The sequence below is a fragment of the Aptenodytes patagonicus genome, chromosome 16 (genome assembly GCF_965638725.1).
Source record: "Aptenodytes patagonicus chromosome 16, bAptPat1.pri.cur, whole genome shotgun sequence".
Classification (NCBI taxonomy): Eukaryota; Metazoa; Chordata; class Aves; order Sphenisciformes; family Spheniscidae; genus Aptenodytes; species Aptenodytes patagonicus.
The window spans coordinates 5,471,940-5,616,118 of NC_134964.1; the positions used below are offsets into that span (position 1 = coordinate 5,471,940).

Here is a 144,179-nt window from a genome sequence, read left to right on the forward strand (position 1 = left end):
TTGGGCGCCACCTGGTGGCAGCCCGCGGAGCGGCCGCGCCGTCCCCCCCCTCCCCGGCCGCGCTGCGCCGGGTCTCCCCCCCCCCCGCCCCCCGCCCCCCCTGCCCCTTCCCCGCTTGCCCCGGCTGGGGCCGGCGGAGCTTGCCCTGCTCTCGCTGGCAGGGCGCGGAGTGGCTTCCCAGGAGCATCTGTTAGGAGAAAAGCGCCATAAATTCCGACGAACCCCTTATGCTTAGCCCCCATCTCTGTTTCTCTGTTCCAAGCGCTCCTTCAGGGGTCAGCTTTGCAGCGTTGCACAATCATGACGATTCGGGAGGCATGGTGTGCTGTCCCCGCCGATGGATTCCCCGGCCGTTCTTAAATGGCACGTAGAAAGGCGGTGTTATAACCACGGCATAAGCGGAGAACCTGTTGTCAGCAAATTCCTGGTATTGCCTGACCATCCCAGGCAAACTTGGGACCAGAGGTTAGGGCTTCCTATAGCTGCCTTCTCAGGCTCAGTAGAATAAATCAAACTCAGAAAGAAAATCATTTTGGTATAAAAATTGATTTGACACGTGCTCCGTCCAGCTGATTTATTCTATATCATTCCTCTTTATATATAGAAGCAAAAGCTGAGAAGTTGCTTGATTTGCCAGCTTAGGTATATATAGCCAGTCAAAACTGGCTACACTCCACTAGGAACCTTTCAAATAGGGCAATGATCTATTTGTGTGCAAAGATACTTACTTCAAGAGGTATCGGTGACAAGGAGCAAAAAGCTGCTTGTTTGTTTGGACCAGGGAACGTGTGTGCGTGTAGAAAGGCAACGCTAACGTTTATTATGTAAAACTACACACAGAAGGGGTCCAAAATAGAAATGCCTTAATAATTAGCTCATATTCAATGCCATGTCCACTTCTGAACGCACATTTTCCATTGAACAGCTTCATGTGTTCTCTCACGCATGGGAGTAGCTCCAATTAAACATCTGCTGAACCATCTATATCATCATTCTTCTTCACATCCTTTCTTCAGACTCTCCTTCGCAGCGGCGTGTGTAGGAAGTTCCACAACTGTCAGGCAGCTGGTCTGCTGCGACTACTGGGCATTGTATTTGTTCCTCGTGTTTCCCCATCTTTGATCACAGGGTGTCTCTCAGACTTGCCTGACAGGGGAGGGACTATTTTTGGTGTGATGTTCATTTGGCACGATTCCTGCTCAGTCCAGGTGCCAAAATGAGCTGGTGGCCTATATGTGACGGTTGTACAAAACAGCAGTAGAGAGGAGACAGTCCCAAAGCCTCCCCAATACCACTGCTCTGTACTGTGGCTCACAAATATCCGTACTGGGTGTCTCTAGCACACTGTCCTGGTAGAGCTGCATTTTGGGTGTGTTGTAATTTTTAAAATTTTGACTGATAAGTGCTTCATTGTGATAGCAGTGCCCTAAATGGGGCATGAAAAATAGGAATTATGCATAAATGGGTAGGTCTCTTCAGATCTCCAAGGGGAAACCAGAAAGGACCCTGGTGAGTGTACCCAAGGGGAAACCTTCCTTGCCCACCCAGCTCAAGGGCCTTACTCATGTTAAGTAAATGTGACCCCACCAATTTCAATGGGATGGTTTCCAGAGTGACCTGTGGTAGGATGTGAGTCGGGAAACAAAATTTGGTAAGTACTTCATTGCAGTTCTTGGAATTACTCACTGTATATACTGATTAAAACCTCTTCTCTTCAGTGATCACTTTTTCCACAGGCAAAAAATCCACCTTTCTTTTGTCACTTGTTTCATTTGAGAGGGTACAGCAGAGTGCCACTCCTGAGTTGGCAACCACTGTTAGAGGGCCCATAACGCTTTCCCTCACTGGGTCTTCTTTCTCTTTTCTCCCATTTTATCCTTCTTTTTGGAGAAGTACCAGGTAAAGCCATCAAATATAGCTCTTCACAATCACACAAAACATCAACCCTGCACACCTTTACACACCACCAGCCACAAGCTGTTTCCCAACACCCTCCAGCAAATCTATGGCTGATAGTACAGAAGACCAAAAAACCACAGACCTCCTTTGATATGGTCTGTACCAAAGATGTGGAGGGATGATTTGGAAAACCTTACACTGGCATTAGCAATCCTCAGGAAGCTGGGTGCGAAGCTCTAGCAGGGAAAATCACAGCAGAGCAGAAGCGTCGCATGTGAGTGTATGTCTGCACGTGTGGACGTGGGACTGAAATAGCTCCCATCACTTTCCTTACGTTAGCCTTAATAAAAGGGGACGGTGCCTGCCAATTCCATCTCAAGTTTCATCCCTCTGAAATATGTGCACTTTCACCAGCTGTATATTTGGCCCAGGGTAATTACTATAGTGCTAATTTTACCTGAGATGATGAAAGCGCTGGAACAGTCTAACCATATAAAGGGAGGAGATACATACAGCTGATCCAGTCTTCTGGGTCCTTTTTTGAGCAAAGGAAGTCATGACTTTGACTTGTAGATTCGCTCCTTAGGGAGGTTTCTTCTTACAAGAGTTAGCCGAAACACAACTGAGGCTAGAGAAGAGCGAGGTCAAGGATACTTGTGTGCTGGAAAATAAAAGCACTGAGTACTGAAGTGTTGCCTTGTAGTAAATTACCTTATACAGATTAAATTACTCAAATAGATCTGCTTCTTTTCTCTCCTGTGAGAGAAGCCACTTCCAGACACCAAAAGCACAAAGATGCTTGAAAATCTTCTGTTTCTTTCTGGACCTTCCAAAAAAATTCAAAGTCAGTTGACATTTCTAATGAAGATTCAGAACAGACATTTATTCTATCCAAACGAGTTCAGCTTGAAAGAATTACAGTGAAGTATGGTCAGAGGAAAAGCAATTTGCCAGAGCTTGAAGAGTGTGAATAATGCAAAGCAAACAGCTCTCTGCAGCATTCACTTGTGCTTTCAAATACGCTCACCTTAATTGTGCGCCCATCCTGGCTTCACTGGTGGTTCTGGTGACCAGCATCACAGATGGTGATTAAGGAAAGAAGAGCTGGCTGGTGATTTCTAACTTCCGTAAACTTGGAGGATTGTTTTGGGGTTTTTTAACAAAAGACCCAGAAATGATTGGCATTGTTGGCACTCGATCCTAAGCACTGGAGTCACCCCATCAGGAAAGATGAACAAAGCCAGCCCATTGTGCTCTGGTCTGGTCTGTTCTGCAAAGGTTTTTTATGTCACCTTTGCTGTCAGAGAGCACATGCACCTTCCAGTACTGTAACAAGCGACATGACGAGCCTCTGTTCATTCTCTTTATCTCTTTGTCTCTCTCGCCTGCTCTCTCACTCTTTACTCTTTGCCACTGATTGCCTCTACATGTGATCTCTGGCCTTTGTCAAATCAAGATAGTCAGAACCTGGGTGCTGAATGTTCCCTCTGCCTGAGCCCGTTACCGATGGCCTCAGTAGGCATTTGACTCCCAAGTCAAGTGTGTGCTTAGATTAAAGTGAAATATGTATTGAAGTGCTGCTCTGAATAAAGGTGGTTTTCTGGTCTGAGGTATCTGAGGAGGAATGTGGACTTCTTGTAATCAGCCTGTCTTCTTCGTGAGCTACGGCCCGGCGGCATGTTTCTGCAAATCACTTTATGCCAACAGCTGCAGAAAAGGCTAACTCGTGCCAGCCCAGTCTGCAGGCAGGAAAGGGACCGGCAGCGAGCCCTGCCCCCTCCCAGGCAACCTGCTCTCTGCAGCACCCATTCGCCTGTTGGAAGAGCCAAGCACGGCCCTGGGAAACCGCCGGGGTCGTGGGACCTGTGATGCCACCAGCGGACCATGATGTCACCGGGTCTCACAGTTACTGTGGGCTGCAGCAACTTCGACATTTTATGACTTTCCATACTGATTTTTTAATACTTGATGGGAAATGCCACAATCCTTTCCCCTCCAGTCTCTGTCACAAGGTTGCTTAATAGGGTTTGGGTATTAGCTCAAATAATATTGGAGGATCAAAGCCAACTTTTGAAGTATTAGGAAGATTACAAAGAAACGCATGCCTCATGCCTTCTGAGGTGCAACATTTCCTAGTGCAAAACAGGGGAGAGCCTCCTTCTGCGGCCATCCTTTCCCTCTGTCTATGTGTCTTGATCAGGCCAAAACAGAGCACAGGACATGCAGTTTGGCCCAAATTTTAATGCAGGATGCCCAAGGGTGGGTGAGGAATCCTTCTTCCCCAGTGCGTCTGCACATAAATGAAAGGCAGAATTTAGTCTGGATGCCACAAAATGGCATCGGAAAAGCAAATAAGCAGCACAAGATCACGACAGCAGAAGAAAGGAAGCTGTGGCATTTACTTGCTGAAGATTATTTCCCCTCTGACAAAAGATTTTTCAAATGACAGAGGTGTTTTAGTGGGTGGGCCTTGGAGGGCTGGTCCAACTAATCAGTCAAAAACAATATCAGGAAGTTTAACCAACAATTTGAGCTTGGTTTGGTTTTACTCATCTGTTCAATTTTAGTTTTGAGGGAAATTTAGAAAGGTGCCAGCTAATTTAATTTGTCTACCTCCTTCCCAGCCACGCAGGAGTTACGAGCAGGGCTGAACTGCCATTTTGTGCCAGTGATCTACTCCTCTGATTGCCCGGACAGCGTGTCCCCCGGCCAGGCTCTCTTTGCTCAGCTTGGCTTCCTGACCGGGGAAGTGCTGGCGCGGGGGAGAAGAGATGCTGTGATGTCTGTGAAAGGTCCCCGGGCTCTCCCAGTCAAGGTGGGACTGCTCTACACCAGCTCCAGCAGCCCAAGGACCCTCTTTGGTGCACCTGCAGACCCGGTACAGGAATTGCTGCGTTCAATCAGAACTGACAATGCTTTGAAACAGCCAGCACAAACACACGTACAATCACCCAGTCTCCTATCAGGGAGTGGTCTGCATCACTGCCATCAAGATGGAAGTTCACATTTGATGTAAATAGGCACAGTGCTGGCTCCTCAGGAAACTTAAGCTTGTTTTCTGCTGTGTTTTTCCTTCCACAATGGCCAATGATCTAACTCTCTGTTTTTAGCAAAGTTTATTTGCTTTCCAGGAGAGAAAATAAACTCCGATATTGTCATTTACGTTGTGGCCATGGACTCCCAGGCAAATTCTTAGGTTCTGGTACAAACTGATAGAAAACAGTGAGGACATTTGCATCTAAGCTAATATATTAAAATAAAAAGTGTGAGAAAGTAAGAAGAGCAGTAGTTTATGCAGTGTTAACACAAATCAGATGCTTCTGAGTTTATAAATGCAGTTTTCACTAGAATGGGTACACTGATAGGTAATAAAGTACAATGAGAATAAATGATCATCAGCAGAAATGCAATATGCACATTGCAATACAGGAAAATCATGTAAGGTTTTAGCAGAGGTTCTCTGAGTCACTTCTTGGTACAGTGTTCTGCTGTTGGAAGGAGGTTTCAGCGTGTACCCACATATTTCACATCATCTTTCTCTCAGGAACTGCCCAGCGTCACCTGAGAAAGTGAAGCTGCCCAACTTGAATCACTTTGGTGAACCAAGTTGTGTAATACAAGTGGGTCCGTAGGAGAGTTGCAGAAAAGGTATGTACTTTGCATTAATTTTGCTTAGAAAAGACGAAAGGTTTCTAGCTCTTTCTACTGCAATTGACTTTTTAGTCCTTCTTGCCACTCCCTTTCCCATTGGAAATTTTCCACATTTCTGCCTATAGTGGCACACACACGGTGACAAAGGCCGAAGCAGATCTCTGCTTCATCCCTCCTCTTGCAGCCATGGTGAAATTAGGGGAAACACGGCTCTGTAATCATTACCCCTTCCTCATCCTGCACAGAACACCAGAAGGTAGGTTACCGCTTTTTTTTGCTAACCAGGACATTGTTGTGCCGGGAATGTTGGTGGTAAGATGCTGCAGGGGCAGGGAAGCAGACCAGAAACACATCTTTACCCCTTGCAGCTTTCCCCACCCTCACACCTTGGCTAACAACCATTTATAAGGATCAACTCATCAAACTCTGATAAACCCCAAGGAAGGAGGTTGAGGTTTCATTCCTGCCCACAGGGGAGGGACCCAGCCACTGTCTATGAGCACAGTGGACTCTGCAGATGGAAGTTTGAAAGTTGGCTGAGCACCACGTGGGCTTTTGAGCGAGTCGGTGACTTGACTAGTGACAGCCCACAGGAGGGTACTCATCGAAAAACCTATGAATATCTACTCCCTTGAGAGCCCTCCTCCTTACATACAATATTAACATAACCAGAAGTTTGCAAGCCAGAGAAATACAAAGATATTCTTACCCTGTTCTGTTCAGCTGAGCGTGAGCCTATCCTGACTTTAGAAAATCTGGCAGGCCAGTACACTAGCAACTGAAGCTGTAAGGAAGAGAATGAAAGTGTAGTCACACAGTTTTGTATGTGTAAGTTGCTGGCTCTTAACCCTTTTCCTTCCAGGAATTGTCAAGTTCCCTATGTCAGCTCCATGGGCATGTTCTCACCACTCTGGCAAGTTTTATTAACCATTAACTCCCTTTCCCTTGAGATATCCAAAGAATGGGAACTATGGAAGATCATTAGATAACTTTGAGATTAATAGGAAAATATTAGCCTTATTAATATGTAATTGCTTGGTCAGTTTTATCACTTATACTAAGGTCCTTCTCATTAGTCCGAACATACATGCCCCACTGCCGCCTTTGAGGACAAATTGCCACAGCCGACTAAGGGCTGGACAAGGAAAAATACAGAATATTGCCATGTCACAAACGGTGCTAGATGTCCCTTAAGTTTATTGCATTTCTGAAAGATTATCCACAATCCTAAACTGTGAAAGTAGATCACGAAATGGTAACACAACTGTCTTGCTACAGCAAGGATTCTAGAAAATAAAGAATGTGCAAGGTGTACATTAAATAACAGATTAACATTTCCTAATCATTTTAAGGCCTTTAACCCTGCAGAGGTAAGCATGCGTTGAGAGCTGAGAGAGCTCACTTTTTACCAACAGGTATTTATCATATTTTGTTGGGTCTGAAAGTTTAGCTGGAAATTAAAGATCCTTTGAATTAGGCATCTTAATTTATTGGGAATTGAACCACATGGAATATAGTGCTGGAAATAAATCTTGTTGGAAATTTTCATTGGCAGAACTTCTGGGGTTGCTGTTGGATTGCTAGTTATATACAGTTACTGTTAGCTATGGGTTACTGTTTGTAATTCATTATTTCAAGATTTCTTCACCTTGCTTCCCACATCCACCATCTGCAGTAGGAAAGACTGAAAGTATATACTTAATTTTTTTCAAAATATAGTCACTAGCTGGTGATTTGACTTCAGAACAAGACTAAATAAGAGAGCCTGAAATCTTAAGCAAAGATTTTGGACACAAAGTATCTGGGAAAGAAAGAGAGAAAAAAATGTGAATGGTGCGTGAGTTCCACTATTCTCAGATATATAAAACAACTCAATTTCCTATGTCATATTTCACCCCTTCTATGAACAAACACATTATTATCCAATATAACTGTGTCACTGGCTGCACATCTGTATATCCTATTCGCTTGCAAAGCACAAAATATATTTATTTGCTCTCCCAAGTCTTATCAAACATGTAACCATCTCTCTGTGGAATTTTCATTGGATTTACCCATTCCTTCTATTACGAATGTGGCTTCATTTTTCCTTGGAGATCCCAGCATTAGACCTATAAAGATCCAGTTAATGTCTAAACCCCAGGGGTTTGCTGTGAATGGGGAAACCACCTTTTCCTGATGAATTTTTTCCAGTTGACTTAACGGTTAGAGAAGAAAGGCTAACTTATGCCATTTTACATGCATGGAAATGGTGAGACCAGAAAAAAAGCCCAACGTGTTATTTATGGCATTTCTTCTCATCTTGTGGAAACCGACTGCTTTGATTCTACCAGACCATGTTTTCTTTGCAAGTACAATACAATTAAGCTATTTTCAGCTGGCAACAAAATCCTTGAGAACCAAAGCAGATTTGGCCACTTTAAGAGATGAAGACTAATGCAATCTGATAATTAGGTCATTTCACCGCCAAGACAGAAAAAGCAATTTAATAACATCTCCTGCACAGTAAGACAGGGGCTAAAGCCTCTGGTCCCAGCTGGCAAGGACTATGCCTGCAATACAACTCTCAAATTTGCTTCCACAGGGCATCTGCAGAGCTCTGCAAGACTGAGGGACAGGGTGGCTGTGATGGGCAAAGGTGAGAACGATGCCGGAAAATGTGGGGAGAAAAAGCCCCTTCTTTCACTGATACGGCCTGGCTGAAATTCGTCTAAGAAAAAGCATCCTGCTTTGTTGCTGGCTCTTTCCTTACATCTCCTACCCTGGTATGAAATATGAATGTTCTGCCTTCCCAGAGCCCTTCCTATCCCTTGAAACTGTTTCTTCTGCAGATAGCGGATCTTGTCTTGAAAACTCCTCAGACTATGACCATTTCACACAGCTCTTCTAACATTTCAGTTAGGAGGCTCTGTCGCGAGGCAGTAAGAGACTTCTGTAGCTAGACTACCTCAAATTAGAAAACCGTTCATTGAGAGAAGGAAAACAAACCCTCACTCACTCTTGAGGGTTAAGTTTTCAGCTGTCACTCACCCTCTTTGTCCTGGCTTGTTGCAACAGGAAAGGATTTTTTAGAAACTTTTCTTGTAACTTCAACTTCCCGGTTTGGAAGTACTTCTCTTGCTGAAGCCCATGCAGATGAGAGACGGCTTTGTTACGGTTCTCGTTATCTGTATAATAGATTAGAATTGATGTTTCATTCTAAGAAGAGCTTTCTGGGCAGAGCTGTTCCGACTTTAAAAAAGCTGTAACATAGTCGTGATGTATACGCTCTACCCCTCTTCAGTATGAAATGCTAAACGGCTTGACCTGCAAGTCTGTACTGCTGTGAATAAGCCTTACTCATATCGGTGGATCTGGGATCTCTGGGTCTAGTAAGTCTCTAGTCTTTATCAGTCAGTTTGCATGAGTAAAGGCTGAGTAAGACTTTACAAGGCCAGACTGTAATCTGTAATATCTTGTGGATATTGTGCAGAGATTTGTCGAACCCACCCCACAGCAAACTGCGTGTATTCTCAGCGGAGCATCTCCTAGCAATAGTGGATCACAGCTCTACTTTATTTCACTTACATGTAGATGAGCACATACTTCTTCAAGGTGGGTCAAATTGTTGCTATTTTAGCTGTTCATAGGAAGCACACATACGCTCAGAGGAATGAGGGATTTTTTTTCTCTGATACAGTATTTGTGCCTATGGCTTTCAAACCCTGTGGATTTAATGATCTTCATCTTACTGAACGAATAAAATAATTGGAGTCATTCCTTCTTACAGATTTTTTTTCCCAGATTCGTAATTCATAAGAAACTTGTGTTATAGGACTTTTCTTCCACTTAAAAATGAACAGAATAACCCAAGAGTAACTCATAAACAATATGATTGCCCAACATGCCAGATTGCTCAATATACACAAGCACTTGTCTTTTCTTCCCCTCTTCCCATCATGTAAATTTTGCATATCCTGCACACATAACACTGGGGACTTTTAAAACTAGCTGCATTTGGCCATTGTGTTTGTTGCTGCAACAATGCGGTGCTTCCTCATTCGGAGTATGGGGAACTCGGCAAATACTGTAAGTGGCAGTAACGGCAGTCAGTGGAAATTGTTCAGCAACTATATGAGGAATGTGTTCCTAAAGCCTTTACTCCATGAGAAAGCGTTTGGGCAAAGCATTTTCACTGAGTATTTAAAGACAGCTAATGTCAGAGTTGTAAACTTACGAAACAAATGAGGAGGAGGAGGAGGACAGTTTAAGCAACTACGAGTGACTGCAGGCACTGGCATTGCTATGGAAAGTAGGGAATCATATTTAGAGCCTGTTCTGGACATTGCAAAGAAGGTCCCCGGAGGAGAGTGGCCGACCCACTTGGACCAGCCTATCCCTCAGCAGCTGCAGGCAGGAGACCTGACTGCTAATTAATGCTGTCTTGTCCCAGAAGCATCCCCAGCACCCGTTCTCTGGGTGTTGGAGAGATTACCGTCGCAGTCCTGGGTTGCAATTCAAGGTGTTCACGCCAATTTCTAAAGCCTTGTGTGGTCTGCAACCCTTGCATTCAGCAGTCACCTTCGCTCTCCTTCTTCCAGCACACCACACAGGGCTCCCTGATGCATTTCAGCTGTTAGCACTCAGGAACTCGGCTTTCTGAGGGCAGCAGGAGAGTGTTGCAGCAGCGGACACCTGCCTCGGAAACTAACACCCCTGCACTGTCCATCAGAGCTGGAGTTTGGCAAACTTCGGAGTGTGCTTACAAGGCTGTTTTTGTTCCTGCAAGGCTCCCAGCCAGACATTTCATCCTTGTTTTCATTGTCTTAGGCCACGTCCACTGCAGGGAGGACAACCTATTAAAATCATTTTGATTTCTGCGTATTTCAACAATAGCCAGCCAGCCTGCTGATCAAGCTGCCGCAGGTGATCTATGAAACAAAGAAACGGATCCTACGTACTGCAGCCAGGCTAATGCTTCTCTTGCTTCCAGCCTTGCTCCAAAAGATCTTGGTTCAGGGATCAAAGCTATTGTTTTGGAAGGGAGGTTCGATTTCAGTGAAAGAGAAGGATGTTAAGTTTAATAGCTGTACTGCAGTACGCTTGACTTGCTTCTAGCGCGTGTTAGGGTCGGGCATTTGTGATGAGATACCCGGCGTCTTAGCATTTCCCTTCACTGAAATAAAGAAAGGAACAAAAGGAACAAAACTATTCTCTCTCTGGTATTCTTCCTCGCTACACGGGGCCCCGGGCGCTAGCCCCAGACAAGAAAGCTGGAGCGAGCAGGCGTACAGATCCCACACGGGACCTTCACAAGTTCCCACTCAGGTCTTGCAAACGCCTTTCTCGGCGGGGGGGGGGGGGAGGGGGGGGCGGATACCCGTGGCAGGTGCCGGGTGCCCGCGGGCTCAACCGGCGGGTACCGGGCGGAGCGGGTGCAAGCGGGGCCCGGGGAGCGCCGCTGCACCGCCCGCTTTGGGGCAGCGGGCGCCCGGCGCTGCCTCCCCGCAGAGCCGAGGGGCCGCGGCCGCCCCCGTCCTCCCGGCACCCCCCGCCCCGGGTACCCGCCTCCCCCGGCGGGGCACCCCCGCTCCCGGCCCCGCCGCGCTCCCCTCGGCCGCGGCCGCTCCGCCGCGCTCCCCCGGCCCCGCTGCCGGCTGGCCCGGGCTCGGCGCGGCTCGGCGCGGCCCGGCCTCCCGCCTCCCATTGGTGCGGGGCAGCGCCGAGGGCGGGGACGGCGGAGCCGCTATTAAACATCACATGGCAGCCCGCAAAAAAGGGGCAGCGGCTCATTGAGTGGCTCAGTTGCAAGCGGTGCGGCGGCGGCCGGCGGGCACCCTGGGATTGGCTTGCTGCGTCCCCCCCAGCTGCTGGATCTTACACCCTTTTAACTCTATAAGCACCTCCTCTAAGGCCACCGGCAGGTAAGGAGCGCCTTCTTTCTAGATCTGTTCGAGACGCCCACCCAGTCGCCTCGAAGTGCCACCCTGGTTTCCAGGGGTAGGGGCGATGCGCCGGTGGCTGGCCCGGTGCACGCACCGTGCCGCGAAATCCCCGAGATACAGCTTTCCTTGTCGGTGAACGTGTTGCACGCTTCGGCGTGGCCGTTTGGAGAGGGAACTCCTGCATTTCTCATGCACCATCCACGAGCTATTCTCAGTGCCTAAAATAATTAGATAGGTATGCTGGGAACACTCGAGCATCTGCTTGCAGCATCTGTTTATGTTCATAACTTTCCATGCACCAGCTGCTCCCCCCCTTCCCCGAGATATTTTATTCTGGGGAAGGGCTGGAAGTTTGCATGACAACTCCGTGTCGCAGAAGTAGCACCGCTCCATCCCTTTCCATTCTTCTCGCCTGTTGTTTCCTGTACGAGAGAGAGGTCAAAAGTATCAAGTCTTGGAGATCAGGTGCGTGTTTTTGAAAGGAGTGTCCGAAATGTTTTAGAGGGGCGTGAAATGAACCTGTAACTTCATTCATTGGCATTATGGAAACGGAGGATTTTCTTTATTTTTAATCATCCTGCCAAAAAAATAGGAAGAAAGAAAAAAAAAAAAACCATTGCAGCTGGGGAGCCTGTGAAGAGACTGTATTGTTTCGACTTAGTTCATGACAGTTAAAGGAAAAAATACTGATAAGAAATGGCAGATTTATTCGCGGGGGTTCAGCAACTGCTTTGTCATCTTCCTGGGGCCGGGGCAGCCGGGGACCCGCAGGTGCCTGTGCTGGGGCTGCGCCGGTGGCCTGGGCTGAGCCAGGACCCGCATCTCTGTCCTCTCCCAGCCTGCTGCCACCTTTCCACCCCGCAGGCAGCCGGCACTTGTTTCTGTGTTTCAGCCTTACCTTTACACTTGTTTGCTTTTCCATCCTCACAGCCGGTGCATCAAGTACACCCCCTGGTGATGACTATTTCACTTGTAGTTATTTTGTCATCAGCTAGAAATATCCTGAACTCGTCTCCTTTGCAGGACAGCAGATGCAAACACCACTTGTCCTTCCCTTTCTCCTATTTCTTCGCACCCATTTCCCTACATCATCTGCTCTTTTTTTTTATGTCTCCCCCCCCCACACCGCCTGATCGCGAAGGACAGATCCTTCTCCTGAAGGCAGCTCACCACTTTGCGTAACTTGAGCCCTGTCCAAATCAGCGGGGAAGCCCTGGGGAATGACTTTTAAGTAACGCGGGGTTCTGGAGGAAGGTTACGGGGGTGGCCATGCCCAGCAGCGAGGGAGTGGGGACTGTGGGAACAGGCTTCGCTGGTGCGGGTAGCTCCTTTGTTCTGTTTACCCAGGGCAGCAGGGGAAGGCGCTTGGCTAAGGTAGTGCTGGTGCTCTCTTAGCAACATGTGCCCGGCTCACTCTGCAGGGCTGAGTGGCGTCAGCCTGGGAATAACTGCTCCAAGCGCTCGTTAGTGCTCCTCTCGCCACCCCCCTGCTCTTTTTGCATTTCAGAGTTTTTACTCAGTATTAAACCTTCTGCACCAGTTCCTTTCGAGCTGTTCGTTGTGGAGTTCAGACATGCGATGTGAACGTCTTTCCTGGGGGGAGGTCTTGAGGGGGATGCTTGCTAAGGGGAAAGTGAGGGTTTGGGCTCCTCATAGCGGCATTTCCACAGACATTGGTTCAAAAATGCTGCAGATGCAGCACAGCCCCGTTTTTCTCTGCTCCTCCAAGCATCTCCTCGCAGCAGAGCAAGCCCAGGGCTCTCCCATCCCATCTCATCCCTTCCCGGTAATGCTGCATTGGTGCCAGTGCTGGTAATTACAAGCTGCATTGCTCTAGTCTTGTATTCTCTTCCAGGAGGAAAGGCAGCCTGAATTAATAATAATAACACATCTAGTGATGATTGAATTTACAGCTGCATGTGTGTGTGTCTGGCTGCAGTGCGCTGGGCCCAATTATGCAAAGATTTGGGTTGGTTGGTGAGTACTGGGTTGGCTTCTTTTGTCTGGTGAGGATTGCAGGGCTGGTCCCACACTAGCTTGGCATCTTCAGTGCCACCGACAGCTGATAATGGGGTGGGGGGCAGCAAACTGGTTTTACCTTTGAGCAGCAGGTGGATTAGCAAAATAAGAAGTACCATTCGATTTTCATGCTAGTTTGATTGTTTCCGGGATTTGGGGGGGAACCTCTACTGAAACTAGTTGTGAAAGTCAGGGTGAACACCGATCAGGTGTGTGATCGGGCAGCCAGTGGATCACTGGGCGTTTTACAGGGCCTGCGCTGCCACGAGCAGGAGCAAGATCAGACCCGCTGCGTTGCTCTGGCCAGTCCCTGCGCACGGCGCTGGCTGCGCTCCCATCCCGGCATCCTCCCCACTCCAAGCACTCAAGCAAGGAAGAGAGGCAATTTGTGCTGTAAAAGAAAGAAGACAACTATGCTGCGGTGGAGCGTGCCAGAGCTTTGTTGTATAAACTTCAATCAGTCTGTAAAGGTAGCACAGGGTGCCCCCAGGCACACACACCACACACACCACACACACACACACGCCTCCGAGTTTAAGGAGCCAAATTGGTGCAGGATCGCTCCCAAGGGCAGAGCGAAGGCGCAAGGCTGTGCAAGGTACAGTAGGTGGAAGGTGCTCAGCCATTCAGAGGAGGAGCATGACAATGTACGACACCTAATTCGGGTCCCAAACTTCTAAATGCAGCCAGCTCGCTGCAGGAAGCTGGCGTTGCGATTTCAGTGATTTGTGGAATTCAAACAAATGTCCTCGGGTCAAGACTTTTGTGGGGGGAGCTGCATATTCAGACACTTGAGACTTTACAGCTTATCTTTCCCTCCACCGCAAGTTTTCCTCTAAAATCCAAGAGACAATGCAGGAAAAAGAAAAAAAGAGAGACTTCAAAATAAAGCATTTCCTAGGCTGTGTATTTCCATCAGCTTGGAACAAAACAGACTTGGAATGGGGAAGTTGAACATGACTGTGATTGCAGGATGCGGTTTATAAAAGTGATCGATTTGCAGACCAATGCAATGGTTTTTCAATAAGTATTTTGTGTGAAATGTATTAACAGTATTTGCACTTTCCCCCTGTGTTCAAGTTTGTAATAAAAGTGTTTTTCAGCCAAAAAAAATAATTTAAGTGAACATTAAGAGAATTCCTTTGTATTTTTGAGAAAGATATCCTGACAGGAATTAGAAACCCCGTGATTAAAAAGGGGTGTGTGGGGGGGAAAAGTGAATCCTTACACAGTATAGGCAAGATAGTCAGATAAGTAAGAGGGCAGCTATACCATCCTGTAAGCCTACATTGCTGAGAGCCGTACTCAAAACCGGGCATTACCGAACCTATCAAAAGCTGCCAAAATGTCTTGTACGCTGCTGAAGTCACAGATGACTAATCTCGGCAAGTAGGCGTTGGGACGCATTCTTGCACAACAAGCAGAAGTGAGGAAGAAAGAGAAGGTAAAAGTAAACCCTAAAGAGATTCTGGAGGGAAAACCAGCCTGCATGCAACTGCGAGCATGATGCTGTTTTCTGTTTGTCACCTGCTCTTTTCCTAACAAGTGTTTGCTGACCTAAAGCCCTTGTAATGCGGTTGAAAGATGTGGGAGGGCTGAGAAACTGTTTTAAATCCCTCAAGTTTTTGGAACACCTCTGCAGGGCTTTAGGGGCTGCTTTTGGGAAAGGAGATAAACTCTTACCTACAGCTGTTGTCAGATACGAATCAGAGGAATAGCCACGGAGTACTGAAGCCGCTTCGTGGGCAGAGGTCGTGCTCCTTGGCGGCTGCAGTTTTGTTGGGTTTTGGACAAACTCAGATGAGTTTTGGTAATATTAATTTACAAAGAGCATTGTGATTTAATCCCCCGCTACTGTAAATGGTACTGAAGTCTGCTCTCCTATGACAAATGGACAGCAGACATTCCTCATCACTCGGTTTTAGTTTTATTTCCTCCATGGGGCGCATGTGTGGATGGAGCAGTTGCATTAATGCATCTCTTCTCCTCTGCAGTATTTCAGTTACATTTCCTGATATACAGTACATGACTTAATGGATGACGCACTTGTTAAAAGCTAAACCTGGGTCTAAGCCAGACCTCCCTGAAACAAGTTTGGTGGCTTCTACCCTCAGGAAGAAGGTTTTGTAGCCTCTCGGCTGAGTCTTATTTGCTGACATTTAAGACCCATGGGACACTCAGAACCGTTACCTGTTGGAGATGGAACTGGCTGCCTCGGGCTCCCGAGGGGAAGGTGCTGGTACTTGCCACCAAAGGTGTTACGAAGATGCCCGGCCAGTCCTAATCCATCGTAGCCTTTTGCTGGTTGCATTAGCAGGAGCAGATGAGGGTCGTTATAAGGTTTAGTTTGCTCCATACAACTTAAGCCTAATGTGAGTGTAAAAACTGCACAGATCCCAATGAGTTTATGGAGTTAAGGAGGAACTACTGCAGCCTTTATTCCTGCCTTTTGCAGAGAATATGCAACTCCTTTTTTTTTTTTTTTTTTTTTTTTTTTTTTTAGCTTAATTTAAAAAAAAAAGCTATGTGCGATGTAATTTCATGGAAATCACTGACATTTGCATTTTCCAAGTTTATTGCTTTTCTCAGTACACATTGTCTTCCCTTTTGCACACTCCCTTGTTTGTTGTAGGTAAAACAGTCCAGGAGACACATTGTATCTCACTAAAAACTGCTTCAATATTTATATTTGAACAGATGGATGTTAGAGCTAATTGTTTTTTTAAAAAATAAACAGAAAGCACAGTTGTAAATAGTAGATAGATTCTTCGCATGTCCAGCTTTAAAGTGAATATTGCTTAGAGACTTTTGTGACCTGATCACTTCAGTGCTTTCACTCAGGAGGAGTGATGCCTTCTTTGTAGTAATGATGTCACTTCTGTCAATACACAACTGCGCTCGGAGAACTTGTGCATTCCAGAAAATGCTGTCGTTAAGAATAAGGAAACTCCCTGCAGGTCCACAGGAGTCATTTTACTTGATTCATGCAGGTTTGATTCCTTATCCTTTTCCTCCAAGATCTAATACGACGTTTCTCTTTCTCTTGCAGACCATGCCCTCTCTATGACGGTTACTTGTTAAGCTAACTCTGCATGCCAGAAGACTGTCCTTGGTTGATCCAAGGGCTTTTGGGGACTCCAGCCTCTCCCCAGTTTTTCTGTGTGTGTGTGTTCCTCTAGAACTTTCAAAACTGTTTCTCCAAAGGGTTTTGCAGAAACTTAGACTGTTTTCTAAAGCAGAAGCACCTCAGTCCACAGCAGTAGTGATGGGCAGCGTGCGAACCAACCGCTACAGCATTGTGTCTTCGGAAGAGGACGGCATGAAGCTGGCAACCATGGCCGTTGCCAACGGCTTCGGGAATGGAAAGAGTAAGGTACATACCAGACAGCAATGCAGGAGCCGCTTTGTCAAAAAAGATGGCCACTGCAACGTCCAGTTTATTAACGTGGGTGAGAAGGGACAGCGATACCTGGCAGACATCTTCACCACTTGTGTGGACATCCGCTGGAGGTGGATGCTAGTTATCTTCTGCCTGGCATTCATCCTCTCATGGCTTTTTTTTGGCTGTGTGTTTTGGTTGATTGCGCTGTTGCACGGAGATCTGGAGAATCAAGAAAATAACAAACCTTGTGTCTCTCAAGTGAGCAGCTTCACCGCAGCCTTTCTGTTTTCCATTGAGACCCAGACCACGATCGGCTACGGCTTCAGGTGTGTCACAGACGAGTGCCCCATTGCAGTTTTCATGGTGGTTTTCCAGTCTATAGTAGGCTGCATCATTGATGCCTTCATCATTGGTGCTGTCATGGCAAAGATGGCTAAGCCAAAAAAGAGAAATGAAACTCTAGTCTTCAGCCACAATGCCGTAGTGGCCATGAGAGATGGAAAACTGTGCCTGATGTGGCGTGTTGGAAACCTGAGGAAAAGCCACTTGGTGGAGGCACATGTGCGAGCACAGCTCCTCAAATCCAGGATCACATCGGAAGGGGAGTACATCCCCTTGGATCAAATAGACATCAATGTAGGGTTTGACAGCGGGATAGACCGCATATTCCTGGTCTCCCCAATTACAATAGTACATGAAATAGATGAAGACAGTCCTTTGTATGACTTGAGCAAACAAGACATGGACAACGCTGACTTTGAAATTGTAGTAATATTAGAGGGCATGGTGGAAGCTACCGCCATGACTACCCAGTGCCGTAGCTCATATCTGGCAAACGAAATCCTCTGGGGCCACCGCTACGAGCCCGTACTCTTTGAAGAGAAAAACTACTACAAAGTGGATTATTCGAGGTTCCACAAAACATACGAAGTGCCCAACACACCCATCTGTAGTGCCAGAGACTTAGCGGAAAAGAAATACATCCTCTCTAATGCAAACTCCTTTTGCTATGAGAACGAAGTGGCCCTCACCAGCAAAGAGGAGGACGAGATTGACACTGGGGTGCCTGAGAGCATGAGCACAGACACCCACCCGGACATGGACCACCACAACCAAGCAGGGGTGCCTCTAGAGCCACGGCCGCTACGGCGGGAGTCGGAAATATGACTGAAAACTCTTCCTCTCTCTTTTGGTTGAAAGGAAAAAAAAAACCAAAACATCTATCGGTCAAAGGCACGTTGACCTGAGAAGTTGGCCCAGAACAGTTTTCAGACAACGGTACTGTTGAAGAGTGGTGTGAAGGCAAGCAGACCTGAGAAACCCAGGCTGGTTTTAGGGCTGTCCTCAGAGGAGGGATGACAGAAAATGAACTCTAAACACAAAGCACTAAACATGTCTAAGTATGAACAGAAGGCACATATGTTGTAGAATAAATTATGTATATATTTTTTTACAAAACTTGAACTTGCAGGCAAGCTTTGGTTGGGTTATTATTATTTTTTTTCAACTTTTTCCAGAATGCTTCTCTCTAGGGAACAAGAATGTTTTTAATGGCATAACAAAGGCAAGAATCTGCCTTATTATTATTATTATAATTATTTTTTAAAAAGCTGCTGCTAACTACATGAACACAAATGGTTATTTTTGTTGCAGTGTAGTTTTTATTTTCTCTTGTGTAATTTAAAAAAAAAAAGAAAGTCAGTGTTGAACTTTTTGGGTTGAAAAGCTCGTGATCACTTCAGAGAGGCCAATGTTGCCAGAAAGTCTAAACTCCTTTTGAGGCCAGTAGTTTGATAGCTAGAATCAATTTCTCTCTTTCCAATTACATAAGGGGCATTATGTAATATCAGGCCAATCAGTAGCCTCCAGCAAAATTATGATTTTGGGGGGGGAGAATTTAATTCTCTGTCTAAAGGAAAAATGAAATATAAAATATATATATATATATATATATACACACATAGAAAAAGTACTAAGTTAAAACTACCTAAATGGATACCAAAGAAAATGCAGTTTTGCACAGCGGAGTTTATTTAAAAAAAAAAAAAAAAAAGAAAAAAAAAGGAACAGGCTGCTTTAAACAAAAAAAATTTCAAACCTCAGACACTCTTTTTGGTTTTGATTTTTTTTTTTTTTCTTTTCTTTTTAGGACCTTTATTTTGCACCTTATTCTAAAAGCTTAAGACTCGGATCTAAAGTGAGCTAGGACTCTTCCCCTTCCCCCCTGCTCTTCTATGGGGAAATAAATTCCCTTCCTTTCTTGTAAGGAGAAACGCAGTCGGGGGAAAGCAAACAAGCAAACATCTGTCCTCCCCGGTCGCTCGCCGAGTCGGGCTGCAGCGGCAGGTCAAGTGTTAGTGCACACATTCCCAAACCGATGCGAGACCTCAGCGCTCACCCAGCCTCCTGAAAACTGAGCCATCCTCTATGTGCTGCAGGCGTCTGACCCGAGCCCCTTGGCCGCCGATGTGTTCCCCGTTAAACTATGCCAGAGACACGCGAAGCTGCTGATCGATGCTAGAGGCTAACGCTGCTGGAGCAGGCGTTTAGGCACAGATGAGCCGAGCGATAGATAAATCCCCGGGAAGAGGTTTTTGAAGAGGAAGGGAGAGGGTAATGGAGAGGAAAAGAGAAAACAACTTTTACAACACAGCACTTGGGAATGGTACAGGGACTGTAGCATTTTGTAAAACATGCTTCTCTTCAGCAGGGCAAGGGTGTCAGAAAGTGTATTTTCCATCTCATTTGGGGAGGATGAGGCTGCAAAGCGAGGTCCATCTCCTGCCTCCGCTCCCCAGCAAACACCAACTGAGTGGTCAGTGGATAAGACATGTCACCGAGCTCCGAGCAGATTTTGTGACCTTCTGCGAAGCTCTGGCTCTAGCGGTATTTTGGTTCCTTCACCCAGAAGGCTTTAAATTCTCTGTGCCTCTAAGATCAAGGAGATAGCGAACCTGTGCTTCATGCCTGCTCCTCAAAGAGCAGGTGGAGAGGGGTGGTGGTGGGGACGATAATCCTAGCCAACTCTTGCAGTATTGGATCACTGTATGCCATTAAAAAACAGCTTGTTCTAGGTCTAATGTCTTCTGCAAACAGATATCTGTGAAGGCCTCTGGCCCCTTCCAGCCCTGCCTGAAAGAAATGCCTGCAATGAAATGGTTTCAAATAAGATGGTATCTACAGTGGGTGGGTTCGAAACTGTGGAAATTCGACATTGTAAACATAGATTTGGCTACTAGAGAGGGCAGATGATTAAGTGCAAGTACTAAGGCTGTTACTGGGGTGGGGGGACATAAAAGAAAGGAAAGGCTGAACATATAAAGGCGATTTGATTGCAGTTTCTGGGTCAACAGTAGTGAAGACAACTGAGTGCTGCTAGTGCTGCTATTGTGATATTCTCGTGAAAGGAAAATAGATAAACCAAAGAGTATTCAGTGAAAGAGAGGGTGCATGAAAACGCAATGGGGAAGGGATGGAAAAGGGAGGCTGAGCAGGAGAAAGGGGACCTTTTCTCCAGGTCAGCATCCCCCAGGTGCACAGTGCTCCCACTAAATGATACTTGACATGTTTGAGGGAGGGATGAGAGACGGGGGACGGGGAAATGCAGGATCCAGCTTGTTTCTTTAAAGCAAAAGAAATTCAGAGGAAAAAAAAAAAAATCCCCTCCCCCCTTAACATTTCTGGTGCAGAGGTTTTGGGGGTTTTTTTGTTTTGTTTTGTTTTGTTTTGTTTCGTTTTGTTTTTCAAGTCAGTTTTTCAGAAATATTTTTAAAATGTACATTTTATAAAGTTTATCAAGTATTTTCATATTTAAAGCCAAATGTAAATAGAAGTCTGTAAAGGAGGACAAGGAGAAGAAGAAAAAGAAAAGGCCACAAAAAGTATAAATTCTGCTCGGCAGTCTTGGCTAGCTAGTACCTAGATGCTACCGGTTAGCATGATTTTTAGCAACTACTTGCAAGCCTTATAGGATTCCTAATGCTATGAACTTCTCTTTATTTATTTTTAAGCATGGACTTTTAATTTGAAAACACGTTCCAGTTACTGGCATTTTTAAAAGTTACCAGCTTTCCGAGTGCTAGTCTTGTCGAGGGTGTGCATTGAGGTAATCCATTACACTCTCTGCTGCATTCTTTTTCTTTTTTTTTTTAATAAACCTTTGTCTTTGCCGATTGAATCTTACATTGCAGAATTGCACTCAGCCTCTGGCTCTGGGAAGCTGCTAGAAGGAGACCTGCAATGTACACTCCATGGTACCCTTCCCCCTTGTCCATGATTTCTGTGTTTCTCAAACGCCGTGGTAAGCCCAGTAAGGACAGGCTATGGTAGCACACTTCTACAGCAGCAAATTGGGTTAGTCATTTTTAAAAATGTTGTTATTTTTAAGGACTACACGGTGACTGACAGCGTTTCTTCAGTTCCCAATGATCCTGGGGCAAGCTGATGCTTAATCAGGGGCCCTTTAAACTGACTGAGCTCTACCCGCAGACTCCAGGAGGGGTTGGTTCGGCCTCTTTATCAAGGATAAAGTTGGCTCAACTGGCTCGCACAGAAGGTTTATACTGTATTTCGCTTAGGGTCTGGGGGGGAATATGTTATTTCTGCCCTTCCCTTAAAATACTTGAATGAGACACATTGTCTAAAATGTAGTACTGCGTACAGTGACAAAAAGCATTTCCGAGGCAGGTGGGGATGGATCTCTTCTTTCCTCTGTCTCTTCCGTGCGAGTTGTCCTTGGTTAAGTAGCGAGGGTAGAAATCATTACTTATTAGCTGTGTTTAATGATACTCTCTCCCAGCCATGATAAACTTCTGTGTTGTTAGTTTAGCGCTTGCTCTTCTCGGAAAAGACAAAGGGTCCAGATGTTTTATTTGTTCTCTTAGGTCTTCTTTTTCATAATGGATTACAAGGTAAAACTGAGAAGTACTGTAATGTCTTTAAATTATGGCTGCTCACGACCATTGTAAAGTAGAAGGGTGCTGCATAGTTGCCATCCCACAGCCAACGAGAAACTGATTTTGTAATGACTTTTGGCCTGCAGCTATTGTAAGGTGAACAATCTAGGCATCTGACAGTTGTCCATTACTATTTTCCTGTTTGCAGCCTTTTTGTATCAAAGTCTTCCTAATGTACTGCACAAATTGTGGATTGTACAGATTTTTATATATTATGTCTTATTTTATTATTTCTAAATAAATAAAAAAAAACCTGAGAATGAACCGGTGTGTGCAGCATGTGTGTAAATGAACTGGGGAGATGGGTCTGGAGGTTATTATATAGCTGTGTTTATGGCTGTCTGGGCACAGTCATTGTCTGAAGCACTTTAGGAAGAGACAGGTCGTTCCCTCCCTTGACAAAAGGCAGGAGGAAAGGTGATACCGTCATTATTTCCCAGATGAGAACACAAACACGGTGCGGTGTAAGGCAACTTGCACCAAAGGAAGATCTGCCCCAGAGAGACTGAGGGACTTCCTTAAGGTCATACCCGGAACCGCAGAGCTCCAGATCATTAGCTACAAGTTGTATGAAATGGAAAAATAGCTCAAAGTCTGCATAAACTACAAAGCAGGGGAAGGGGGGGGGGGGGGGGGCGGGGGATGAAAACAGAAAGCACAAGCAAGCGCATTGAAAGATTTGGAAAGGGATTAAAAAATTAAGCAGGAAACTCATCTTCAAATCCCCGTGTTTCATGTCTGCCTGGAACATCCCCTTATTGAAATGATGGTCCTCAGCTCAGCTCAATTCCGAACACGCTCGCTGTAATCTTCATACATGCCTCATTTGTCTGGAGTCCCGAGCCTGATGTCACAAGCGTGGAGCTGGGTTTTTGTGTAACGGGACGGGGAACCGTCACGGGAACAGGCCTCAAGTAACCGAAAAGAGACTCAATGCCCTTATTTGTCTGGGTTGGAAAGCTCCTTTCCCGCTGTTTGTGTGTGGCCTCCAGGGCAGATATTGAGGCTGCACAACTGTGACTCAGCTCAAAACTGCTGATCTAACCGGAATCAAACACGCTGCAAGGGCTGAGGATGGCTGTGAAGCATTTCAACACAGTTTTGACCCCTCTGCAGATTTTTCAAACTTTTTATCAGTCTGTAATGCTATTAAATGATGCCTCAGATGGGGCCCTGACCCTATCTAGAAGGACTCGATTTATAAATTCAAATTTACTTTTCAAATCTAATGGTCTCTTGGAAAGCTTATAATAATAATTACAGGGCTGGATTTAGAGATACAGATTAGCTGTCACAGCCTGGATCTGCTTATCCTCCCTACTGAAAAGCATCCTCTGTGAGAGCCACTCACTGATTTGACCCTGACTTTGATGTTTGCTGCAGGGGCAGCCGGTCGGGGGCCACTATCTGCATATTCTGCCTGGCTCGCTCCCGTTGCCTAAATCGTTAGCACCCTCTCCTGTCAGTGCCTTTCCCTTCTCCTGCTGGCCACTTGTCTGGTCAGGTGGAGTCAGCATAAATATAGCAACAAAACACAGACGGCGTATTTTGGTAGCTGGCAAGGTAATAGCTAAACTTCTCCCTCCCATACTAGCTAGATGCATCTAGCAAGCATCAAGCATGCACTGCAGGACACAAGCATATGCTACCTGAATCTGGACGGCATGAGTAAAATGCCACAGAAGACATAACAGCGCGGGTGTTGGCATGCCAGCAACAGCAGGATACAGGCAATGCTGCCTGCTGCTCGCTGGGTGCATGTGCCCTCAGCAGACAGCACGGGAAGGTGCATTAGAGAAAGCTGCACGAACCAACTGTTTCCCGTTTCCCCAGTTTTCTCGTCAAACTAGCAGTGCTTGCTGATTCTTTTGACATGCCAAGCTCATGCTGAAGACTACAGGCTTCGTAGGTGTGCAAAAATGTATAATAATGTTTAAAGAAATGGCCATTCTTTCAAGATGTTTAAGTTACACTTGTGACTTCAGGGGAGCCTGTTTCATGGTTCTGGATTCTTGGCAGGCGGAGATTGCCATGCAGTGAAGGTTTTGGATGAGACTTGCACTCTAGGATTCAACACCTACCTTGTCTGGATTAGCTCTTTTGTCCCCGTGTGACGGGCCTGTCAGCTCTTTGGGGACGGGGCTGTCAGCTTCGCAGGGGGGTTCAGTGCACATACAGAGTCCAGACGGCTTCTTGCACGCCTCAGGGCAGCAGTGTAAGGAGTGGTACTTTGGTAAACCTGTGCGAGATAGGCTAAGGGGGAAAGTTTGTGAATTTTTCAGACTGATTTTTGCTTCTCTCTCCATTTGCTCTTTGGCGTGCAAGATTCGGCTGTTTCACCTGTATTCAGATAACTCGTCCCCCATTGGCTTCCAGATAAGTAGGCTCTAAAAGCACTTGCAAACGTTTTTCTAAATTCAATGAATTGGCAATTTTTAGACCTGTTCACAGCTCAGAAGCCGCGATGGAAGTCAGAACAGGACTGTTGATGCTGGAAATGCAAAAGCCGTGCGTCCTCACGGGGGAAGCCAAAGAGCAGTAGGAGTCCTGCAGCACTCCCTAACCCACCAAGCAAAGCCAAACTCTGATCGCCACCTGCACCAACTGCAATGGCAAGTCACGGAAATTAGAGGATGAGTAAAATCAGCTGAATGATTGTCGAGTCACTTGGTGGAGTTTGAGATGAAAATTTCAAAGTTCCGGGTGAGGGAACCGGAACGGGTCTCTGTGAATTGAGCAGCTACATGGGAACGACGGCCGCTGAGAGGTGGGAAATGACAGCAGTATGTCACTGCTCACGGCAATCCTGTGCTGCTTCTATTTGGAGAAAGGGAAGGAATGCTGTCCCGGGAGCACACGCTGCCAGGGGAACACCAGCAACATCACATGAATCATTCGTACCACATCCATCATCAGAGGCAGACACGGTAACACTGGCTACCGCGCCGTACCAAGACCCGCAGCAGGCTGCTCCATGCTTTTGGCAGTTCTCCAGATGGAACCGAAATCCATAGCTAAATCCTTCCATTTATCTTGTGCCTAGGGCAGACTTTGTTTTGTAAGGAGCTGACATAATTTTATAACCCTCAAGGCCACCTGAAGCCTTTCCCTCTTTTTAGCTTGATGCATTGCCTTTGCTTTGTCCTCTCCTGCAGATCGTGGAGATGTTTCCGCTGGTTTGCTACTGTCTGGGGACAGGACAGAAAAGTGAAAGCAATGAAAATTATAGAAAGTTCAAGAACATAAAAATGAAATATGAGTCTTGAAAATAGCATTCTTTTTCTCCTTCCAAAGTTTTCTCTGAAGTACAGTCTTTAATCTAGCACCAACATTTACAGCTTTACTGAGTGTGCAAATCCAGGCTGTTATACGCAAGCCAATGCATTTTATAGTTTTGGGTGGGCAGGACAGGAAGGGGCTACAAACATACCTGTTTCAGCAGTATATACATTTTATATTATTCTTTACAAAAAAACCCACTGCTCTTGCCTTTTCCTTCCTTACTGGCTTGGATTTCAACCCATAGATCCTGGAAACGGATTTTTAAAAAAAAATCTACATTGAAACTCATACAAATGACATACATTAAATTGTGAAACAGCTACTGAATCACCCTGGTTGGGAAGCGGTGCAAAAGGGAGTCATGAGCTGCGGCACAGATCTCCTGTCCTTGTTGGATACCCCGCTCTTTGCACTTCCCCACTATAGCAGATTTCAAGGTAATTCAGGAACCAAGGTCAAAACCACGTATTAAGTCTTGTATGCCCAAACCTGGCCTTGCTCTGGTTATTCCTCGTAGCCAGGCAGCCGCAGGGAGGATCCCCTGGGAAACCCTGCTCCCTCCTGCTGCAAGGAGCACGCTGGCTCCTTGGGGAGACCTTCCCTGCTGCAGCAGGTACGAAGCCATAGGCTCTTGCTTTCCAGGATTGATATTTTACTAACCCTTTTCTTTTTTTTAAAGGCAAAATATCTTGCTGTGCATAAACTATATTTGATATGCAAATTAACTGACTAATTATTTTGCATTACATGGCATGCAAGGTGCCTCATGGCTATGCCTGTGTTTCATCCAGGCTTGGAGTCCGCAAGCAGCAGGAGCACAAGCTGCTGTGCTCGCTGGGCTGCCCAAGCCTCCTACGGCTGCCTTGGGAATCCGCTGCTCCAGCCTGCAAATACCGACGCTCAGCTGTAAATAAGGAACAAACCAAACCAGAGCACTTTGAGGTCACTACCTAAGAAAATTCTTGATTATTATGCTTTGAGAAAAATCTGGCTGCTAGTGTTGCCCGAGACTAATAAACTCGAAGATACTGCTTCCACCGAAATCATTATCGGAGTTTCATTTAATTGATATATAATAAGCTGTTAACAGGGCAGGGTAGATTTTTATAGTTTAACAGCACAGGATCTTTATGAACAGGGATGAATCTCACCCTGGGGCAGAGAGATTACCCAGAGAAATAATACCGTTTTAGCTCTATTTTTGAAGTCTTTTGATATTCTTAAATGGTGCAGTGGCTGTTAGCTCCCAGGAAGGAGGAATGTCTACCTTTAACCAAAACACTTCCATCTTTACCCCTGTATTTATGTGCGAGTCCTTTACATGCACACAGAGAATTCAAGACAGACCAGCAAATCATTTTTTTTTCTTTTTCCCCATGTTGATACTTGCACTGACTTCACTTTTGCTGGAAAGGTAGAAGCAGATCAAAAGTTGGTATTTTCTCTGTTTACACCTTAGGCAAGAGAGCTTTGGCTGTCTGCAGTTGACTCAGGATACCTCTGTGATCTACAGATGGAAACAGAGGGAATGCCGTTCTTCCTTCTGCAAGAGGGTTTGGCAAGAGATGTCTACCCTCTAATAAGAAGCCCAGCAGCTAATTGAAGGGAAAAAAAAAAAAGGCTTTAAAGGAAAATAAAGTGAATAAATGTATGGAGCAGCTCAAATGCACACACTGCATTTCAAAGCAAATGGAGTGCAAAAATGCTCCATCTGCTCTTTATAGCAAGCTCAGTAGCTCCACCCGAAGGACACCTATCTGCAGGGTTTTTGGGTGAGTGTAACAGCAACATGTGGAAAAGGAAGACAATTAATTCAATTGAGGAAGGCATAACGTCAGCTGCATCTTGCTTTGCAAAGGCTGTGGTGATGGAGACAGCTGCTCTTGCACATCCTGGTGTCCTCGGCCTCCCTCCTCCCCTCTCTATCTGGCCAGCCTGCAAATCTGATCCCGTATGCAACATTGCCTCTGAGAGCACCAGCAGGGTAAGGAGGCTGCGGATCTCCGACATGGTGCTCTCCTCCACATGCTCCGGCGTGGGGCTGCACGCCTTGTGCATGGTCACTCCTGTTTCCAAAGAAGCCAAGGGGATTAAAAGCAATTAGGGAAGCCCTGATTTATCCTAATTAGAGCCGGTACTGGAGCTGTATTAAAGTCGTTATCTCAAGTTTTCCAAAGCTATCTCCCAGCAGGCTCGGGAGTTTATTTCTGCCCTTCTCATCCTTTCCCCTTTAATTTCTCTCTCATCCCAGTGACACTCTTCTCCAGGCTTTGATCTCAAGGACCCTCGTGGATTAGGTATTTACCTTTATAGTTGCAACGTTTTAATGTAGATGGAGTATCTTGGAATTTTCAATATGTGTAGCTCATTAACTCCTGCGATGAAATCCTTCTGCAGTTCTTTACGCTCAGTGTTTAGTGAGGAGGGGTTGCCAGAACTGCTGTGCCCGTCCCTTGGCGTATTATCTGACAGTTTTTCTATTGAATTAACTCAAGGTATGCATTGACTAAACATCTTTAGAACCATTGGACAAACAGACTATGTAATATTCATAAATTAATGCAAATCAGCTTCAAATATGTCAGACTAGCTCCCCAAGGAATCCCTGGACCTCAGCATGTTGTGACAGTTCTTGTTTAAGCAAATCTGGATCTTTCAGTGCGAATAATGAGAGTGCTTTCATCCTGCGTGGTATTACCAGTGAGACAAACGTGCCATTCTCCTTCTTAAAACTGTAGTCTCATCAGATATAAATTAAACCACTGGGAGAGCAGGAAAAGAAAATGTGAGTAGCATTTGCACGTATTGTCCCTCCTTTTCATCTGCTGCAAGAATCGCATCGTGGCACCTTTTTAATGACAATACTGCTATTACAGTAAATGATTAACCAGTCGCAGTCTTTCATATTCTGGGTTTTCAGATTTGGAGATTTTGTTACATGTGTAAATTATTTGCATGTATTTGAGATATAATTAATTATGTATTGCTTCAAAGCCTCATGCCACACGCTTCGAATCTTGCAGGTTTGCTTCCATGGATATTTCCATGTCCCTGGAAAGATTGCTTCAGATGACGGTTGTTGCTGATGGCTGTTCGGGAGGAAGCTTCCCAACACGTTTACAGGTAACTTTATCTACTCTAAAGGCTCATGAAGTTTTGCTGATACTTGGCTCGTCATCCACGGGAGCACGTAAACCCTGGGAGCTTCTGCGACCACGGTAGTTGGGGTCTGTCTTGCTGCTGACCTCCCTCCTGCTCTGCTCGGGCACATACCTTATTCTTCTGCCAGGGCGCAGATGTGCTATTTATTATTTCCACCAGAGCCGTAAGAGTCCATCATGTGACTGTTATTCACAAGGGCAGCGCCGCGTTGTGTAATTTGCGCTGAAAAATGTAAGCATTACCGATCAAATATATTACTGCCCCTAACACATCTTCCTAACTAAACATGTTCAGCCCGTTCCAACATGGTAGATTTTGTTTCAGATAGGAGATGACCACATTCCTTCCTTGAAGTTTGTCTCCTCCACGTATCAAAAAATGTTAACAAATAGGCATAATATATGCCCTGGGGAGCAGAGAAAGCTGCTTTTCTTTTTCTTGGCTGGCTTAATTCATGCTGGAGTTGTGTGACTTTTCATCTCTGCAGTTGGAGGAAAAGGCTAACTCGCAATGTAAAAGTAGTATGATAAATTGTGGAAAAATAACTTGCTGGCTTTCCTAAGAAACTCTCCTCTCCAGCTCCTCCTCTCACTGTACTCCTTCCAGCGCCCCAGAATTCATTGCATCAGTGCATGTTATGGCACCTCTGGGATGCGTTAGTCATAAGAATGGAGCTACTGGTGCTTTGCAGGCATATTTTAACTTTGGCTCTCACATGAGTGCTCTGACACATCGGTGCTGTCTGCACGTCTGGGTAGCGTTTGCTCACGGGTGCCTCCTGAGATTCCAGACAGCTCAAAAAAAGGAAACATCTAATTTATATTTGCTAAGGTATGCGTGAGGTCCTTTTGTTATTCTTTGTTGGTGATGAGGGCTTTGGGGTACAGGATTAACGTGGGATGAAGGCAAGAGTGATGGCTCAAATGGGAACTTTGGGTTCGTGCTGTAATGTCCAGCTCCACTTCTGTCCTTTCTCTTCTGAACACTGCAGGGTGGCCACAGAGAGTGGGGAGACTGCGTTTGCTCAGCCAGTCTTGCTTGTGTGTCCCTATGTGTTATTTTCTGCATTGGGAAAATTCAGGTGTACCTTCTCAGGCTGGGGCAGCCTCCTGGTTGCATTGCCCTGGCCCCTTGGCACGCTGCTTACTGCATGGTGCTCCTTGTGATGCTCCCTTCCCCTGCGACCTATAGGCATCAGGGACTGAAAAAACCACAGCTTCCAGGAGTTTGCACCGGCATCAGGAGGATCACGCTCGCTGCCTCAGCCTAACTGCTACCGCCATGTACCAAATTGCCTGTATAATTCTGCCCTTAGTGCAGCAGATGTGAAATGGACTTGATCTGATCCTAAGTTTTCTTCGTTTGAATTCATTCGGATCTCAGAATGCATCTGTAATTGAGTATAATTAACTTCTCCTTACAGGGTGCTTTTGAGATGAGAGCTGATAAGTGAGTGCTGAACATTACACTATGGATGTTTTCTTCTGGAGGCAGCCCCGTCGGGTTCTTTTGCTCCCAAATGGTGTAATCTGGACTAATTTCAGTGATTTCAGGTTTATATGCAAAAAAGTGAGATCAAACCTGACTTTCAGACTATCTGCTTTTGCATATAAATGGAGAAGAATTCCCAGTTTACCCCTCCAGGTTTAGTACCAGCCCTGGTTTGGAAAACTTTTCTTGTGCTTTTTAGGCCGAATCTAAAGTAACCAGCAATGACTGGTCAAATATCAAGGCTTATTATCAAGCAGTGAATTGTCCACCAGCAAATACACCAAGGTCAGTAAGACTTAAAATACCAAGGTGTTTCAAATTAAAATACTCAGGCATTACATGTATATTCGGTCCTTTCATGCTCTGAGTCATTTGCTAATGATGTTTTGCACATAACCACGATCACTTTATGGAAAAGAAGGGACAGGCACGGTCTGAAGTAAAACTGTTCTGGCCTGTCCACATTAAATATTCTCAGATATAAGAACCTGTAGCACAGGGAGCAACCTTTTTAATTTTTCCCTCCCTCAACATGAATGACCAGATAGAGATCTGGTGCACAAGCAGGGGAACAAAAATACATTAAAACAGCAAAGTATTGTGGTTAGTAAAGGTTTTGTTAAATGTAATGCCATTTTTGTTTTTCCCCTTAGGGAACAATAAGAAAACTTCTCTTTGTACATATCTCTCTCTGAAACAAGCTCCATGACTGGTCGCAACCTGTAATAAAAATGCCATATGCAAGAGAATATATTTAATATTGGGAAGGAAAAATAGAATGATATGATCTGTTTGGGATTTGAAGGTAAATGTTTAGACATTTTTTTCCTTTAAAATAATCTGTGATAGATGCTGGTTAGCTGACTGGGAAATGAAATCACAGAGGATTTATGCCATTAATGACAGGCTATGATGTCAAAGACATTTGGCCTGTAGCCATAACCTTTTGTATGGCTCTGGTTGATTCTTATAAATAAACAGGACTTCTCAGCTGCTGCCTGGATAGCAGTCCCCATCACTTGGGAGCACTAAAAACTGGGTTAAGGAGAGCACTTAAAAACATCAAGCAAAAAATTGAGGGGGAGGGATGTCCTGCAAGAAGTGCTTTCTCCCCATGGTGTCTCTGGTTTTATGCAGTAGGGCTTGGTTAATGTTTAAAGAAGCACCAGATTACTGAAATAACACCAAAACCAATCTCACTTTCTGAAACTCCACTGTGTCATGTTGATTTACAATTAGTCAAAAGCCCGGAGGCATTGTCAATAGCATACATCGCCACGATTTTCGTTCCTCTCGTCCCATTTGTAGTATAAAAGAGCAGACTGGATTGGCTTTTACAGTCGTACCAGTGTGGCACCCAGCCTTAGCATCTGCTGGGAAGTGGTGGGACCACTCACCCTGCCTACCTGGGGAGATGCGGCAGGGGCAGGTCTGCAGCACCCAGCCAGGAGAGGTGCAAACCCAGGACACCCCATTCCAGTAACCTCTGAAAGAAAGCTGCAAATCTGACTGCAGAGAGACGGGGAAACCCTGAAGTAGATATAACTTTCATATGTACCATATCTGTCCCCTTAAGGAGCTTACAGGCATAATTTTAATCATATTTTGCCAGATAATGCACAGGATTTGCTTGCAGCCATTTCAGCCATTCGATACGTGGGAGGGCTTTGTTCTGTTGTTATTGGTGTCATTTTTCTTTTCACACAGAGCTATTTTCTTTTTGTATTTTATCCTCTGGGGGCTGGGTTGCTAATGGTTCGCCAGGTGCCAGACCCTCCGCTGGCTGAGGCAGTGTAGCTGCATTGATTGAATGTCACCCATTTAAACCCTCTAAGGATCCAGGTCCTTTTATTAACAAAATTACCAGCACCACACTGGTAAGCGTTATAAAGGGTCTTTCAAAGTCTGAGCTAAGTCAGCTCTGTGTCCTGCAGGTGTTTGGTTCCTAAAGCCCTGGTGACTTCAGCAGACCCTGGAGGTTACATGCGATGCAGCACCATCCCAGCCCTGGGATTCGGACGCGGACCTGGCAGGACTGTGCAGCTCACAGGGTCAGTGCGTGTTCCTGAAATCTGGCTCGTGACTCTCGAAACAGCTCTGCAGAAACCCAGGTAGCCGGGAGTGCATTAGCAGCCTAAAGTTTGTTCTTGCTTATGGCGGGGCTGAGCAGCCTGTCACTGGCCCCCAGGCTTTAAACCACGTTTGTTTTCCCTTCTCCCCTTTTGTTGCGCTGAACGAAGCAAAGAAAAACGTCAAGAACGCAGGAAATGTTTTATCGCATCAGCAGTTAGATCCAGGCTGCGGTTCAGCGGAACCGTGCATGCGCAGGGGCACCCAGAAGTCAATCCCTACTTTTAACTGCAGGCTGAAAACCTCCTCAGGGAAACCTGTTTTACTGCAGGTGGCATCGATGTTGGTTACGGATCTCGCTAAGGGCTGATTCAGCGCCATCCCCAGTTTAAGAGGGGACCAGGACCGGCTCTGCCAAGTTGGAAGAGCGTTAAAGCAGTGTGAGCTTGCTCCGTGCGGGGCCGCGCATCCACCTGCGGCGGCTCCGGGGCACAGCAGCATCAGCTCAGCGCTGCACGGGCTCGCCTTCGAGCGCCTGTAATTCAGTCCAGATGTCAGAGTGGGTCTACAGTTTGGTGATTGTATTTCACTATTAACATATTTGTTTTATGACAGAGTAGGATCATTACAATTGTCACATTATTCTCTTCCTTTTTTCCCCTCTCCTATTAGTAGAGACACTTATTATCATTTTAGTAGGGAGAAACAAGTTCCTTATGTCCTTTTCCAGTCCTAAAAATACACGACTATATTTTCCAGAGGAACTTATGATTGTAGATTTAAATGTTGAACTAAAATACATTAAAATGCCCTAGACGTCAAGCAGAAAAAGGGAGTCCTGATACCCAGAGGAAGGTAGGGTGCTTAAGCTGGATTATAGCAGTGTAATTATTGGTATTGTCAGATCTTACAATCTACAACATTATTTTTAGGCACCCATCCAATTCACAAAAATATCTCTCAAATAATTTCAAAAGAACTTCACTTGAAGACTGTTTGTTTTGGAAAAATATAAATCATTGTTCCATTTAACCATATTTCAGCTCAGAGAGCAATAATATTTTATTTGTGTTGAAAGAAGGCAGGGCTTGTTCAATATTAATATGTGGTTTACAGCATGGGTTAAAGTTCCTCTCTTAATAGATACTATAACTTTGCCCAAGAGACTTCATTCCTGAGGGAGTCTAAGTTTCTGCTTAAGGGACTTGAAAATAAAGAAAAAAATATATTCACAGGGTATAAATATACCAACATACGGGATACTTTCTGTTCAAAATTCTGCTACAGTTTGATTAGTGATAACTAATGGCATGAGCTAATTAATGACGGTATATAAATATGACAACTGGCGCGGTGCTTTGCTGAGCACAGGTAGTGTGCTCATGTCCAGGGCAAAAGGACCTGACTCATTTCTGTATCAGGCTCTTACTTTTAAGCCCCCTGAGACTGAGACAGACACTAGCAGTTGTGCCAAGGTCAGACCATGACATTAAAGACTGAAGCTCCACCTATCTGTGGTCAGAGAAGGGAAAGAGATGGAAAATGCCAAGGGGTAGGTACCAGGAGAGAAAGATTTAGTGAAAAGGGAAAAAAGCAGATCCTGAATCAGGGTAGGCGATGCGCAGAAGGGAGTTTTGAAGGAAGGTGAGTGGGAATTGTGTCTTTCAGTCAAAGCCTCTGGAAACCAACTGTAAATTATGAAAATGCGATGGGATTTCAGCTTTTAAATCATGCAGGGACTTTTGGCAACTATAACACGAAAGTCTTTGAATCCACAGCGATGAGGGAAAAGCTTAAGGAGGAGATTTTTTCAAAGGTTCGACACAGAGAGTGGTGTTTATTGAATATTTACCAAGACTTTTGATAGCACAAAGACAACGTCCATGCTGGTTCAGTGGCCATCAGCCACCTCTGGGCACAGCGGGCTATGTGACCCTACAGTCAATGGCAGCGGTCCCTAGGTTAGGTTACACTCGCTTTGGGCTGTGGTGACTCTGAGCATCCCTCCCTGCCAGCGGTGAGATGAAATCCCGTGGGCTGTGGCACCGAGGAAGCGTTAGAGAGAAGCCAAGGCCATTTGCTGCATGTTTGGTTGCAGTGCAGTATTGCTCCAGAACAAATTAAGATGTAACAGCTGGGTGTTTCATTAATTTTTGGGGGTGTTTTGAGCCTTGTCTAACTAGAGGCTGTGAGACATCCTGAGACAGAAGAGAACACTCATTTGTGGATGGAAGGGAACATCATATTATTTCCACTGCCTTATAGCACAGATTTGAAGGACAAAAAAAAAAAAAAAATCTCCTTGAAGATGAGATAATCCTGGTGGAACAATCCTGTAATATCTGCTGAAAACTGCATGCAAGACTGAATTGTGAACTTTCAAATGGGAACGTTTCAGACGTGTGCAGTGTATTGCCTCTAATTTAAATTCTCCTAATTCTATTCTTGAAGTTTTTGGTCCTTTAGACTTAAAAGGCAGAACTGCTTATTCTTTGTGCTTGGGAAAGGAGACAAGACCTTTATAGTCTCAAAAATGGGCTTTTATTTTTTTCTTAAGGAAAAATGTAATTGCATCCAAACTGCAAACCCCTCTAAACAATTCTCATTGGTTGCCCGAAGAGTCCCTTGGCTGAATTGTAAATCACTATAAAGTGCACAAAAAAAAAAAAAATCGGGGCATAAATGAGTTTTGGAGCTGTCTAGTCTGGGGTTCTGTAAGGTAATTAAATCAAGGAGACTTTCTGATCTATAGAAGGGTCAGTGTAACAGGGCAGTGCTTTGAACCATGGTCTCATTAAGACACAATTGCCGCCTTCACTTCCCAGATTGTTTATAACAGAGAGCTTATTCCTAAGCAGTCAATAACTGGAGAATATAAATCACAGCACAGAAAGGGTTATTCCCGGTTTATGGGCCAGATCCTCAGCCAGGTATAAATCACTGTTGCCCCAATGATGTCACCTCAGCCATGCTTTATTTATACAATCCAAAGATCTGTCTCATACTGTTCTCATTTTATTGGCTTTTATTGACTTATTCTGTAGGCACAGTTTTTCATATATAAAATGAAGGTGGAGGTAATTGAGGTATGTGAAAAGTAATTTTGTAAAATTTTCAAGGGAAAATCTGAATCGTTCTCTTCCTTCCCCCTTCATTTTATTAAAAAATAGTTACCATGTGAATTTTTGTCAGCTCATAACCATTTCCTTAAATACCACCATGATCACTTAGAACACTCTCTTTTGCAAAATGTTCCAGTGGTCTTTGCGTGATTTAATGGCGCTGCTTCTAGATTTTAATTAAATTCAGAAAGGACGTCCTCAGGCTCAGCACCGACAGAGGCAGCAATGGCAGCAGACCCCAGGTCCATTATTCTGCAGGGGGTGTGCCAGTGCCTTGGGCACGTCTACGTCTGACTTTCCATGTGTGTGCAACAGCAGGGTACAAACACTGCTGTTTGGGAACCTTTCTATTACCCTATGCTTAGTGTCGGGCTGTAACAGATCACGGAGAGATGAATCTCCAAAAATCTTCTCCAAAGCTGAAGCTGAATCTCCAAAAATCTCCTCCAAAGCTGAAGATCATCTTTGGTCCATTGGCTGAGCCGCGGGGCAGTATAGGGCATGCCCAGCAAACCTCCTCCCCGCAGCCAGGGAGCCGAGGTGAGCACAATATCTGCTTTAAATGCCTGCAACACCAATTTCAAATATCCCCCTACCCCGGTCACTGAGGCAGTCCAGCTTTGCTCCTCTCAATCTCACCTCAGCATCATGCCTGAACAGCGTAGCATAGACAGCTGGATAGCAAGCAAGCAATACTCCTCCAGACTACAGAGCTCCTCTAGCAAAACATTATTACTAATAACTAATTAAGCTTACAAAAGAACCTTTCCATTTTTGTTCCAGTGGTTGCTGTGAGCAAATCTGGCAGTATGAAGTCATTTTTGTATATCCTGGTTGTATTTCATCATGCTGATGTCACCATTGTCCATATGGTATTTATGAAGCTGGAGATCAATATTAAATACTGGATTTAGGATCCATTGACAGAGTTGTAGCTCTGACTGCATTCGACCTTCTTTGGCTGACAGGGAGCCAGAAGGGTTTTTCCATGTCATTCTGTTAAAGGAGTTTCCACTGCTTGACTTTCTCCTCTCGTTACACCATACCGCAGCGACAACATTCATTCGGAGTAAAAAAAAAACTCTCTGAGGAAATAGTAAAAATTTATGAAAGAAATCTCCAGAGAACAAAACATCAAACCAGCAAAGAGACTGAGTGTGAGAAAACAGCCAAGGAATAATGTGAAAAATTGATGAGTAGAGCTGCAGATACTTGAAAACAATAAACAAGCAGAATCTACTTAATTAGGGGTGATTGTAATGTTACTTCTCTGGGTTAAAAACGCTAACTTTTATATCCATCGGGATTTTGACACTCAGATAACAGTGTGTCCAGGCGTTTCAGTTCCCCGCTGTTCTCTTTGCGACACACAAAAATTATGTCCACTATTTTTTCCATGAAAAATTACCAGCATTTTATTCCAAGCTGTTTCACAAATCAAAGCTGTCACTACAGCGAGGATGAAATATTCTTCGGATATCCACACTCCTCCTCCTACCGCTCTGAGAGGGGGGACAAACATATGTTTTTAAGAACAAATAATAATATGTTGTATTTAAATACCTTTATCTGGCAGAATAGGCATGTACCTATGAAGAAAACCCCAGAGGAGATACGATCTGCATGAACAGGGTACCAGATAACAAGGCAAACGTTTGCATCCCAGCTTTGCTGGGCAGCCCCGCAAGCATCACTTCCTTTCCCTCTGCCCTGCTTCTCCTCCAGCCCTGTCTGTCTTCCTTACTCAGCTCTTGAACTGGGCAAGACAGACTTTATCCCCCTCTGTGTTTAAGATGACACCTATAACTTCATCTCATGTGATGCCCCTGGTTGCTGCTGTATAATAAAACCTCCAGAAACATAACCACTGATTTGTTTCTCTAAGCAGACTGAAGCCTATAAATTTTCCTGCTGACAATTTATGTATATATATACACGTACACACACACATCTATAGGCTGTCTTCATGCTCACCATCTGTAAGTTCATCGCCTTCACTAATCCATCCTTTTCCAATCAACTTTCTCCAACTCTCCCAAGCGATTTGGAAGACTCAAACCCTCGCAGGTGGCAGCATTTCTTCCTGAACTCGTGATGGCATTTTCTCTTAACTTCCTTTTAGCCTGGAGATCTTTCTTATGCTCCTAATCTTCCTGAAACCATCATTTCTTATCCAAAGCTGCTTAAGCAGTTGGAGAGTAACGTTCATTTCCAGGCAATATGTGCGCAAACTTGGATGAGGGCTGGTTTGCAAATGGAGCTGCGTATAATCCGGAATAAAATTAAACCTTAATCACTATGTTCCGAAGGAAAGATTTGTCACTGCCCAGCAAATGTGTATCTTAATAAAGACATTCATTCTCGCGGAGCACAAATCCATTTCTATCCACTGGCTTAAAAGGATGCGCATCTGCGCGCAGCAACTTTGGATTTTCCCCATCTGAAGCAGTAGGTTGCTGTTAAGAGGGGCTTATATATAAGCACTGGGGACCCTTAAAGAAGGGTACGTCATTATCGCTGTCTGAAGTACATTAGCATCAGCAGGCCACGAAGGGCTGGCTGTGTAAGGCACCTTAGTGAAAGGAGTTGCTGCCTGTGCTGCTGGCAGCCCGGGCACTGGGCAGGCAAAGGGCAGCTTCATCCCTGCCATAGGAAAGGATCCGAGCTGCAGATGAATTAAAGGCCCTTTTTCTTGCGTGACACTGGACCGTGACAGAGGTTAGAAATCAACCTAGGTCTCCTGAGCCACCGCCCTGTGCACTAACCACAAGATTTTTTTTCATCCTCTCCATTTCTCAACTGCTAGTAATTACACTTAGAAATGCTCTGGAAGCCAAAACAAACAAGCAAGATATTTCCAGTGAGCTTTCAGTTTGTTATTAATCCTTCAAAGACGGTTTTGTCCACAAGGCAATACAGAAAGTTATCATGTTGCTAAGCCCCCTTCCCTGCTTTGCATGTTTGCGGCATCATTGCTCTCTGATGAGCAAATTTGCGTACAGGCTGACATCTCCCTTTTTGGACTGGACGTTTTCTCTCTTACATGATGGGAAAAACAAATTCCACACTGAATCAGAACACAGCCTGCACAACTAATATGATCTGGATTTGTTTCAAAGGACAGGGATTTTGGTCACTCAGAACCTACCTCAGAACTGACTGGAAGTAATTTTGTGCATGTTCTTTTTCCCACCATACTACGAAGCATTACCTCATGAGCAGAGCATCCTGGGATGACAGTAAATATCCACAGATACTGGGTATTTGTTTTCTACCTCAGATTTCCTATTGCTTATCTCTAATTTTAAATAGAATCTGTGGGAAAAAATAGGCATTTACTGGATTTTTCTATACTACATTATTTTTACACAGATGTGAAAATTCCAGCACCTACTCATCCTGCACTGAGTCACTGGAATGTGCTTATCACAGGTGAATCTATTGAAGAAAGTCATCCTTATCGACATTTTGCCTTTTTCCTTGGAGCCTATTCATGCATGACCTCATGGAGCTTCACAAGAGTTGGCTGAAGGCTGGGCGCAGTGTCCCTCTACTTAGCAATATTATCTCACCTGGCATCATATTTTACGATCAGCAGACGTTATCTGGGAGATCTAATTCAAGAGAAACCGATGGGAATATTTCAATTCTGTTACTGACTTTTCTTCTCAAGCTTTGTAATTAATTCTTGCTGCCTCAGGCGGGCTGTAGCAGCTGGAGCTGTGCTCCATCACAAACACAAGCTAAAGCCCAAGCCGCCGTGTTTGGGCATCCTATCCCACCACGGTTGGTGACTCTGCCTCTGCTTCTGCTGTCTCTGATATAACGGTGGCAATGTAAAGGCAACACACGGTGATACGTTTCCCAATGAGGATTAACGACTAAGGAGATTCCAGTCCATAATAGCGTGGCACGTCAGGAGAGACCTTTTCACCTTTTCTTGCCCTGTCTTCAAGCCTCGCAGATTTCTAGGACTAAAGCATCTCATGTCATTCTCCAAAGTTGAACACTATAGCGTGAAGGACTGTTTTCAGACTTTCAGGGCAATCACTGAAGAATTCATTTAATGAGTCTTCCAACTTCTAGGGAAGAGATTGTTTACAAGCGTTTGGGCCAACAGCACAGGTAAAACTGGAGGAATTTCTGCTTGGCTTTGAAGCCAGTGAGTTCATTCAAACAATTGGGATTTAGACCTAAAAGTCCTTTTGAAAAGGACTAGTGGCATTGTTAGGCTCTTTAACTAAAAATCTGGGCCGCAGGGTTTGATGCTGGTCTGTTCGATGGGTGTCAGGGTATTCCCCTAACTCAACCGAGTACTATAAGTGCAGATCACATTATATGGCAAAAAATTCATGTAAGACTGGATTAGAGCCAAATAAACCTTCTAAGAAAAAAATCTAAAGACAGGCTGATGCCCAAATGTCTGCGCGGCCATTTAAACCCAACCTACTGAACATGTTTTACATCAGAAATTACGACCTAGTGAAGCGTGGAGGTGACTCAGATGCCAACATGTGCAAACACTGCTGGGCTGCCTCGCGGATGCACATCCAACAGAGTACATGCTGTCCGACCAAGCCTTCTTGGATAGTAGGTAGAGCTGGACCTGAGCCAAAGCTTGAAGACACAGATCAAGATTTCAGACTCCCTCTATAAAGTTCAAGTAAGTTGGCAAGTAGTGTTCTAGGGCTGGCCTATTCCTAGTTTTAACTACTTCTCTGGATAGATTGGGTATAGCTGCTATAAAGTGAAGACTGACTGGCTCAAATTTATTTTTAAAAACTAAACTAACCAGATGATTTTTTTATCTGACTATAGGCCAGTCCAACCCACATGAAGAAAAGGCTAGAGCACAGATCAAACACTTCTTGGCCAATGTGGCACTGCTATTAGGGGAGATTTCCAGCAAACTCTGTCACAAGTTGCAAGATATTTATCAGAAACAAATGGAGTTTGAAATTTCATGACATTTAATTTTTTAAGACAGTAATTGCCTATTTCCTTACCAAAATTAGAAACAGAAAATGTTTTCAAAAGTCCTCTCTCCAGCAACCTCTACTGTAATTCAATTCCTTTTCTTTGCAGCTAAGGCATTGATCCTTTGTAATAGAAGTCCAATACAGTCTCATACCCGATGAGCTCAGTTCAAGTGCAGGCACGAGCAGTGCCAGGAGGAGAGCGCTGGGTCTCTTCTGCTGCAGGAGGAGCGAGGTGAGCGTGCTTTCGAGAGAACGACTAAGGCAGCTGCAAGATATAAGTTTCACTTTATCAGTCTCTCAAGGAGAAAACAACTTTGCTTGCCATTAACCTCCTTCTGGAAGCTACAATACTTGTCCTTAAAAATTAAAGGATGGAAATGGGTTTTCTGTAAAGTTTGTTCCAGTTCACCACTCAGAAGCTGAAGAGCAGAAGGTGAAGACTAGCTGTTTGAAATATATGTGTGTGTATATACAGATATATATACACACACACTTAGCCATAATCTGGACACAACCTCCCACAAAGTGACATGCAAAACCGTGTGGACCACTTGCAGATTTGGGTTGTCTCTTAGTCCATCACATTAAGAGAGAGCAAAAGAGTGAGAACATAGACAGTTTGCAGGAGATGACTGTAGGAAAAAACAGATATGTTATGCAATTTAATCATCTTGCTGGTGTTGCTTCCCATCTCCTTACCTTGTCCTTGGTGATACGCCCTACAATGCTACCATCCTCTGTAAATGGATGTGCAGGTGGATTGCTGCATGGTGGTGCCCCAGATGCATGTGACTCCATCTGCCTGCTTGAGGTTTCTTCAAAAGATCTTGACAGTGACTGCAAATTTTTTTAACAGCGGTCAGGTCACCAGTCACTGCTCACTGTATCCATTTGTGGTACGGGCACATCCTATGAGTAAAATTTTAACTAGCATAATTATCCTTTGATGAATTAGTGGGATTAAGCAAACTTCATTTCAATTATATCTACCTTCCATGCCTTTTTGCCGCACACCCCAGCTGTAAACATTTGTAAAATGCCTCAGTAACTCTTGGAAATGATTGTACCACAGTTACAAGAAATTCCAGAGTCCCACATAAAATCGTGCTTGGAATGCAAACTAAAACTACTGGGCAAAGCAAATGAATTATCATTATTCTTGCAAGTACTTCATGGAGCTCTCTGTGCTCCAGGGATCTTGCTGTACTTTCCGAGGTTTCCGAAGGATATGAAACTATATTGCCCTGAGCATGCATTGTATAACCTTCAAGTCCCTGCAGCATAAACGTGGGTAAACACTGGAAGATATAATTAACTGGCATAATAGCAGGACTTGCAGATCCGACTGATGGGAGCGGACAATGAGTGTCTTCCTCTGAATGTGATCTGACTTGCTCTCCAAAACAGTTCTTGGAGGACTTAACTTCAGAGGAAAGTGCTTCTACTACTGAAAATACCCTGCCCTCAACACCATATAGCTAATTCAATAGTATTTCTGATGGGTGGTGGCTGAAAACAGAGGCAGTTTTAAGGGGACGAGGTGAAAATTAAAGCAATGCATTGGGTGTGACCATGTGGTTACATCCTTTTATCCTGCTGCTGGGCTGTCAGTATTCCACCCTTGAACCCCAGGTTTTCCCTTTAATGTTACTCTTTTTCTCTCACACCTCTGTACCCTACTGATCTATTTTCTCCTGGTCATTTTAAAGTCTAGATCTTCCCCTTTATGTCTTTTGTGGCCCCTCTAACTTTGGAAAATTGTGATGATACCTGAATTTACAATAAAGAAAATTATCATAGGGATCTCACAGCCTTGCCAAGGACACTATGCACGTGTTCACACAGGATGAAAATAGTTCTGGGATCTCGCATCACTTCTCAAGGTGGATCCCCCTCGAGTGATACTGGTGGCTGTTAGATACTGCTGCATATTAGGACTGAAAAGCTGTTTTTGAGCAGAGCATGGGGAAAGACCGGAGCAAAGACCCCGCTGTGGACTGTCTTCACCAGGAGCTGGGCTGCTGACTCTCCCCGCTCCCCTCTCCCTCCCGTGAAGCCTCACGCCGGACGCAGATGGTTTCCGGGTCCCTAATCCACGGACCAGCCCGTGTCTCACGGAGGGGGTCACGTAGCAGGAGAAAGAGGCTGAGGTCACGGAGCACAGCATCTCCCGTTACATGACCCAGACACAGGCACGCAGACGCTGATTGACCCCACGTGCAGGCGTGTTCTGGGGACGGGCCCTTATCGTGTCACCAAAGGTACGGAGGGCTCATGTGGTGGGAAAGTTGCATATTGAGAGGCCTGCTCCCAATAAATCTGGTCTGAAATCTGACTAGGTTTACAGCAGCTGAATTGCATTCAACCCCTAAAATCCTTGCAAAGGCTTTTAATGTAGGAAAACATCCAGTGGCTGCAAGGGTTTCATTACACCTTGTGACTGGGAAAACGTCCGGCAGCAGTCAGTTAGTCATGCAGTCTATAGCGTAATTACAGCTCCACAGACCCAGAGTATGTTTTGGATTTGCTCCACAGACACGGGGTAATTACTACCCTATAGATCCAAGGCTTTTCAAGGATTTATAGGGCTGGCATGTGGTACACCCCGTGGAAAAACAGCGGATTGGGCATGATATAACAGGTATGATACTGTATATTAATTTCCACGGAAACCCTTGTGGATAAACTGATGCAAGACCAAACAGAGCATCAACTAGCAATTGTGCTGTGATCAGTAAGCACTTGCTGATCAGTGTTCATGCTTGGGCTAAAGGTTTCTTTGTAGGGTCAGCTAGGATGAGATCATTAGTGCTCTTTGGGGAACGCCTCGTCATACCCACAGGAGTTCTGTGGGAAGAAAAAATGATCACTTCTTAAGTAAAAGTGCTAAAACATTTTTACCAATTGCCTGCTGACAAATCAGTGGAACATCTGAGTAGTCGTCTCTTGGTGCAACTCTATCAAGACCAGCAAAACCACAGTGGAGTTGGACTTAATTTGCCCCATTGCCTTTTGAGCAATTCAGTGTTTTCTAAATTCTTCCCTCTCTCATTTTTCATTTTTGCTGTGACTTTCCAGCAGGCAGCAGAGACAAGATACATGCTGAGTGATCATCCTGTTCAGTTTTCCACATCTGACACTCAAAAAAAAGAAATATGCGGAGAGGAAAGAACGGTTTGTAGTGAGCGATAACAGCTCTGCCTGTTGCTACCACGGGACATTGCTGACGTGAGGATGGTGGTGTTAACACACGTGGGCTGTGTAACAGCATGCTGGGAAAGTAGGCGAGTTTGGTGGCAATGGACCATTTAAGGCAAAAGGGATGGGACATGCAGAAAGTCAATGGCAGAGCAGGAACCGAGCACAGGCGAGGTCTGCGCAAGCCTCTGTACAGCTGTCTGGATCAGTCCCCGGGCTGCTGGGGTGTCATGGCATACCTGGGCTGAGTTTCAAGTCGACCTCAACTGATTTATGGGCTGGATGGAGACCTAGAAAACCTGCAGCAATTCTGCATGGGGGTTCTCTGTGAAACTCAGCAAAACTGTGAAACTCCAGCTGAGCTTTGTCCTGATTTTTCTGAAACTCGGATAAATGTAAACCAAAAGCCTCAACCCAAATACTGCCAAATTATGGGGAATGTGCCAAAATGGAGAGTATTTTTAAATATCTTCCTCTGTTCTGTGGCTTATGGGATGGGCATAGGGATACTAAGCAATAAACAAAGGAATACAGAGACAGTGTTTTGTGAACTTTGTACATGACCTTTTCCACGAGGTGAAGTTATTGTATAAGACTTTCCTGTCTGAATGGGAAGGGAACAAGCAGGACAACACAATAAACGATCTCTCAGCAAATGCTGAGGACTCAATTACAAGGGTATGGCCTAATTTCAAGGTCCCAGCCAAACTGAAACAGCTGCTGAGCCACAGTTGGGTGTAAGGCATCACAGGACCCTTGGATCAGAGGGGCAGTCAGCAGTCCAGGGCTGTCCATAAAAAGACAGTCTCTAGAAAAGTCTAAAAAACTCAAATGCGTCTATCTAACATCAGGGGATAAGTAAGCTCTAGGTAGAGAGATACAGAGTGATTTACTGCCCTTAAAATCTGTTTTCTCTTAAAAGTCTTTCTTCTAAATAAAAATCTTTCTTCTAAATAAATAGTACTTGGCTCGGATAGGGCCCTTTCTTTACTGTATACCAGTGTCATTTCTCCCAGAAAGCAGAGAACCGCAGGCAGTGAAAATAGGTCAGGCCTGCTGAGGTAATGGGGATAATTACCCTCACTCTGAGCCTGCAAATGGGAAAACAGTGTGATTTCTCCCCAAAACTCAGGATGTGAAGCTGAGATGATGTGTGCTTGAGAAGCCTGGGAAGCGCTGGAGCAGGTGCCCACGCCGGCTCCTGCAAAGCATCGGCAGCTGGACCATCTGCACCGTCCAGCGCTTGGGTGGAGAGGGAGGGAAGGAGGGAAGGCAATTAACTCTTCCCCATGAGAGGAAGAGCAAGAAAAGCAATGTTTGTCAATAGGAAACATGAAAAAAAACCCCAACCCTCCAACTCAACCTTCCGAATTCCACCCATCAGATAAGATAATGGAGCATTAACACTTCTCCATTTCACCCTTCCTGCCCTGCCCTGCAATTTGCAAATGGAACAGACGCCTCTGCATCCCTTTGCTCTTGCTAAGCTGCCCATCCTATCCCACATTCATCTGCTGGAATCACAGCACAGCACACGTATCAGTTCCTGTTATTAAATCAACAAAAATGGTGACGTTGACAAATGACAGCAGCTTTCTCCATCCTGGACTGCTGATGGTGTGACGGTGACCTGTCCTTCCTGGGGGGCAGGGACCGTGTCCAGAGCTCTGGAAGTTTTTAAGGGTTTGGTGATGGGGCAAAGAGGCCGATTGCTGGGGCTTCCCCCACTTACCCGGTGGGGTTTATAACCCACATCCTTTCCCATTTGATTGCACGGGGGCAGAGAAGAAAGCATGACTTTCTAAGAGCTGCTGAATGAAATACAAAGCAGCACCTTCTCCTTTGCAGGGGTATTAACAGAGCTGTTTCCCTGAGTGCACACATCGCTCAGTGAGTTCTTGGGTCCTTTCACTGGGAGCAAATATTGTGATTGCATTATGCCTACCCTGCAGTCTTCACGGGTCTAGAAAACGCCGTCATGGCTTGCAGCTTGTGCATTCAAAAGGAGTAAGTCTGTTTTTCATTGATTCATGAAAGTTTAAGACGAGAGGTGAAGCCTCTGTCTAGCATCGTTCACAGCCCAGTGAAGTCCAGGCTTTTAGCCTGGTATACCTTCTAGAAAGGCATCCAGCCTTGTTGTGAAGTGATAAAAAGGTCCGCTGACTCCTGCAGTAATTTCTTTCTGAGGATTATGTCACTCTGCTGTTAAACATGTTCATCTAATTTCTTGTTAGAATTTTATAATCAGTAGCTTCCAGCTACTGATTCTTGCTGCAGCCATCAAAATGGAGCACAGTATTCCAGGATCAGCCTCTCCTGCCATTTCTGTCCCTGTATACTCCAATATCTGTGCATTATTCTGCACTTTACTTGTTTTGTGAGTATTTTTTTAAATGCAGAATGCATTGGACAAGCGTCGTAAGTTGGAACAAAGTGATTGTGCATTAGTACCCCTAGGTTAGGAATTCCCCTTCATGTTTGAAGAGTATCAAAATGGCATGGGAACAAGTCCAGCAAATAGTCCTGACGGATGCTGCACGAGTTGCTAGCACTGGGCACAGAGTTCCCTTACTGCAAAACACTCCATCTTCCCCCTTAGAAATACAATGTATGTAAAGTAAAGGACCCAACTGTGGTTGAAAGAAGTGTTTTAAAGACAGAGAGCTTTGTTCTTATCCTTGCTGCTCCAGACATATACCAGAGTGAAATGGAACGGGGTATGGGGCCAAAATTAATATTATTTTTGGAAAGAGATTGATCCTGGAAAGTAAGTACATGAAAGAGGAAGAGAAACAAGGGATTGTTAGTTAAGGTCACTTTGAGGTCTGGCACACATGACCCGAAAAAGCCCCAAAGCTTTGGATTCAATCACCCCAAACAATGAAGAAATTGCCTGTGATTACATAGTTACAAGAGTGCACGGGGTAATTTAACAGTCGGAAATTGAATAAAAAAAGGCTAGGATATCCACAAACAAGATGTACTCTGCCATGTTATGAAGGGTTTGACAGCAGCCATAAGCACTTTTAGGTGAGCCTGCTGCTAACATCAGCCTGCCAAGAATATGACCGTCCTTGGGAGTATGGGAACATTGTAAACGGCTGGGCCTCTGTGGCTGGGCACGTAACTCGGCTTTCTCACCACTTCCTTCCTTCACAGTAAAAAAAAAAAAAAACAACGTTAAAAAAAGTGGGTATCTGGGTAGGCCAAATCCGCATCCAGTTTCCCAAAGCCCTTTATTAGAAAGTGCCTGAGCGTTTGAGCACGTAGAGCTGAGGCTATCAGGGAATTGAGGACACTTCCCGCTCCTCCACCCATTAGGACATTGGGAATTTTATCGAGGTTGGGACGTTAGGACCCGTGGGGGGAATTTTATCGAGGTTGGGACGTTAGGACCCGTGGGTTGATTCAGCTCTGCGCACTTTCACCTGAGACTGGGTTATTTGCTCTGCTTTATTGTTGTTTTATGGTGATATAATAAACCAGTTATCAGAAAGACCCTGGTCCAGGATGGAAGTTTTCCTTAGTTGAACCGAACTAACAAAGACCTGGGAAGTATAAATATTGCTCTGTCTTCCCCTCTGCTTTGGAGATGTTATAGACAGCCCTTGGCTATAGAGTGAGGAAAATCAGTTTGCTAAAATATCCACTGAAGCAGCAATATCTACTTGTATTAATAAGCGCAGAGTCCATCGCTGGAACAACCACAACACGGGAATAAATGTCACAGCAACCTCTAATGACAGAGTCCTGTAAGGCTTATTTCTAAAGAGTGGACAAGAAACCAATCTCCACAGAAATCCTTTGCTGCACTTTCTCCCTTTTTTATAAGGCCCCAAGGCTAATTAGCACCTAGCAACACCTCGAGAAAGATGAAACTTCATTTAGGGCTCATTGCTTTGACACACAGTTAAAGGATCAGGGAAACAGAAGTCTTTTTTTGGTATCTTATATCCCACAGACACAGAGTACCTGTAAGATGAGAAGAATATGCTTAGCTTTAATTAGCTTTCTAGAACTTGCAGACACATTTAACAAGCATAAACCCTGCCTATCTGGGGTCTGATATCAGACTGCACTAGTCATTAGCTCTCAATTGCTTCTCTCTGTCTTGCTTTGCTGAAATCTGCTCAGATTTGGAGGGATGTGGGAAAGAAACCACTTTGCTATGTACAAAATAGGTAGGAATTAAACTTCAGGAGAAGAAGTGAAGAAGGGGAAAGAGATGGAATATTAATAAAGCTAAATTTTATTTAAATAAAATATTGTTTTAATAATATTATTGTAAGTATGAATTTGCTCTAAAGGTAATCATCAATACTCTTACTGAGAGGATGAGCGGTAGTCTCTGTTTTACCTCCACATGCTCAACTTATTTATTTACATATCAACATACCTGTTTCTTCCTCGAGGAAGCCCAGTCACTGATGCCACTCGCAGGGATGGCAGACCCCCAACGGGCATCGAGCTACACGAAGCTGCCACATGGAGCATCAGATGGAGCCCAGCAAGGTCTTGCAGGGAAATCCTGGTAGTGCTGTGGCTTGGGTATCACTTCCACTCTGACAAACCCTCCCAGATGTACACAGTGCATCCTTAGTCGAGGAATTCAGGGGGACAAATTTTAAGATGCACATTCCAGTCCTGGGAGCAACTGGACTAATTGGGAGCTGGAGCGATGATTATCATAACATGATGTTTCAGTCAGCCTTTAGACATAAGTTGAAACCCTCTGCAATGGAAATTAAGCAACTCTATTTTAATTAGTTCCCTACGTAAGTTTGAAAGAAAGTAAGCTGTCAGGCTGCTGCAAAGCAATACTTTGTGTCAGGGGCAACACTCTTATAAAAGACCTTGTGTCTCAGATTGAGGGGAATTACCTCTAACCTGAAAAGAAAACATTTACCGCAGTGAAGAATGCTTCAAATTCCCTGGAAAGAAGTTTCTTTTTGTCTTCTTTGGCACTAACTCTTTAAGCATTTTATAATCCCGGACAATCTCAAGCACTGAAAAGTGCAGTATTTCTAGATATGGAATTGGCAAATGCTCAATGAGAGAGAGAGAGAGAGAAAATGCTTTTTCCTTTTTTTCCCCTCAAACTTGTTTTTGTCATTAAACTGAGCTGACAATGAGCTGAATTTTAGTTCCTACATTTAAGTAGAAAGACATACAACAACACAAAACATCTGATACAATTGACATTTAATACTGTTCATCTGTAATGAAGATCTCCTGTGACTACTTTTCTAATTCCTGTTAACACAACTTCCTAATGCTAATTACTTTCACACTTGGCTTATGAGTTTTTTATAGTGTGTGCGCAGACAACAAACAGCTAATAGTAACAATAGTCATAAAACCACAGCCACCCACGCCATCAAAATACTTAGTGTCGTACTTTCTAACCTAGGACTGTTTTCCAAACCTTAAATAATCAGCTGAGCTGGTTTGCACATTTTGCAAACTTAATTGGACCTCAGTATGGATGAAGATTGTGAAGATTTTTGTTCTGGCTAATAATAGTTGTACTTTATCTTGCTTTGCCTTTTAACTAAATATGCCCTAATTGTGTATTTACATTTGCTGGCATGTGCAAAACATTTTAAGTAGATGGGCAAAGCAGCTAATTAGTATTGTACATTCTGTACTTGCATGGTACACCAGAACATTGTTCAGTGGAGGCAGGTTATCAAGCCCATAGTCAACATTATTCATTAATTCAAAAATAGGAGTCATAGACGAGGACCCCGCATTAGTGCTCTGAAACTTGTATCCAATAGCATGAGATTTCTTATCAAATATTTTTATGACATCATATGCGGAGTTTTGCTGATTAACAATTTTGAAAAATATGGATCTGTGCTGTAGGTCGTACTTCTACATAAGGTTTTGTTTACTGCTTGCTCAGTTCCTGTTCCCAATCAGAATTCGCAATTCTCCACTCAGACTGTGCGTGTTCTTGTTCCTTTGCTTGTTCCTCTTTCTCCTGTGGAAGACATAATTTGTAGCATCAACAAATGTGTAGCAAAAAATCGATAAACAAATGTTCTGTGTTGAAAATGAGTGGATTTCTTGTTTAAGCATATTAGCATGATTTCTGCATAAAGTACAAGGAACATACGTGGGCTTTAATGCAATGCGTTTAAAATACTAGTTAGAAGCAGTCTAAGAGTCAAGGGTTTCTCTCTAGAGACTACTGCAGATTGTTCACAATTATCCAGGAGTGTAATGGGGATTATAAGGAGCTATATTTCTTCATAATGGGGATGAGGATAATGTAGTTTAAAACCACAGACGGTACTTCGCTGTGCTTTGATATGCAGTCATCTGCCAGCTGGTTGCTTTATCACGAAGGAAGCTTAAGAAGGCAAGCACAAGAAGCATTTGGTTCTGTATCAGAGATCTCACGGGTCGTTAATGCACTTTTTCTGGGAGCGGTGGTGCTAGGACATGTGATTACCACTTTTTTCCTATTGAGCTGACAAACATGATTTCAGGCATTGGTTTGTGCGTCATGCAAAATGGTCCAGGATTTACCTCCACAACAGAGCCTAGCGAGCGTGGTGGAGTGTGGAGAAACTGCAGAAATTTCACAGAACAGCTGGAAATATTTTATTATCCTTTTATCTCCTTTTCTTTTTAATTTTCTCTTTTTTCTTCCCATATTCTGTATTAGAAGATCTGTTCCAAATTGACTACTGGCTTTATTTAATTAAATTGACCTTGACTTGCACCTCTGGTGAACACTAAGGCTAAAAGCATAACAAGAGGCAAAATAAGCCTCGGGTTGCTGCAGGTCTGGCAACTCCACTAATAAGAAAATCTAGCAGGTCCATTAATAAGAATACTAATAGCTCCTCTAATAAACCTGCCAATGAGACAGTATGTGGGTTACACTCGGACTTCTGTCTTTTCCTGCACGTGGAAACTGCTATTCACTAGATGAGAAGTGATGAACTTTATTATCAGTGCCATGTTTGGTTTTCTTTCTTGGTGGTGGACCCAAACTTAACCAATCTACTAGAAATCAAGAAGTGCTACTTTTCAAGAGCTTGCGAGCAATTACTGATACTGTTATAGAGGACATACATATATATATATATATTTCAGACTTATCTCCCCAATGCACGGAACAGGGTCGGGCATGGACTACCCCCCCCAGTGGCACGGAGGAAATAAGTAGAGTTGCCTGTCTTCAAAGCATCACATTCCCTTTTTTTTTTATATGCTTACAAAGCTTTTTCTGACAGCTGAGGTTCAGGCTGGTGACACAGACAACATCAGGCAGAGACCTGCGAGATGTGATCTTCCAGGCATCACTGGCAAAGGTTTTGCCAAATAAGTGTCTTTAATATGCTGGAGAGTGCACATATTTCTGGAGCAGAATTTCTGTTTCTGCATCAGCATAATGTGTTTACTGAGGATCACAGTTTTAGTGCTACTAAATTTTAAAGGTATTGCACGGACTTGCAGAAGCAGCAATTACCTTACAAATGTCTTCATTTGCATATGATGATCAATACTCAGCATGTAAAAAAACCCCCAACCCTTCTAAACAACCGAAATCAATGCATAATGGTTTATAATAATCATTACTGTCACAATCGCTCTAATCAGCTCTGTTCCTGTCTTAACTGGTCATGTATAGCAAAGCACGAGTTTAGAGCAGTCTTTCCCAGAAGGGACTACTGTAATATTAGCTGCAGTCGAAGTTACTAGGAAACATGAAAGTTGTATTTCAGACGAGAAGTCTGGCAGGTGGTGGGATGTTCAACTGAAACAGGTCAGGAGTCAGACCTCATTTCAAACTGCGATTAAATCTGAGATAAGGCTCGAGTTCAGAGGTTTGGTGAACAGGGTTTTTTTCTTTTATGAGATTTTTACACAAACTGTAGTTAAAAGCCAAGCTAGGCATGTTTTCTGAAAAATAAAATAGCCATTATCTGCAAGAAACCAAAGCCAATAAATAAATGTGTTGTCTCTCCAAGCTAATGCTCCTTCAATGCTTCCAAAACCAAAAAGAAATAAAGCTCGAAAAGATAAGTTATCCCTTCAGCAAAATAATCTCCCAAGAACCTGGCAACCTTCATGAGCTATAAAATTCAATTAACATTTTTCGCTTTGTGTGTCACACTTCAATTAAGTAGAGAGCATATTAATCATATAGAACAGGAGTGTATTTAACATGAGATAATGTGTTGGATTTCAGGACTTTGTTACTCTGGTTGTGATTCAAACCCAGAATGGTCTGTAGCTTGTTTATGTCTTTGGAAATGGAAGGGATGGGAGTCATCCGTGGTGTATTTATCAATTGGAAAAATTACTAGAACTGCACTTGAAGAGCTTGGAACAGCCTTTCCCTGCAAACTGCTGAACCTGTGCCCGGCACCGAAAACATTTTAGCAACAGGGTAAAAATGACAATTGGATCTCTGAGAGGGCTCTAAAATCTCCACAGTACGGACTACAAAATGCTCTATGCCTAGGAGAAAGGTCAGGTTTTCACGATGCAGAAGGATTTGTTTGGAAAAGTGTGTGGCTGCTTCATGCCTAGGTACCAAACTCGCCCGCAACTGCGTACTTTTTAAAATCCCAGTAGTCACTGCCTTTGAAAATCTGCCCCAGGAGACGTGAACCAGCAGCTTTTTCCTTGCAAAGGGAAGAGAATGATGCTCTGGTGGTTTTGGCACTGGAGGAGACGTCAAGAACTCTGTGTTTTCATTTTGATTTTGCCATTGTTTTTGACAAATCATTTACACTTGTGAGCTTCTTTTTCCCATCTTTAAATCAGGACTGACCCCACTTCCCTCGCTTACAGAAGGGTTTGTGAAAGTAAGAGGACCTATAATAAAGAGTGCTGTTAAAATGTAAGTTCTTCCAGGCAAAGGAGCATCTCTGCGTTCGATGACTCTGCAGCACCTGGTGGGGCCAGCTCCCCAGCAATAAGGAAGGAATGCTACAACACGAAAAACGCTCTGGGCAATGCCTTCCTGAATGATAAAGCTTAATAGCTAGGCCATCCACACTGATGAATGACATAGGTATGAAAAGATTAATTTAGATACCTTTCCAAAATATCCAGAGCTTTGCCTTCCAGGCTGCCAAAATTTTACTGGAAATTTCATGAGAGTTACAATATCGACTACTTCTGCCATTTCAGCACTTCAGGCTTGAGCCAAGAATTGGAACCTTACCGTGTAATAGGAAAAAAATTAATGGGATTTGTCAGAAACTTCAAAGAAGTTTGGCTCCATAAGTAATAAAGGATCCAAGATTAGCAAGATATATATTTTTTTTTCTCTCATTCAAGTAGTTTCTTAATTACAAAACAAACAGAAGCAGAAAACAGGAAACACCCCCCCCCCCCTTTAACGTGCCATATGGTCAGGAGCAGTTGGAAAGAAAAAAAGTTTCCTTCTCATGTTTCAACTGAAAGTTTTTATTTATTAGAGATGATTTAAACCCTAAAAATTTGAAAAGATTAGAATAGAAAACAATAGTGGTTACATGTGTCAACTTTTCAGAAGAGACCAAAAAAGATGAAAAAAAAAAAAGAAAAAAATTCTTCAAGCATAAACCAAATGCTGTAGTAAATCATCGTATGTGCTAAATAAATCAGTGTGATACTGATAAAGCTTCTTTGGCTGCTTCGAGTCACATTTCAAAAAGGTTTTTAAACTGGTGGTTACATCCCGTCTGTGATGTGTAGTTATGTAACTAATCAGGTGGGCCAAAAAAGTATCAATAAATAAATCTTTAAGAAACATAAAATGGGATTTGGCTCAAAGGACAAGAGGACCTGTGCAAGAAATTTCCACATTAAAAAAACATTGCTTTTTCTGAATCCTGGGGTGAAGAAACAGTTTGAAACGAAACAGACAATTCCATAATTTTAGGGGAAAAATATTTATTATAAAAGAGACAAGTTCACCAAAACATCCAGTCCAAGTTTAATTTAGAAAAAAATTTCTCAGTCCCCTGCTCAACGTTGCTAGCAGTTGTAAGCTGGAGCGCGATGGATTCAAGGGCTTGGGAAAGATTTAAGCTGTCTGTGTAAGCACTGCGATTACCGATTTTGTGATCCAAAGTTATATTTGTTTTTAATTCTTCTCCAGAAGATCCAAAAGGCTAACTTTGAGCATGGGACCTCTTTTTTCAAAGAGCTGTGCAATAGATGGCAAGACATCATTCTCTCCAAACTATTTGTAATTGCTATTGGAAAGACAGTGAGCAGCAGAGATATTTTCCTAAGATCAGAGAAGGCCAACAGAAACATCCCAAAATGGGCAGCTGGGCACTCCGTGTTGGAAAGATCGGACCGCCTTGGTCTGAGATAAAGCAACAGGTCTGCAGTGGAGCTCTGGCATGAATTCAGCTCCCTTTAGGAGGACCTATTTCAGGTCCTCTCACAGCAGGTCCACCAGGTATCTCATGCACTTTATTTTAAAAGGTTGACTGCAGGAGAAGGGACCACCCAGCCCTGATGGATGTACTCCCTCCAGTTATCTTTTGAAGCATAAAATGTGAGAGAGGAGATTTTTTTTGGGGGAAAAAAGAATAGGTTCTGGAAGTGGTTGCAGATGTCCAACATGAGGCATGAGGGCACGGAGAGGTGCTGCCTTCCTGGGCTGCTTCAGGCACGGCCATGGTGCTAAAAGGCTCTGCCCTTCCCACTGCTCTCACAGTGCTGTGGGGTCAGCATGGAAATACCATTGACCGGTATATCCCATCAATGGGGACTGGATATAGGGCGGCCGGATCCCCCTAAGCAATGGATCTCGCTCCATTGATTCATCCATGCCTACCTGAATGGCTTAATGCCCGTATAAGATGTACACCTCTTTGGAAGACGGTTTAAAGTACGTCCACCTTGTTCTGCTGGATTTTAAAATATCACAGGTGAACCCCTTGGCCTTATCAGAAATGATTGAGTGGGGCAGTGCATTTCCTTCGATCTAATCAACTTTTTTGTTTGTTTGTTTGTTTTTTAACAGCAAAAAGTTAGATTTTATCCAGCCTGACTTCTGGCTTTCCAAAGCACGGAGTTCTGCTCAAAATGTGGGAGCCACTGTATTCTACAGATACTAGAGAGAGTTACCCTGTGCTAGGTTTCTGTATTTCTCTTTCTAGTTCCATTGCTACATTGGAACTGAAAAAACCCACCCAAATAACAAAGTAGTAAACAAACAGAAGGCAATAAAGAAGCTGGAACAAGACTATTAAAAACACAAACACTGAATTTGTGTTCAGGTGTCATCTTCTGTAAAAAGTTAGGTTGGTTTATTGGCTAATCAAGGTCACCATCCCTGGCATCAAAGGCAATTTTTTCTTGTATCCCTACTACCATCACGTTCTTGCATGGTGCATGGCTATTTTTCTGTTGATTAAACTACTGGGAAAAAAAAAAAATATGAAAACCAGTGCTGGATAACTGCATATTACATGTGCGTGAAAAATCTGTGCTGGCATAACTCTGCGTAGTGTTTTGCAGGTGAGGTCATTACAACAGCAGAGCACATCTTTTGTTTTTGACTCTTGGAAATACGTCAAGCTTGGAATAGGGAAAGGGGAGAGAGGGAGATTTTTTACTTCTTTTGAATATAGTTCTTTCTCACTTCATATTTTTGATGCCACTGATGACCAGTGTTAAGTCAAATCCCGTAAGCTCAGTATTACAGACCAAGTCACCGGGCTAGCGATCCAGCGGGGGGGATTTTCTGTGATGGAAAGGCCAATGCTGCTAGTAGGCCTTGCTGACAGTTTTCCCTTTTCGAGATTTTGATGAAAATTCTACCTTCAAGACAGCAAATAATAAACAGCCCTGGAAAAATATTTGACAGAAGGTTTGCAAAGTGCATGCTTTTGTCCCCATTTTATCCTATGAGATATCATTATGACTAACAACGGCCATTTTATATAATTGGCTGTATAATTTTATGACCTCAATTATACCAAATTGTAGTTACAAGCACATGTTCAGGGATGCAACGAATCTCAGAGCATAAGACAGTCAATGAGAAAAAACCATTCCCACTATTTCTGCTCTTGCAGACTGGGACAATGTTACTGTAAAAGACTGTCATTGCCTGAGTCTGCTGGGATGGGTCACCTGCAGAGACAGAAAATGATGACTGAAGGTACTATATCCATCTTCCTCTGCCTGTTTAGATCACTAATTTATACCATAGTGGTGATAAAAACAGTCTTTGTTGCACAACTCTGGAAAAAAGATTCTTGAAGAAGAGCCAGATCTTTTTATCTGTATTTTATCTCCTTCTGACCGTGACCCTTTGGCAGGTGATCACTCCTCAGATCAAATCCTGAGGAAAACATCCTTAAAATTTGGGTTTGGGTCACTCAAAAGGGAAAACAGGTAAAAAGTCTGGATCCAACTTTGAACTTCCTTTGGTTAGCATGTTGTTTGGGTTCTGGGGCTTGGTTTTGGTCCATCCTAATAAACAGAGCTGACAAGCGCAACCTGGTTAATTCATCATGCATCTGCAAATGGAATAAGGAAAAGAGCAGCTCTATTTCTATTTCTTCAGAAGATGCAAGTCTGAGATTAAGAAGAATAAAATATCTAGAAGCTTACTTTAAAAATAACAGGAGGTTCACCATCTTTCTTTAATCCATACCCAAAAGTGACCTAGACTCGGAGAGAATACAAAGCTTTCAAGACAGTTTCAGAGTTTCTATGAGCTCATGACCCTTTGTGTAATCTGTATTATATGTGAAATTGTTTTGCAGTGAACTAGGAAATGATCGGTATCCAGCATGTCACTAGGGACTCTTTCAAACTGTATAATTAGAATAATTTCACTTGTATTGGGCAGGGCAGGGATTCAAAAAGCAATTCAGAGGCAAAAGGGCAAGCAGCCAGACCATGCTATGTGGAGCTGAGTTATGTACTTTGCATTTTATTACTCTTCCACGTAGAATCTGGCAGTCATGTATTCAGCAAATGCTGCTATTTGTTGTCTGCAAACTCTTCTGAAATAGTACCAGTCTGCTCAAGTTCAATACAATTGAGCTAGGAATGGCTGGGAATAGTTTGCAGGAAATACAATGCAGAAAGTTATGGTTTGGAAACTGTATGACAGAGACTCTCAAAAACTAAGACAGCTGGTGCAAAGGGGCCCTTTCTAAGCTATAATGACAGTAGACGGAAGCATGTAGACTCCATTTCCACTGGTGTAAAAGTAGGAACGGAGAGATGCTCCGTGTCCAGGACATCCATTCCTGGTTCGGTCATCAATATTCTTGCAATAGTTGGACAGCTACACATTACTGAACACATTTTGCAAAGAGTTTATCTGTCCCAGTGCAGTCATACTACCTTCATTCATTGATTTTTATAAAGAGAGGAATATTTGTAGTGCAAGGAAGAATAAATTTTGCACAGAATTCCTGGAGGCAAAGATCCATGTTTTCATGAGGTTTCCAGAAGTTTTGCGAATGGTTTTCCCCCAACATCTTCTCTGAGTTTTCTCTCTTCATACGCTCCTTTCCTTAGTGCCTTCTGGCCCTCAGCAAAGTGTTTGTTCAGCCACACTAAGCCACACACCTCTCCCTCTCTGGGAATATTTGTCTTTTACTTGTTACAAGGAAGACCTGCAGCCTTAGCGGAGAGATATAAACACATATTAAGTCCTCAGGGATTACGTTGACTGCCTTGGTGACACAGTTTGCCTTAGAATTACAGTTCCTCGTACGTCGGACTCCTGGTGCCACAAAAAGAGTCTAGTATAAACAAAATCCTGTTTTATACCTTATTTCATATTGATACAAATATCTAAGCTAACCTTTCTACAACAATACAATATGTATGGGAGATGGCAACTGGTTCTCTTGAAACCTAGAAATAGTTTAAGATGTAGAAACAAAATCTGACTGTAGACACCTTAGTATAATTCTGGGTCTTCCTGCTCTCAGTTTTACCAGCATGAAGGTACCTACTCCTCCTTCTCTGGTGTATGCAAATGAACTGGGGCAGAAAGATAAATTCTGAGATCTATCAGTAAAAGTAGCCTGCTTCGCTGCACTGATGTTAAGATGCTGAACAGTTTTCATTCGTTTTTGTGGTCAACCTTTTTCCACCTTGCTTAAGTCTAGTAGTCCTTGAGGCTACGTCTCCACTGCTGAGTTACTTGAGATGAGCAGGACATGAACAGGGAAGGCAGAAAGCGCTTCCAAAAGGTGAAAATACAAGAGATGCTTCCAAATTACCAAATCTACCAAAGTCACAAGTTCAGAAGTGACTTTGGTACTCGGGACCCTAAATCCTTGTAAGGAAACCATCATCTTAGTCAAGCTAGTCTTAGTCTAACCCTAACATTTCTGTATGTTTGTCCCTCTCTAGTGAAAACCCATCTTTATGTTCCTGTCTTTCTCGGTGTTTTGTCTGGCGCTGGATAAACTTTTTGGTAAATGCAGAAAAATGCCGTGTTTAATCCTGAATACTGGAATCCGAGGATCCCTTTTAAAGTATTCATTCTATGAAGTTATTTTCCTCTGTTTAAAGATATAGTATTCCCTGGTGGCTTGGGCAGGCAGAGTGGGGGCTGAACTGTACGATGCCGGGGAATTGGCTTTCAGGCCCGAGTACAGATGGGCACCTTGTCACTCCTACTTTTTCTGACCCCTTCTGTGATATTTTCTCCCTGTGTTAACCTGGGATGAGTCACATCTGGCTGAGTTTTCAGGTGTGACTCCTAGACCTGAAAAATCAGGCCACCAACCTCTTTGTACGCTACAAAGGGAAGAACCATAATGTAGAGTTTGCAAGAGTTGTTTTCCAAGATAATTGATCTTGGTGAAGTGCCTTGAAGAGGATCAACATTATATAAATATCATCTGACAGTCGAGTCAAAAGATTCCTACAAAGGACAAATTAAAACCAATTAACCTGGCAAGAAGTTAGTCCTTCCATTATGATAGCAGCTCTGCTCTGATAAAAGCAAGAATTCAAACAAGTTGATGATTTCATCTCCTTGGCACAGAGATTACTGCACAGTTGAGATGTCACAATAAAAGCAAATGCTCACAAAAGGTTGTTCTTTATGTTTTTGGCTTGTAAATGTAAACTGCCTATGCTATCCATACATGCCAGGAATGTCAACAGTGGCTCGAGTGTACACCTATTCCCTTTAATCCAGGGCAATACAAAATTACAAGCGATAAATCCTCTCACACCTTCAGAGCCCAAAGCAGCGAAAGAACTGGTATTTGGACAGAGAAAGCTTTTATATTGGCTTGGGCGATATATATGCAAAGGAGAACAAACTTATTCTGCCAGAAGAGCGGAACAGGTGAACTGCATTAGCCTTCCCCTCTCTCCTGTTCCTATGACTTAGAAGACGGTGAGTTTTCTCCCTCCAATCCTCCCAGACGGACTGCAGAAAGGAAAGAATAAATGGAAGTAGTGGTTTGTAGGGCTATAGTTTGTAGCATTGTCCGATTTAAAGTGCTTTCAGTGTAGGAACCTGACAAATGGTCGTGTTTTCTAGAAGAGAAAACCTTTTGAAATGTTTAGAGGGTATGAGTGCAGCTGTGCTTTGTACATTTGTGCTTCACACATTTGTCAGGGGAGCTCAAGGGCAAGCTTGTCTTGCTCTGCAAGTTGCTAGTGCTGTTAGAGCGCTGGTCTTGACATAGCACGGGAATTCCCTCTAACGTGCAAGAAAATGCATTGAAAGCAAAGGATTTACAAAAGGCAGAGAAAACACGGAGTTTGGGGCAACTTCCAGTTCTCGGAGATGAGACGGAATTTTTTCTTTGGATAGATTATATCATAATAGCCGTGTATAGGTTTTTCTCCCACCTTTTCTGAACTAACTTATTAGCTACTCGTTACTCCAGAATTTAGACCACAACTCACCTCCTATATCCTTTCATCCAGGCATCATCTTTGAGGTTTGTAGGCACCTTTTTTTGTAACTCAAGTTTTCCACTGCCCTTGGTGTTATATAGCTATATCTGATGTGCAAGAGCCCAGCCTGCCCTAGGGTTTGCAGGACAGCTGCCCTTGCAATATCTAGGTGACATACTTGCCTGGAACTACGATTTGCCTCTTGATTTTCTTTGAAATATAAGAGTTCGGGTAAGGGAGAGAGAAAAAAAGGGAATACTTAGATGACCTGAAAAGTATTACTGCCAATTTGTAATATGAACCTGAAGTCTGTTCAATGATGACAAGTATGTGAAATTGTAAGATGCTGGCTGACATTTCAGAGTACAAATATCCACAGCTTCATCCAGATTGCAAAATATTAATGATTTCAAATGGAAAAATCTAATGGGCCAAACACTGGCTTCTCTTTTCTATTTTAGGGACACCTAAAATATGCTTTTTTGTTGTTTTCTAAGCATATTCTGGAAGTGAAATGACTCAAGTTTAAACATGTGAAGTACTAGAAAAAAAAACCAAAATCAAACCTAAACAATATTCACACACCCTGTCAGTTTTAGGATAAAAAGTATAGCTCGAGATTCTCATCCGGTTGAAATTGTCTTTTTTTAATTAAGAATCTGTTTCTAAATGCTTAAAATCATAATACTTTGATACTTTCCTGGCACTTTAGATTATTAACCAGTATGCAGTAGCATAAAATCTATACTAACCTTTCCCTCAGTGTTTCTGTTTCACTTTCTGATTCTTGAGACAATTCCAGAACAGTAAGGTCGGGTTTAACACCACCAAATGCAATAATGACCTTTAAAGTAACTCAACTGCAACTTTTCTGGACTTCCTTGAGAAAATTACTAACTTCCATAATTTTTCTGAAAAAATAAGAATGGATCTCCATTCTCCTTTCTGCTGTTTTATATTCCTTCTATGCATCCGCACAGATACTAGAATTTCTCTAGACTTTTTTGTGAGTCTTATTTTTTTTTTAAGACAGCAGGCAGTGTGCCAGCCTCGCGGTCAGGTGCAGTAATCCAATGAGTGTATAATTTTCAATTGCACACTCACAAATTAAACTGCAGCTGCTGTCCGCAGTTAACCTGATCTGCTCACTGAGACATCATTAGGGAAAATCAATTAATTTTTCCATTCTCCCAAATGGTGCTGAAGTTGAATAGGAGGAGAAGGAAAAGAAAAGGGGGGGAAAAAAGGACTTCTGTGTCTATTGTGTCAGAAAGATAAAACCAACAGTATCGAGTAGCCAGGTTAACGCAGGTCAGTTACAGCTAGAAAGAAAGGAGATACAAGTAGTTTGTATTACATTTTATATATGAAAATGAGAGCTGGTCAACCATGAAACAAACCTGCTTGGTACTCAAGCACGACTTCCTTACTTTTTCACCAGATATTTTTTCCATGTACTTCTCTTTTATAATCCTGGGTTGAGATTAGTTAAAGGTGAATGGAAAAATGTTATATTAAAAACCAGAGGGAAGCCTGCCCCGAAAAACTTGACACTGGCTTTAAACTCCTGAAGGTTCAGGGATTTGTTATAATTCGTTAAAAAATAGCTGTAAAATAAGTCTTTGGAAAAAGGGGATATATTACAGTAGGAATTTTTTTTTTTCTTCCAATCATGAGCCAGACATGGAAAAAGCAAAGATGACGCTTAATTGAAACTCATTGCATAGAGCAAAAGATAGACTCTGAAGAAAAATCCATTAGGATGGCTTTTATGAAATGAAACGGAGCTGAGTGCATTCCAGGTTTTAATGGAAATTAAAAAATACTATTTTTTAAGGATGGACATTTCAATTTGGGTATATTAATCAATTTTTAGAAATGCTGTAGTTGATGTTCACTACAAAGAACTTTTATTTGGTTAAGAAGATTAAATGCTCAACTCAAAACACTATTTTTGCAAATTCTTGCTTGAAGATGGGCATGTTCTGATGATAATCTGAAATGAATCATCAAGAACTGAGCTGGCCAGAGAGAATAATCCTATTCAAACATCCATACTGAAACTTTAATGAACTAAGTGTTTGTTATAATTTTATTTTCTTATGGAAATGCTAGCTAAAAGCAAAATAAACCGAAATCATTTTAGGAGAAAATAACCTTAATACCTATAATTTTTCTAAAAATGTTGCACTGGAACTTGAATTAATTAGATGCTATTATGTCCTAAATTTTTTATATAGATGGTATAAACAAATGTCTCCTAGCCGCAACACAATTATTCATGAAACGTTTCAAGCATCAATCCATGTAGTTACAGAATTTTTAGACAACTGGTAAAATACCATTCATAGACAACTGAACTTTTTTAAAAACAAACAAACAAAGCAAAACATTGGGTGGTAGGATAAGAAAACCAGGAATTTTTCCGAGTGTGGTGCAGATGATGCAACAGGATTGTGTGATCTCAGAGGGCTACAAGCAGCTCGCTACGCAATGGTAAGACTACTCCTAGGTTGTACAAAAGCAAGAGAAAATGAATCACAGGAATTGAGTGGCATCTCCAGTAGTGTCAGCACTTAGCAATGTCAGATCTACTGATCTGACATGTCCTACTCACGCGAATTTTAGCCACAGAAACATAATAAATCTGAAAGTAGAGGGGTTTTTTTAGAAAATTAAAATGATGAAAATTCAGGGGCGTGGGGAGAAGGAGAAGACACACAGGCTATGTGGGTCAATCGTAATTATTTTCTAAGGAAGTTTCTTGGTAGCTCATAGACAATGTGGAGACCGTGTGTGTCCTTCCTTGAACCAGGAGGATGAGCTGCAGTCCTAGCAGAGCCAGAGGGAAGGGAGGGAAACGCTGCAAAACCTGTACTCAAAAGCCACAGCAAATGGGTATATGTTACGCCCTTCCTACTTTACACTTTGTTTTCTTTTTCTGAATCATAAATAAAACTTACCAAAAGATTGCCAAATTTGTGATGAGAAGAAGGATCAGACTGAGATGTGGGAAATTCCTTCCTCTGCCCCCAGTCTCCTTCACATCCAAACAAATGCACCCCCCCACGTTTTGAGCAGAGGTACCAGCAGGTACAAACCATACACTTAGTCAGAGATCATTATCAACCCTACCAGATGCCATAATACACCTGAGCGATCACATCACTAAGTAATTAACTAAGTAATCAATCAATTAATTATAAGGGAAAGTTACTCTTGTAACACAAATCAGTTTAGAAGCTCCGGTTTCAGAAATGAAGTATTTACTAAAAGAGCTAAAGAAACAGAGCCACCATTGTTTGCAGGAGAGACTCTGTTATTCTTAATTAACTTTTCTGAGTGTAGGTAGCACTCAAATGACCAAAGACTAAATCATCAGCTGCTGTGAATGAGCACAGCACTGGTAAAGGTGAGGATCAGTACTTCTTATGATGGTTGACAGCCTGGGTCTAGTTTTCAGCTATTAGCAGAATAATCCCAGAACAGGCAAAGATTTCATTAGTTTTTTTGATAAAAGATATTAAAACAGACTTTTCTTTCCCACTACAATTTTTATGTACCCCTGGTTCTTCTGGGACCTGAGCATCACTGAGCTTGACTGCACTCCATGAGGAGTGAGATGCATGTTACGGAACAGAACTTCCATAAACTGCAATATTTTGGAGAAAGGACCCCTTGACTAACGAACTAAATGACAAGTTGGTTCAGAAAATGTCGTTGCTTTGCGGAAGACTCCATCATGGCTCCCATTTTGTAGCTTAACAGGTCCCAGCATTTAGATACCCAGAGACCTGCTCCCTAGAACTACTGCAAAGACCCTGTTTTTCCTCTGCACAGCGAATCTTACTGTATCCTCAGCACAGACTGAAAAACATTACCCACAAAGAGGAATATGAAAAAGCATAGAAAAGACGGTAATTTGTATCAGGTCATTTAGGACAAATCTACAGGTTTTTTTCTGGATCTGAACTTGACTTCTACCATTGCTGAAATACGTCATGACTTTTTTTTTTTTTAAATCTATCCATCATCTGCAAACTGGGTAACATATCCTTTGCCTATCTTTTTCTACTTGAAGTATAGGCTTTGGGGTGATATACAATGTTCTGCTGAATGTTCAGAGATCCTAGCTGTGATCTGGGTTTATTACAGTAAAAATTAAAAAAAAGAAATCGTACTAATTCTACCCTGTAGCAGTTCCGCCTGTAAGCAGCAAGCCGTCCTGTGTGCGTTATTCTGGAGAGGTGCACCATGCACATAAAAAATCTCCTGCAGGTGGCTCGAAGGACCAAAACATTCTGGAATTTGGGGCTCAGTCTCTTCAATGTACTTTTGTACCTGGGGGGAAGGGGGAAAGACTGTGTTTATAATCCAAGGTTTCTGTCATTGGTCCAAAGCCATCAACGCTGCTGCCTGCTGCTAATACTGCTAAACACTGGGAAGAACCAACCAAGATTTATACTACTAGCATATATTTTAACAGAGCTCTACCTGAAATAATTTTCCTTGCTTTTTTCCCTGATAGGGTCACACCTAAAGCAACATAGATTCAATGTGGACAGCAGAAATCTGTGCTCTAGGTAGCCAAGATGGTGTCACTAGTCCCCAAAATATTTATTTGCTAATGCTGCAGTGAAGCTTTAACTAGGATGTGAATTTGCGTAGCGTGCATGCTTTTCTTTGCCTACCTACGCGTCCATTTGCTCACAGAAAAGATTAAGGAACCTGGGCTATGAGTTATGTTATTGTATATAAAAGACAACTCGTATATTTGGTTCCCTTCAATATAAGTAAAAAAATAAATGCAAATACATATGAAACAGCAAGCATGAATTTCTGTTGAGGAATGGAAAATGACATTTCTCTGGGAAGGTAGAATAGAAGGATTTGGATGATTTGCTTCCAAAAACCCATAATGGAGAGGGGAAACAAATTTTCAGTGACTTCTCAAAGCCTGATGAAAAGTTGCTACTTTTCATATTGACATCATTGTTTTGTCTTAGACAATATGAAAGTCAGGGCTCCTGACTGCACCGTTACCACAGCTCTGTGAGCACAGAGAAATATCTCTTTGTATTGCTTAGATATAAAGGTATTTATTAGGAGGTCATTAACTGTTCACTCAATTAAATGAAACGTACATCTGGGAAAATCTAATAGACTGCTAAAAGTAGACTGTAAATAAATTATAGTGTTTGCTAGTATCATAGTTTATGCAGGAAAACGGCTCCGACTAGAAAGTATTATCATTAAATACTCTTTTTCTTTAATAAAATAGTGCTAAAGCATTACTAAAGCTGATATTTGTACATCAAGTTTTAATGCATCATTCTTATTGACAAGTCCAAGAGCTGACTTTCCACTCGGTTCCCCAAGCCGGAGTTTGACATGTCAGTAGATGCAGTCTGCAGCACAGTGTATCTGGGGACTTGGAGAGTTCCCGCAGCTTTCAGTAAACTAACAGCAAGCTAAAAATGTTTGAGATGTGTCCAGCAGTGTAGCGTGCTTTGCAGAATACAACCCTAAAGTCTCCTGCCTTAGGGGGATGCAGAAAAAGGGGTGAGAGAGAACATTTTTTGAAATGCAGCTTTTTTTTAATATATATATATATATGTGCATCATGTGCATGTGAAAACATGCTGCCACACAGACGGCAAAAAGCACAGATCTCCCGCAGCCAGATCTCAAGCCCCTGCCCCAAAGTCTCACAATATTAAAACTGATCAAGTTTCTTTTTTTCTTCTTGCTTCTTCTTTTTTTTTTTTTTTTTTTAATGGGAAAATAGGTGAATTGTTTTAGCTTGAGGGGGAAAACATAATGAAAAATTTTCTGAAACCTACCACTGAACCACATACAGTTTCAGTTCAAACAGTTAAAATTTTTTAGTGTTCTGTGTAACCCAAACCAGGAATTTATAAAAAGGAAATGAGCACAATGCTAACAATAGCACTATCAGGGCATTTATAAAGTGAATTTATTATCCTTACTATCAACCAAATGGAATGCTGAGAGACAGACTGGGAAATTTTTGATTGATTTATAGGCACAAAACTTAATTTATAGGTGCCTACAATTGTGTAGAAATACTTCTTGAAATGGCATCAGTCAGAATAAATCCTATTTATTAGTGTTTTCAGGTTGCCATATGAAAGCAGAGCTGAACATCATACATTTCCTGGCAACTGATGGACTTGGGCAACCAACTTCTTTTGGCAAATTAAGAGTAGAATCTGAAGAAATGCCTGATTTCTTAAACACTATTGCATAACTGGAGGATCTTACATTGGGTGTGTCTTTCCAACTCTTGTGATTCACATATAATACAGTCATACCCTTCGGAGAATTACATGCCAGATTTCATGGTTTCATGCCATGTTGAAATGGATGCTGGGAATTCTACACTTGCTCCATTTTGCAATGCAAATACTTCAATTTAATGACCAGTGACAACTCCCACGTGAACAGAACAGAGATAGGAGAAAGGAAAGCAAAGGAGAAAAAGGGAAATTAATATAATTTCTGGGCTATAAAAATATGTCTGTGAGAGTTGAGGCCCTAAATGCGGCTTCCTTTCAAGGACATCTGTGTAGGCATCTGTGTGACATAATATTAAACATCTAAGTGTTGGACACTGTGTCTGAGGTGGTCTCCCAGGCTCCATCTGGAGTGAGCTAGGAGAGAAAGGGACGATTCATTCAGGTTTATGGTACAAATCACTCTCTGAAGATGCCTTTTAACTCTCAAGTGACCAAAGAGGCTGCCTGGATGATTAGCTTAGACCAGATACCCAGCTTCTAGATCATAAGGTAAAGGGAGAAGAACGTTGCCCTGTATTCTACAGCACTCCACCAGGCTTGGTTTAAGGTAGATCAGAGTATGATGCTTTCATAAGAAGAATATTCAGCAGGCTACTAGATCACATCATCATTTTGGCGACCTTCCTCTTGGCAATCTTTCATCATGAGCCTTGGGTGGTGGCGCAGCTCCTCAGGGTCATGAGGAAGGTGCTTTTTGCAGTAGGTAACCCTACGATAATTTCAAATCAGGGGCTTAGCAGATTGAAGGAAACAATGAAGGTCTAATTCCCTTTCCGGGAAGAGGCTACAAGGAAAATGTTTGATAAATATCACTAGGTTTTTTCTGTGATGGAAGAGGAGCCTTAATTCCTCAGATATGCCAAGATTATGTTTACAATGAACAATGCTTTAAGTTTCCTAGGAAACATGAATATTTTCTTCCTTAGGAACAAGAAATTTAAGCTAGCAATTTGTTCTGAGATGGTAGAGTTGTGCCCTTTCTACCAAATGGGCAATCCAAATTCAGACCAAGAAGGAAAACTGAAGCAGAGGAGCACTGGCGTTATGTACAGAGAGATGCAGGAGCTGGTCTGGTAGAATAGCTAGATGGGAATGTGAAAAATGGCATTAGATGAATAAAGATGATTCTCCAGGGATTGGGTAGGTAGGATTGCACTGGTCTGGCGTGAAGTGACCAAGGGTGCAAAAAACCTCAGGCAAAAATCAGCCATTCCACACCCAGACTCCTAAGCAGGAGATGGACGGCCCAGAAAAGAGTAGGGAGAAATAAAATGTCCCATGGAGGAAGTGAAGCAGGGGCAGAAAATTCACTCCTTCTGCATCTCCTTTGAGCCGGTTGGGTTTTGTGCACCTGTGGCTTATCAGCAAGGCATTTACATTTTGCTTTTTGCAAAGCTGGCTCGGGCTCTGTTTTCATGAGAGCTTGCTGGATGTTCTCCCGGTTTTACAGAGCCCTGGAGTATGCGTTCTTGTAATCATGTGTTTGATCATTTGTTTGACTGCTAGCACCGGTGCGTTTTAACACTTCCAACAGGAAAATTAATCTGTACAGACCTGATTAGCGACAAACCTCTTCTTCTGACGGTAGTAAAAAAATACCTATTAAGATTGCTTTACATGGAGATGAACAAAAGTATATAAAAGCAGATGTCAGTTATTTAATTGGCTTAGTCTTTTGTTCTCTGCTGAGTCAGACAAAAAGCTCAGAAATCTGTCATTATGCAGCTTTTCTTATCTATGAAGTCTGAATCTATTATACTGAGGTAGCATGTTTTTAATCCACTCTGCTCGGTATGACCTCATGGCTGTGAGATTGCATTGTCATATATAAACACTTAATTGCGTGGGCTTCATGTGGACACTGGGGGATTAAACATGATGGATTCGAATGTGAGATAGCTAGATGCAGGCTATTGGCCTCATATTTTCCTTTGTTTCTAGGGACAGGACACAATACAATATGTATGTGGCGCCAAGCAGCTCCCATTTTATCTAGTACTGAACCTCATCCTTATAGAGGCAATGGATTTCTTCACAGTTTGTTGCTGTTATAACAAGAATATAAGGTTTGCAGCAGTGCAACAGTTTGCAATTCAGATCTACTTTTCTCAACTGATCAGTTACGATGAACAAGCTAAGCTTTGCTTTGTTAGTCTTTCCCCTAAAAGATATGTTTTTGAAATTCTCTACTTTTTTAACTTTACTGAAAGGGGGTAAGGGATGATACAGCTGAAATGATACTATGGTGACATAACGAAGAACAGTAAAGGTCAGACCAGATTAATTTGCTACAGGATCAGCTGGAGAACATTAAACCTCTTAACTGTAATCCTTTGCTAACCAGTCCTATAATGTAATCATCAGTGTACATCCAATAACACACGTTAATTACTTTAGAATTATATTTTTCATTTTTAATCAAAAGACAAATTTTAAAGGATGCCAACACTACCACCACCACCAGCTAAAATAACTCGTTTCAAATAAAAAGAGACTATTTTTATGAGGTGGCTGGGGAAAAGTCAGCCTGGAAAATATCCTTATGAAGGAAGCATCTGTCACAAGTCAAAATGTTATCACTGGTCCCTGGGGAGATCCAGCCTAGGTACAAACAGAAGTGAAATACTCAGTGCTGAGTTTTGACAGGCGAAGTGTGGATTTTTGGTCTGGATAGTGTGTTGTTAAGCTGGGTCTGAGCAGTTCACTCCCCCCCCCCGCAACCTTGGGCTAACATATGAAACCCTTGAAAATCCAAGTTTGGAGGAGAAGGAGGAGTTTTTTTCATGCACAGAGAATTTAATATTAATGGAGAGAGGGCAGCTGCTTTGCATGAGATCCACAGGAGCGCTTTCTCACGAAGCTAAGAGCCATGTCCCAAACCAGCCGCCTTGTGCCAGCTCCCGCTACCCCTCCTGCCGGCAGCTCTGCTCCGGCCAAGCCCACCCTCCACAACCCCCTCGAGCCCGTCGGAGAGAGAGCCAGAGCTTTGTGCCAACTGTGCAGTAGTTCATCTGCTATGTGGACAAATGCACAGAAAACATCAGGCTGCAACCCACATATTTCTGTAACCGTTCCGGAAATAATTAACCACCCTCTAAAAGCGAGAGCACTTGTGGGTGTGCTGCACAGCTTGCGTGCGCATGTGTCTTCCTGAAAGGTGAAAAAACGCTCCAAGTCTTAAAAATGAGGAAAAAATATGTCTGCGGATTGATCGCGACTTCTCTCCAAGCCAAAAAGTGGTCACGCTGAAACACTGACTTTACCGAGGGCAGTGAAGTGCTAAACTGTTGTGAAGTCTGTCCACTTCTTTGATGACTAAATAGGAACTTCGAGGTGTAATTTTAAGCATTCACAGTATAGCGGTTGGTAAAGTCTTATTAAACAAATTGGTAAGCCCCTCCCTCCTCATTCCGAAAGAGCAGAGATCAAGCTGGACGGAATCTGGACGGTATGGTCCAACTTTTAACAGAAAGGGCAAACACTGTTTTCCTTAAAGTAGCTTGTAAAGTCTTAAAGTCCTTGGGAAAAAAACAATCCCATGGGTACTCTGAGAAAGAGTATTTATACATGACTTCAGTTCCAAATGTGCTGTAAAAGTCTGGATGTACCCAATTATAACAATGTCCTTTTTGATCCTAACAATGTCATCACTTCACAGTATAATTTCAGATTTCCATAACTCTTTCTTTGCTTTCAACATCCTTTCCAGTGAAATTTGCTAATCGGAGATGGAGGTGGATGAACGAGTTCGACAACATTTGCTGGGCCAAGGTATAAGGTTCCTCCAGAACAAAATAACCACTTAAATTTCTGAAGATGAGTGTTTGAAGGTAATCCAGCAGCACGTTTCTCTGGCATCCAGCTTTCTGGATGGGTGCAGTATTTTTGGGAGGAGGTCAGGTCTTGGGAAACCAGGGTTCAGCTCATTGCACCAACCTTCCTCTGAGAGCTCAGGTGAGTTGCCTGAAGTACATTTGCATCTATCACGTGGCAGATAACGTGCTGAATTCCTGCTCGTGCCGAAAGAACTGAGTCAGGGGTGAAAATGAGTTTGGGAGGTCTCTCCGAACTGACTTGCAGTTTTTGGTGTATTCTAATTTGCAGGCCCTTCCTCCTTCGATAAATACTATGTTCCAAATGAAATACTTCCATCAAAACCAAAATCACTTGGACAAACCCCTGAAGACGCAGTGCATGCACTTTCCACTGATAACGGATCCCAATATGTTATTGTCCTTAAAAAAAAAAAAAAAAAAGGAAAGGAAAGTTGACCTCGGGGGCAATTCTTGCTCTGGGTTGTGCTGTAATGCAATAGAATTTATAAATCTTTAATTGCAGTTGGTTTGCTATAAATGCTTAATGAAAACATGATGTCCAAATGGCTGTTGGAGGGTATCGGTGACGAGGCAGAGTTACAAAGCTGCAGTGCTGTAAGTAACCTAGCAATGGGCAGAAGCTACAAAGGATTCACTTTTCTTTCTCTTGCATCTGTTCTAAAAATGTGCCAGGGATAACAGGGTGTGTGATGTGTGTATGTGTGTGTGCGTGCGCGCATGGATATGTGCGTGTGCATGGAATTACATAGCAATAGTTCGATCAGCTTGCCTGGGAAATTTTAGTTTGTGTGGGAAGGGAATTACATCACTTGAAATCGCTTGGTTTAATTAAAAACCTTTAAAGGTTTGTTTAGTCAAAGAAACGCTCAGAGCTCACAACTCATTCCTCTGCAGAGGCCTCGCTTTTGATGACTTCACCAGTGCCTTCTACAGAGAGCTGAGCTGAAGGGGGAGGATCGAAGGGGAGCGGTGGGGGTCTCTCGTTAGCACCCCCAGCCCCGTCTTCACTCACTGCCAAATGCCGGCAAGCTGCTACACGACTCTCCAGCCTCCTTGTCTGCAGGGCAGGCACATACGACCCTGGAGTCTCACCCTTTACAGCAAAAGCTTTTATGATTCGCTTGTTCCCTCTCTTATCCTGCTTCCCCTTGGAAGCAAAGAGTGGGGTGGAGAGAGGAGGGAGAGGAGGGGACCCCACCAGGTATAATGTGTCCTTTTGGCCAAGAGTTGACTCCTGGATGCAGCTCAATTAAAAAGAGACTTCACATAATGATTATTTTTTTTTCTGTGGAAGAAGGGAAGGGAAAGCAGCATCAGACAATCTCATGGCTGTTCTCACTCATGTGACTTCCTGAAGCTTTTACTCCGCACCATTTATCCTGCATAAATCAATTGCCAGAATATTAGTGCTTTGCTTCCTTGTTTACTCTGAAAGATTACGTCCCATTAGCAGATTTGTCTTGTAATTGAACTGAAGTGTAAAATGCCAATGTCCTGACAACCTGAATGGACAGGATTAACTGCTGCAGACATTTCTGTCCTCTTTTGAAACATTTTGATTGAGCATAATTAATCCAACTGAACTGAAAGGATGATGGATGCTTCCAGCCACAGTCGTTTGCAAAGTGAAGCAAGGCTGGACATATGTATCATAGCAAGATAAAGAGGTAATGACAGACAATGGCTTCTGTTTTTACAGTGCTTTTTTTTTCTCCATATGACTACATCTCAGTGGCAAAGCACAAACCTCACTTAGTGCCCAATTTCAGGAGTACGTACTTGTGTCAATTCATTTTTGGAGCACCCTGAAAACACATGTTTAACTTTGATCATCTGCCTAAGTGTCAGTTCGGAGTGAGGGTCTAATCACCTTCAGCAGTGGCAGTGTGTGGGCTGCCACTGGCCTGAACACAAGCGTTATCGAATCATAGATTTTTTACCATTGTGGCTCTCCCAGGCACATTCTCTCTTCGGGGTCACAGCACACCATTGACATAGCAGGAAAAAGCTTCAGAAGGGGCAGGACATGTCTTTTGTACGTTGCATTAATCCAGCAGCGAAAGGGTTTTCTGTCCCAGACTGGATTCTTGAGTCTGCAAAGTATATGAAGTTGCAATGCTCAGAGGCAAACTCCGAAATTCTATAAAAGGGAGTATGGCAAGTTGAGCACTGACCGTTGTCATTTAACACCACCACCACCACCAAAGCGAATTCAGATGATCTGCATGCACAGTCCCATCATCTGAAGGACACAGAGTGAACCCAAAAGAGGAATCGCCATTATCAGGGTTGTCTGACAGTTGCACGACAAACTCCGGGTTCCCGTTCTTCTCCTGTCCAGCCTGGTCTTTGCCATTGCTTTTACTTACTATTTTTATAATGTCATCCGCCTCATCTGCTCTGAAGGCTCAGGGCCAAAGCAGTGATTGAGGGCTGAAGTGGAGTGTTTATTATTCATGGGATAATGGAAAAGGAGACACTAATCTAGCAGGTACCAAGATGCAGGGTAAGAACGTGGGAAATGTCCTGGCTTTGCAGTTGGCCTGAGTTATTCTAATGTCTTCACTTTTTTCTGCTGTTGCTTTTAACCCTTTTCTATGAACAAAGATGAAAGGTTTTAAGAAACAAGGACAAATAGATGCTTTGCAGTTCTTCAGGGCACAGCCTTCAAGTTCAGTTCACGGAAGCGGCATTGTTCTAGTTTACCAGAAATATTTGAGTTTCTTGTCCCTGACCAAAATTAAGTTAGAAATCTTGTAAAAAACAATATTATTGTGGTTAGTTCCTCTAACCGATCCTGGAATTACAGAAACATGAAACAATGAATAAAAGGAAAAAAATCAGAAGATATGTGTCACCACGTGCCTTTATTTTCAATTACTATGAAGAGAACATAATTTACCGTCTCTTTCGTGTGTGAAAACACCACCTACAGCTTGACTCAACTTCTGGGGCTTCTGCAAACTCTTGCACATCATGCACACCTCGCATTAGAAATCAAGAGGCAAAGTGAAATTATGCCTAAGGAGATGAAAGAATTTGCTCGGGTCGGATTTCTGAGCACAGCACCGCAGCCCCTCTGCTCGCTAGACTGGAAGGTCAGCAAGTGTATCGCTCGGGGAGTCATATTCTGCTTTATTATATAACTCGTATCTCCGGAATTAAAGCTTAATCTCAAACTGTGGCTTAGAGTACAAATCAGAAAGGACTTGCTTACATTATCAGTAACACAACCACCCTGTTTTCTAACGGCACAGTAACATAAGCATAAGCAACAGGGATGTTTTATAATCTGAACCACCATGTAAGGGAAATGAAGCTGCTAGTTCTTCTTTGCTGCAAGCCTACAGCAGCTGTCCAGAAAATAAAGGTTCTTGCCAGCGCTTTGATGAAACACACAGAGTTTTGTATGGTTTCGGGTGCCAAACATGCTGCTGATAGAAGCAATAAATCCACATCCAAAACCTAAAAATAATATTGGGATTGTTTTAAATTAAGGTTACGGAATATGGATTTAATTAGACCCTGCATGGATTCTGAATAGCAATTATTACATATTTGTTCAGGTTTAAGTATTTTTATAGGATTTTTTTAAAATCCTGTTAGAATATTTTTCCTATGGGATGGGGATCATCTTTGTGAGAGGAAGAATGGTCTTGTGGTTAAGGCTGGCCTGAGACTTAGGAGATCTGGGTTCGATTGCTGGCTCTGCCACAGACACCCTGTGAGAGCTTGGGCAAGTCATTTAACAGCCAGCTTTTTTTTCTTAAAATAAAAGTCCAAGGCCCATTTAAGCATCTGAAAGATGCGGCTGCTGAGAACTGCTGAGTGCTCAGCATTAAAAAGAAGAAGGGAAAAAAAAAAAAGACGACGACAACAGCTGGCTGTCTATCTAAGAGTTGTCCTCTTTTGGTCCCTTCAGTGCATGCTGAGAATTTCTGAAAATCTGTCCCTTTGTGTCTCTATTCTTCATCTGTGGAGCAGAAATCGTAATGCTCCTCTAACACACGGGGATTCTGGAAGTGTTAGCAAAGCTGCAAATGGGGCGTAAGATTGGGATGAAGTTAAAATGACTTTACTTTGGCTTTTATGCCAGCAGTGGGTGAAAATATGAGAAATGTCATTGCTGCTTCTACCGCTGCAAGCAACCCACGAGAAGGAGGTGGTGGGGGGGACAGTCTTTCTGGCATGAACGCGTCATCTGGGTTTGAACTCAGCGGACTGGTGACATGAGTTTTGGGAGTCACGTGCATTTGTTTATCGCTCTCTCCAGCAGCCCAATTTTCAAACTGGTCGTTTGAAGTGTTGACTCATTCTGCCCCTGGTTTGAACCGAAGGACAACCGTGGGTGATGTCAGGAGCTCGGAAGGAGCCCCACGAGCCTTCAGGACCTGCGTGGGGTTGGGCAAGGTTTGCACTCGCAGCTCAGCAGCATTTTGTGTGTTTTTTCCCAACACAGCTGCTGTGCCTGCCACCACTTCTGGCTGCTGAACCGACACACACTGTTCAAAGTCTTGTCCTGATTGCTTCCCGAGTTCCATATAAGACCAGTGAGCCAACAATTTCAGTTGTGACATCAACAGTTCTTCAGTATACTTTCACAGTTTGGCACCAATTGGTTGTAGTGTGATAGAGTGGACTCAGAGAAGCTGATGAAACTCAGACATACAAGTATTTGTTTAGTTATTTAGGACAAGAGAAAACAGAAAAGATTACTCTATGAAACTTTGTAGAACAGGTTACCAAAAATCGCTGATTAAAAATATTTTTACTGTGACAATCTCTTTCCATCCCCTAAAAAACAGTGAATGAATTTGTATTTACACGAGGGAATTTGACCTTGTCTCTCTGTTTTCATTGATTAAAATAAGCTTATATGTGTGTTTTGACAACTCTTTCCGCATCTGTAGGTACACATGGAGGATGAAAGAAATGTGGCATATAATAACATGTCATGTAGTTAACACACAGGTGAGGGAGGTACAGCGACGGGACTATACAACTACAAATTATACAAAGGCAGTGAGAATTCTAGGGAAGTATTGGTGACAGATGCTCTGGTGACAGGTAACTGACAACAAAACTAGTATTAAATTAAATCACAGTAGCAGGGACTAAAATTACAGAGGAGGTTAATAACATGTAAGAATAAGGTGGGCATTACATTCATTCAGGATGCACAGATTGATGCAAAAGAAAATGCTCTTTTTGAGGATGCAGACAGCACATAAGGCTATCTCTAGAGGTAGGGAAAACAGTTTTGAATATAGCAAGATTATAGCTTTGTAAGGTCAAAGACCAAGGGTATAGATTCATAAGGTCAAAGCATAATTCTGGTTGGAAGGAACCCCTTGCTCAAAGCAGAGTGAACTTCAAAGCTAGACCACGTTGCTCAGGGCCTCGTATAATTGAGTTTTGAATATTTTTATGGGTGGGGATTTCACATCCTCTCTGGGCACCTGTTCGCTGTCATGGTGAAATTTTTTCCCTTGTATCTAGAATCTCTCTTGCTGCCACCTGTCTCTGCTGCTGCTCGTCCTTTAAGCGACTCTGCGTAGAGTCTGGCTCTGCCTTCTCTGCAACCCCCCCGTTGAGAAGTTGAAGATGACAATTAAAGCTGTCTTCAGCAACTAAAACGCAAAGCTCTTCCCGAGCAGCCTTTCAGCCATATTTTCCTCTGCTATCAAGTCACCTATTACAATCACCCTGTGCTGCTCACGTGCTTCTGTTCACTACCTGTGGATAAGCAGCTCTGCATTTATCAATATTTTAAAATAAAACGATATTACCAGTGGCTCTGGCAAGCACCTGATCCGTTAATTGCTGGGGGCTGGAGAGCGTGCAGAGAAAGGATTGCAATGAGCGCATTGACCTATCCCATACTCTCACGCTGACGCCTGTTATGGGCTCCCTCTGGGACAAGGCACTGGCCTGGGTGAGCATTTGGTCTGACCTTACAGGGAACAGTTTAGGGGTACAAATGCAACCTGTCTGCTTTCTTGTGTTTTGCAAAGCTGCTCCAACCACGTATTCAAGCCAAGGGAGAGCAAACCGACTTCTCCTTTCTGACAGGGGGCTTGCCCTTCTGCTCGTCACAGGGGCTGGCACCACAATACGCCCAATGCCCGTTCTGGTGGCACTGGGACAGTCAGAGAGGGAAAGTCTCTCAGTGCCTGTTTGCAGTGGAAAGTTTTTTGGGTTTTTTTCAGTAAGCAGCACATGCCCCGGAATGTGAAGAATGTCCCCGTGTGGATTTCCACCCGTTGCTGCTGGCCAGTACAGCCGTGTTTCGCTCTGGAGCGTGGCCAGAATGGAACAGATTTGCAATGTATTTCCTGAGTCACTTACAGCGGTTGGGTGAGTTCCCCTCCAACAGCTGTGTAAGAATCAAAAGATAAAAACAGAGATCTGGTGCTCGTGCCCAGCCAGAGCAGAGGCTGGGAGCGGTACATACAGGAGCTGACCATTGGCACATCCTCTATACGGGTCATGGATTTTCATTGCCTGGAGCCAGCAACATCTCCAAGTGGAAATTCCTCACGGTTGTGAAAGGGGTTACAGTTGACACTGGTCAGATATAAGTCATTTGAATGGATTCCCCCACAGAAAGCAGACAGAAAGCACAGTATAAAAAGCCAGAGAGAATCATATAATGCTCGCTACTTCTGTACTTTGCATCCACTCTGAGCTAGGATTTTTGTTTTTCTTAATGAAAGTTAAACTCATATTCGTAAGCATAACTACACGGATGTTGGAGATTTCATTCAGGATACGGAGAATAATGTAAGACCTGGGGAATATTTTAAAACTTTCCATCAGCTCTTATATCAATTTACCTTGGAAGAGTAAGGCAAGCTTGTTACATTTTCTCATGGTTTCATCATTTGTAAACTTCATGCTTAATAAAATTGAATTTTTTTACGTGCTTTTGGATAAAATTTTTGGGGGCCTCAGCTTAAGAAATGTTATGTTTTTTCCAACATTTTAGCTGAAGGAATAGAAAGAAAATAGGAATCTCCCAGGGCATTCAGCATCCTGCAGGGCTGGAGCTTTAATTGAGATCTTAAGGGGCAGAGGTGGTATTTTATGCAGAGCTCAGTGCCAAATGCAGAGTTGGCACCAAGCTAATCATCTGCCTCCAAGCAATCTTACAAGGGCAGTGTCAGATCAAAGAGATTTAAAAATGAAGAAAACTGTATGAAAGCTTAGTATAGCCAAGGTACTCCACTGACGTGGGCGATAGAAGAGCCTGGTCTTTACGTCATGAAAACTAATGAGGGCTCTCAGGCTAGGAGACACGCTGCCCAACGGTCCATTCTCCAGAATTGCCCCCAAAGCCTGTTACTACTAGAAAGAAACTTGGTGGAAAAAAGCTATGGGTGCCTGCCTGGCTATGTCCAAAATGCTGTTGGAATTCTTTAATCTATGATGATTTGAATGAATACAAACATATTTGAAATATTAACTAACGTCAGTAAAATAATTGTGAAATAGTCATCAAGCTCATAGCTGCCAATAATAATGACTCCCTGCTTCTGAGTTAATATTCCTTTTTATCTCTGGCTTTTGGGCTCCATTAGGCTACGGGGAAAAGAAATGGTCTTGCAGGACTAAGAACCACATTCCAAACACAATATGTCACATATCTGAAAATTTCCAGGGACATCTCACTCTTAGCAAGGGTTCTCCCCTTTGTGCTCTGGGAAAAGTAAAAGATAAATCTCAGTCAGTTCACAACTAAGAAAAAGTCTAAGGTGGGGTACCTCCCATGACTGATGGATTGGTTTTCTTTTCTGATTGATCTCAAGAAAGTTGCTCAGGATTCATTTGTCAGAGGCAGACACCTGAAATGAAGTTGTCCTTACTCAGTTCCAAACACACCAGAGGAGCCATAACAGCAATATCATCACGGGGCACTCCTACAATGCCCATCAACAGAATATCGCAAAGTGCTTTATCAATAGGAATTAATTAGTTCATACAGTGTGAGGTCAATGTTATAAGTCCACTTTTAAAGTGGAGAAAATAAAGGCGCAGACAACTTAAGTGACACTTGACAAAACTCTTCGTAATAATGGATAAAGCCAGGAACTCATTTCCCAAGTTCCTGTTCTTGCTTTGCCATGTCTTTTCCTTCCAGCTGCACCAGCACTGGTAATTGCTCAGTGAGGTGTGCCTCAAAGTTTCTTTGAACCGATTACACTGTTTAAGCACCCTAGAAACAACAATAATTTGCCATATGGTCAACATCGTTCAATTTGAGCTATAAAATCTATACTAACCCAATTCCAAACAAATGTGAGCATGTTTTCTTATTAACCACTTAATATTTGGATCTTATTCCTTGTAAAGACACTAATCTTTGGATTATTCAATTTATGTGTAGTCCACGATGAGATCTGTTTGCAGGTGGGGTTTTCACGCCGCTACTATACTTCCCATTTGCTTCCTGCACAGCACTGTTTGAACATGATACAGTCTCCAGCAATTAGACTGCTTTGCTGACAAAGAAAAGGGGGTTGATCACAGAGACAAAAGCACTTCAGGCTCCCCAGGAGATCATAAAGTTAGACTGTAATTCCATTGATTCATGGCCTACGTGTTCCCACAATAAAAACACAAAGCAACATTGAGTTTAGTCTCTGTGGATCCAAAAAAAGAGCCTACCAGTAGACGGGAATATAGAGGATAAATGCTCTCACCACTGCTCTGCTGGCTGGATTTTAGCAGGAATTGAAACATCATCCTTCCTGCATCTGAAGAAGGATGAATGACTGTGAATGTTTTAAGAAAACAAATTTAAAAAATCTCCAGTGGTTTCTGGAAAAACAGCAGGAAAAACTGCTGAAAGTTGGACTCTTCAGGCTGTGCAATACAGAGGACATAGACACTTAGTTTTATCTTCTGACATTGTTGCATCTTCTCTCAAACTGAACCTAGCATTAACTCTACCTTCGCTATTCCCATAAACTTGAAAATAGGCATCCTTAGTGGTTTTTTTTAACAATAGGTTTCATAAAACTTTGGGAGTGTCACTATTCTGAACAACAGAATTTAGCTGGGGATGTCAGCCCTGTGTGATACTCTTGAGACATACTCCAAAGTGGGGGAGGACCCCCTGGCAAAGGCCAGTACAGAGATATTGCCATGTCCATTCACTCCTCAATCTCCCGTATTAATATTCAGAGAAGCAAACACATGCCCACCAATATGCCAGTTATCACCAACCATTTCATCCGAGGCAATAATACGTATCAGCAAAAACTGTGGGGCTTGAGAGGCTTTTATGGGGGTGGAAAGGTGGATAATAAAAACCTGTGCTTCATACAAATTATCGGTCTAGAGCAAAGACTCATGCTTGGTGTAGCATGTGCGTTACATTCACACATGTAACGCAGAGATGAGTAACGGGTATCATCTGGAGTGAGCACTGACGGGAGGCCCAGTGGCATTCCTGGGCTCTTTCAGGAGGACAACCATTCACCGTTTATGTCCATTCTTGTGGTTGTAAGTCAAATTTTTGTCTGGTGGATTACTGCCAGTGCATTCCTGAAACAGGAGTCTTCCTTTGCTTTTGTGTAAGATGTGCATTCATTCTTTTCCACATCAGTAGTGCATTACACAAACCAGCATCAAGTGTGATTCAAAAAGAAATGGGATTAGAGGTACCACACAGTACAAAGCATACCACATGTGCCAGTCAAAATCACAGGTTCAAGCAATAAGCAGATGGAGACATAGCAAGAGGGCATGAGCGGTGTGGTAATGTACTTAGGAAGCTAATCTTAGTTATTTGTTTGAGTACGACCACAAAAATGGGTTGAAAGAGGTTTTGTATTCTGCAGCTACATCATATAAACCATTTCATAAGCTGATTAAGTTCTATCTTAAAAACTATTAGTCTCTGTGCTCCCAGTGTTCCCAGTGCTTCCAGTGGAAGGTGGTTCCAGACTCTTCCTGCTCAGGTTACTGGAAGTTATCTGATATCCAGCCTAATTACACCCATCGTCATTTTAGTGCCATTTGTTTGGATGTCTTTAATTTCATCTTATAAGAGTAATCCTACCGTTAACAGTACGTCTTCTCTGTTCCAGCTTGAGTTTATTCTATTTGTATACGGATACCAGGGAGTATACTATCTCTCCTAATCTCACCACTCACAACAACATTGCCACTTCTGTCTCCTGGGGAGATGTCTCCAAACACACGCCAGGACTGATTTGAGTCTTTCACGCATAATTCACACAGTTACAACATAATCACACTGCAACTAACTCAGACCTTTGCGCTCAGTTCCTGTTAATGAGGTCTCTGCTCATATCACCACCCATTAATTTCCATCCAGCGCAAATGCTTGGTTCATGTATCGTGTACAAAGCAGCTTGAGAAATGTAGTAAAACTGATTGATGTTGATACGCTGCCCTCCTGAAAAGCATCCAATTATTCTACAAAAACATACAATTTCAGCTACATGCTCCCACTGAAATGCAGACAGCTTCTAGTGTGAAAGTTTGAATCTATTAAATACAACTAGCAGTCATATCTGACAAGAAGGAAATCACCTTCTCTAATGGAAACAGAAATTTCGGGAAGCAGAAGGTAACGAGGTTTGCTCAGTGCACCAATATTGCTGAGTATAGTCTTGCGAAACATGCCATGGGATCTTTAATGATGTGCTATTTCATGAGTAAGAACCTTTTTAACGTGACAGCTGAAGGATGCCAGATGCTACAGCACAAAGCTCCCTAACTTCACACGTGAGTGTTGGTCCTGACTCAGAGGGAGTAGTGCCACCTACTGAATCACCACCACCATTCCCTGCAACAGCTGGATTTTAATGCCACTTATTTGGGTGAAGCCCATGGTCTCCCAGATGGTGCACTTCCCAAGAGCAGTGGGTGCAGGACTAGATGCCTCATTCTGATGATGTAGAGATGTGCCAATGGTGGAGGAACTTAACTTGCTCTGTGGCATTTTGATGTTTCCTTCAGAATGAACATGCCCATTGTTTCCATATGAAAAGGGGTAGAGGAAGCTGGACCAAGAGAATAATGTAACACTTTATTGCTTCCTTAAGAAAGCACAGGTTGCAAGACAATCATCTCCAAACCCATGGAAGTGCCTATCAAACTGGAAGTTGGATATCAATTTTCTTTTTTGAAAAGACTCTTGAAAATCTCCTTCACGCTTTCTTTTACTCTACTCCCCCAAATTAGTCAGTCGCGCACGCATCAGTGCTTACTACAGCTGATATTACTGAGAGGTCCAGCTCTAAGGAGAGTAAGTAATCATTAAGATTTTACTTTCCAGGAGAAATGGGTGACACTGTATCTCTTTCCTTTGCCATTCTTTGGATGATGAGAAAAAGTAGTCTGAAAGTTCTTTAATAGCCTACTTAGTTTTGTTATTCTTTTACCTTAAAAATATCAGAAGTGTCTTGTCTTTCTGATTTTGTTGCATGCATTTCTCGAGAAATGCCTAAGCCTCATTTTCTGAGCTGATTAACTGACAATTAACCCAAATTAGTTTATGCATTTGTAAAGAATAATTTAACCACCCACAAGTATTTGTTTCAGGATACCATAATTTGTTCAAAATGGAGCAAAAATATCTAATCTAGTTATTCTTGGGGTTGATTAAGAGGTAGCAGCTCATCACTGTTGAAGATGTAGTGGTTAGAGCTGGTTTGAATATTTTTGGAAGTCATTCTTTTTCCGCAGAACCCAAAATTGTTTCATCTGATGTATCTTGGCTATGTCAAGCTTTTGGTGAATCAAAGGCTGGTTTCCAATGGAACCATGCCTGGATTCATGATGGGCTTCTGGGGATATGAAGGCTTCCAGCATTGGCGATTCCCAGGCAGCCTCTGCTGCCAAGCTCATCCCAGTGCGGCAGTTTGAAAGCCCTAGGAACACGGATGGTGGTGGAGAACCAGAGGAGAAAATATAGAAAAGACATAGAAAGAATTTTAAACAATCATAATTAAATTTAGCTCATCTCAAATATCAGTTTTCTCATCCAATAATATCTGTGACATTGTCAGTTTATTTGTTCTCTAGCCATTCATTGTCTCCTGTAGGCACATGCTGCCGAACTAATGCCACTTAAACAGTTAGTTTTCTTACCTCCAGATGTATTTATGCAGTTCTTACTTCAGAGCCATCATTTCAAGGATAAATAGGTGGATGTCTTTAATTTCATCTTGTAAGAGTAATCCTACCGTTAATAGTACGCCTTCTCTGTTCCAGTTTGAGTTTATTCTATTTGTATACGGATACCAGGGAGTATACTATCTCTCCTAATCTCACCACTCACAACAACATTGCCACTTCTGTCTCCTGGGGAGATGTCTCCAAACACACGCCAGGACTGATTTGAGTCTTTCACGCATAATTCACACAGTTACAACATAATCACACTGCAACTAACTCAGACCTTTGCGCTCAGTTCCTGTTAATGAGGTCTCTGCTCATATCACCACCCATTTATTTCCATCCAACACAAACAGCTCCTTGGACAGAGCTGGCGGGTGGACGTGGCTGGGTCCAAGCTGAGAAGATGCCATGGGCCCAGCTGAGGTCCCTGGGGAGGCAGTGGAGGGGCAAGCACTGTGTTTGTGGAGGTGGCTTTCCCAGCCAGTTGGGGAAAGGGCTGTCGTTTCAACAGCTGCCTCCACCGAGGCACAGGGGCTGCCTTCGAGCACAGCTTTGGTCTTCCATGAAAGAGTTCTGCAAGGCTTTGATAGACCAAATGCTTCTGCCTCTTCCAGAAATACAGTTTTTAGGCTTTCTTCTTCCCTTATAAGGAACCGGTGGAACCCTGTGAGCATTTCCACCTCTGAAAAATTCCATTTTAAGCATCAGGAATTGGTCAATATTTGCCACTGTCCAGTGTCCCACAAAACTAATAGCAGCGTATCAGTATCATCAGCGTGTGTTGGAGAGAAACGGACTGCAGCAGCTTCAGACCTCTCCGTCAGCTCCTGGCAGGTAGCTCACCTTGCATCCCCAGTAACACTGAAATGTCTACGCAAGTTGCAACACATTCCTTGTAAAGATAAATCACCCACCACTCTTCAGAAGATAACGTGTATTTGACAAATGCAATTTACCACTGGAGCAGGAACAACCTCACAATATTTGCTACTGAGAAAGAAATAACTAACCGCATTGATCCGCATAAAGTAATTTGAGAAATCTTGCTCGGAGATGCGGTGTTGCTGCTCGGATGCTATGCAGCTCTATAGAGCACTAACAAAAAAGGGATATTTGTTATCAAATTCACTCCATTCCTCGTTAATTTACTATTTCCACAGGCACAATATGGGCTGGTGTAAACTAATATTCAGCAACGTTGGATGAAGGAGTCTCGTGGAAAACTCTTAGTAAGATTTCTTTGTTTTTTCTGGGACTGTTACTGCTGCCCTCCAGAACAAACCGGGGGTTGGGAGTAGTGATGGCTTCGCCGTGTTCCCAGAGCTCCCTCGACTTGTAGGAACCTGCATATTTACTCCAGATGGCTTCTTCAACCCACCCTCCCTGACACCGACTATCGCACTAAGGCTGTCTGTGTTTGTGTCCATATACTGCGATAGCTCCTGGACAGAAGTCTACCAGTGGCCTCCTGGAGTTTATGAGTTTCAACACAAAACCTCACACTTCAGCGTTAGTTAGCATTGTTTTTTAATATCTTGGTTTTCAAAGCTGCTTTCACTCCCTCCTTTTTTCCTTTCTTCATTGCATTTTTTTGTCATTCAATGGGGATAATTCTGCTGCCCTAATAGTGGCAGAACAGATACAATTAAATAGCAAGAAAAAATGTAAAACTTTCCAGCCCACGTCGAGTGGATTTAGGCAGAAGGTCAGTTACTGGCAAAGTTACTGATGTCAGAAGCAGGCAACTGGGATAAACTATATTCCTGTAAGTTGCTCAGGTTTTGATGAAGAAGATGGTTTCTGTGTGGGGAAACAATTAGAAAATAGTATCTTGGTCACATCTGCCAGACCTTCATACCTCTGCAGTTCAATTGTATGCGCAACTTTATTCGTTTGCGTTCTTATCTCTACTGCGATTTAGACTTTTTCATGAAAGCGTTGCCTTGTAAAAGTTTTTCGGAATATAGGTGTAGAATACATTTATTTTAAGATGGTTTGACAAGAGGAAAAGAAGCTTAAAGTATTTGCAAAGATATGTTTGACTATCTGGCCTTTGCATTCCTTCCTTCTGGAATGAAGAGTTTGCAAATGAAATTGCCAGAATATGGACATAGCAGACTGTCAGCTAACGTGAAAAGAAGGATACGGAGGTAGGAGATACGGAAGAGAAAAAGCACCATTTGGCAAGATTCCCTGTTTAAGAGGAGAAAATGAGACGGTACAAATATATATAGCAAAACAAAAAAACCATGCCATTCACAAATTTCATTTTGAAGAGAATGAAATGTCTCATGGAAGCACAGAGACATAAGACAAGTAAAGACATTTAGATAACTGACTGTTTTTCCTCTCCATACTTAAGAGCAAAAATTAGTTAGTTTATTCTTCCTCTACGTTTTGGGTGCGAGACTCATGTTGCATTGGTTTACAATGTTTAAAAATCTGTCCACTTCTACCAACATAAGCTATTATAGGAGGGAAGGAATTCAAGGAAAGGAATGTTATTTCTTGCTAACAGGGTGCCCTGGAAGGAGGAGTCCAGATACAGCAGTGAAATGCTGGTCAATAGTAGTAAAACATGTTGAACTATGGGTGTGGATAGTGTCCAGGTCAGCATTTGCAAAGGAATACTTAGTTTGGGAGAGTTCGTGATAAATTACAGTAAAGTGAGGGGTCATCCCTGCTAGACAAGAGAACAGGGATTTGGCCCACTGAGTACTGTGATAGTTATTCATTTATCCTGCTCTTTAGTCTGCTGTAAGAAAGAAATCAAATTCCTGCTGAAGTCAATGGTTCCTTTCCCCCCGTATGAGTAAGGTAGAATCTGACAGAGGGTTTCAGGACTTGTTGCAAGCCAAGATCCAGAAAGGACTTTTTTTTCTTCCCCTAATCAATATATTTGTCCTTTGTTGCAGTGCAGTTTTCTATCTTATTTTTTCTCTTCATAAAGAGAAGTTATTAGATTTTCACTGATACCAACGCTGTATATAGAGCTGGATCTATAATTCATGAGAATGAAAACAGTGGCATTAGAAAGAAAATCTGTCATAAATTAAGCTATTAGGCTTTTAAATGAGCAGTGATGGCAGTGGGGGGATGCGGAACATTTATTGCGATGCTAAATATAGGGATAATGCTAAAAGGTTTTCATCAATGCATGTTAAGAGCAAAATACTGAAAGTATTTTGAGCTTGAATTTTTGTTCTCTGTAAATTGTATTAATGGTTTCTTTCCTTTGGTTTCGGTTTTGTTTTTTTTTAAATCTGTTTTTTGGGGGGTTTTTCTTTGCCCTTTGAAATCAAGACTTTTTCTATCACTCATTGGAGGACAGCTGCATTTTGAAACTTGGACCTTTCCCCCCTCCGCTTTTCCCCCAGCAGCATCACTAAAGACGACAATTTCAAACAGAGAGTGGAAGGAGGGGCTGAGGCTGTTTCATGGATGCTCCTGGAGATCCCTCATTGTATGAAGAAGTTGTTTACAAGGCAGTTTCTCAGAAAAGCGCCATGGCTCTAAGAGGTGGGAGAGCTAGAGGTGGTGCCAACAGTGCCAAGGGGCCAAGAGGGGACCGCTCTCTCCTACAAATTCCCCATCTGTTGCGATATAAATTCCCTTTTTATAAGTTTACAGGTGTCCCAGCACGCACACTCTCAAATTCCTGATCCCACTTGACCAAAAGCTGTCACCACTGACCCCACTGCAAATGTGGGTTATGTCTGATGACTTTATAGGAACCCCTAAAACTTGTTGCAATCTGATGGGGAAGAAAATGTATCTCACTGCCTTAAACTGGGCTTGCAAAAGATCAGGATTTTATGGCAATAAAAGGAATCAGGAAAAGGTATTGTAAGATGAAATATGAAAGAAAAATAAAGCTGCAACTTCAGCTTGTGTAAATCACTTGGAGCCCTGCCTGAGGTTTTCTATTTGAAGCTAAATATGATAGTTTTCTGTGGGAGTTGAAAAATACAAAAGTTCTCCTGGGATATTGTAAACATAATTCATGTTCGCTCAGGCAACCACTGACATCACTTCCGCCGCGCTGAGAGGCCAAGGCACTGAATGTGCCGGGGCTTTGTTAAAAATAGCAGCTTCATAAATCTGCTCATTCCTTTAATTAGGCAACCCTGATGACAGGATTAAGATTGAATGCTTTCATTTCAGATCGGTTAATGAAGTGCTTTCTAATATTTTTTTATGCCGCGTACAATGGGCTGCCCTCAGAAGGTATCTTATCTGCTGAGATGCACGGTTATGAATTGCTTCAGGTACAGCCGGGCTGGAAAGATTTCCTTATTGAAAGGTTAAAAGGGAAGATTATGTAGACATTTGATTATCTCCTATTGTGTTTGTAGACTACAAACACTTTGCAGACAGATAAGACTGCGCAGCTCTGCTTGGTTTTTTTTTAAAGAGTTATTTAATAGAGTAAACATTTGATCAAGATCAAAGAACATTTTAATATTGTGTTTTTCTTCCCTGTCTAGCTTCTACTGAAATATTATTGATTGGAAAAAAACCCTCCAAACAAAACTCCAAAAGAACAAAGTCATCCACGAATGTTGTCCTTCTATTTTGCGAGTGAATCTCCCCATGATGAGAGAGATGAATTTGATGCATCTGGCGAGAGACTAGCTAGCTGCAAGCAAGTTTCCACCAATCCATGCTGCCAACTATGCTCAAATCACCCATAGGGACTTAAAGAAACTTAATTGCCCATTCCTGCTAAACTGGTGTCCAGGGGATTGCAAGTGTCAGGCGATTTCTCTGATATATAGAAGATACCAGTTACCTAATAGCTGAGCTGTCAACACTGTCCTACATGAGATTGGTGGTTACTGGTGTGGCCAAACGGATTACTAAGCATGTGCTTAAATCCTATGCATTATATTCAGTTGAATGCTTTCCTGAATCCTGAGGAGTATTTATCATTTGTGTGTTGATAGTGTTCAAAAACTGCTCTGAAAACAGAGGGTGCAGAAGAGGAGAAACCGTGCTTTGCTCTGACGAGTTCACCAACCGACGAAGGAAAAAGTCGAGGTGCTTGTAGGAAATAACAACAGGCAAAGCGAGGCCAGGGAAAAGGAGGGAAAATCATTTTTCCTGCTCCTGAGCAAATGCTGGCGGTGGCCAACTTCTGAACATCTGGTCTCCCAGTGTGTTTTCTCACATCATGCCAATACCTGACTGGAATAAACAACTTTATCTAGATCCTTGTTTCTTACCATCAGAGGCCGATAAGAAAGCTTATTCCTATCAGCGTGAGATTCAAGCAGAGGGAAGAAAGATTTATGCCTGTTTGAACGAGCCTCCGCCCTGCCTAATTGTTTAGCGCTGTGGAGAAACGTGAAGTTTAATCATGCAAATTTTTATTTTCCAGGAGGCTGTAGATCACAGCATCAATGCTGCTCTCGCCGCCCACCAGGCAGTCAGCATACAGCTCCGATCTGTTTCTATATGGAAATGACAGTGTGCTTCCCCTCTGCAATTTACTGTAATGCTGATTTTTTGTACTTCTACAGCTCCCTTCCCTGGGCTCAGACTGCTCGGGAAACCTGAATATATTAAGTACTAAGCCCACAAGGCACTCCAGAGGTGAGAATAATTTATATTCTGATGGGCCAAAACCAGGGCACATTACTATTCTGATGGCATTTTGCAATGTTTCCAGCCCCATTTGTTGCCACCTGTTCAGAATTAGTCCCCATCCAGTTGTTTGGATTCAGGTGGATCTGATTCAGCTGTGAGATCCACGCTCACAGCTGAGATTTGCTCTCCTCCTTCCCCTGGATCATATCTCGGATCTGTTTTGGGCAGCTTAACCGGCACAACTGAAATGGCTACTGGTGCTGATACAAGGTGGAAAAGGAGATAGGAAAGGATTAACCAGGGTAGGAAGGACAGGTTTAAAACATTCCCCTGAAGAAATGGAAGTAGCTCCGTAGGTGAAGCCACCATGGCACCTGTAGGATTAGAGCCCAGCTATTCTTGTTTCTATTCTTGTCTTCTAACCTTTGAATCACCTTCAGTCATAGATACCTGCAAACTTAACATTTTATTTGCAAGCCCTTTATATCCTCAGCTGTTTAAACAGATGTACTGCCTTGGATGGGGAAATATATTTGGAAAATTATCTATTTTCAGCACTTATAAGAGCATCTGAGCTGTCGAAAGTCTCTTGTCAGATGTTCAGCTTTATAAAAATTCTTTCCTGTAGGTGTGCAGGTTCTTTGTAAGAGTTTGGGAGCTGGGCTCAATTTTTACTTACTGTAGGCTCATCGTTCAGCTTGGAGCATGTCCCACAACCGCTTAAAAGAAAAATTCACACTTAACAGCATTGCATCCAATGCAAGCTTGAATATAATAAATTCATTTTAATTTTCATATTTGAGAGCGCTTTACTCTGCCTTTTTGATCACTGAAACAGGATGAGATTAATTTTTACTTTTTATGTATTTTTGCTTTTTTTGTGTTGAGGAGCTGTTTGGCCAGACAGCGTCCACCTGCCCCACAAATGGGAGCACACGTGTGGGGGTCACGCGTGCAGGCACACTCAGGGTTTGGTGTAAGGCAGGTTTTGTGCACAGTAAAACTGGTTATTTCTTCATGTGCAGGCTGGATCTGAAGCAAGTTCAGTAAAACGGATGGCATTCCCCGTGGTAAACCAACCTCTTTCATATAAAACCAGTTTGATCTTGGGGGTCCCAGCTTGAACAAAAGCTGACTTGAGCAGTTTAAAGTTCAAGTGAAGTGCATTAGGGAGCTCTCAGTAAAGTTCAGCGTGACTGATGGTCTCTGCTACGGAGAAGTACAAGAACTGGAGTTTAAAAGATTTTCCCATTGCAAGCTTTCTCTTTTTATCGCTTCCAAGACAGAAGACGTGAGATGCCCTGCGCTGTGCCTGGCTAAAGAACAATCTCATCAACCTTTCACACGTGAATGCCATGTCTTCGTACAAAGTGATGACATCCATTTGTAGGGCTGATTGCAAGGGAGTAACACGTTACAAAATAATCATACAACTATTTATTTTAAGCACCCCCATTACTTTGGCCAAATGTAGCAAAGGCACTCTGAACAAGAAGTACCTACCACCACCTCTGCCTTATCTTTTGAGCATGTCTGAACAGGAGATTAATTTCTATGATACCTCTATTTAACATGATAACAGAGAGAAAATAGCTACTCTAAGGGGATGTGGTATCTAAGTGTTTCGACATGCCTCTCTGTCTCTTTAGGCTCTCGCACTATATCCATTTCCATGATACCTGAATACCTTTTGACCTTCTAAAAGATGAAAAATCATTCTTTCCCCTGTTTTTTTTCTTTGAAATGTTAATTAAAACACCCTCTCAGTGCATGTCAAAAAAATCAACTACTAAGCAAGGGCCAGTAGATACTAGTTGGCAGCATTCCTTAAAAATGTTTTCCCAAAGAGCTGGTTTGGTTTCCACTTTCAGCGACTGTCTCAATATGAACCTGTGTTTTGAGGAAGAAAAATCTTCTCAAACTCTTTGCAAGAATGCAAATACATATAGACATGGAGAGGTTTAAGACTGCGTGCTGTCAGCTGTGCTATCTTCTCTCCCTTGGTACTTCAATACTATTTAGCAGTGGAATTCACAGTAATTAAATCACAGTCTCATGACCTCAAATGATTAGAGAAACTCTTCCATAGTCAGTACATGCACAAATCATGCCAGGACTCAAACAATGGCTTCTTTGGAAGGCTAGTCTTCAAAAGGATTATGTATGACTTCCCAGCCCCAGTCCAAGTGACTGTCAGAGCTCTGAATTTCTGTTTCCCCTCTTTGTTTCCAAGCTCCTTTCTTGTAACTCCCACCCCATGCTCCATACACTGCACCCCTCTCCTCCACTGACCTCTATGCTTCACCACGATGAGGAGACTCAAGGTGTCCAGCTCTCATGGAGCTCCACAAAGCACATAAACACCTCAGGGGAGCTGATCTGACAATTCAAAGGGGCATCCAGAGAATATTTTTCTTGGATTTCTTTAGGCAAAGTGCTAAAGTTCGCCCTCCTTTGCCCCCAGACAGTGACTTTAAAAATAATTTTAGGTTCAAAAGCTGCCAATAAAAGTTTTCCTTCTCTCTCACCTGCCATCCCTTCCCCCTCTGACTAATTTTGACTGCATTAAGTCATTTTTCTCACAACTCCGATCCCAGCATGTTTGCTGGCATAGTTTCAGCTATTTGGGAGTTGCCTGGAGGCAGCGGACACTGTGATTCTGCCTCACCTGCACTTAACTGCTCCCCAGCGCTGTTTGGAGCTGCGAGCAGATAGCACGTAATTGCAGCAAAAACTCTCTGCACTCCTGTACACAAGAGCACTAACGCGTGCGTGCACATACGTGGTGAGTGGGATGTTCATAAGTGCAACGTGCTGGACAGTTCATTCATATTAGAACTGGGAAAACGTTCTAGAACGGAGTTTTCAATCATTGTTTTTTCTTCAAAATGCCTTCATTAACAAAATATTGTCCATTAATTATTTGCAATAATTATTCCTGCTTTTTATCCTATCAATTTCTATTGCGCCTGTAATCTCTTCATTCTCACCTGTTATGATACTTTCATTAGAAATAATAGATGGATAGTAAATAATCTGAATCTTCTGTGTATTTAGTAATATAAATTAAGTAAAGAAAATTCAGTACCCTTTTTCTGCAAGAGTGCTGATCTCATTCTCATTTCCTGTACAGGTAAGTGAAAGATCAAGAATGAATTATATACTGACTTTGATCTGGATAGAAGGGACAGAAGAAAACCACCCTGTAAGCGTGAAATTAATTCCAATTTAAATCCTTATGGATTTACCCTAAGAAATACCCTGAATTAGATATCATTGTTATCACCAATTGTAAACTGATTCTAAAGTCCTAAGGTGGTGGATTACATCAAGATACGCATTCAGAGAAAGCTTATAACCAAAATGAACAATTTCAAATTAAAAAAAAAAAGAGAGGAAAGACATGGCAAACTGGTACATCTCAGACCTCACTGCTTTTTGCAGTCTCCTAATGTGCAGTAGTATGAAATTTCCACTTGATTTTTTTTTTCTTCCCACTTCTGCAGCAAATATTAAGATAAAGACTTAGATTGATCCCTGGAAATATTCCTTTTTAATGAAGTTTATTAGGCAGTAATTTCCAGAAGGCAATATCACAGGGAACAATCCAGCACTGTCAGTAGGGAAATAAAGCAGGCGTTTTACAGCTCTGAGTAGTTTGCTTGTTTGTTTTTTATCTATCCTATTACAAGCCTTCACTGTGGTGCTTCTCTATGAATCATACACTAAATACTTACTGTGCAGCAGTTTACACATAAAAGTTATGTGGCAAGGAAGAACCAATTGCCTACCACCCACTTAAGCTATTTATAACTAATGAAAACACAAGACGTCCATATTAATTAACATCTATTGAAGAGCATGTTAAACGGTGCCGTAATCTGCTGATGAGAGAAAGGAGCTGGCTTGTTGACATGTCACTTAACACAGATACTAGTAAGATACTTCTTATTTTCAGGTAATTGATTTCTAAGAAGAAAAGGAAAGTCTTTTATAACTTGAAGTGATTTATTATTGGTTTTATATCAAAGCATGTGTGAACGTACACAGCTTTTTTGTGATGTTTACAAATTTTCTTTCTAGAACTGCCATGCGCTCTCCAAAAGAGAAAAGGAATGAATATGGAAATATTAGAGAAAAATAAAACCACACAAGCTTTGAATGCTTCAAGAAACTGGTGAAGGTTAAGATCTGACGGTCGCTAAATTCAATGGTGATATGAAATGCCATGGCCTCAAGATTTTTGGTAACAGCTGTTGGTAATAGGCTGTGCGGGAAAGGACAACAAGGACAACTTTGTCATCCTACATTTGGGCCACGTTCCCTTCAGATATACCACTAAAACTATCATGCTAACAACAGGTAAAAATCTGGCACGTGGGAAGGAGCCTTTTAAAACCTGCACTAATTCCAGCCTTACTGTCCTAAAAATTTGTCCCACAGTACCTGTTTTTGGCTGAATAGAAGCAGATTGTGTTTGGGGTTGTGCCTTTCAGGGTGCACTTTGTCAAACAAGCAGAAGGTTGTAAGTGAGTTTTAACAGGGATATTTTTTTTTTCCTGCCGTTTCTTTTTTCTTCCTCCCAGTCTTTAACAGTGATAGGTGAAGGACAGGCGAAACGTTAAAGGCAGAGTTTTCCTGAAGTTCATGCTGTGCAGTTGTTAGCCGGGTGCTATCTTGCCAGCGGTGCCCGAGTGACAAACCAACACACGCAAGCAGAGATAAAAGGTCTGCAGCGGTCAGCGAGACCCTCAGCAACTCACGTGGCTGTTGCAGGACCTGGAGGAGCTGGGCCAGCCGTGCTCACTTGGGGTCAACGCAGAAACAGGATCTCTCTCTCTCTAAGCAAGAGAGAGATGATAAAAATTATTTGGGTGGGAGGGAAGAAGGTGAGAAAAGAGCGTGAAAGGTATTTGTAATACAGCCTGGGAGCTCAAGCCTTCTGGAAACTCAGAGTGATCCAAACCTGGAATAAAAATAGAAGGGGGGAGATCCTCGGCTCACGTTTCATAGGGGAAATCAATCAAGGTGATGGAGGAGCAGGAGGGATGGCGCAGACAGAGGCAGCGGGGCAGAGAGCGAGTGCTGCAAGAACACAGATCTCATTTCTGCAAAGGCAGCTCAGGTTTCATTGCTGTCCTAGTGCTTTCAGAGGGAATGCTTAGCCTAGTGTGAACACTTTGGAAAGCCCCAGCTATATTTCCATTATGTCTTTTCTTTGACCCCAGCTTCCCACCAGCTTCTGTACATGAGTCTGTCTCATGAGCAGCCTATGGACTGGATGCTAAACTTGCAGGTTTGCAGAAAGGAGAGTAAGTGTACCTGGACTTGAAGGTAACTCTTGAATTATAATTAAATTAAAAAGAAATTAAATTGTATGGCATAGTGTAAACGTGGTCCTTGTGCCTTTTAAGGTGAGCAATTAGGGAAAGATGTAGGGTCAGGCACTGCCCAGTGGGGGACATCACATAAAGCATTTGTCAAAACTTTAAGATATACCTTAAAATAGCGTATCTATCCATAAAACTGATAACGTAGATGAAGAATACATGAATTATTTCTACATGCTCCAATTCCCATAGGTGAAAAGGATAGCCTGCTGATAGGAGTGTAAAAGGCCTCCACCCAAGGGCCATGCCCTGCACTAATCTTCTGATGTGCTGCTGTTCGCCTCTTCTAACTCTAACTGCTGTGGCTTTTGGCAGAGAGGCATCTGCACGACGACTGTAACTGGAAATTGGATGAAATTGGGCAAGAAAAGACGACAAAAGCCTGTGCCAGCAGAAGGTATGCAGTCCTCATGAGAGCCGTGCATTGGCTGTGTTGACACACATGCTTTCCACACACAGAGTATCCTGCAACTACTTTAACAAGTCAAGGCAACATATAGTTAGTGTATAGCTGAAGTTTCCAAATACCAGATGTCACATTACATTACTTTGTAGTGAGTAATGTTCTCTCATGTTATGCAACGTCATGAGCAGTAGTCTGTTATTTCAGAAGTTGCCAAGAGAAAAGCTCTGAATTTTTAGAGGTTTAGTATCTTTGTTTTGTTTTTATAGCCATTATTTTTGCAACCAATTGAGTTCCCTTTTTATTTACCTACAACATTGTAGCCTACTTCCCCTGAAGCGTGGATGTAAGTGCTGTTAAAACTGCAGGCATGAAAAGCAAGTCAAATTTTTATTGGGTACTAGGCAAGGCAAGTGGTAAATGACAGCCTTGCTAAGTGGTTGATGGGAAGAGCAGCACCAGTATTTTTTACTCACAGAATTACACGCTCTTTCTTCTCACGGATGAGTTTGCTCTAGAATAGTTTTTCACACACACAACACGTCTTATTCCTGCACTGATAACTAACCAGTTTCTGCAAGTGATCAGCCTCTCAGCTGGTTAGGAATGATGGGATAAGCCACCAGATGAGCAGAGAAAACACAGGCTGGATGAAATTGCAAGTTCAGACCTGCAAAAATCGAGCAACTGCCTTGCTGTGGTCACATCCAGCACCAGCTGAAGTCACTGGGACTATGTCCACACAGCAAGAGAGAAAGCCTATACAAGGGTGCTGAGCACTGATCAATAGCAGTATTCAGCTGACATAGCTGGATGTGCCTCAGGCATAAAAGGTGGGTTCATCTTCCCTAGCCTTAGGCATCTACATTTGAAATGTCTCCACACTTGAGTCTTCTCCTAATCTCCTTTTAGAGTCCACAAAGATAAACAGGCACTTCGAATTTACCCCTGACCTGACTTACATTAGCTGCCTTGTGGACAGACAACAAAATGAGTCCTACCCAATAATATAATAGGAATAATCTTTAGGATAAGCTTTGAGGTGCGAATGGATACGAGGCAGCTAACGAGGACCTTTCCATTGATTCCAACAGAAGCTGGACACCAAGTTTTACAACAAATCTCTAAGACACTTTGATGAGCAGTTTCATACAAAACAGCCACATTCACAAGGAGATCTTGCCTCATGGATACAGTGCCTTAAATTTGCAGTTTTGCTCCAGTTGTAGCAAAATATCTGAGGTTTCCAGTGAGCAAAATATGGTAAGAAAATGCGTGGAACCTCTCCCTCCTCTGGGAAAGGATTCAGGGAGCAGCTGAATCTATACACCCGCAGATTCCTCTGAGATTCAGAGCACTGCAGCATTTACTGGTGCCACATATTTCCAAGATGTGGGTTCTAAGGAATGAATAATTCAAATTACTTCATCTATCTGCTGAATGCACTATTTTAAATAAAATGTGTGCGCATAGTAATGGAGGGGGGCGAGGGGGGCAGGAACCTTGGTTTCCTTTTGCTTTTAAGGTCAAAGATTGAATCATGTGCTAACTGCTGTTGCAAGGTCTGCCTTTTAAACATGCCCAGAATTATGACCTTTCAATTGTAGTCTAAATACCAGGTTCAGTTATAGGATCATCTTAGTGCCCTGTGCATGATTTATAAAGTCACGTGTCAGTAAGTAGTAAAAGGGATTTACAGCAGATTGTAGGTCAGAAGGGTTAGGGCACACTAGAAATATTGAAAACAGAAGTAAATTTAGCATAAATGAATGTACTAGTTATTGAGTGGATGCCAAAACATGTATGGGATTTAAGCCATTGTTTTCTATGGTCCTGAGCCAAAGTACAACGTATAATGGTCCCAGATTGGTGGATTTATGAGTGAATGATTAACAAAATAGTAATCAAAGCTATTAAAAAGGAGACAGAATCTGAATGTCATTGCTCTGATAAACATAAAAATTAATCCAAACCTAGATCTCAAAGGGAAAGAGAAATCTTTCAATAGGTAAATTTATACACTTCAGAGAATTTCTATAGAGCTGTTTACATTTTGTCTTCTACTCAGAAAAATCCAAATCTCTCTCTCACTTTTACATACTTGGGCTGCACTTAGCATTTTAATTTAATCCTGCAAAATCAGCAGTTTATTTAATTCATTGCAAAGCATAAACTGTCCAGAACACCCAGGGTCCAGCCCTGAAATGTTTTAGTAATAAGAAGATAGCTTAATTATGTGATTCTGATAAGAAACCAAAGGCAAGCATTTGACTTGTTCTTTATGTCACCTGATTCCCCTCCCTTGCCCCTTTTGATGAAACAGTTAAAGAAACAAAAACACAGCCAAAAAGATAAAACAAAATCTTAACTAACGTGGCACCTTGTGTATTTTCTAAATTCCTTGCTGTCAGCAGTAAAGGAAGAAAAGCCTCCAAGGCACAGAAACGTCAGACCCCAGAATACCTGCAGGCATAGGAGATAAGCCGTGATGCCTTACAATAACTTTCTCTGCCTCTTTTCTGGCTCAGTTCTGCTGTGAAAGAACTTTAACTTTCAGGTTTTTATAGCGAAAGTTTTCCATTTTCTTCCTTTTTAGCTGGTTCTGCAAAGGGACTAAGCGAAGGGCCGCACGCCAGTTTTCCACTCCCTCTTCCTCCTGGCCCCATCTTTCATTTTAAGACAGTACGTAGCTGCTGCTGGGAGAGTTTTCTCACGTGTGCTATTTCAGTCTGATGTGTCCATCCTTCTTACGCTTTCCTTGTTTTTAATATCCACCTTCCTGTCCTTCGCAACGCTGCCCTTCCTCTCCCTCTTTCCTGGTTTTGTTTGATGACACCCATCTCTCATGTCTTCCAGAGACACAGCGCTTTAACACTGCTTTTGCTGGTTATTCACGCTCTTCAGTAAACACAAAAGTTAGGAGAATAAAACTTTTGGTGGCACCCTAAGGGCATTTCAGTAACACCTGGTGCCCTATTGCCTCAGGCCTCTTAAGCTGCAGCGCTTTGTGAGCATAACCGTACAGGGTAAGAGTATGGCTTTTTCCCCCAGCCACAGAAAAGCTGATGAAAATCCTTTACAGCTACAGCAATAGCTCTTATTTTGCTCTTGCAAACTAGAATAAACTATACTGGTAAAAACACTCTTACGCTGTTTCAAGTGAAGGGGAGTAGGTTATCCCTTTGGCTATGCTGACAATTTAAAATATGGAAATATAAAACTAGTCTAGATTTTTGTTTTTTTCTGAAAATCCTATCCTGTATGTTTGCTCACCTCTTTCAAAAATGCTAAAGGAGTTTGCTTACGTTTCAGAAAGAATAATTTTAACTGTAAAGAAAGCGCTACCAGGAGGATGTGATCCAAGTACGGTAATACCAGCCCCCAGCTTTGCCAAGCAAGTTGTTAACTCCCCCCGGCTGTCAGCTGGGGGGTGGGAGTAGGTGGTAGGTGGTGCTGCTTCCCCACCAAAAGAGGCATCCAAGCAGAGACAATGCAAACTGTTGTTTTTTTTTTTTTCCTGCTGCTTTTATAATAGGACTCAGAGTTGCTTTACATCCTTTCAAATACCCCAGACTAGCAAAACTTCTGCTCATGCAGAGCAGCACAGGAAATAAATACCTTTTGGGTCCAGCTTTAAATATGCAGCAGCATCAGCACCCACCTCACAGTCCCAATCATGGAATAAATTGCAGGTGAGGAGTGCTGCGGCCGAGCACAGGAAGGTCTTAAGCCATGCGTACGCAGTACCCGCCGCCGCACAGGGCTCCTGATGGCACTTGGGAATGCTGTCTTGCAGGGAAAATTTGTCTTCCCTTTTGTGCCTGTCAGAGCAAGGTCACCTCGTCTGTGCCAATTTGCCCACAGCTTCATTTCTACAGAAGGAAATTAAGTGCGTCTAAAAGATCCTTCAAGTGAATGAATTCACGTTAAGCAGATTCCCGCTATCTGCAGGCTATGCCAGAAGGAGATTTGGGACATGTCAGTGCTTGGGATAGCCCTTTACAATTCACTTTAGCAGAATATACTTCAGCGTTGAAATCATCAGGCAGTTATCAAGCAGATGTTGTATACGATAAACCCGGGCTGTCTCACTCGGCAAGAATATCTCTAGTTTCAGGTATCTGTGTCAGGTGGCTGCCTGAAAGGACTTTGAGTCTTTTTCCAGGAAGCTGGTAAACCCACTATTTGCAACGTGCTTTTATGGACTTAATCAAGACCAGGAGGGAAAGGGGGAGCAGGAGGTTTCTAACCCATTTCGCATGTTTTCCCCCTCGCAGCTCTGCGGTGGAAGGGGGTCTGGGGGTACCCTTCAGAAACGCTCAGGAAGAGCTGGTAAAACCTTCCTGGAGGTTTGCAGCTGTTAAAACCGGTAAACACCAGAAGTCAGCACACCACCAAAGCAGGCTGAAAAGTAAATACAGGAAGCTGACTAAAAACTGAAACAACAACAACAACCCCTCCCCCCAAGTAAGAAAATAATGATGGAATTTTTTTTTTTTTTTTGAAACCCTCACGATTTCATCGGAGTCAAGTTTGAAATAACACACACAAAGAACACAAAGCCTGGCTCTGTGCTAGCAGGCTCTCCAAATCATTTTTAAACAAGCAAGGGCTATAGAAAACTAAGGAACAATAGAGCGGACCTACGTGTTTGTTTTAAGCCCCAGAAGCTCCTGCGATGGTTGGATGTTGGAGGAGCAGGAGTTGCGCTGGGATTGCTGGTGATTTCCCCTTTGTCTATTCAAGGTAAGCTGCAACAATAACTTCCTGCTCACTCTCCTGTGAAAATACCCTCTGTTTGTGGGTATGAAAATAGCTCCGTGTCCCATAGCGCTGCAACCTCCAGAACACTTCATCCCTGGGCACGGAGCTACTTGCAAACGGAGGCAAACCTTTGGGGGTCAGCTAATAAATCAAATTTCAAATGCCAGATGCCCCCAAGCTATATCTATCCAGCAATTTAAAGCACGAAGAGCTTAAAAGTCATAGGCCAAATTCTGAAGGATATTTGATGAATAAAGAGGAAATGTAATGGCATATTAACTAAGGAAAAACAGTTTGGAGAAGCAGTGTTATTTGTGAATTAATCTCAGCAGAGTGAGTCAGTTGGGGTCATTCTGCTACAAATTCATTTTTGGAAATTCATCTTTGGGATCTCAGTCCCCTTTTTCTAGAGGTTTGTGTCTCTTCAGAATGACAATAATTCAGTATTATGAAAACAGTAATGAGAACTTAAAACTAAGATCTAATGTACTGTGGAGCATGTGAGAGAAACTGGTGGAATAAGTCCTCAGATTACATAAGGAAAGTTTAAATGCTGATACAAAAAAACTTATCAGGAAAAAAGCAAAGAATACCACAACAAAATATGTTTGAAATTCATCTCTAACTCTAGGCAATTTTTCACTTCAGAAAAGTTTCAAGTTTTGTTTCAATATTACTAAAACTAAATCTCTCCATAAAAAAATGCTAAAGCATAAATAAAGCATCACTTCAGTCTGAATGAAGATTTTTCAGTTCGGATTAAGTGGTCTGTTTCTGCTCCAGAATGAATAACCTTTGGTCTTTCTGTGTTGCTGGAAACTGGAACAAAATTAAGTTTGCATGACACAAGGCGACAAGTTTTTCCTTGTTCTTTCCTTTTCCCCAGACCTACCAGGCAAACAAAACACTGAGATGTTTGCACACCTCTTCTAAGGACGCCTGTTGGGATTTTCAGGAGCACCTAAGGATCTATCTGCATCCTTAAGCATTTAAACAGTCTTAAATATAGCCCTAACAATGCATGAGGCTTTCTCTAAAGCAACGTGCTTCTTGACATAGGATATTGTCAGCTAATCCAGCTGAGAAAGAATTGTGGTTTCCTAGCTCTTATCTGTCACCATTTCCAAATGACTAGGCTTTACCTAAGCAAATAACGTATGTTTAGAGCCCCGACAAAAATATTGCTTTCTGCAGGGAAATGGTAGTTTGACAGTTGCAGGAATTGGGTTTTTGTTGACATCTGTTTTATGAGTCATGACTGTCATGTGCCATGATAGCAAGCTGTGCCAATATCCTAATGAAGGTACACCTAATCATCCAGGTGCAACAGGGAAGCAAAGCACATGCTCAGGGTATGCTGTATCACACCTGATTTTACTAGTGGGTCTGTACAACCCTTTAAAAGAAAATGATGAGCAGCAACCAGCAGCTAAACTAAGTAATATTATTTGCTAAACGCTCAGTCTTTGCATTCAGCTAGAGATATCAGCCAGCTAAGAGATGCGAAAGATTAGCTCAGCCACAATTATCTTTTCCTTTGAGAATATTTCTCCACCTGCTTCCTAACCCCCTTTTTTTTTCCCTATTACCACATTCACATAGGGTTCATGTTCTTAAAACCGTTAATGAAAATCTTTTGTCCTCCTTCAACCCCTATTTTAGGAACCTCTATTTTTCCTCTTTCCGGGGTCATTCTTAATAGCACCACCAGATGCAGAAGGAACTGTTAAGCCTATGAGGAGACAGGGCTGCGAGTCACAGTGAAAGGGGCACTTCAAGGTGAACTGAGTAATGAAGACTCCTGCAAAGAATGAGACATATGTAAGCCATGACATCGTCACGAGCCAGATCCTTACGTGGTACAAGCCTGGCTGTCACACTGGAGCAGCACAGACACCTTCCTGCCAGATTTATCATAGTGTTTCGGTGCACCAGTCACGTTGCATTCACAATACAGTCGGTGCTGGGAGAGAGAAGTGGTTTTTTTTTTCCTTTGAGGTTGTTATCTTCTTTTTAATGAAAAATCGACTATTCTGAGAAAGCCCCAGATTGCAGCGTAAACTTTACTTGGTGCACAATGCGTAGGTGGTTCCTTCATTGTGTAAGTACCTTCTACCTAATCCTCAATCTCGTCAATATGTATTTACCCTTAATAACTTGGATCTGGGTCATCACTTTGTCTTCCATTTGTTTCAGTGTGTCCTAAGCTGTGGCTCTATTTCTGTCCAAGCTAAATGCCTGGTATTCCCCCTAAGACCTGGGCAGTTTCCAGCTTCTGTCTCACAAAATAAAACAAGCTAAAAACAAAGACTCTTTCCAGCCAAGCACTGTATTGTGGGCACAAAGGCTTGCCGGTATCTGAAATTTCCCACCCTTAAAAGTATGTCAAAGGTATTTTCACAGCTTCTGCCCTGTGTCATTTCTCCAAAACATCTCAAGTCATTTTCCTTTAGGAGAACAAGGGAGAAAAAAAGCACACACAAAAAACACCCCCTGACCCTATAATGCATGTGTCAACAGGTGAGGTCTAAAAATTTCATTAGAAAAAAAGGGGGAAACAGTAACAGCTGCACGCATGTTTGGAGGAAATCAGAGGGGCACTTTCCATCTGGCATGTGCTCCACAGGCAAAAGAGCTTTTATAAGACTTGGAACTCAAAGACCACTTATATTTTGGGGAGCAGGCTATTCTTGTACTGCTCATTTTAGGCAGCACAGCAACAGCTACCATTCAAAATACCCCACCATCCCACCCCAGGAGAGTTCACACTGTAGCTAAAGAAAAAAAAGTCCAGCACCAAGTGGGAAGATGGACATGGCCAAGGTGAGGATGTCTTGTTTTTGTTTCAGCCAGAACCTGTTGCGAAATGCTGGACTTCACCCTTCTGTCTCTGAGCTTGAGTATTTTCCCCACTGATTTAGGATCTGACACGAAGGAAAGAATCTCTGCTTTCAACCACCGCAGAAGGAACCTACAAAAATGAACCAATGATGCCGATAAATGCTTCCCTTCACCTTGACTGCACCCAATCCTGCATCATCTGGTACACGAGTACAGACAGTACCTGCACCAAAGAGCAAACAGGTTTTGCTTTTCTTATATCACTAGGTTTGCCCAGGAAAATTTTTTCCTCTGCCATGAAACTTTCTCAGACTTTGACAAAGCAGCTTGTCTGCAATAAAATGAAGTTAAGACTTCAGAAGAGGTGGGTGCCTGTGAAGGGAGAGGGCAGAGAGCAAAGCAGGGAGTGAGGAACAGCCTGGGAGTTGAGGTAATCGCTTGAAATATAGGATGATCCATAGGTCCTTCCTCTACCACGCTTTTGCATCCCATATAACGGCTATAACCACAACAGACTATGGGCTTGCCCTCTTTGGGTTTTAAGGAGAAATTCCATCCTGGAAATTTTTATCAAATTATGTTTTCCCAAAACTAGTACGTCACTATGGAAAGTTTTTGGGTTTTTTCCCAAGAATTCTGCCTTATCTGACAAAACCTAGAAAACCCTAATATTAGATACCTGTGTTACAGCAAGCCCAGGCTGTCCTAGCCATGGCCACTGCTGTGCTAAGCCCTGTACTAATAAAGAACCAAACGCACAGTTCCTGCTCCAAGGAGTTTACGCTCTGTATAAATAAGAGAATGACAGTTGCAAAAGCACAAGGGAGCATTTCTCACTTTCAGCTGTCAGATCTGATTTGACTCATCAGCTCTCACATTCGCTAGATTTTGTGCAATGGAGCTCATATTTAAACTTGACATCATCAGCTGGCTCAGTGTCAGCTGACCACTGCCTGAGATGGTCCCAGTTTTGACAGTGTGTCATCAGACCACATAACAAATTGCACCTCCTCACTCAAGCCCTGACCCAGCAGGACATTTAAATGTATTTTTAACTTTACTCAAGCAAATCCATGAAGCCAAAGGCATTATACTTATCTGGCCACGTTACTATCTCTGCAGTGTACTTTTGGGGGACCCAACGCATCATTGTGGTTCAAGCTTTTCACGGGCCATAACCTTTGGTGTATGTCCAGCTGAAGGTCATAAACACTTTGTTGTTTTGGGGTCTCTGTAGAGATGTGTAACCAACTATATTAGTGCCAAAGCAGACTGCTTTTTCTCCCAAGAAATTTTGGGCAAGCAATCAAATTTGACTTTTCTTCTTTTGTTTAGAAACTGAAATGCAGACACATTTCAGCTTGCAATTGTGATTACCAATTCAGGTTGACACGTCAGCAATCCTTTTCTGTAAATCAGAGAACCGAGCAGCAGTGCTTTTCCTCCTCAGTGACTCTTCTCCAATTCCTATGACTGATTTTATTTTTCAGAGTGTTTATCTTTCCTATGTCCTCCAAAGCAAAGATGCCTTATGGAGCTTGGACCTGTTGAGTTAATTGTGTAGAAGTCAGCTCTGCCACCTTTGAGCTATGTGAAGGGCTGCTAGCCTATGGGCAATTCAATGTAAGGCAAGGAAAGATAATAGCATGCTGCTCAGAGTAGTAGGAGCACAGAAAGAAATCAGAGGGGTCAAAAGAGACTCTGTAGAAGAGAAATAAAAGCTCTGGCAAGATTGCCTATTTTAAAAACAAGCAACAAAGTCATTTCTCAATGTCCAAGCTGGAAACAAGCTGATCAGCCATAACAAAAAGCTAGCACAGCAGTTCATTCCAGCAGGCTGAGCACCTCCAGGACTTCACTATTCTTATGCCAAACAGGAAGACAGCAGCTAATCAAACCTGCTAACAGAGCACTTCTCACTCACTTGCCGTTCCCCAAAAGTACGAATGTATGCCACATAGTCTATTATGTGGTAAGCACCATGATATTTAATATATTTGCTTTAATTCAGCTGCCCCAACAAGAGAGAAGCTACAATGAAGGAAATCGGCCAAACCAGTTACTTAAGCCCACTGGGAAGGAACCACATGTACTGAGACTGTTTGTATGTACCACTGTACATTTGGATGGACACACAGGGTGGCTCTCAGGTCCATCTGGGCCATCGCCCCATTTCTGAAGAAAAAGTGTAAGAAAAAAGCAAGCCTACAGCCATGTTCTGACAACATGCCTTCCCAGCTTCCCCGAGTCTGCAACTGGGGCACACAGATATTCTTGTCCAAACTCCAACCAGCTCACCTAAATAAGGACAGAAAAGAGAAAAAAGGGGACAACTTTATGGAAGCAAGTGGTTCCAAAGTGCTCCACTCTTCTTGGTTCCAGTGCCAAGAGCTAGAGTGCAAGGCAACTAATGCTGAGAAAAATCCTCCTTAAAATAAAGGTGGCCAGAGTATTTATTTTCATTGTTGCACCCACAGCTGAGGCTGGGGAGTCATTCTGGGATGGGGCATTCCTGCTTAAGGTTCCTTCCAACCTTCTTAGCTTCCATATGCTTCTTGCACACCTGGCAAAGGCAAATTCAGAGAGGTATAGGGAGACAGTACTAACAAACATGACTTTCAGAGAGACAGATATCATTAGTATTTTTAAACTGAACCCTGAATCTCTTGACATTGGGATATTTGCTGATTAAAGTGCCCTTCTGGGAACCAACCCACAGCCAGATGGCAGAGAAGAGGGCTGCTCCTTGTAGGAGGTTTGGTGGATGTTGGTCTAGCCACTGCTTTTTCCATCAGTTATTCAAATTGAGGCATGAAAATGGATGCAAATGTTGGGGAGGAGAGAGGACACCTTTTCTGACCTGCTGAGTTTCCTAGCAAGCTTCAGAAGCAGTTACAAATGGGGCAGGTGGGAATTATGCTGTGTTTGAGTCAGTTTTTGTTTGGTTGCCTCACTTTGGTTTTAAAATCTCCAGGTAGGAATAACAACTGTATCTGCAGGGTCTGAACTGACAAGTGCATCAACATATGTAAGGGGTCAGTACGTGCATGTTATAAATGCACATGCGTGTCTCAGTGGCATTATTCCTGAAAACAATTTCCCAGTGTTTTTCTTTTCACGCTTTTAAATGTAAATGTTGAAAGTTCAGAGAACACTAATAAAATATGAATGATGAACATTCCTCCCTCCCTGGTTTAAAGAATGGCTCAAGTCACAAGTAACATAAAACCACAGATTTTTCCCAGGAGTAATAGTAGAAATTTCATTACTTGAATAATTTGTAATCAGACTAGACAAAGCAGAGAAGATTGTACTCTAGGGTACAATCCTGAATCACTTCCCTCCCACCCCAAGAACTTTTCCCCAGCTGTTGGCATGTGTCTTTACTTACAGATTACTTGCCAAGACAGGTCCTTTGCTTTCCTAAACATACCATTACTAATGAACAAACTTCCAAATCACTGAAAGCTTCCAAAACATTGCATCTACTTCCATCTGAATAGTCATTTATGTTCAAGACTACTGGACTAAATGTTATTCACGTACCTTTAACCTCTGAAATTTATTAGCAGTATATGCTACCCTGATTTTTCTCGCTAGTCAGCTCACAGAAGTCAATTGGCAACACAGGTAGAAAAGTAAGAAAGATCTGATCTGTAAAAGAAATTGTTTAAAGTTGTCATGGAGGTTAATGCTCAAAATCTCAACTAATGACCACAAAAAGCTTCCGTTTTCCCAAGGAGCTCATGCCTGAATGACATAGCAAGCAGTAAGGTTCTGATTTCTAGCTCGCATGCTTTAGTACAGCTGAAATGAACTCCACAAAGACAGATTTTCCCTGATATCTCCTTGAGAGCTTCCATGTTGTTGCAGAAATGGATTCTGCAGTCTTTGTTACATGAACCGTGTTGGCAATGAAAATTCAGTGTAGTGTGAGGATAAACATGGCTGAGGGGCACGAGTCCAAGAACTCAAAAAATGCAGAATCCAGATCAGACCCAAAGGCAGGGATCCCACCAAGTCCCAGCACTGGTCACCCTGGCACACTGACACTGAGCAAGTCTCCACACTGGTTTTGTGCTGGATTAGGAGCTGCTTCTCTAAATACAGACCTCTTCCTCCTTGGAAGGCAGCAGTGATTTTTAATCTGGCCTGTGGTGGTCCTGGCACCTTCAATTTAGGAGACCCATAAAACATGGCTAAAGATGCTTGAGTCTGCAGAGACAGAAACAAATACCAGCCAAGCCATAAACCAGACTGGCTTTTCGGTGACAGTTCTCCAAGAGCTGTAGTCCCTTAATCCTGTAGCTGGAAGTTAACACACATTTCATCTCAAGTCGTGTTAGGCACAGTCATACTTTTGCACATGTTAATGTAATATTTAAAAAAGGGTTTGTATCAGATATCCAGAATAAGTCCCCGGGCTCTCCTGGCTTGCTGCACACACCTTAACCTTCATCCAAACTTTTCCTGGTTCGTTTCTGGTGGGGTGCTGCTCTGCACACCCCAGCAGGTGTTCCCCGCAGCCTTGGCCAGCTCCGGGCATGCAATTCAAACCGCTTTGAAATCAGTCTTTGTTCAGTTTGTAGGAACGCGTTAATACAATAAAGCCTTAACAATTAGGAATAGCACCAAGTCCCCATGAATCACTTTTCACACTGTTTTTGCATCCTCTGTGTATGTTTGTCTTTCTTCCCAAGGCTATTCCCAAGCTATTGCTTTCCCCTGGAGCCCTATTAACATCTATTCTTTGTATTTACTAACAGGAAGTGTCACAGTTCTGTCCTCACCAGCTTCACTCACAGGCCCTCTTAATTATTAGTATCTTTTGCTTTTTTTTTTCCCCTAAAGCTCATTTAGCAAAATCTATGTTCCTCTATTCTTCCTGGTTAGCAGGTAATTTCTTTCTTCCTCAAGGTGCAATCCGGTTTCCTTTTGTTGTTAAATTGCCTAATACTGATACTTTCCTGGATATTGTGGGAAAGAGTCCTGGTTGACAACCAACTTCTTTTCATTTCCATCCTGATTAGCAAGCAAATAACGAGTGGAAACATAATTTATGGTTTGATTTAAGCCACCTCATTCACATTTGGAAGGAAATCTAGGATGACTAAATCTTGAAAGGGAAGGCAAGATAAGCAGTATTAAGAAACTGTCAGGGATCAGAATTGCATTAAATGTTCCTGTTTTATTGTCATAGACTTTTGGTCTCTTGCATTAACGCAAGACAATACTAGAGAACTCTTTCATCTAAATACATGAAACCCAGAAAATAAGATAGAAAATCTGACCACGAAGAGAAAGTTAGGTGACTGTCATTCCGCATCTCACTATCTTGAGTTGACCAATATATTCTTTCATTAATTCCTTGGCACTGTTCCTCTGTTGACAGCTATTCTTTTTCTGAGGCATTGCTTTACATTTATATTCTAAACTCTTTTAGACAATTAAACTGAAAAAAACAAAACTAAACAACACCCCCCCAACTATAAATATATATATATACACGTTATTCAAATTCTTAAGAAACTTTTCCTGCCTGCTAGATGCTCAGAGCCTGCACTCTCCCTTTCAAGAGCAGCTCGAGATGTTTGGCAGATTCAGCAGATAATCCCTGTCACCCCCTCAAATTTCAAGGCTTTTAGTGACCATGTTCCAGCGCAGGTATTGATATCCAGCCTCAGGGCGGATCTCTCATCTCACCTCTTCCTCACCCACTTACTCCAAGGTGAGCTTTTCCATTCCTTCCCCTTTAAGCTTCAAAATCAAACAGTCAAATCCACATCAGTCTTTAGATCTTCTTCATAGAAGCTGACGATCAGCCAAACATCATTAACATTATTTAACACTGCTTTTAAAAGATGGTGTTTTTTTTTTTTTTCCCCTCACCGTGAAATGTTAAAGCAGGAAACCTCTCCTTCCTGATCTGCCCAAATCAAAATGTATTGACAGAAGAGAAACACTGCTTTCCAGCCCTTAAGGGTGTTAACTTGGCAGTTTGCGTTTGTCTCAGCTGTATAACTTGTGGAGAGATCAGGACTGGATTCGATCACCTGTGTAACTGCCAGCCAGGATACAGAATCTCTTTTAAACTTATTTCTGAAACTGAAATATAAATCACTATTAATATATCAGCCTGTACTTTTTCTAGCTGTGGCTAAACCTATCCTTGCATTTCTGAAAATATCAAGCAGTTCCACTAATGGCATTTCTCTAATTTAGTCTGAAATGTATGTGGAGTTGAATTTTTTTGTCTGCAGGTGAATATTACATTAGATAAAACACCGTGTTACACTGTCATATGCCCCGTGTGCAGACTGAACGCTGTCTCTCATTGACCTGCTCTTACCCTGGCCTGTACATTGAGGTTAAGTTGTCTTGGAGCACCAGGGACCAGCCAGCCATAACCTCTCCGTGCCAGATGATTTCAGGAAAGTCTCTGGCATTGCCTTGAGTTCCCTTGTCCCCTCTCTGATCACCCTTCTCTGATCCTGAACGACATTTTTTTGTGACTTTTCTCCTGAGTTTAAGCCACATGAACTCTTATCTTTGCAAATATCAAGGTTCCTAGATACCTCAATAAAACAATAATGCATGAAAATGTCAGCAAAGCATCATGGGGTGAAAAAACCACCACCTGTCTGACAACTAGATTTTATTGGTTAGTGCCATTAGCTAAGCCAAAGGACAGAATGTGTCAGAGGACAGATCACAAGGAAGGAATGTTCAGAGGAAGGCTTGGAGAAGGGAAGAATGCAAACCCTACACAAATTGCATGCATGCCCTAGCAAGCAGAGCTGCACAAAGGTCTGTGGTGGGAATTGGGAACTCATCTTGGGCACATTCAAGGCTCCCCAACATCTCCTAAATTAATCATGGCCTCAGCTAAGCCTGATTCAAGAGATGCTTTTAAACTGAGTGCACTGGATGTCTTAATTGCTCTTTTAATTGAAAGTGGAATAGAAAAGTCTGTTTTGCTTAACATATTCCAAAGGAATTTTAGTTTTGGAGTAAAATACAGATAATAACATTTTATACCTTTTTTTCCCCCTACATCTCAAAAAGGAGAGAAGAAAAAGGAAAACAAGCCTCAAAAATTATATTGGAAAAATTTTGGATTCTTCAACATTTAACAAAGTCAAACTCACAGCAATCATTCAAATCCCACTTCGATCAGATTTCAGATCAGAACAAAAATCTCTAACACTACAAAGCTACACAGACTGAAATGTGAAAAGAAAGCAGAAACCAAAAGGAAAAGCTGTGCTGATGTTGTGGCACAGCTCTGCCTGCTCTGGCACGGGACATGGCGCTGCTCTTGGCACGATGCTTACCCACCCAGCCCTAGACACACAGGGGTCGTGGCTGCTGAACAATATCATGCACCGATGAGCTCACGGAGAAAAGTGGCTGGGGGTAGTCCGAAGAGGACATTCGGCAGAGGATCATTTACTGAGCAGCATCAAAGGGAGGTAGTGGAAAAGAGAGTCTGGAAAGCACAGTGCGCGGGCAGTTGGCTAGACCTTTAGGAAAGTGCTGTGGGAGTCATTTCTCTGGGAGAAGGTGACACCTGAAATACCTGGATTATCTGCAGATTATCCACCGTTTCTCTACGCTTATTTGTCTTAGATGGGGGGATCCCATCGGGTTTGTCCTAGTAAAGCAATGTTTCTACTGAACACAGCTAATGAATCTCCCAACATTCAGACGGGAAGATAACACTTGATTACCAGTTTCTGCACTATAAGTTTCCACAGTGATTATTTGCTGATCTTTTCCTTATACCTATCGTAATGACAAATACTGGTCTTTCCCAGGCATATAATTATTTAAGCTCAGCTTCTTTCAGAGTCCACAGTCTATTTCCACAGCTGAAGCACCAGGTGGATAAATCTCCCCTTCTGCCATTCCCACTACATGACAAAACACTGACAGTTGTGGAAAAAACCACAGGTAAAGGGGGTACGGCAGCGTTTTAGAACCTAACATCAGGCACATACAAACACCATGTGTAGAAAAGCTATAATAACTCTGAGCTACACAATCTCAAGTTAATATTAGCTATCACACCCTATTGTACAAATACCCCAAACCAGTCTCTATTAGGTGAGAATAGAGGATAGGCAGTCCATATGCCCCAAAAAAGAGGAAGGTTCATCAGAATCCTAAATGATCCTAAACCTCCTCAAACATCCACTTTTGAGGCCAGTTCCTTAGCAGGTGTAAACTGACAAAATATCCTTACGCATAAAAATACACCCAGGGAAGTAAAACACAGAAAAATCTGACCTCTGACAGAACTGTTATAAATAGGATATTTGAGAAGTTTTCCATACAGCATCAGCTGCCCTTTAACTGCAAGCATTTTCCATCCATCCCTCTAGCCAACCACTGTGTGTTTGTGTGCACACACATGTGCATATGCACACGTACGCACACATATTTCTATACCTTGGGACTGTGGAATACGTATAGTTCAATGCTGCTTTGATAAAGTGCTTTATTAATAACTCTTCCCCTGATCGCTTACCGCAGCTGAAGACATACAGTGGCTTGTTAAATGGCCTGTTTGTTTTCTGCAAAACTCATTTGTGCTAATTTAAGGAGGCCAATGTGCTCACGAGTAAGATTTGGGGACCTGCAAGGTGCTTTACGCCTCTGTGGCTAATGAGCAGATATAACGCATAGGAAGCCAAGAGGGGAAGCTACAAGGGACATTACGACTTGATCCTGCATTAGAGCTTAAAGCCTTTGGGCTGTTTGCTTGATTGTGTTTTGCAGTGACCAGTCACAGCAGCACCGCTATGAACCTTATCTTAGCTTCACTACAGACCAGCACGTTGACCTCACCAACATCACTCCTGATTTGGGCCCACACATCTCAGAGCAGAGTTACACAACACAGCAGAGCCCTGCAGCTGATGGGTTCAATGAAACTACGCCACATCCCATCAGAGAACCTAGACCCTGAGGAACAAGTTTATAAGAACAGCAACAACTGACCATTAAGTGTCAGATCCACACAAGAGAAATGATGAGCATGGCTTTGCATGCTGGCTTGCTTCCCTGAACCACCTATGCAGCATGTTTCAAGCTCTGGGTTCGACAGCACTTAAGCACATGCCAGGGAACTGCTGGAAGCATTCAGTCGTGAGCACCAAATGAGTACTGTGATAGCAGGACAGCAGAGGCATGCCCTAAAATGAAAATACATGTCCCAGCACTCCAAGGAACACGCCTTTGAGTGCTGAGAAGCTCCTGCCACTTTCCAAAGCCCATTTAGACCCTTTCATACCCATAAAGTTTAAGAGAAAAGTCCAGCCCCCTAAGGTGCATTTCCTGGAGCTCTTCTCACAAATGAATTGTGATGTGCTGCACCTTCCCCTCCTGCCTGAGGGATGCATCAAAGGGAAGGTCACATACAAAACATGGGGACACCCTAAAGCACTTTATCTGCCTTAAATACAGCCAAGGTATACAGAAGTACCCTCAAGAAGTGGCAGATGAGTGACTGCTGGAGGGATGGGCAGGGGCTGGAGGACTCTCATTGCCTGGGTGGAGTTGTAAACAGGTAAGCAGTATTTATCCAGGTGGGGATAGACTAATTCAACAGAATGAAATAATAAAATAGCTGATTCACTGTGCCTTGGCAACTAGAAATGAGCTCTCCCTCCCCACTACCTGTTTGTGGGTTGCACAGGTGTTTGTTAAAGATATGTGTATTTAAATTAATGGCTATTTATTACTCATAAATAACAAAGTTATCCCCAAATGCTGGGCAAATATAAGCAACATATCTCCTTGAAATGTTGCAAGAATCTTTTGTTCTAGCCCTGGGCTCTTCTGATCATTTTATACTGGGGAAATTTATCACAACTGAACCTGAGGCTGCATGCAATGCCTTTAGGAAATTTCATCCCTTTCTACGAGTCATCTCCAATGAAATTGGCTGGAGAACAACCTGGCATCATTTCTCAAGGGCAATAAAAAAGGAAAACTGAAAAACTTTTCATTAAGCAAGTGTTGAATGAATCAACTTAGGAGAGATATTAGGAACTTTGGCAGACAAAGCAATGGAGTTCTTAACTGTGTTTGCGGTGCCTTTGTGCTTTACAGATGGGATATTAGTCGAGACTACGCCTTGGCTGAGGACAGAGACATGAAATCAGACTGGCTTCACCATTAAGTTTTTTTCACTACTTTTGACGTAAAACTCAACCTGGAATTCTTGCCAGCCCTGCGTGCACACTCATTTCACAGCTTTGACTTCATTCTATAATTGGCTTTGTTTGGGCAAAGCCAAATTTTAAACCTAAAAGGAGAAAAACGTGACAAAAGAAAATTTTATAATTTTTGAATTACTTATTAAGTACCTCATGTACTTCTCTGGGTAGCTGCAAGCCTGCTTTTAAATGCCAATCCCAGAGCTGAAAGGTAAACTAAAGGACCACTTGTCACACCGATTTTTATCTCAACTAGATTATTTCCCCTTTATCTGGGTGGTCATTACTTATAATAGCTATTTACATACTTACATGACTTATAATAGTTATTTACACACTTTGGGCCAGTCCACCATTACAGTAAATTTGTTAAGCTTCATCAGTAAACCAGCTATAAGCAGAAACCTGAAAGCTGATGTACCACTATGGCCTTTGGGAAGCTGCTACCCGAATACTGAAAATTACATTTTCAGACCACACTTTGCCTCCTAGAAAAGAGATAGTATTCTGGGGAAACATCTCTCTCCCTTTATATACTGTCTGAAGAAACGACTAGTGCTCTTAACTTAGGCACCTCCAATGGCAGTCTAAAACGGGGGGGATGAATCCGAGCCTCACTGGTAAGTGAGCATATGGAGCCTTGCTTTTGCTTTTTAAGGCTAGGATTTACAAAGGACCTAAAATAATTAGGTCCCCCCAAACCATCTAACCCCCTAGGGGCTCTTTTGAAAAATCCTAAGCTAATTTCAGCTCTTGGTAAGTGTCCAAATGTTTGGATCCCTATGGAAACCTTCCTCTGGAGTATCTGAACCATAAGGTAGCGGTATTTGTACTCCCGCTCCCCATGCATTTCCATTGGTATCATTAATATATGGCAAGAATGCAAGTACTAGGAAAATATGTTCACAGTCCATGGCTGATTCTTCCAAGATGGTGCTGTTGTAGGAAAAAGGATTACGTGAGTTAAAAGTGCACAGGGCTCAGCAGTCATTAAGAGCTACAACTGCTCCTAGCAAAAATACTTTTTGCAGCTGCACTTCGGAGAAATGTTTCACATGTTTTCAGTTGTTTGGTTTCTTGTATAGATGTCAATATTCCTTGGCAGGCATCTCTCTCCACCTGCCATTTGGCAGGCATCACCCAAGGTGGGTGGGAAGATGGATTTTGCTTAAATTATGAGATCTGTCAGCCTTTGGGGAAAATGCAAAAGAGACATTGAGCTCAGCATAAATGTAGAGTAATCAAAAGGGGATAGACACATTATTTACTCTGCTTTAAAGAGCACTTCTGGTAGGTGTGCTGCCAATGTTTGGATACATGTGATGGTTCCTGGGACTTCCCAGGCTTCGATGAACAGCCCTTTGCGGTTTCCTGCTGTATGTCCACCCAGCTCTGCAGAAGTCCTCGCTTTTTAAATCCAGACATCACTAAAACAGAAGGTAACCTGCACATGGCAGTATTAAAGAGAGTGGCACTGTTAAAGCTGCAGTCTTCACTGGGATCTCAGTCAGGTACAACCCAGAGCCTCACTGAAAAATATAATGAAGCTGCTTCACCATAGCAACTAGATGTGCAGCTGCAGGGTCTGCTTGGGATGAGCTTTCTCTGCCTAATTTCTTCTGCTCTTCCCTCCCCTGAGGACAGGGGAAAGGCATCCTCCTAAAACTTAATTTTTACCATCACTTGGAAATGCATCTGGTTTAAAATTCACTTTTCATGAACTTTCCTGAAACATTTGTGAGCTTCATCACCACGGACTGAGATTCAACAGCCTTTGCAAACCCAGACAGAAGAAAAAAATATTATAATGGCATTTTAATCTATTTTAAATAGATCCTTAAGTTTAATTCAAAGCCAACCTTTTGGTCACAACGTTGTTACATTTTACCTTTATCTTGAACTATAAATAACACTGTCTCATTCTGAAGTGAAAGTAGGGAGAGTCCATCTCTTTTCTCAGTCATTTGTTTTGATAACTAAACACCAGTTCTTTAGTCAAAACACCTGTCTGCCTGGCCATATCCCTCCTGTGCTATGGGGTACAGTGCAGAGGGCCTCAAAACTCATATTTTGAGCCAGTAGTGCTAGAAAGTAACCTGGACCAGGGCAGAACAAGGTCCAGTCCAGCAGCAATGGTCTGCAGAATCCCCAAAGATGAGTGTAATTTTGCAGCTTTCCACTTTGCCTAACTTTAATAGACTCATTTGTTCATCTCTGAGCAGAAAAGTGCTCCATAAAACCCAGTTCTATCCCACTCCAAGACTGCAGCTGCTTTTTAACTGGTTGTTGAGGTCATGGTGCCTCCAAACCTCCTGCTAATCTTTCTGACTGCAAGTCAGGCCATTGTTGCTAGGCTCTGCAATAAGCTCAAGCCTATTGCTTTCACCACCCACTTGTCCACTATTTTCTTAGCTGTATCCTTTTCTAAGCAAACGCCAATCTGTAACGCCTTTGCATGCAGCAGAGATTAAAAAAAAAAATCAATAGCATTAAGCCTCTGTACCGAGCTTCTAATTTTTCTAACAAGTGTTCAGCAAACAATAGTCTACTGGCTTTGTTTTTTTGGCTGGCTGACTTCCCCCAAACACCAGATAAGGCTAATTCAGGGAGCATCTCCTATATTAAAGGTAAAAATAGGAATCTATGCTCATGCTCAATTCAAGAATATTTTAAACTCTACCATCACAGCTGAAGTTGAGAGACCTCTCCCTGCTACGTCTTTCATACTCTCTCATATACAAGAGAATATAGGCTGGTTATTACAAGTGACCATTTGTATTGCTGCAACATTGAGGATACCAAGTCAGAGATCTGGACCTGATGGTAGAAGGCATTTCAGAATAAAAAAAAAAAGTGGCTGCTGCTTCCCTGCGCCATTTCTCTAAGACAGGAGACAGCAATTGTTTGTGAAGAGAAGATGATGGGGAACACAGGCAAGGACCAAGCCAATTTGTCAGCCTAAGGCAGAAATAGAGGTCTGGTCCTGCAGGCCAAGATGAGCCTCAAAGACAAAACCAAAGAGCTCATGTCTGCAGCATGAAGTCACGGAAAGGGGTGCAAAAGGAGAAATGGGCACAAGGAGCCTTGCAGGTTTGGAAAGAAGTCGTCTTTGCTGCAGCGCTCTCAGTACATCTGGTTAAGCCAGATATTTCCTGCTGAGCTACAAACGTCACCGTTCCTCCTCCTGCCACAACTACTCAGGAGGAGAAAGTACGAGACCCACTGCATTCGTGACTGCCAGCATCCATGCTCTTGAACTGGGTATGACCTTTGTCCAGGAATGGTTGCCAAGTGACAATCTTACATACTAAGATTTGTTTTAGCAACATCATAATAAAGGTTTTGCTCAACAGTTTTTGAAACCTAAGTTTAAAACTAAAGGCAAATATGAACTCTTGATAGAAGGTAATACCAGGGGAAAAAGCAAAAACCACACATTGTGTGAAGAAAATATATATTAAAGTGACCATTTATGAGATATTTTATAAGTTTCCTTTCATTTGCAATAATTCATGATGATTTTTCTTTAACTCCAGAGAGCAAAAAAACAACAACAAATGCAAAACTTTGGAAGTGGACACCTTTTAACAAAGGCAAAAAAAAAAGGAAGTTACAATCAGAGAATCTGAAAAAGCTCGTGCTAGACCAGGTTGAGTTGTCCCCTTGAGAAAGATGCCTGCCTACTGCAAATCACTGAAAACTTCAAGGGAAAACAAATGAGTACAGTTTAAAGTACTGTTAGTTGGGCTAAAAAAACCTTAAAAAACCTTCCTCAAAAACTAAAGAAGTCTAACTGAAGGAATACCAAAGTGAGACTCTTAAAGGCATTGCCAGTCTTACTGACAACAGTAACAGTGAGGATGCGTGAGAGAAACTTGTTCCTATCCTGTTTTTCCTGATCATTCAAACCTCTGCCTGTCTGGAGCAAGCCACTTAATACTCCAAACCTCTTCTGCAACAACATTTGTACTGGTGCCACAGTGAAAAGACGCTATTGTGAAAATTGTGGATGCGCTCATCTTCTTTTGTTCCAAGCCCGGAGTACTGCAGGGTCCAGAAAACACATCAGGTCATCAAATCAACACAGTAAATCTTCCCTTTTACTTAGAAAGACAAAAATAATCTTGACTTTTTAATGAGCTCACACAACACCAAAAGTCGTTTCAGACTCAGGAAAGTATCTCATTTCTGCTGGCGAAATGCAACACAGCAGAAGTTGGACCAGGCTGCACTTGGATGGGCTCTAGTACTACGTGCCAAATCCAACTCCATCACAAAGAGGGAGCATCTAAAGTCACAGATATTTGGTAGCAACACCCTACATCCAGCTCTTTTTCTGAATTCAGCTGGTGCAGAGGCACTGGTGTATTTGATGCCAGCCTTAACATTAAATGCAGAAGAAAATTACTTCTGTAGAAATAGAGGATGGACCTCCTGTGCGAGAGATCCCAGCCGCCACAGAAAGCATGTAATCTCTTCATGATCTTAATTTTAAAAATTGGCCTGATTTTTTTTTCATGTGTCCTCACTATTCCTATTGGAAGGGATTTCCAGCGCCTGTCTATTTATACCCATTTCTTCTTGTGCCAACATTGTCTCTTCGCTTAAATAATTTTCCTCTGCCTGCTGCTTGCCTCCTTGATGCACTCATAGGCAGCTGTCAGATCTCCTCTCAGCCTTCTTTCCTTAGGCAAAACAAGTCAATCCCACTTAACGACCTCTGAGAAAGAGTCCCCATTCCCCAGATTCTTCCTACCCTTTCCCTACAATGAGCTCCTTTTTTCGGATGTGGTGATGAGGGTCCTCCACAACCCTTCCTCTGTGGAAGTTTCCAGTCCAACACATTAGGATCGTATCATAATCTGAGGACTCGGAAGAAAGGTCAACAGTTCTCTCTCTGCTTTCACCCCTGCCAGTAACAAAACAATCACTGTAATAATGCAAAAATTAATCACATCCATCGTGTCATGCACAGACTTATGAGAAAATACTGTATCATATTGCAGCATATTACTACATTAAACTTTGCAGCCTTTCCATTTTCTCATTAATAACAAGCAAATGAGGACATTGCTTTTTATTCTACAATTTTAAGGCCCAGTTAGAGGTTCAAAAATGAGCAAATATATACATATTTATTGGATAAAGAAGAATACAGATAGGTAAAAAACTTGGTAAAAGCAATTAATTCCTATTACTATCATCATTACTACCTCTCTCTTTCATCAACATCATATCTGTTCAGGGCAAAGCATATTGCACAGGCAGATGAAAGACCTGTTTCTCCTTGAAGCAAAGTCAGTAGTAAAACTCCCATTGACTTCACATTGTAGCAAGGAGCAGCTTAGGGTTCTGGTTTTTGTAACACAAAAAAATCTGCTGGAAGAAAGTGAATTTCGGTGACAACCTAGTTTAATAAGACATCCTTATCCAAGGGAGAAAAAAATCAGAAAGATTTTCAGAAGATGCGGATAGAAGTTAGCTGCAGAAAGAAGAATAGGAGTCAGTAGTCCAGAAAATGCAACTGAAAATTCTTGCTGAAGAGCAACGGTTCACCCTCTGCCCAGATTGTCCAAGGTCCTAATAACAAAGCGCTGCACAGACCTCTCTTTGCACACTCATGATTTACACATCTATGGTTGTTCTTTGCTGTTAATGAGCAAACACGGTATTTTCCTAAAAAAAGATGATTTACACGTTGTCTTTGGACCATACCTTCCCACAAAAATCCTGACACATATATCATGAAAGGCCCCTTTTGCAAACATAAGAAAGTGCAGGAATAACAAGGTCTTGTATGAAAAGTCTGACCAACTAAAAAAGAAAGTATGTTAGGATTAACAAATACCTGGCTTATGTCAGAACCTGTTCAAGATAAGAGAAAATATTTTTTAATGAAATCTAAGTATGGCCCTTGCAGATGTGAAAAGAATGTAACAGGAAGATATTTTCAATTCCCACTTGGCTACAAGAAACAGGTTTATGCAGCCAGGTTGGGTTTTTGGTTTTATTTTTTTCAGTTCCCCCTTACCCTCTCTGTTATGTTTCCTCGTGGAGTGGGAAGCACAGTTGCCCTCTGCTTTGACCATTGCAGGCCCAGGAGCAAACCCAGCTTAACGTCTGTTCAAGGCTGTCTAATGTATAAAGGCAAAAGGAAGCCTGTAACTCAATGACTAATTCTCCTGCTGATTTAGAATTTGCAATACTGTACGAGTGGCAATGACAACAGAATTTCATAAACATAGGCTTATTTTTCCCCAAAACCAACCTCACTTGTCCTTCTCACTTTGAAGACATGCTAAAATCAGGGAAAATGGAGATTTCATGTCACTTTGTTTGATTTCTGTTACTTACATGCCTCACTGTGGGTGGCATTTTCCCTCCCCCTTTACTTTTTCTTCTCCAGTGCAGAAAGAAGTTATTTACGAGGGAGATAAAGGAGAACATATCCTATAAGAGAGCTTGTTTGGCCTGAATGCCATGTTTTGATAAGTGTCCTATGTGAAAGAGAAATGAGGTTAAGTCTTGAACTGAAGTGAACTATTTTTGTACATACAAATTGGCTGGTAAAACACTGGTGCTTGGTGGAGACGGGGTTAAAGTTCTCAGGCAGCTTTAACTTAAATAAAGGTCTACCCCCCCCCCCCCCCCCAAAGAAAGGAGTCAGTGTTTCATACTAGATAAAGTACACCCTCCACCTCTTGATGGTTAAAAAGTCTAACATGAAATATCAGCTTGCAGTTAAAATCCCTGCAAATGTTTTGGGTGGGAAAATTCTGTGGAAATTTGGGTTGAGTTGGGTTACATTTTTTCCTTACAATGACTTTAGTACAATCCAAATTTCCAGACCAAACAGCATTTTTTTCCTCCCTGAAGATTTTTCATCATACGGTGACAATTTGCAATGTGTTATTTCAATTAATTGTCAACTATTTCCAGATCTCTGACCAGATTACTGTATATAAAACCGTCAACTGCTAGTCAATTTGCTTTTCTTTCCTCTCATTTATTTTCCAAGACAAGAGCTTTTGAGTGACCATCTGCTTCTTATTTCAAACCTGTCTATTTTTGTTAATACCTGATGTCTCACATCTCATGCAAAAGCTCAATTAGAGATTGATAAGCAGCTTTTCTGTTTTGACAAAAGTCCCCTATTCTCAGCAGCAATACTTTACAATTCCAAGTCACTTTTCCCTTGCAGATTTTTTCAAGCACTTCTTTAAATTCTGTTTTAGACCCAAGTTTGGCAACCATTTCCAAATATGCTTGGCTTTATGCATTTGAGTTACCTTACAAAATGAAAGAGACATTTGTGTGCTAAAATATAAGCATTTCTGGAACTGGAGCCTTAAGAAATGTAAAGCTAGGGCTCCATCTATTCTTCCCTACTGGTTTCCATACAAAGCCTACTCAGTTTTCAGACCAAATTAGTTATATTTGTCCAATGACCAATGTTACTATATCATTGTTGGGATCAAGCTGGGTCCTTTCCACTCTTTCACCTCTAACACAGCTGCTGTCAGGTAAAAAGCTTCAGGCAGAGTGCCAAATACCAGCCTCACCAGATCTTAAAATTGATGTTTATTCTCTTAACTGTATTGACTTCTTGTCCTCCCTGGTAGGATAAAGCAACTTTAAACACTTCCCAGCAGTCATCTCTTAAGCAGCAACGACTTAGAAGGCTTGAAAGTAGCATGGGAAGAAGTAAACAATACATAAGAGCATCTACTACCATAATAATCTGCTTCCCCAGCCCCATTCAGAGCTATGCAAGGAGCAGCGTATACATGAGTACAAGGCTGCACCAGTAGGATACACAAAACTCAGGTGCTGCTTAAAACGAGCTTTGCTTCCAGATCCATTCTCCCATCTGTAAAAGATTTGATCTTGCTTTTGTCTCACCTAGTTTTTGTAACCAAGGTGCAATTCTTGCATTAACAACATGGTAATTTTAGGGTTTCGGGTAGATGGAGAGACATGAGCTTCTCTGGAGGGTGATTCGGTCTGCCTAAAACATTAATTGCTCACTTTATCCCTCTCCTTTTTCTATCTTAACAGACATAAATATCTAATATTAGGGAGGATGAAACTTAGCCAGGAACTTCCCACTCTTCAGGTGGGAAGGTGCTCTCATCTCCTCTTTAACTGTTAACAAAAGCAGGCAATTATACTTTATTTTTCCCCATCTACACCAGACAGAACATCATACATAAGCAAAATCCTTAGCTTTTTTGGTTTTTCTGTTTTCCTTACTCTGTTCGTATTTTTCTCATAAAAAGCCTGTCACCAATGGCCAGTTTCTTTCTCCCTGTAATGGAAATTTTGGGATTGGTTGAGAAAAACCCAAATCTTAAATCATTAAGCAATAATTTTGAGGAATTATCTTACTGAGTAATAAGCAGTTTTATAGCAGATTTTTCGACAGGACATATTTCACTTAGGAAACCATCATTTTTTCTGCCTTAGGTTATAAAAGGTGCTTAAATCATTTTTTGAAGGAAGGAGGAAACAGCTGTGGCTAAAGCACACTTTTTCCATCTGTCATTTTTTTTATTTTCTCTTGTTGTGCATGCAGCACTCGGAGTGAAAGCATTAACAGCAGTGCCAATATTAGAAGTTAAAGAATGTAAACTTGAATGATTTTGGTCAAGGTCCGAGAGTAGGATTTCTCCCCCCACCCTGTTCATTCTCTGGCTGTGCTGGAGGTCATGGTTGTACTTTCAAAGTCAGTGTGAAGAGGCAGGTGCTGGGATGTGCTAACTACTGCCATACCTGTCCATCTCTTCAGCCTGACTTTTCACTCAGCCTTTGAGCTAAGCTGTGGGTAGTTTTCTCAACTGCTTTCATTTAATCAAAGGAGCTACTTGGACCAAACTTTTAATCCACCAAAAGGAAGGACAAGCAGTAGTGTCTGATGCTGGAGCTGGTTGCAATTCTAATGTCTAGTTTGTGGGGATCGCTTTAGGCTGAGAATACTAAAAAGTTTAGAGGGACATGAGCAAAATAGACTGATGATCTGCATTTGGTTGAGACACACCCAAAGTCTTCCCTATTTAAATGTGATTTTTCCTAAATCATCCCTTTGAATACATGACTTTCCCTACCCATCACCTTCCATACCCAACCGGCTCTTGTACTCAGTAACAATCCTCAGCTCCATTTTCAGGAATCACCATTTTGGATCGGATCCGGTCTGTTGCCTGTGAAAATGCCTAATTCAATGTTCTTCAGAGGAAGCCTCAAGATGCCCGATAAAAAGGTGTGGAAAAACAGCTTGGAGATATATCATCCTCATCATCTGTTATACTGGTTTAAGTGCTAAAATCCAACAGGTAGTAATCCAAATTCAGAATATTCAGGAAGATACTTGCTATCCTAAGTCCAGTCCTCATTCCACAGTAGAAGAGTAAAACATAAAAGTGACAATATGGAGAGACAGCTTTCCATCGGGGAAGGCATAGGTGAAAATTTCTAGAGGTTTTGATTATTTTTCCCCTTAATTCATTGTCTCTACTAAGGAGCAGAACTGATGAATTCAGAGCTTTAACACAAAGACAAGTTCTGCTTTCTTCTGCTGGGCTGAGAAGGGTTACAAACTATAGAGCAGCTAGGTGAAACATCACAATAAAAAAACGATGATTATCTGGAGGAAAAAAGGAGCATATAGTCCCACAGTTATTGTTCACTTTTGTGCCAGCTAAAACCGGATTGGCATCTATCCCAAAAAAGCTAGCACATATTTTGATTGTGATTTTAATTTTCTTCTTCCTTTAAAAAACTGCCTCTGTAAAGTCAGCCAGGATTTAAACAAATACATCTATAGCATGATAATACTGCCATTAAAAAAATAATTAGGAACACCGCCTGAAATAACTATCTAAAGACACTTGAAAACGTAAATCAGCCCAAGTATTTGAATAACAGTAAGGTGATGATGGAGACAATGCGAGGTGGTCTTGCTTGAGTACCAAGAGGTTTGTTTTGATAGAAAGAGCATCAAACAGAGCAGAGCAAGGTCTGTGCGCTCCGCTGCGTTCTCAGGCCAATCCATCTCTAAGAAAACTGTCAGAAAGGGCAAATGGGCAATATAATTCTTCCCACTAGTTACACTGTTTTGTGGGAGCAGAGCAGCTTTTAACTGACAAAGACAGATCTAACCTCTGAAATCCAGGCCTCTTATCTATTTTTTTTTTTTGCATGAAAACCACTGATTTTTTATTAAACTTTTTTTTGGCTTTGAAGCTATTTGAATACTATTATTTCACAGAGACTTACATCTCTCCTATAGATCCCTACAGACTTTTTATTGATGGAGATAAATATTGCCTCACGTTCCTTTTTATCATTTGCTGTCAAACATGCCAAAGAGCTTGACTCAACCATACATTACAAAGGGAGTTTTTCAGTAGGTCTGGATTTAGTTCCGTTTCCATCTTTATCGAACCATTTGGGTCTTTTCCACATACATTTCCCAGCGCCACAAGAACTCAGTGTGTGCCAGTGTCTCTCTTCTGCTGGAAAGCCAAGGAAAACCTACATTAGGAAATTGTTGCAGTCTGGGGAAGACACTAATAAGAATCAAACCCACAGACACTCTCAGCCCATTGCACCTCTGCTGCGCTGCTCCCTCCTCCATCCCAAATGCTTCTCCTTGCTGGAGACTCCAGATTCAACATGAAAGCAGCCACTGACTTTCCCATCCTTCTGCAAGGTGGTGCTGAGCCCCTGCATGGCCATGCACCATAAGTGTCCATGCTCTGGCCAGCAGCAAGTCCAAGACTGCCTTCTCAATCCATGATTTGTTTCACAGCCCATTTGTTTACAGTCCACAAGCTCCAAAGCAGGGTTCCCAGCTCCATTGCTGTGTCACTTGGAGGAAGGACAGCCCGAATAAAGGACCCCAAAGTTTCAGTCCATCATTTTCAACCAGTACTGCTCAGCACTGCACAGAACTGGACTCCTGTTCAATCCCCACAGGTTGCCAGCCCTAGTGTTGGTTGTTGCAGTGCAAGGTTTTCCTCTCATCAGGTTCTCTGATTCAGCACGGAGAAGGTCATACAGCTCTTCCGCTGTGCTGAGTCACAACCTGTTCCTCATCCTCTCAGCAGGAGCTGTGTCGAAGGCAGGACGTTCCTACACAAAACGCACAGGACTCAGGGAACATGAATGAGTCACTTGTAATTTTTTTTATACCCCACATTAATAGATGTTAATAATAGCTTTTCAAAAATCTATTACAAATACCAATTCATTTCATTATATCATTTCTTTACCCTGTTGCTAAGCTTTAGTAGTTACTATAATAATTGGATAGGAAGTTTAAAAACAGAAAACTAAGTTTGCCTGCTTTATGCCTGCGAAATCTTACTTTTGTTCTTATATACATTCAACCAAGATCAAATAAAGCTCTGTGACTTGGTCTTTTGTGGAAAATAGCATGTTAGTAGCGCTATTGACATTGGCTCAGAAAACTAGATCTTCATCAGGAACAGGGAAAACTGTTGCTTTTTTATCATCAGAAAGGTGGGGAAGCCAGGAGAGATAAGACAAGGCATGTTTGGCAATGCACGGTATTACCACAGATCAATATTTTTCAGACAAAATGTTTTTCTTAGTTGAAAAATGGTCTGCTTTTGCAAATACAATTTAGCACATGAAAACAGACTTCTGGAACTTTTTCATGTTTTGCGCGTTAAGTTTTAATTAACTTAAAGTGATTGTTTTTTAAAAAGAAAACCATCTTTTTCAAATGTATCCTTGCTTGCAAGCTTCGTATGTTTGATTAGAAGCATGAGCTACTCAAAGTGTTTTGTTTTCAATGTGCAAAACATACTTTAAAAAAATTCAGGATTTTTCCCTCTTTGATGAGCACTATTTTGTTCGTGCACTTTCAAAATGCATGGAAGTGTGCTGTGAGATAAAAACCAGGATAAATGAGCATAGAAAGTGATTAAATGATGGGGCCAACAATAGCCAGAAACAGCCGTGGATGAGGGTCCTGCTAATGCAAAAGCGGGCATATTTGTGTCTAAGAGGGTTGAGGACTCTTGGCCTAAAAAATGTCATCCTTAAACCAAGGTTTAAGGTTTGCAAAGTTGTAAAAAACCTGAAAACGTGTCTTCGAATGGAAAGGTTTAGTCAGCTTCAGAAACAGTTTTCATTTATAATACATGGAAAATTGCTAATCTTACCAAGTTTGTCACCAAACCAGTGCTAAAGTCTGAATGGAAAAAGTTTTGCAGTCATTTCTGTGAAATGTCATGTAATTCAGAAGAAAAAGAGAAAAACAAGAGAGCATTATTTGGGTTTTTTTTTTCCTTGCATGGTCTGGTAGTTAGACTTTGTACCTTGTAATCAGGAGCCTGGACTCTGCTGACCCCTCTCAGGAAAATCCTTCAGGTACCAGAAAAAGTTGTTAATGGGGAAAGAGCTCTGAGAGGATAACCTGCATGACCTTGGAGTCAAGTTCCCTAGCTTCGGAGATTACTATTTCCTGCACATAAAATTAGGAGTTAAAAGTACTAATTGCTATAGTTCCTCTTAGCACATCTGAATGAACATGGTAAGTACATTTTATACTAACCTGATTAACAGATTTTTTCCTCTATCTCAAAAAAATGCCTTGCAACCCACTGTTTTGCTAGTTAACAATTCTATGTTGTTACTTTCGGGCCAAATACAAATGTAAAACAGATCATTTTCATTTAACCAATTTCTGAAAAAAAATGCTTACTGCCTACATAACAGATTTCAATATTAGTACATCATGCAGACAGCCAGAATGAAAAAGAGCAAAGCAAGGATCCCACATCACAGAAATGTAACTAATGCAGAGACAGAGTAAATACCAATGTCAAAGGAAATTCATTAGCTAATCTTATCTAAAGAGCATATCTAAATGTGTCAGGTGATAAAAAGCTAGACCAGCTCAAACCAGCTCTCTTGAAGATGCCTGCCTATTTGAGCCATGGAAAGAATGAAAACGCACATACTGTATTACATATCACTCAGTCCTTGCTCAGAGCACGTTAAACAGCAGAAGCAACACTTTGGAGATGACAAAAGTCTTAACCAAGCACATGGTTGCTGAAACAATAAAACATGTTATAGATCCTACTCTTTTTGCTCCATGTTTTCAGCTAGGTGAAGAGTATCTCGCACAGGGGCACTCCTTAGAGTAAGAAATACATCGATATTAAATATATATGCTATGGCCTTACTGCTGCTCTCGTTGCAGGCCACCAGTGATGCATGTTTTTCTTCAGCTTACAGGCTAGGACAGAGGAGAGCTGTGCCTGGTGTCGGGGCGCAGCCCTAGCTATGGATGCCTGCAGGAGCCCTCTCCTCTCTTGGCTGTGGCAGCAGGTACAGCTCCACACCTGGGGACCATCCACAAAGGGTGGGCAGAGTCACAGCTCTGGGGTGAAGTACAGTACAAGCTGTTGGACTAGAGAGGCCAAAAATGAGTTGCAAATGCTCTGAAGCTTAGGGGTCTCTGGGGGTTACATAGGATACTAGAATTACACCTTCCCTTATGACTATTTCTCTTGAATCAAGAATGTCACACCTTTCAGGACTGGCTTAAAGAAACTAAAACAAATTAACATTTTACTATTTAATTTCTTGTAATCTTCCTGGATGTTTCCTTCTGTTTCACCTTTTGTAACCATCTCTCTACAATGCCTTAAGCCTGACAGTTTCTTGGAAATACTGTTTCTCACTGTTGGGTACCTACTGTATCCTTAACAAAAAAAACCCCTTACGCATTCCTGAGGTCATAGGCAGAACAGCTGTGCATCTTTATTACACATATGCTGCATTCTGGTTTTACTTGTTAGCCAGCAGACAGGAAAGTTTTATTTTTAGGCAGATGTGAAAGCCCTAATTTGTTGCAGAGGGGAATAGAGAGACTAATAATAGCATACAATATAGCCAATGCCAAATTAATTAACAGAGACCAAAACAGGTTACAGCTTATGAGCCAAAGCTACTATTTTCCAATTCCACAGCCTTCCCCCCTTCTTTGAAATAGCATAGTAAAGCTAGAGTTGGAAGAAGGACACCTACAATATCTATTCATTACTGGAGGCCTTTTGCTATGCCTTTGAGTTCCTGCACAATGAGGTTTGTCTTGACCTTACAGTAATCTGGTGGAAGAGACCAGCCTGCTTGTCAGCCACAAATGGGTTTTCTTCCACAACTGACCAGCATCATTCAAGTCCCTTGTTGATGAACACATCTCCCAGCTTGCTCACAGGTGAGCCAGCATGGTGGGAAGGGTCATGGAGGAAGAAGCCTCAGAGCTTTGGAGAAGGTTTTGAGGCACAAAGCTTCTGCTGTGACCAGGTGCATCTACCTTCTCGGTTACAGCCTCCACCAGCCAGGGGCAGATGACCCAAAGGGAGGCTGAGAATAGCACGCTGCCTCCCTCTCTTCTCGGGTGACCACACGTGTTTGCTGTCAGCTCTTTCCAACTAGGAGCAGGAGCCTATTTTAAGCACTCCCTTTCCTCACGCATACACTGTTGCCATAGCTGCAAAACTAATGCACATGGAAAGAAAGGTTCCTACTCTATTGACTCAGCAGAGAGGCATGTTACTGAATCTCTGTTTCTTAACTCATGTAAGTGAAAGATAGTGGGCCAGATCCTTCCCCAGCTGGTGCTAAAATGGCATGACTATTGGCTTAGTGAATCCCTATTAATTTGCAGCAGCTGACATACTAGCCCTTTGTTTCCATTGCTATGTCTTTCAGACTTGTTCATGGTATATTGTAATTCAGCTTCTCCTCCTGTACCTCCCCTTGAAGGATATAGCAAGACAGAGGAAAATTGTATTCGCTCTCCTGCTGTCCACCCTTCATTTATCTGAGGATTCAGGGAGTGAATGAACATGTCAGGTATATCTCAGCCTTTAACTTGAATCAAGTTTCCAGGGTCACAGACAGCAGTTTTGGGAATGTTTAAGCTTCAGATGCACTGGCAGTGAGCTTTCATTCCAACCTGGCAGTAGTACACACACTAACAGTGGCTTGCACTGATTTTGCTCACATTTGCAAACTTTCAGCCAACTCAATTCAAATATAATTGCTAATGTTTTGAAGCTGTTTGCCAGGATACTTTAAGAAAAGACCATCAATACACTTAAAATAAGCCCACTGCAGGTTTGGCTAGCATTTTGAAAGGATACTTGATTTAAATGTTTAAATTTTCCTGCCCATTCCTAATCTTAAACAGAAAAGCAAACCAGCACAACTTTAATAAAAGGGAGTCAGGTCCTGGGTTGATATGAACTTGCATAACTCCTTTGCCTTCCAAGTTTATTGAAGCTTTAGAGCAAGGAAGACACAAATGGGTCTGATCTGATGAGCAGGCAGTTGCTCAGTATTTATAAGCAATAAGAGCTTTTGTTATGCAGGTTTTTCCAGTTCCTTGACTGAAGTAGTATCATGACTGCTGAGGTTCCTTGTGAAAGGGACTGGTGTTCTGGTACCAGACCCCAAATAAAAGGACAGCAGTGCACTGTATGGCTTAGCAGGGTGGAGAAAGACAGAGATGCATCCTTGGTGCATCCAGAAGTTGGGGAGAAAATCTGGGGGGCAAAGGCTAAATCACTCACTTTGCTTCTGGTCCTCACAGCAAGTGGATGGCATGGTGGGGATTACTGGAATAGAAATCAGTGGTCTGTGATAGCAGTGGCACTTGGAGGAGTGGAGGCCGTAGTTCTGCTGACTGGCTGGATCACAGAAATAGTCTGACATAAGGAGAGAAAAGAAAAAATATCAAGGGCTAACATATACGATATGGTTTCTGAAAATGATGCTAATGCCAAGAAGATGAGAGACAAGAAGCAGGTTCAGCAAAGAACAATCCCTTGGAAGAGGAGGAAGGAAATTTTCCTGCATTTTGTCACTTTTTGCTCTGACTTGCAAGTCTTACTCTTTACTTAATAAACTAAGGATGAGTTAATCAGTTGCAAACCTGTGACTGACTCACAAACCCTGGCTAGTAAAGGATAGGTGGGTTATGGGCAGATTTTCTTTAGGAGCCAAACGAGATTACAAGAGAAACCCCCAGGAGCACATTGTATTTTGCATCAGCATGCTGTGCTAGGTGATGCTTTATTCACTGCTTGCAAGTATCTTCACTCAGGCAGGTTGTATCTTCATTAACTACTAAAATGTTTAAGTGTCATACAGAAGTAATAAGGATTAATTCTGGCAGAAAGGATCCCATATATTCAAAGTCTATTATGAAGGCTATACAATACAGCTGCTACAGAAATGAGCTGTAGAGATACAGACTGTATTTCAGAGATTTACTCTGGGTTTGGTTTTGGTTTTTTGGGTTTGGTTTTTTTTGCAGATTTTGCTTTCTTTTTACATAGCTGTGGCAGTTAGGCAGAGTCTATAAAAAAAGATCTACAGCATGTACATTGAGGTACAAAGTACTCATGGTGACCCAGAAGAGCACCCACGCTTTAGTCTGAAATACAAGAGATTTAGACTCATATCTCATCAGTTACTCTTTAAAAAGATGAATGATCTGCTTACCTGAATCCTAAATTAATATACATGCTCATATTTCATTTAGATTTCTGTGTCTTATCTGTGTGTAGGGCTTTGCTGTTTTAGACAGCAATACCCACTTTTATTTGTGCCAAGAAGAGTTTAAGACTTTAGCACCATTAAAATCTAGCACCATAGCTCAGTTTAAAGCTGTCAAGCGTCAAGATATAAATATTACCTCCTAGCTATTACTGTTTATAAAGTGGTCCAGCTCTTTAAAAAGTCAAGCTATACCATATACTCATGTGGCTTCCTGCAACAGTTAATTCCAAAGGCTGCTTAAACATGTATGATATTTTTCCTTTGACATGCTTTAAATGTATTTGTCATTAATCTTGACCCTTTGACTGTTCCCCAAGGGACAATGAAGTGATCAAACAGCTGTGCCCCTCATAACTTTTAATACTTTAATTAAATCCCCTTTGGACCTTTTTCTCTTTTCTATTCTTTCTTTAGTCAGCCACCAAGAAAAACAACCACAATTTTAACATCTAAACACTGGAAACTATGAACATATAACAATGCAGAAATAATTTCTTATTTTTCAATTTACTTAATTATTTTTAAATTTAATTTCTGGAATGAATGAATGAGAGTTCTATTTTCTTCTGAAAATTCTTTTTGAAGTCACAGTGGTTTGGCTTCATGTGTATAACCATAAACAGAACTGTACAGCTTTGGACAGATACTTTTAAGACAGAGTTCAAGTTCTGCTCTTCCATAGTTTAACAAGACAATAGTCTTTATAAAACTTTTACCCACAGAAATAGTTGATCTGTCCTGAGAATGATCAATCTCGTTTAAAGGTAACAGGCTTGGCTCACAGATAAAACAATCCCTATAATTTTACTATCCTATTCTCAAGTTTTGCATCCAGGTTTTGGTGTTTGGTATTTACTGGCATATATAGGAATTGCCGAAAATGTCAGTGAATTGGCAAATTGTAAATATCACTGACATTAAAAAAAGAGAAATTATTTTCCACTGCCTCATTTTCCATTAATACACTGTCAAAAGAAGTATCACTTTTGATTCACTAACTTTTCTTAGAGGGATTAAAGAAATCAACCAGGAAATAAAAACATTGCTGAATTACTTTGCAGTCTTTGTTTTGCATAGTGCAAGTGGGAGCACATTACTAGAGTTCAGTTTGGTTTACACAGGTTTTTTTTCCCCCTCTCCTCTGGGGATAACAGGAACACTCATCGTTTTGATTAAATAATAGAATTGTACTTTATTTGTAAAGGTACAAGGTAAATCTCATCTCAGCAAAAGGTAATTTTGGCTGTTTCTGTTAAAAACTAGCCCAAATAATACAAGCTTTTAGCTAGTTTGGTCTTTTGTTGCAAGCTGACAAACTGTTTACTTGGAAAACATTATGGGAACTGGGGCCAGTTTATAACTTTGCATTGCAATGGTGTGCACCTGCAGTTTCACAGCTTGGTGTGAAGAGGTATCAGGTTTTACTTTTTTTTTTTTTAAGCTCACCAGAACTCAGAAATCAAAGAGAAGCTCAGCCATATGCCCAAAGGGAGCCAGCTTGAACAAAACCCCTGCCAAAGACAAACTGAATTTGTGGCACACCTTCCACCCACAGTAAACCCAAAACTATTTCCCAATATCCAGAAGAAGCAGGAGAACCTCTAAAACAGACTACAATACTGTCATTGCCATGTTCTTTGGACTGGGACTCCCGCAGTTTTCCCATTCTGCAAATCTGGTTCATTAGAGGGAAAATGGTTTTGTTGGCTCTCTTCTCCTGCTCCACACAGGACCCCAGAGGTTTTCATGCTCATCACCTGTGAGTTACACAGCCATGAGACACCTTACATCTCCGGAACACTTATACAAAGGAAACTAAATTACTGTGAATAAGCATCCCCCCATTCAGAAGCAGCACCCAAGACATACTAACAGAGCAAAACTTTTTACATCAGTCTGGGAGCTAGGACACCTCTGAATATGCAACTTATTGCATAGGCATCCCTAACCATTCAGTACAGGCAGGAAACTATTTTTAGACCTAGACATCCCAAGCCCAGTTGAGCCCTGCAGAGAAATTTTCCAGCAATGTCATCACTTCTGCGCACCAGAAAGCCAGCCACAGTTTTTACTCCTTCAACTGGTCAGGACAGCTAATAAACAGTTACCATAAGCTGAATTCCTTTTACCTTTGGGTGTATGAGGGGGGGTATGTCCTACAATAGGGAAGATCCACTGCCTCCCAAAGCAGCTGAAGGAGGACCTCTAGGCTTGACCACAGAAATGTTTCAATGAAGCAGCAGTGGATGGAGCAGGTTTAGACTAACATGGCAGGGAGGAAAAGGGTGTCCGAGATAAAAGTGGCTTATAAAATAACTTGGAATGTCAGCACATGATTATGTTGTTTTCCCCTCAATCATTAGACTGCTGTGTTGCAAAACACCCTGAAGCTTGAGAAACTGCTAATGGGCAACAGCTTTTGGAATGTCATAAATGCTAAATTTTACTGGACTGGAAAGACAACTTATTGTACAGTCAGAATTCAGATGGGGAAATATTTGGACACTTGCAGCTTGTAATAAAATGAGAGAAAGTGGATTAGTAGGTTTTGTAACTCATTAAAAGGGAAGAGCTGCAAAAGAGATTTGTGGGAAATCTGCACCCGCAACACTGACAGCACCTTGGACTGGGTCCTTTCATGCCCTTTCTCAAAGTTATTTACACGTGGACAAATATAACACCATTAACTCCCTGTGCCCTGTCAAGAGCAGCCTCACAACAAGATATTCTGTAGATGAGAGAGTCTGACAGATGATAGTACTGAACCTGGAAGACACTTACGGTGAATACTTGAGATAATGGGTTTTGCTTACGGTTTGAAGGTGTGAAAGAAGCCCCCTTGACTTTCAAGACAGCAGGATCTTCAAAACATCCAGCATGCAGCTGCTGTGCGCACAATGCTGAGCCCAAACCCAGATGACTGTAGGCCTACGTGGCTTTTGGCTGAAGCAAAAAGTAGGATGAGCTTGTATCTGCCTTCAGTAAATCACGTTGACTTGCCCCAAGACTAACTATAATGGAATGAAAAAGCCTTTCACTTTAATAAAGCAGAGGGTGATTCCAAAGGTAAATTAGGAAGAGGTACATTATAAAGAATAAAATTCCTTTCAAAGGGTATTGGAAGACACTGAAAGGCTATAAAATACCTCATTGGCAGCCTCCATGCCTAGCATCAGCTTTCTGTTCTTTGTTCTAAGAGAGCTAGTTCACACTCCTCAAGAGATAGACAGGCAGTAATAATGGCTTTTACTTGCTAAGATACATCAAAGTTGACCTGTTAGATAAACAGATTTGTTTAACGATTACATTTTCCTGTGCCAAATGAAAACACATAAAAGTGCAAGATTCAACAGCTCTGTATATATATTTTTTGCTTGAGCTGCACAATGGAAATTGTTTGTACTCTTCGCCAAAACAGTAAGGCTCCACAACTTTGAATTTGGCAGGGACAGAGCCTAGTCCAAATCACTCTCCAGTGATTGCTGGAAGAGAAATGCCAACAATTTGTTTTTACACTTACAAGATATGTCATGTACAGTACAGAGTGATCCTAAACAATTTTAACTAACCATCTGATGGCTCTTCATTAACATTGGAAATTCTAAAAAGCCACCAGAAGTGGGTCTTCCCTGCAGGAACATAGTTAAGGAGTGGTTTGTGTACGGTATGTAGCAGTTCTATAGAGGATGAGTGATCACCAGTCGAGGTTGATGGAAGGATTATCATAGACTTCAGTGAATGTTAGGTCAGGGCTCAGATATAGCTTGGTTACAATCTCTTAATTAGGTCTTGCCCAGGACATCTGCAAACTTTGCAGTAAGCGATATTATTGAGTACCAGCATCGTTAGGTAAAGACACTTGTTCCAGTTCTGTCATTAGGCAGATCTGAAAAGCTTTAGTAGAAATTAATTGGAATTGTCAACATTCATTTTTTTACAATAATACAGTTAAATAATCAAGCTAGACTGACGATTTTCTTTATTGTACCTGTAAAAACATCAGTTTTTCATTTTCTGATGTTTGACTTTTATTCTGACACTGACAGTTTACATATTTGTTTGCTTAGTCATTTGCCTTCGTGATTCTCATAAGTGTACATATTGATTTTTACTTATTTTTATACACTTTTATACAAACATCACTTGTTACAGCCTACTTACTACAACTTTTCATGACTATGCTTGTTTTTGCATGCATGAAACTAATCAAAATTATAATAGGACAAACATTTATCAGATGTTGAACACTCAATCTTATTAAATGCATTTGTCAAAGTGGCAAGTACATTTCTGCAAGCACAACTGCCACCTGATAATTACAACAGAAAAAGCTCCCTCTCCCTATGGAAAACTAAGCAACTTTTTATATGCCGTAAGCGCACAGTTGCAGGCTAAATATTGTGTTTGGTTTTATTTTACCAACAGATAGCTTAGCTCCATAACTTACTGAGCCTTGTAAAGCACTGTATTAGTAACTGTTGATGTGCTTAAGTCTAAAATAGTTTATAGGTGGTATTTTTTCTGACAATGCTGACTAAAGTTACCATTTGGTATACTGGAAATTCTTAAATAGCACCAACAACAGTGCACTAATAATAACCTGAGTGACTGTAGGAGACTTGAGCAATGACCCTTGTCCAGTCTGTTGCTGGGAAGGAATCCTATTGGACAGGAGTTAGGCTGGTTGGTTGGGATTTTCAGATTTACTTGCTCATCTTTATAATTTCTGGTCATTTTTTACTTGCCCAAATATTTGGGACTGATTTTAGAGACAATGCCTAACATTTAGATCATGCAAACCTCACATGAGAAGAGCCAAATACTTTATCAGTTGTCACTAGAGGCAAAGCAAGACAGCACGGCCAGAAGTGGTTTGCATGTCCTTCACAGAGATGGAAGCCTTCTGCAGTTGCACGGTTTTTGCCTTGATTATGCTTAGCAAGGAGAAACACTTCCCCACCACCAAAGCCAAAGTGTTCAAATAACTCCACAAACTGGCAACGTTATTGCTGCTGCCTTTGCCTCTGTGCCAGTGACTGCAGCTGGGGCTTGCTAACCTGACTTGGATGCTGTGTCCATTCATAGAGCATCTCATGATGCTCCCACTTAGAACAGCACAAAACCTGAATATTTTTCCATGATAGATCTAATTGTGAAATGATGCGATTTTTATACCAGAAACAAGTTACCTTTTTCTCATACCACATACTTCTAGTAGGAAAAGAACATCGAGTTCCTTACAGTAATTAAGGCTCTAGGCAAAACTGATTAATTTTTACATATTTTTTGACAGAACAGTATGACCATAGTAGCATAAATATAAGATTCTCATGGGTATGGGTATTAAAAATATCTAATGTTGTTTAAAGCCTAGTATAAGTGTAATAATAGAGAAATAGATAAGAGTCTGAACTTCTGGGTGATCCTGAGATATCTGCAGACAACAGGAAACTAATAGATGCAATTAAGACAAAGCTATAAATTATTCCTACAAAGGATTATTTTGAGTTGATTCCACCTTATTTCACACATGGTTCTATTTTTACATTTACTTTGAAATGCATAATACCCAAGCTAAAGAACAGAATAAGCTTAAGATGAGATCAGCATTCACCACTTCCACAACCACAAAAAAGGTACTGAAATTCAGATTGAAAGACCTATCCCTTTTTAAGAAACCCAAACCACTCCAATTGCCATGTTTTATCTTAGCCAGAATTTTACATTTCAGTGACATTTTTAGCAAGCAGGTGAAACTACTGTCTTCTGAGAAATTATTGCCATTTCAAATGCTGTGATGAATACAGAGGTATCCCTATTTTATTTTTAATCTTGATGATTAGCCAGGGACCTCTCCCTCGCCTTACTCCAGTATCTGGAGCCAGAGCAGCTACATCTGCCCTGAAGGACAGGTCATTTTTGCTTCAGCAGCTGCATGAAGGCAGTGGTTATACTGAAGGACCATAGCACTGTTCCTCCTCCGATGTTAAAGTTCCCCTGTGCCTACAGCTGAGAATCACAGAGAAATCTGGAGAGAAAGATGGACCAAAGCAGTGAATTTTGAATGACCCTAACTGTCACCCATGCTTTCCATTAGCTAACAGCAAAGTGCTCGCTGTTCTTGTGTTCACAACCAAAAACAAGGTGTTGTGTTATATGGGTTACAGTAACAGTAGGGTGGAAAGTAAGACCTGCCTAACCTTTCCCCATGTGTATATTTATTTTACAGCCTTGTTTTTCCACAGTTGCCATTGGGTGTAGCACCACAGCTGTCCTCGCTTGCTGGCAGTGTATTTTTATTCACTTATCTCCAACCTAGCAGTTATTTTTTTCCATCAGTGCTTAGTTTCCAATTCCCTTACCCTGACCCCATGCAAAGAAGAGGGTCCTCTTTTCACCTCTGAGCTTGGTCCTTTCAAGCAGCTTTATCAAGGATGCACTGACTTCTGCGGTTAGATCTGTGGTTTTGGACAATCCATTTAGCCTCTCTCAATGGGTTTCTTGCTCTAAAACATGTCATGATCTCTGCTGGTGTGAGACTTCATTGACCTTCCAGACCAAAGTAATACAGTGCACGAACATCACTGTTTCATGTGATGTTACCTCTTACTTTTCCCCGTGATCTGGAAAATGCCACGGTTTCCCAGTTACAGGTAGAAGCTTCAGTTTTACTTGGTTTTAATGCAAAGGATCCCTTGTTTTCAGCCTGTTGCTGGGTCATTAATTTGGATTCATTCACACACAAGCAATACAATTCCTAAACTATTATTCAACCAATTAAGAGAGGTTTTGAAGGAGTCAAAAGACTCAGGCTCCCCTTTCTACCACAGAACAGACTTTATGACCTTGCCTATTTGTTTTCATTGCTTAAACTTCCCACTTGTAAATCTGAGACAACATCTCCCTGTGCTGCAGCACTAAATAAACACAATGAACATTAGAAGTGTTCAGAGAAGCAGCCCATATCCAAATCCATGATATATTTGATCTGTAAGGAAGATAAAATTGAAGAAAGAAGAAAAGTCTTGGTGAAAAAAAGTCACCTCTCAAGCATAGAGGTTTCTGATCAGCTGAAGACTGAACTTCTGGAGCAGCCAAGAGGACCAGCAGAGAAAATAATGAGCCAAAGAGCAGACATGGATCACAACATCTTATGGCCAAGGGGCTTTCTTGGTCATGCACACAACTCAACAGCAACCTCTCTCATAGGGAATGGGTGGCCACTCAAGCAAAGGGTGCCAAATCAGCAAACTTGGCTTAAAGGGAAAACTAACCATTTTCCTGAGCTTGGAGAAAGAAACAAAAATCAAAGGGAGGAGTATGGAGGTGGCACCCACAAACCCATCTTGTAAATTTGGCCAGACCTTGAGCTGCTGCATTCTGTAAGAAGTTCTCTTAATAGAGCACAAGCTTAGTTTTACAACCACCCTTTACAAGCACGCTTTCATGTTCTTATTCTACATATGATTCATGAAACAGATTTAGGTACCCAATAAGTAGGCAGACAGATACGAAATTTTTGGCCTTGGGGTTTAAGAGCAGAAATGGGGAAAGAGTCCCAAAAGCAGATCCAGAGCATCTCAATAAAGGGACGGGTACGCATATGCCTGGAAAGCACCTGTTAGTGGAGATTAGCAAATAAATCTTTGAGGAGTAGAGCAGATGAATAATTCCCCTACCAATGACACAGACAATACTGGAAAGAGAAAACGGCATCCGTAAAAATAATCTGTAAATATAAAATCCTGGACCTCTAGACTGGAAAGCTTATTTTTAAGCAGTTATTTTTATGTGTTATATGTTTCCACTTAACATTACAGGCCTAATCATTTGCAGCTTAGTAAAAGGGTTGAAGCCCACTTGTACACACCCATATTTCCATACACAGCCTGTTTGTGAGCATTATCTTTCTGGCCAAGCAACTGCTTGACTTGTTCACGCAAACAAAAGCTCCATACACTCAAATGCACCTTTCTTTGCTTCTCTGCCTTCACTTCATGACAGTAAGTGCTCTCACATTGCGCTGCTTCTCAGCATGCACATTTAGAAAATATTAAAAAAGCAACCAGCACAGCTTGCCCTTGCTACAATAGGGGAAATCATGTTTAAGACTATTTGTTTTCCAGCTGGATGTACCTTTCCAAAGCATGGTTCTGAGTCGGAGAGATCAATTTCAACACAGCTTATGTATATATCTAATAGTTGGCTCTGAGACAGATCATAAGATACCTGTGTATAAACTTGGAGCAGCTCCAATTTTTATTAATTCAGACATAACTGAGATTCTCAAACCTTCCTATTCAACTCAGTTAGGTAAGAAGAGAAACTTCAGAAGTAAAGAGATCTTCCCCAGGAATTTTTCAATCAGAGAAGACCTTCTGCTGCAAATAGGTACCTGCAGTTTATCAGGAAAGGATATTACTGAAAATGCATTTTCCAACTGTTGCTGCTCATTGTCCTTGCTCTAGTCTGTCCTCAACATCTTCAAGCCACTCACTTAGCACATGGGGTCCAGGACACAAGTTAGCCTTTCACATCTAAATAAATCTGGTTGTTTCAGCCTCTGCATGGAGCCCTGCAGTGGAACTTTCCATTTCCCCATGAAATAGCTGAATTCTGCTCTGCGAACCAGAGCAATGCACAACAGTTAAAGCCTACGTAGATCTCAGTATAGACCTTTCCTAAGCTTCTCCAGCTGGGATTGCTTAGGTTTATTGGAGGCTGATAGGTTATACTGCTTCTGGGAACTTAAAACTGCTGTAGCATGAGCATTAGTCAGCTGGTTTAAAGTGCAAAATCCACATAGATCAAGACATGACAGTCTTAAACAATCAAAATCAAATATTTAGAAGTGTGACAATCTGAGGCCCATTGTATTAGGTGGTATCTCCAGAAATATGAGTGGTGTCATCCAGTGGCTGTACTACCTATGCACAGGAAAAACGCTAGACCAGAAATCGCATGGGCAGGAGCTCATGTCAATGAGGGCTGAAGTATTTTAACACTTCGCATAAATAGAGCATTGGCTAGAAGCATTCCCCAAAACTAACCCTCCACTCAATTGTTCTTATGTTGCAATAGGAGTCCCTAATAATCCAGCCTATTTACAAATCCATTTTTGTTTCTCCTTGCCCTTTCCCAAAAAGGCAGAACAGAGCTGCAGCGGGGCTGGCTCAAGGCTTCCAGCACAGCAGCAAGGCTGAATTTTGTCACTTCAAGAACAAGAGGCAACTGCGGGGCTGCTGCTGCTTGGAGGGAGGCGAGGGGTGGGTGGAGAACTGGGATGGACTCCAGATCTGGTCTTCTCCTGTTACTGCTGCTGAGCAGGAGCAGAAACCTTGACTCTTCACCATCACCTTGGATCACCAAAGCACTGATGAAGGTGAAGATTTTGCTGCATTAAACAACTGCCTACCTTGCCTTGTCAATGTGGTCTTGAAACAATGAACAAAACCTCAGGCTCACAACTCCCCTTTTGCACTTTGCCATCTGCAAGGCTGGGAGAAGCAATTTGAGAACAAACATATCTGGAGATTACTTTCAAGTGATGACCACTGTTCTTAGCTTGTTGATTTTCCATCAACTGTTCCAGAATTTATTTCCAAAAATACAGAGTGAGCTCTGAGGGGTAGCCAGCCACCACTGCCTTTGAGCAGCTAGCACGTCCACTTCCCGGCCAACTCCTCTGTTAGAAAACAGAAAATCACATTGTAAGTGATAGCAACAGTGGATGTAACCTGCTCTCTGTGGGGAAAGCTGAAATAGTGCTTTTCATTCCTTCTAATCCCCCTGAGCCGTAACACACCTCATGGAGGCTCTAGCAAGGTCGAAAGATTTGAACGCAATACTAAGCTGGTGAGCCAGGCGGCTGGCAATATTCCTTTCATCCAACCCTATTTTTGCTTACCTACCATTTTAAGGCCATTTGTAAATATAGATCAGAGGGTTCATAAGCAATAGGATATGGAACACCTTGCAGGAAAGACTCTAGCAACAGAAAAGTTCTCCCTTTTTTCTGAACCTTTCCATTCTCTAGTAAGTATTCTTTTATAGGTGGAAAAATCTGAAGCCCAGAAATCAATTCTTACCACACACAAAACATTTTATACTCTACATACGGAGATTACATTTTACAGAGTACAGGATATGAATCCGAGATGCACACTAGAGCCAGCACTGACAGCTCTTCCAATTAGTGAGCAATGGTCCTGCAGAAGGTATTTGATGAGTACAAGCAAGAGTTTCTCCGCTCTGCTGTGTTCAACATGAATGTCTTCGTGGATAGTTTGCTCAGCCTGTACTTTCAATAATATATGTACACAAGGATAGTTTCTCTGGAGAAGTAGCATTCATTACAAATTCACTCTACAGCTTGTCTTAGAACAATGTATTTGCAGGTCTACATCCAAAAAAGCCCCCTTTCAAGAAGATACTGTTTTTCCTAAGAGTTGGGCATATTTAAGGTGCAGAAAGCTGTAGAAGTGCACGAGATGGTTTTCAAAACAGATGTGAGCTAAGAGTTCATCCTCCCATTGAAACTCGTGGCACAAGAAAAAACATAACTGCATAGAAAACCACTATGAACACAAGGGGTATTTTGTGAGCAAGTGAAGAATGATCATTACAATATTTTATCCCAAATTATCAGTTACTGACAGCTTTGGTGAAGCTAGTTGATTTTTTCCTTTGACTGATTTCTTAGCAGACTTCTTTAGAAAAAAAATAAAACTCAAACCAAGATATGAAGAATTATCTTTCCAATAAAGCTTTCTGCAAGATACTTATTTTTTAGGTCCCAAAATTCCAGTAAAGGAGGTCACAGACAAGGGCATACATAGAAAAATAGTCCTTGATTAGCTCTAATCTTTGGTATTTCAATGAGATTTTTCTAGAGCATTCATCCATCTCCCTGGCATGAGTGGGGCTGAGGTAGCCCCCAAGCACTTTTGAAAGTCCCACCTGTAATGATTAATTTTTCACAGCATTGCATACAAACCCCAATGGTTCTTTGACAATTCATTGTAATAAATTAGGCACTGATTGGATTTTCTTCCTTGCATTTATGCAGCTTAATATTATTTAAGACATGAATATCTAGCAGCATAGTACATTTTCATAGAAACTGAAAAAATTAATTGGGGATCCAGTACACTCACAGGCACCTCCACACTGGGCCAGGTCCCACTCACGAATCTCTAACAAAGTTGCTGAGGGTTAAAGATCATTTTGGCCCTGCTCATCTTAGTTATTACGCTCTTTATGGTGAAGTGCAAGGTGTTAAGGCAGACTACTCTGCGTACAGATGGGATAGGGGTTAGTGTTCCTGAACAATGTCCAGTTCAAAGTGACAAGAGGACAGATTTTTTTCTTTTAAAATAGATGTTCATTCTATGTGATGTTACTTTCTTTCTCAGGATATTCTGAGAAAATAAGAGACCCACAACTAACACAATCAAAGCATTTCTGTTGAGCATCCATGCAAACTTCCAGTCAATCTGCAGATACTGGATGAATGCATAGCTCAAAACCCAGTGATCAAGTACACTTAAGCTAGGCAAGAACACTGACTGCCTTCTTAATCCTGACAGCAAGGAAATAGCCAAGAATCAGGTTGGATTTTTTTCCCCTTAAGAAAACATAAATAGACTTGATTCAGTTAACTGATGCATTCACCAGATGTAATCCCTAACCAATGGATTATACACAGTGTTCAATGCATAATTCTGATCTGCTCTTTATTTATAAGAGAATGAAAGGGATCAGGTCTATTTTTAACTTCTTGGAAAGTTTAAAAATAAAGAACAGCTTTCAATAACGCATTAAGTAGCAGGTTTCAGCCTTCTTAAAATGAGCCTGTCTATATCAGAAAGGTGAAGTCCTGTGGCTCTACTACCCACACCACATATAGGTGAATTAAGAACAGAATTTAGGGAACAAATGAAGACTGAGGTGTATATGTCAATAAATACAGGTATACCATATGCACATGGTTAGGTTTAGGGAATAGCAGGGAGTCTTAAAGTCACCTGGAGCTTAATTCCCACTCAGCTCAAGAATTGTTAGGCCGAAGGAACAAGAGTACACATAGGCATTTCACTTGTGATGAAAACACACACACTGGATGTGGATCTTTAAGATCTCCCTCCCTAGTCTAGCTCTGCACCTTTAAGAATCTGGAGTCTCACTTTAAAAGATTTTCCATCTTTTTTTCCCCATCCCAATGCACGCTTTTCCAGCACATTTGTGCTCTGTGCCCTTCACTATTTAAAATTCAATTTAAGTCTTCAGACTAGGCTGGGTTTACATTAGTACATTCCACAGCAAATCCTCAGTGCTGGGGAGAAGGTGACCAGTGGTCACAGCACCAGCCTTTTTGCAAGCCTCCCACCTGGTTTCACTGAAGTAAGGAGCACTGGGGGCTGCGACAGAGCCGTTGTTCCCATCTGTCCCCCCTTCCTCAGCCTCCGTAACCACTTTGTCACACTGTCACCCTGAGCAGCTACGGCACAGGCATCCAGATACTTCAGGGGGACATTGTCCTGCAGAAGGAAGATGTGGGGAACAACATTGGTGGGAAAGGCGTTATCACAAGCCACCATCAGTAGATCAATCAGGGTCAGGAGTGAAAGCCATCGCTTGTGGCTTCATTTCAGTCATACCAAGTGATTCCTTCCTTCCTCAGAGAAACACTGACAATTTCACAGATACAAAATGCTTTGAAAAAAATTGCATTTCTTAAGTTTCAGCTTAGATAAAACCTCAGGTTACACATAGCCCATAAAACTAACATTCAGCCTTGCCTCTAAAATCAGCTCCTGTTAAGTTTTCTCCCCTCCCTTTTATTTCTCTCTCTCCACACTTAGGAATCATTTTCCTTTAGGCCAAGAAAAGGAGATACTAATAGTGAAGCAATTAATGTCACATAAACAGCGCTGAAGTGACGGACAGTGAGGAATGATGCCCTGGCCAGCTCAGAGCCCAGCCACGCAGGGGCCAGCACAGAAGCCGCAGAGAAGACAACACCTAATAAGCATCATTTGCACTTTGTTTGAAAGACAGGCTTCTCTAAAGCAAATGAATACATAATGTGAATCTTTGCCTGGAAACTCTGAAAAAATGCCTCTTTTGCAGACATAATTCTTTTAAATTAAGTATCAGGTGACATGCAATCAAAAGGTTTTTTTTCCTAAATGTTGCCTATGTAGTTATATATATATATAACTATGCCCATATACAAAAAATTACCCACCTGCCAAGTTTATAAAGCATGCTGTTTGGTATGACTTGATCACCATTACAGCAGCAGGCAATCTGAAACCAAACCCAACTGATATAACAGCACTGCGCCACCACCACAAGCACCAAGGGGGAGAAATCCATTCCCATAACACTGCCAGAAGTGGATTTTTATAACAGCAAGATCAGTTCATAACCTCACTTTGCTCAACACTCTCAGCCACGGGTTGCATTAAGCAAGATTAATATTCAAATTATCCTGCAATGTTGCAGTGGACTCACTCAAGTGCTTATTGCAGCAAGCGCGCGGTGCTGACAGGCTCCCATCACCACGTGTCAGCATTACGCTGCTCCTGGCTTTCCTTCCTGCAGCACACAGCCAGCCAAGCTCTGCCTTCCCTTGACTTTAAAAGCCTCACACTGGTAGAAGCAGGGCCAAATTCAGCTCACTGCATTACAGCTGAAATAAAGGAGGACAATACTGATTCAAATTATTAGTAATTCAGTTTTAAATCCCTCAGGTAGCTGGCATATCCCTTTTCCCTATACTTAAGGATGGGAAATACTATCCTATACAAATACTATAATAAATTTAGCTGCTGAAAGCTAGTAACAAGTCCGGCTTTTATTGGCACTCTTCTCTATATGCCCTGGCTTCCATTTCCCCATATATTTTAAGCACCAGCTTCTGTACATATTGGTACCTTATGCTTAGGCAGTTGCACGCTGTAAATATAGAAGACTTTTAACCTAGGGCTCAACCTAGATCTCCTCTCCCCCCCCAATATTTTTAAGGAGAAAAGGTCAGAGTATTCCAGTGAACTGACGCACTCTATCTAATTTATACAGCAAGAAGCTTAAAATTGTGCGTCATTTGACCATTTTCCATTTGTTCATGCTGAGATTAAGAGATGGGCTTATTGTTGAGCTTATAGTTGAAATTACAACTAAGAAAAAAGGGTTATAGGAGATCAGTAGCTGCAGCTGGGCTTTGATTTACTGCTGCCCAGTCATGGCAATGTAAATTAGAAAACTTGAAAAAAGCAGCTCATAAGGATTGAGAGAAGCTGAGTAATTAACCATTTCCAAGGTAAAGGTTTCCAAATAAAACTGGGGAGGCCAGGACTTGCTGTGAGCAGTAACAGCTTGTTCAATTGACAAAAAGCATCTGTGACAACAGAGTGGTATGCAGCTGTGATTGCAAGGGAGAAAAACCCAGTGTCAACACCAGAAATCATTTGTGAAGCTGAGTCAGCATATTTTATACTACTTCATCACTGCACTGTACCTCTTAGGTCAGACAGATGGCAAGCTTTACACATCTACCAGAAGACAGCTCTTTCCTTAGGTACCTCTCTAGCATTTCTTCTGATATATGGGATGTTTTAGCTGTATGAATAAGTTCAGGATCAAAAATAATCTCACAATACGTATTCTTGAATTTTGCAGCAATGTGGGCAAGTCCAATAAAAAAACCAGAGCTGGTCAAACTATGAATGGGTGTTTGTTCACAGCCATTTATACAAGTAGGTTATTGTGAGTGTACACACATTTGTGCAAAGTGAACACCAAACCTTGAGCTAATGCAAGCTCAAATATTTCAACTGAAGTTAGTGGAGCCATGGAAATGTCTACAAGCAGAACTGCAGATGAAGTTTAAAAGCTTTTCCTTCTAGTAGCATGGATCGCTAAAGTTCATCAGGTTTTAGCAAAATAGGAAATTCATGAGAATGGTTGCAATTCTCTCCCATTTCTTTCCATATTTTTTATTTTAGATTATATGAATCCCAAATTTATTAGTATTTACATGATAGGGTAACAGATTTGCTGACATTTTCCTGGAAGAACTCTTGCTATCTATAGCATTTTCCATTTTCACCTGGGATATTTTTATGGGACTGGAGACAGATGGATTTTCTAGTAAGGTGAAAATAAGAACATTGCCATTTAAATAATGTATTTCCATGTGTGGCAAATCACTAATACCATAAGATTTTGCTCTGACTAAATTTATGTATTTTTCATCACCAAATAGCCTCCTTCACTGCTGGAAAAACAAGAAACATCACCCGCTAACTTTGCAAACTTTTGTGAACACTCAAAAAGGTGAAGACTGACAAAACTCCGGTGCCAAATGCTGCTCAAGCTGCTTGTGACAGCCAGTCTCCATGCAGGGGAGGTATTTTGCTGTTTAGAGAAAGATTTATTATGAAATATCCATTAACAAACTTTTTTATAACTATGAAAAATACTTGACGTTTTCCAGAGCAGTGTCATCCTTGAAGTACCAGAAAAATAAGAAAGTCTAGCTGCGGGAGAGGATCAGAGCATCTCGTCTAACACATGCAAGCAAAAACAGGTCACCTAAGCAGGAGATTGCTGAACCCAAGCACGCCCAGGATTCACGAGTCGAACTTGAAAAAGCAAATAAATTAAATATTGGTTCAAAATCTATTATGAAAGAGCTTGTTTGTTGTCTGTAGTTACCTCCTGCTGTTTGAGTTTCACATTTTCTTGACGATCCTGTTTGCTCCCTTTCCTGCACATGCAGCTATCCCTTGTCTCCTGTTTTACAGTGACACTGCAAACTCTTCAAGAACTCACCTTTATCAAGCCAGGGACTAATATTTTGATGGGCTATTTGTACATCATCTGTAATGGGACTTCACCCATGACAGGTTTACTTAGGTGATAAAGGAATACAAAAATTTAAGATCATAAACTTACACACAAGTTAAATTTGAGATTCAGACTTGAATCCTCAAGATACTGTCCCAAAAGCTGGTGATATTATCAGAGTATGATCATGCACGTACACTCATTTCAAAGGAATAGGATTTAATTCTAAAATCCCCTCTAGCAAAGGGCTTATAACATACTTCTGGTCTCAAGGCAGCCGATGCGATGGGGCTTTTCTCAAGCAAAGCGACATACAGGCTTAGAGTCTGCACAACTGAAGCAGTTTTCCTTCACAAGTCAGCCCGAGATCTGCTTGGCACAGCTCATTTTCTACAAAAATCAAATTCTGCCCATTCTTTGAGGCCCACACACTAAGTCCATGTGCACAGCTAACTAATCTTCATCTGCTCTATTAGAGAAAACTTTTGTGGCATAACAGTAAGCTCTAGATACATTAAGGCCTTAACATGCACATAAATGTCAGAACCTATCTTCATAGGCATGCAGGTGAGGGGTGTTCAGCAGTCACATGAATACGGTTTTCTTTGGATTACGTCTCACTAAAACCAGCCAAGATTTTGCTATGTTACTTTCCAATTAGAAATATCACTACAGAAATAATGCTTAAACCTAGAGGTCCTATACATCCACAGCAAAGTATCTTATAATCTTCCAACCTCTAGTGTATTAAAAAGTGTTATAAAATATGGAAGTAATTTTATCCAATTTTGAAGTGGCAGTCTGAGACAGAGACAAATTCTTATTACTGCCTAGCTCTAACATAGCATTTGTCTACTGGAGACCTCAAAGTGCTGACAGAAAAAGAAATTTAATCCAGGTCTCTGCAGCCCAGTTTAGCATCCTCAGTGTTAGATCACCTGTATTCCAGCCCTAGGCTCTAAGAATGGGGTGCAAGTGGACCTCCCCTGATACTCATGCTTCAAGGAAGTTTCATTTCTACTCAAAATGCACAGGTAAGAAAACAAGACAGAGAGGCAACACAAAAGCACAAGGCAGCAGCTCAATTTTCACAACAGATAAAGACTGTATCTGTTTAAAGTTGTCTTTTTCCAATAATAAGAACCTAGCAGCATCTCTGTACTAACAATGTTTATTTCTATCACCAGGCAAAT

General features: G+C 42.1%; 1 protein-coding gene and 1 long non-coding RNA gene across 4 annotated transcripts; one reads left to right on the plus strand and one right to left on the minus strand.

Moving 5' to 3' along the window:
* Positions 1-5,346: 5,346 nt before the first annotated feature.
* On the plus strand, positions 5,347-18,824 carry KCNJ2 (potassium inwardly rectifying channel subfamily J member 2). 3 transcript variants are annotated; one of them, XM_076353437.1, is made up of 3 exons: positions 5,347-5,547; positions 8,135-8,188; positions 16,543-18,824. In XM_076353437.1, the coding sequence occupies exon 3, from the start codon at positions 16,759-16,761 to the stop codon at positions 18,040-18,042; it is 1,284 nt and encodes a 427-aa protein (XP_076209552.1). In that variant the 5' UTR covers positions 5,347-5,547; positions 8,135-8,188; positions 16,543-16,758; the 3' UTR covers positions 18,043-18,824. The 3 variants fall into 3 exon arrangements, with proteins under 3 accessions (XP_076209552.1, XP_076209551.1, XP_076209553.1); XM_076353436.1 differs by lacking the exons at positions 5,347-5,547; positions 8,135-8,188 and adding an exon at positions 11,327-11,453; XM_076353438.1 differs by lacking the exons at positions 5,347-5,547; positions 8,135-8,188 and adding an exon at positions 11,530-11,939.
* A 29,511-nt stretch (positions 18,825-48,335) lies between these two features.
* Positions 48,336-97,505, minus strand: LOC143167916 (uncharacterized). Its single transcript, XR_012996630.1, has 3 exons — positions 97,343-97,505; positions 91,666-91,743; positions 48,336-49,120 (listed from the first exon to the last, which is right to left on the minus strand). It is a non-coding gene; the product is annotated as an uncharacterized LOC143167916 (long non-coding RNA).
* Between the last annotated feature and the right edge of the window lie 46,674 nt (positions 97,506-144,179).

Coding starts and splice junctions, on each gene's coding strand:
- KCNJ2 (XM_076353437.1), top strand. CDS start 16,759: ATGGGCAGCGTGCGAACCAACCGCTACAGCATTGTGTCTTCGGAAGAG.